The 144,179-nt window shown below is 49.2% G+C and overlaps 2 protein-coding genes and 1 pseudogene across 3 annotated transcripts; 1 reads left to right on the top strand and 2 right to left on the bottom strand.

Moving 5' to 3' along the window:
- Nucleotides 1-30,300: 30,300 nt before the first annotated feature.
- On the bottom strand, nt 30,301-45,802 carry ASB1 (ankyrin repeat and SOCS box containing 1). The gene is made up of 5 exons (XM_065880970.1): nt 45,763-45,802; nt 41,464-41,605; nt 39,102-39,404; nt 31,724-32,109; nt 30,301-30,542 (listed from the first exon to the last, which is right to left on the bottom strand). Exons 1-5 carry the CDS (start codon nt 45,800-45,802, stop codon nt 30,337-30,339), a joined length of 1,077 nt encoding a protein of 358 aa, XP_065737042.1. The 3' UTR covers nt 30,301-30,336.
- Nucleotides 45,803-69,512: 23,710 nt separating this feature from the next.
- On the bottom strand, nt 69,513-136,041 carry TRAF3IP1 (TRAF3 interacting protein 1). 2 transcript variants are annotated; one of them, XM_065880742.1, is made up of 17 exons: nt 135,919-136,041; nt 132,663-132,731; nt 132,074-132,235; nt 130,152-130,295; nt 129,643-130,047; nt 127,130-127,201; nt 125,992-126,067; nt 121,339-121,434; nt 116,483-116,584; nt 113,917-113,937; nt 112,881-112,965; nt 112,359-112,442; nt 109,497-109,620; nt 109,246-109,279; nt 106,365-106,441; nt 70,176-70,399; nt 69,513-69,678 (listed from the first exon to the last, which is right to left on the bottom strand). In XM_065880742.1, the coding sequence occupies exons 1-17, from the start codon at nt 136,039-136,041 to the stop codon at nt 69,513-69,515; spliced, it is 2,064 nt and encodes a 687-aa protein (XP_065736814.1). The 2 variants fall into 2 exon arrangements, with proteins under 2 accessions (XP_065736814.1, XP_065736815.1); XM_065880743.1 differs by lacking the exons at nt 116,483-116,584; nt 121,339-121,434.
- Nucleotides 107,934-108,033, top strand: LOC136126223 (U6 spliceosomal RNA; annotated as a pseudogene).
- Nucleotides 136,042-144,179: the final 8,138 nt, after the last annotated feature.

The raw sequence follows: 144,179 nt of genomic DNA, 5'->3' as shown, positions 1-144,179 counted from the left end.
AAGGAGAAGTTTATTTTAATAAATTTACTTTAGAAAAAAAAAAAAACCAAAATGGGGTTTTGGTGAGCTCCACGGGAGTCTTACCTAAGGGGCACCACGGGGAAGGTCCTGGGAGGCAGGTGGACACTTGTCCACAAGGGCCATTGAGGGGTCCTTTCAGGAGCTTTACATCTGCACCTGACTCTGCGGGCCACTCCACACAGCACTGCTTGCGTGAAGGAGCCATTGTCAGTTTAAGGCCCACACGGGCTGCTTGGCCAAACAAAATGGACGCTGATGCAGTAATACCGTGGAGTAAATCAGCTGAACTCTTAACCCAGCACTTAGTTTCCCAGGTTAATGGTACAGTTAGCTCCCCCAGGGTCAATGGGTGTGCAAGGACCCGGCACGGTTCTCTGACAGATGGGGACCACCTGTCAGAGAACCACGGGTTTGGAAATGGTTGGGGGGGGTGCTTTTGGTTGTCACCGTGTCTGGGACATTTATACTGGCATTAGTGGCCAGAACCAGAGACACCTGACACTGTGTAATGTCCAGAACGGAGCCACATGACAAGGATTTATCTCCTGCAGAATGCCAGAGCACTTCCCTGAAAAGGGACACTGCCAGGCCCCATTCAGATGAATTCTCCAGAAGAAAGCAACAGTCCACCCCCAAATGGTACTGAAGACCCCTGAGACCAAAAACTCCATGTTGCTTTTAGATGAGTTTTTCCTAGGTTCTGTTTATTGGCCTCCTGACAGGTACCCTTGACTCCTACAGCTAGAGTCTGTCTGTCTCTCCCCTGCCCTGTGACACGTGTGAGTACTCAGTGACCCTGAGGGGAGAGCAGGCACAGACACATCACCTGAACATAGAGCAGCACTTAGGGAAGACACCGCATCCCAGTGCCAGATCCTGCCCAGTGCCAAGTGTTCTGTGCACTTTCTGATTTCCACAGTGGTTTCCGAGAGTGTTTTTTCCCTTCTTTAAAGTGCAGCTCCCTGATGAAAAACCGGAGAGCCTACTTTGACTCTTCAAAGGATTGGTATCCAGAAGTTCCACAGGTCATTTGAACAAAAAATTAGCTGGCTTTGTCGATCAGAACAGGCAAGACAGAGGCTCTCTGATTATAAATCGATTTTAGACCTGCCTAGAGCAGAGAAAGCATTTGGAAAACGTATATTTATTTTTACAGCAAATTACTCTAGGGTGAGGAATTCATTATAGAGTAGTAAGATTAAATGGTTGCGTTTCATTTATAAGTATCGTTTCACAATGTGCTTCTTGCATCTGAAGGAACTGTTGCCTAACGTGAAATATTTTCTGCCTCATGAAAAAAAAAAAAAGTCAAGCAGAAAGTGGGTACTACGAGTGAGAGAAGCTAAGCAGAGTCTCATCAGTCTTACAGCGATAAGGGGAAAAGAACCCTGAGGTTCAAGGCTACCAAGTGAGCCAAAACCTGAGGGCTCAGGTGACCACGGAAATGCTCAGAAGTGAGCCCAGCACTTGCACCATTTATCTCCCCAAAGTGATTGCTAATTTGCAAACAGTACCCCAGAGGCTGACCAGCCCTGGAGAAAACAAAAGCTGAGAGTCTGAAAAGCCAAGCAGAGCTTTGGGCGCTCTCGCTATACTGCGGAGTAACTAGAGCTCAGGAGGCACTGAGGAGCATCACCCATGAATATGGATGATCCAGCAACGTACTTCACTTTACAAAAACGGAAAATTGCCTCACATCAGCTTACTACCCGATTGTATTCCATCAGTCTGCGCCAAATTTAATTGCCTGTCATAAGCAAAAGTAAACTCTCTCTGGAGGAAGATAACATCATTCAGAGCCACAACAATTTATGATCAAAATGTCCAACATTCATTCAAAAATTACTAGACACACTGGACATGGGACCAAGAGAAAAAAGTCACAAGACAATAATACTGTGAAAAAATTCAAGTGTCCGTCAACAGTAGAATAAATAAAATGTAGTATATTCAGGCTTCCCCGGTGGCGCAGTGGTTGAGAGTCCACCTGCCGATGCAGGGGACATGGGGTCGTGCCCTGGTCTGGGAAGATCCCACATGCTGCAGCGTGGCTAGGCCCGTAAGCCATGGCCGCTGAGCCTGCACGTCCAGAGCTTGTGCTCCTCAACGGGAGAGGCCACAACAGTGAGAGGCCCGCGTACCACACACACACACAAAAATGTAGTATATTCATATAATGAATTGCTACACAGCGATTTTTAAAAAACATACTATTACTACACAAGAAAGCATGATGTATCTCAGACACAATGTTGAGTAAACATGTCAGATAGAAAACAGTACATACTATGGGATCCATTTATAGGAAACGCATAAATAGATGAAACTATGCCATGATGACAGGGGTCAAAAAATTGGCTGTCTTTGAGGGAAATATCAAATGCAAGGGACATAAGGGGGAGTCTGGGGTATTAAGCACTTTAAATGTCCTGATATGGGTGATAACTGTTTGGATATGGAGATAGATATAGATATAGGTGTGTGTGTGTGACAATTCATCAGGCTAAATAAACCCTTAGGTAACTTTACAGCCAGTCCTCCACATCCATGGTTCCACATCCACAGAGCCAACCAACCACAGATCATGTAGTACTATTATAAATATTTAGCGAAAAAAAATTAGTGTGTAAGTGGACCTGTGCAGTTCAAACCTGTACTCTTCAACTGTGTGTGACTCTAAAAGCAGATCATACACAGCTGAAGAGAGAATTAAAGAATTAAAAGACAAGTCCGTAGAAGTCAAATACAGAATGAATATGTAGATGAAAAATACAGAAAATCATCTGAGAGAAATTTGGAACAAGGAACATTTGACATGTGAACAAAGGAAAAATAACAAGGTGGTAGGTAGATTTAAGCCCAAATATATCAGTAATTACAATGTAAATTTAAATATACCAATTAAAAGACAAATTATCAAATTGGATAAAAATACAAGTTCAACTCTATGACACTTGTAAGAGACACACCTAAAATATAAGGATACAGAGAATGTGAAAGTAAAAGCATTTTTAAAAAAGATATACCACGCAAACACTAACCAAAGGAACGTCAGTGATGTTATACTTCTATCAAATTAAATTCAAAAGCAATAAGCATTAATAAAGAGATATTCTATAATAATAAAAAGGTCAATCCACCAAGGAGACATGACAATTCCAGCTGTCATGCACCTAATAACATAAGCTTAAAATATATAAAGCAAGTATCTACACAAATAGAAGTAAAATCAGACGCAACTGCATCAAAATGGATTATTTTAACAACCATCTACGGATAGAACGGATAGAAGCAGCCAGAAATACCAATAAATACACAGAAGATCTGATCAACATGTCGAAATCTCACCAATTTCAAAGAATTAAAAACATACAGATCATATCCTCTGTTTCCTGACTACAGTGGAATTAAGCTACCATTGGGGAAAATTTTTAAATTCCAAATACTCTTTTAAATAACCTATGAGTCAAAAAGAATTAATAATGGAAATTAGAAATTAATTTTGAAATTAATGCAAATGAAAATATAACAACAAAATTTATGAGACTAAAGCTAAAGCCATACTCAGAGGGAAATTTTATAACTTTAAGTGCACATAAAAGAAAAGAAAGGCTAAAAATCAATTATCAAAGTCTCCATTCCAAGAAATTTACAAAGAACAGCAAACTAAACCCAAAGAAGGAAGAGAAACAAAGCTTAGAGGCTTATCTAGAAGAGATTTGTGAATGTAGCTTCTGTCTAATGGGGTAAACCCCAATGAGATTCACATGTAACCCACAACTAAATTAGAAAAAACACTGCCAGCCTACACTGAAAGGGGCAGAGGTAGCCCTAAATTAAAGGAGTCAGTTTGACCCCAAAAATTCTACTGGCAGGTATAAAGCCTTGAAAACCACTCCACTGCAAACATGCATTATCCTTCGCAAAAAAGGAAGGATGACTCACAGGGTGGAATCAAGAGGCCAAACACTATGAAGAATCATTTCCAAGCCTTGAAACCTAATCAAGGAACTGCAACTTGTGTCCAACTGGACGTTAGAATTGCTATGGACCAGGGACTCCTTTGTGTCTCCCATTTCCCCATTTTTAAAGAGAAATACCGGGGCTTCCCTGGTGGCTCAGTGGTCAAGAATCTGCCTGCCAATGCAGGGGACACGGGTTCGAGCCCTGGTCTGGGAAGATCCCACATGCTGCGGAGCAACTAAGCCCGTGCACCACAACTACTGAGCCTGCACTCTAGAGCCCGCGAGCCACAACTACTGAGCCCACACGCCACAACTACTGAAGCCTGCGTGCCTAGAGCCTGCACTCCGTGACAAGAGAAGCCACCTCTATGAGAAGCCTGGACACCACAATGAAGAGTAGCCCCCACTTGCCGCAACTAAAGCAAGCCCACCCACAGCAACGAAGACACAACACAGCCAAAAATAAAAGTAAGTGAAACAAATAAATTTATTAAAAAAAAAAAAGAGGAATATCTACAGTGGTAGATGATCTTATGCCTATCTGACCATTGCATGTTAAGTATAGGAAGCAGATAACTTTCTCTTAATTTTCATGGATCCAAAGATGGAAAGGAACTATACGCCCAAGGAGCTGTTCTTCAGGAAATGTATTTGAAGAGCCTCAAAGAGGGGCAGCAAACTTGGAGGAGTTGAACCATGCATGGGAGGAGAAGGGTAAGGTGGGGTACAGCTGGGGGAGGATGAGGGGTTGAGAAAGATTGGAGGGGGTGTTAAATCAAAGAGACCTGAGCCTCCCATCAAGGGTTGGGAAAGTCTACTCTGCCTCTCAAGGGAGGAACTGGAATGCCGCATGGTAACTGGTGTGGATACAAGAAAGGGTGAAAAAGCAGGGCCAGGCTTCAGCTGAGCTCTGTATCAGTACTTCCAAGTAACCTAGCCCACATTTTTCACTGGAACGTCTCAAAGGTACCTCAAATTCGGTATTTCCAAGACCCAGCCTCATCTGGTTGCTTCCATCTCAGTGAATAAGAAGACTACCTGGCTGCATACAGCAGAAATCTAGGAGGTACCTTCCTCTTCCTCACCGTTATCCAATCAGCCACCAAGATCAGAAGCTCCTACATCCTTAGCAACCCTAAGACCTGCTCACTTCTCTCCATCCTCCACCACCATCCCGCCAACCACCACGGCAGTCCAGGCCGCCAGCATCAAAGCTGGCCTTGGGAAAGCGTCAACTCATCCTGCCCTGGACGTCCAGGCTGGCTCCCACAGCCAGTGTGCTCTTTTCAAAATGCAAGGCCCCTGCAACTTTCCCTGCTTCAGCCATGAAGTGGCTTCTCAAGGCTCTTGGGATGAAGAGCAGAGTGCTACCCTGGCCCAGCAGGTGCTCCGTGGTCTCCACCTGCAACTGGAGGGGCTGAGGGGAGGCAGGCAGCAAGGCTGGAAGGAGGGAGGAACAAGGTCGCTGGGCTCCCCTCCAGCCCGGGCCTCTGCACAAGCTCCCCACTCCCTCCGTGCTCAGACCGGCCCCCTGTCGACGGAGAATTAATCAGCCGACATTTTTATTTGAGCCAAATTTGAGAATTATAATCTGGGAAGAGCATCTCAAAAAGCTCTGAGAACTGTTCCACCCGCTGGAAGTCCAGGCACAGTTACGTAAGTCTTTTGAGACAGAGCGCTGTACTTTGAATGACGTATCGGTGACAGTTTACATAATCCAGATCTAAGTGTCATCCTGGTGGGTCATCTGACCCCGTAAGATCAAGAAGGAGTGTTATCTTTTAAGGAGCTGTCGTGCTGATGCTGGGAGAATGCTGCTCCCTGTGGCTGAGTGGGTATTCCTGCCAAGGGAGGAGGTCTAGTCCATGCATAATGCAGACACACAGAGCACAGTGGGGTTGAGAAGCGAGACCAAAAGGCAGAGAAGATGTTTTGTGTTTAAATGTTTCTTGCCTTGCCAGAAAATATGAATTTTATTTCACATTCCTCTCCTAACAAACTCCTCCCTGACATCAGATTCCTGCAAAGCACAGCTTCGTGCGGGGAGCCCTTTCACAAACACGCGGCTCTGATGCATGCCTGAGTAAACAGTGCTCCTTTCCTCAGCATCCCTTGTTCGGGTTCACTTAACCTCTAAAGTAAGCCTAAGCTGTGGACAACACACGTGCTCAAGAAGAGACAGAGGCCCAGGGAACTGAAGAGAAATGGCCGAGGTCACAGAGCTGGGGACAGTTCCCTCCCGCGGAAGAAGCCAGCGTCAGTTCACGTCTGATTAATGGAGGGAAAAAGCCTATCGGGAAAGTACACCTTACCTGGAAAATTATGCTACTGAGAACACGCAGAGAAGTAGAATGCTGTGATAGGGGTTCCTCACTCTTCAATTCCTTTCTTTCTCTCTTTTTCTTTCTCTCTTTTTCCCCACTCTTCTCCTCCTTCCCTGCATTCAGTAGCTGACCTGCCTCCCTTTAAATACTTCCCAAGGAAGCAGCCTGAACAGTCTTTCCCACCGATTTGAAAATTCCCTGCAATAAAAATGTCAAGGGTGAAATAAGACCATGCATTTTCTCAGCCCTACATCAGGCCAAATTACATATTAAAGGACCAACATCTGAACAATAAAACTCAGGATAAAAGCCCCCTCCAACTTGCTGGAACCCAGGCTGAGGTCTGGGTTAAACGGAGTGGGCGATGGAGCTAAGGCTGCCATTCTTCAGGGTCTTCCTTTGTACACGGGCCCAACTCTGCTTGGCCCGTCCGCCAAGCCCCTCGCCTCCCCACACCTCGCTCCCCTGCCAGAGTGATTCAAGCCTGGAGAGGCTCTGATGAACTGGGGTGGGAGGGAGGGGCGATGGATTACTGAGAAACTTTTTTCTTGCCAGAAGGAAAAGCCTGCAGAGTGCCTACTCAGAGCTCCTCCAGCAGAGGACAGGTACCCTGGGGGCCGAATGTCCCTGGGGCTCTAGAAGCCGTAGCTCTGCACTAGGTACAATGTACCTGCTGAATTCGGTGAAGGATTGTGATCACAAACCCCAAATAGACCAGCTCTGGCTGCGACAGCACAGCCACCCTGGGAATCCGGGTGGCACTGGGCCCGTCCCCGCACATCTGCCCCCCGGGACAGGTGGGTGACGGGCCCTCCTCAGCGCCCCATCTCTTTCATCAGGGCAGCACTCACTCCTGCTTCCCACGGATGGCTCTTTGTTTCTTAACTTTCTCATTTAGGAGAAAGGACACAAAGGCTCCTCTGCCCAAAGTATCTGAAAACCCTCCTTCCATCCAAACACCAATTTGCACTTTCTTCTTCCATCGATGAGGCACTTTCTTTCCTGGACTTTTGTCATGTTAGAAAGAGGAGAGAGTTGCCCGAGAGGCTCTGACTGCTGGGCACCGGCTCTGGGTCTGTGAAACCCCTCGGGAACGCTGCATCCTCTCTGCACCTGTGCAGGACAGAGCCAGGGCCCAGCCCGGAGGGCCAGGTACAAGCCCTACCCAGGCCACCTCCCATCCCCAAGACGCCCCATGACAGGCCAGTGTCACAGCTGGACGAAATGCCGATTTAGACTTTAAGGGCCTTTGGGGGGAAATGCTAATTGTTTCTAGAGTCAAACCAGACATGTGAAGTGACCCTGTGAAGTGCTGTGATCCCCACGATTTCATGCTGTTCCGTTACTCACGAAAACTGGATTCAATCTCCCAAGCTCCCCATGTTCTAACTGCCAGAGTAAATTCAATTTCCTCACTTCTGTGAGCCTTCCATAATTTTGACTTTTGCCATCACTGACAAGAATGGGGAACGCCAGAGATGCTCAGAGTCATTCACCAGAGACAGCCCCTCTTCCTGATTCACAAATGAGAAAAGCAGGACCCAGAGCGTAGACGACCTTCCCAAGACTGGAGTCCCACTTGGCCCCAGACGCACAGCCCCAAAGCCCTTCCTGCAGGTTCTCTGTCCATAGGAAGACTTGCTTTAGGGCAGGTGTGTTCATCTCCTTCAACATGAAGACCATACGGGGCTCAGACACTGTGCCCAGCCCCCAGCAGTCTCTGCTTGACATCCTGGCTCTGTAAAGCTACTGCTTTTGTTTTTCATTTCAATTTCTATGAAGATTAAGATCATGCTTGAAATCTAAGGTGCTTTTAAGTATCAGTGACAAGGCGACCCTGGGTTTAGGGCTTCCCCTGAGATGGCTGATGAGCTATGATATAGACTTAGTCTAAAGGAAATTAGCACACACACATCCTCCGCACCACACCTCCTCCCCCTGCTCCTCCGGTGTCAGCAGAGGTCTAGTGCAGAGCCAAGACTTTCACCACTGCCCAGTGGTAACAAGGTAACCACCCTGCCACCCCACACCCCTGTGGTTCCAGGGGGGCATTCTCTCCATCCCCCACAGTGTCAGCAGAGGCCAAGAGGGGAACCCGGACTTCCACCCCACCTGACAGTAACAAGGCCACACTCCCTTCTCCCAGGGACAAGGTGGCAGAGGTTGCCTGCTAAAACAGATTTAAATAAAATCCTCAATACCTAAAATGTCTGGGATACAACTGAAAATCACGAGTCATACCAAGGAAATCTCAACTTGAATGAGAAAAGATAGTCAACAGATGCCAACACCAAGATGACACATGTGCTGGAATTATTATCTGACAAGGATTTTAAAGCAGCCATCATAACCATGCTTAAACAAGGAACTATAAATACACTGGAAATAAATGAAAAAATGGACGCCTCAGCAAATAAACAGAAGATATGAAAAAGAAACAAATGGAAATTTTAGAACTGAATAGTATAATACCCAAAGTTTTGAGGGTTTTTTTTTTCTTTAACTCACTGGATGGCTCCACAGCAGAATAGAGAAGGCAGAGGAAATAACTGGGGGAACAACAGAAATTACCAATCTTAACAAGAGGAAAAAAATACTAAAAAGAAATAATAATAACAGAGCCTGAGGGGCCTGTGGGACAAGGGTGCAACATTCATGTCATCAGAGACCTGGAAAGAAGGGGGGACTGACAAATCCTCAAGGAGACAATGGCTGAAATTTTCCCAAATTTGGCAAAAAAACAACAAGCCTACAGATTCAAGAAGCTAAACAAGGACCAAAAAGGATAAACCCAAAGAACTCTGCACCAAAACACATCATAATGAAATTTCTGAAAACGAAGGACAAAGAAAAATCTTGAAGGCAGCAAGAGAGAAACATGTTACCTAAATGAGAAAAATAACTTCAATGACACGATTTCTCATCAGCAACCACAGAGGCCACAAGGAGGTGGGATGATATTTGTCAGGTGCTGAACAAAAGTGTCAGTGAAAATACCTTTCAGAAATGAAGGAGGAACCAAGACATCCTCAGATGAAGGAAAACTAAGAGAATTTGTCACCAGCAGACCTGCCCTAAAGAATGACTAAAGAAGATCTTGAAATGGAAAGGAACTGGTAAAAGAAGGATCTTGGAACATCAGGAGGGAAAACTGAACAACAAAAGGTAAAAATATAGGTAAATACAATACATCAGGCTTTAGGAAAATATTCTGTTAAACATTCATGCTTTTTCAGGCCTTTTCAATGGTTACCATTATCAGAGGCATGGATGGTGAGCGCCTGGGAAATTAGCTGATACTTTTTTAATTTTTTTGAAGCTAATTTAGAAGAGTTTTATTCAGGTTTCATAAATTAAAAACAGTGTCTCTCTGATTACTTTGTTTGATTCTCAAAATACTCACCATCCCTATTTATAGGTCAGATTTCCCACCGACAGAATTACATACTCATAAAGACTTTAATTTTATCCCCAAGTTTACTCCAAATAGAATTGCCAGATCTAGCAAATAAAAATATGGGGTGTCCAGTTAAATTTAAATATTACATGGGACACAGTTATACTAAAAATTAGTTGCTGTTTATCTGAAATTCAGATTTAACAGGGCATCCCGTATCGCCTGGCAACCCTATAGGGCTTAAATCATCAGCGTCTACAGAACAGAAAAACAACTCTCCTGGAACCTCATCCTCTCTCAGCAAGAACCTGCCAAGGGACCCACCATCTCGTGTCCACACATAATAAACAATAAATAAAGTCCTTCTCAGAAATGTCCCATTTCCACAGATGAGGAAGCTTGGGGGTTAAGTTTTAATTCATAAGGGTAAAACTTATCTGCTCCCAGGGACCCTACAGAAGAAACGAAAAACTTTAGAGCTACCACCCTGCAGAGGCCAGCTGCGGTGGGGGGTTGTATAACGCAGACTCCCTGAGCACATGCCCCCAGCCCTGATCTACACACATTCACAGAGCAGACGTGAAGACCAAAGCTTGTACTCAGACCCTTACGACAAATGTTTAGGGGTGAGGCCACAGGCCTTGGGGAGCACAGGGGGCACTGTTTTAGCGGGGAAAGAAGGGAAGAAGCAGAAGTGGCATCTTGGGGCGGGGTCAGCCCCAAGAGGGCTTCCAGCACAGCTTGTGAGAAGGAGCATGGCATGTTGGGGGTGGTGGGGGGGAACGAAGCAGTTCCATGTGACCAGGAGGTGGGGGTGGGGGCAGCAGGGCCACATCAGAGCTGGAGATGATGAAATTTACATGGGCAGGTGGGAGGCGGAGCCACATTCGGGAAAGCTCCTTCCAGCTGTGGGGGAGGATGGAGCAGAGCAGACAGGAGGTGGGATGCTCTCCCAGCTGGTGCAGGAGCCGCCAGGGTCAGCCACGGGGAACAAGATGGAAGGGGAGAAGGGGGGCAGGAGATGATGCAAGGGGTAAAGGTGCACCTACCCAAGTCCTGTTCAGCAGATTCTTCCCTTCCACAACGTTCTCTGAACCCTGCCATGTGCCGGGCATGGGCCTGGGGGTCTTCCCTACATTGCCATAGCAACGGCTGGGGGAGGTGGGAGTGAGCTGAAATTGGCAACGCTGGTCCACCAGGCTTTTTGAGGTCTGTCCTCAAGTTGCCCACCCTGGCCATTACTTGCACACTAAGTGTGGTTTTTATCTCACACACCTGGAATTCCATCTGGGTTTTTTTGTTTTTTTTTTAATAAATTTATGTATTTATTTATTTATTTTTGGCTGCGTTGGGTCTTCCTTACCGCGTGCAGGCTTTCTCTAGTTGCGGCGAGCGGGGGCTACTCTTCGTCACGGTGTGCCGGCTTCTCATTGCGGTGGCTTCTCTTGTTGCGGATCATGGGCTCTAGGGCTCATGGGCTTCAGTAGTTGTGGCACGCGGGCTCAGTAGTCGTGGTGCGTGGGCTGTAGAGCGCAGACTCAGTAGTTGTGGCGCACAGGCTTAGTTGCTCCGCGGCATGTGGGAACTTCCCAGACCAGGGCTCGAACCTGTGTCCCCTGCATTGGCAGGCGGATTCTCAACCACTGCGTCACCAGGTTAGCACCCCATCGGGGTTTTATAGGCCGTGAAACTCAAGCTCCCCCATGTCCTGGGCCCTTCGGTGCTCTAGAGCCACCCTCGAACCCACAGCCCACCACAGCATAGCTTACGCTCCTTCTGAAACAGTATGGATATCACTTTTGGATTTCAAAACCATAAATGCAGTTTCCAACGCCCCTCCCCAGGGCTGCTGGCCGTGAAGCCAGACACCCCAGATAGGAGATCCGGGGGAGAGGGAGCCTCGGGGGACCCACTGGTGCACGGTCACCTGGGGCCAGATGGCCTGCACGTCAGGGTCTCAGCAAGGGGCTCTCCGGAAGCTATTTCAATCCACAAAATGATTTCACTTTTGCTGAAATACATCATTCACCAACATTTATGAGGCACCTACCAGAAGCCAGGTCCTGTACGAGGGGCCAAGGATACACAGCAAATGAATGGGCGGCCCCTTCAGAACAAAGGGCACTGGTTTCCCCAGAAAACACCAGTTGCTACCGCAACTTACTTCCCCAAAGAACGGCCTCTTCTTTGGCCAGAAAGGCACTGCGACTGACATCCAGGCACAAACAGATGTGCAGAGCTGAGGCTCTGGCTCAGTCCCTGGCGCCACGTGGAGGGGGGGGGGGGGGGCGCGACCACGGCAGGCCACGCCCCCTCCTCCCTGAGCCTCAGCGCTTGTGGTGAAAGCCAGGCTGAGCCAGGGCCTTCTCCGACCAGGAGGGTCAAAGCCAGTGTCCTCGTGCTGAGGCCGCCATTCCCCAACGCTCACAGTGGGGTCGCGTCCCTGATGCATGTAAAAAAGCCCGTTAAATCATTTGCCCTCTGTCCTTGGCCCAAGGATAAGCCACTTGAAACCACGGAATAGGCTTACTCGTGTCATCAGTACATGTGTTTATACCCACAAGCACCTTGCCCTGGACCTTCGTGCACATCGATGTGCAGGACACAGCCTTGCAAGCCCGCCTGCAGCACACAGGAGACGTGCTCACCGCAGTTCCTGGCCAACATCAGGGCCGGCTGCCCGCTCCAAACAAAGCCGGCGTGGAGGCAGTGTGGCCCCCCATCCACACAGCAGCGCCCTCCTCGCCACTTGCTGTCAGCACGGGTCCCCACATACCTCTTTCAGCACATCTCCCATCCTCCTGGAGCATAAATTTTCAATAATAAACAGGACCAGAAGTTCCAATTGTCCCTCCTCAGACATGTTCTGAGTACACGTCTCTGGCTGACTCACAGTCTGCACATCAAGGCTAAATCCAAGCCGAAAGCAAACTATTCGATGACGTGGCCTTGGGACAGAGGTTCTTCCACATCCCATCATGTATCAACTAAAAATATTTGATACAGAAGCTCTGAGTTAACCCTTTGAGTTCTCCCAGGTAAGAAGGGCCAGAAACCCTGCCTTCCTTTTCCAGCTTCTCGAGGCAGCTCACTTTCTTTGGCTCATGGGTGCATCACCCCAGCCTCTGCTTTGTCATCTCAGCTCCACCTTGACCCTCCTGCCTCCCTCTTATAAGAGGAAAATCCAGGATAATCTCCCCATGGCAAGATCCTTAATTTAAGGCCATCTGCAAAGTTCTTTCTGCCCTACTAGGTAACATATTCACAGGTTTCAGGGATTAGAGCACGGACATTCTGGGAGAGCCATTATTCTGGCTATCACAACACAACAAAGAATTTTTAAGATGACTTAAGCATAAACAATAATTGGTAAGTTCCACGAAAATACAAAGCCCAGATAAACTGCACTCTGTTGCCCAGATGGTAGCCCCTGGGAGCTAACACAAGCCTTGCTATGCAGCCCTGTGAAACCTTCGGGATACGATCCGTTAAGACCAGGACGCCTGTGAAGACCATGATCTATCACACACTTCAAACGTGTGAAAGGAATGCAATCAATGCCGGCTCACTGGCTTTCTTTATGAATTTGCCAGCCCTCTTTGGTGTTTCTTGGAGGGGCCCCCAAAGGCACACGCTGAGAAACATGGGTCTGCAGGCTAAAATCTAAACTCATCTCCTCGGCACGCTCTCTCATGCTCCGTCCCGCTTCAGCCCCTGCTCCTCTGCCCCAGCACCCCAGCCATTCTGAACCCGCAGAATCTCATGACTGCACACTCTCGAAAAGCCACTTCCCTCCTCCTGGGACACCAGTCCCGTCCCAGTGCCCCGAACACACCTCCACCCCACGCGCGACAGAGCCCTCACCCTAGGAGGCCAAGGGCGTTTCAGGGTCCTGCATGGACCATCTGAAGGTGTCAGGGTGTGGCCAGCATCAAGGGACTGTGGTACGCAGAGGCCCGAGAGGGGCAGGGGCACAAACAGCGAGGGGGAGGCGGGGAGGCCACAGGTGGAGGTACGGGGAGTGAAACGTCTGCACACCCAGGAGAACCGCGCCCAGTGGAGACGGCCTCTCTCCTCGGCCACAGTGGGGAGGGCACGGCAGATGGAGCTAGGAGTGGAGGACTTGGAACCCCTCCTGGACCCCCCGCAAGCCAGAACACCCCCCAGGGGCAGCAGTCAGAACTTGAGAAATAGGTTCACTGGACACTTGTGGGGTTTTACTTAAAAGCAATTGGCAGTTTGAACTACTCTGTCTTCCAATCATGCCGAAGGCCCAGGACTGTGTGGCTTTTCTTCTTGCTGACTGAATACAAGGGGTTTGGTTTTAACAGCTCTACCGAGGGATAAACCGACTTAACAGTCAACTGCACCCATTTGGAGTGCACAGATGGATACAGCTGACACACGGGCCCCCCGTCGCCACACTCCAGGCGGTGAGCACAGCCACAAGCTCCTTGGTGACCCCCCCTGTCCTGCGCCGCTCCACCGTCCCACGCCAGGCAAGCCTGGGCGGCTTTCTGTCACTAGAGTTTGCATTTTCTAAAATTTTATATAAAGGGACTCATACAACATGCGGCCTTTTGTGTCTGGCTTCTCTCGCTGAGCGTGCTTTCACGGTTCATGTTGTTGCAATATCACTAGTCCGTCCCTTTCTATGCCGAGTACTCCTCCAATATATGGGTGTACCACGGTTTATCTCCTCTCCTTGATAGACACTGAGATCTTTCCAATTTGGGACTATTATGAATAAATACGAATATTTGTATATAAGTCTTTGTACAGACAAATGTTTTCATTTCTTTGGGGTAAATCCCTAGGAGTGGAATCGCTGGGTCCTACGGTAGGCGTATGTTTAACTTTTTAAGAAGCTACCACACTGTTTTCCAAAGGGCTAGTGCCATTTTACATTTCCACCAACAGTGACAACTCCTGACTTTCTGCCCATCTGTTAGGTATGTACTGGATTCCCACTGCGGTTTTCACTTGCATTTCCATGATTACTACTGAAGTGGAACACTTTTCATGTGTCTGTTGGCCATTTGGATTTCCTCTTTTATGAAGTTCCTGTTCAGGTCTTTTCTATTTGGTTATCTGTCTTCTTTCCTTATTGATTTGTAGAAAATTATTTACTTAATTCTAGGTGTAAGACCTTTGTCTCATCCCAAATATCTTCTCCCACTTAGTGATGCCTTTCATTCACTTTATAGTGTCTTTTGATGAACAGAACGTCTTCATTTTAATGCAGATTAATTTATCAATCTTTTCTTTGTGGCTTACGAATTTTGTGTCTTTTTAAGACTCTGAGGTCATGAAGATTTCCCTATTTTATCTGCAGTTTTTTGGGGGTTTTTTTGCCTTTCTCGTGTCTATCAATAAATGCACCTGGAATTGACTTTTTATTATGGTGAAATTTCCATTTTCGTGTGTGTGTGTGTGTGTGTGTGTGTGACTATGGATCCCCATTGTCCCAACATTATTATTCAACAGACCATTTTTCCCGTTGTTCTGCAGTGTCTGTTTCACCATAAATCGAGCACAAACACATACACATTGATCTATTTCTGGTTCTTTGTTCCGGCCATTTGTTTCCCCTTGGACATAACCCCATTCTCTCTCTTTAGCTTTATACTAAGTCTTGAAATCTGGTAGAGCAAGATCTCTCAGCATCTCCTTTTCCTTCCGGAACCTGTTGACTAGCTTCATCCTTTTAGGTTGGCATATAATTATTAGAACTGTCTTTTCAAATTCAAAAAGAAACATGTAAGGATCTTTATCTGGATTGCATTAAATCTACAGGTCAATGTGCAGAAATCTGACATCTTTTATATAGCCTCCTTATTTGGTTCTTCTCTCATGTTTCCCAAAGTTTTCTTACATGTCTTTTGTTATACATATTCCTGTGTACTTGATTTTTACGCCATTGTAAATTGCATCTTTTTAAGTCTTAATTTCTAATTTTGTGGTTTTGGTGCACAGAATGCAACTGGTTTTATAGTTGATTATGTATTCAACAACTTTAAAAACGTCCTTATTAATCTAAAAATGTACCTGTAAGTGATTTTGGATTTTCTACACTTACATTGTCAAATAAGTTCTGTTTTCACCTAATTCTCATATCACTTATTTTGTTTGGTTGCTAATTGCCTTAGTGGACCCAACTCAAAAGTAAAGCTTTAAATATTTCACCATTAGTTACAATGCTTGCTGTGGGTTTTTTTATGAATAACCTGTGTCAGAACAAAGACATTCCCTTCCACTCCTAGTTGCCAGGGGTTTTTATTAAACACTTTTTTTCAACTGTTAACATGATCATATCATTTTTATCCCTTAATAAGCTGTAAATATAGTGAACTATGTAACTTATAAATATGGCTAGGTAAGGCTAAAACACACGCGTACACATACATACCTATGCCGAAGTGGGCACTAGCTCAAAACATGAGAAGTTTATCACCTGTTGAGCCAGGATGGTAGCTGGATGGGCAGGAAGCTCTTCACAGGCCACCACCTTGTAACTCCTCCATCCCCAAGGGGCCGGTCATCATCTGCGCCGGGAAAGCAGAAGGGGAAAGAGATGGGGAGGAGGCCCACATGCTCTCTTCCTAAAAGCCTTAGCCTGGAGGCAGCATTCCACTGATGAGGTCACCTGGTCACAGCTGGGTGCTTCGCAGTTAAGAGAGCCAGCAGACACCAATATAAACCCAAGGTGGTCTTAATGCATTATAGTTTATATATTGCTAAATCCAGTTTTCTGAGTTTTCTTTAGCGTTTTGCATCCATGCACACGTGACACAGACCAGTATTCCTTTCCTCCTGCTGCCTTTGCTGGGTTTTGCCATCGAGGGTGTGCTAGCGTCATAACATGACTTTGGTTGTGCCGGTGGTAAACGCGTGGGCTCTCAGCCCTGACCCCACTTCCCACTGTCCTGCTTCTGGTCCAGACCACGTCTTCCTTGCAGCTGGCGCGACGTCAGGCTCTGTCGCTAGAGGGAGCTGGAGGGGCACTGGAGGAGCAAGTTTCTCCTCCAGGCTCTGGGCGCCTTCCTTCCTCCAGGCTCCCCAGGTGCTTGGCTGGAGCGCTGTGCACCCAGGAGCTCGCCTCCCAGTAAGCTTCAGGGCACCTGAGGTGGCTTCCTGGTGGGGAGCTCAGGGGCAGCCCTGTAAGCAGTTTCCAGAGGGTTCAAGGGCACTCCCTGGAGGGCTTCTCAGCAGCTCACCAGCAAGCCCAGCCACGACCCAGCAGGCTTCTAAGCCAAGTTGACAGCACCTCCCTTCCCCAGGGCAGCTTCCAGGTGAATCACGTAGGCACCCCAGTGCGGGGGAGGGGGGCGCTGGGGATAGGGGGTCCCGCCTTCCACTAGCTCAGAGTTCTTGCCCATCAGTCACACGGACCAACTCTGGCCCAGATCAACCCTGCGAACTTTTCTGCCATCTGTCTGTTGAGTTAAAACACCACCATCTCCAACAAGGTGTCAATCCAGCCTTGGGGAGGGCTCCCTGCCTTCCACATTTGTTCCTTCCGTGGGTACTCTCCCTTGGGGTATTCCTTCGAATGCTCTTTTTTCTCCCTGGAAATAGTTAATAATCCTTATCTCAAACCTTCCTTGCTCCTATTATTGTGTGGTTACTGTATGCTGGACTGGACCCTGACTGACACAGAACTGGTACCGGGAGTGATCACAGGAGATGGACTTGCAAAGTGGGATCTGGGAATTGCTCTGTTGTGATTTCGAGCTTAAGCAGCGTTGAGCTCATTGCCACTGGGCAACGGGAAGCTAGTAGTCCGTGGCACGCCCGCATGCACCAGCATCAGAATTAATCGAGCCATCGCCTTCGGTTGCTTGTGATGAAGTGCTGACTGAACCAAGTGACTTGGAGCACCTGTGGGCACTGAACCTTTTTTTTTTTTTTTTTTTTAAATGGTATTAAAGATGGCTACAGGCAGTACAGTATGGTATGGGATAGAGCTTCGAGTGCACTGGAGTGCACACAGAGAGAAAATGACAAGTCATGGTGATTTAACTCTCAGGACAAGTAATGGTGAGAACCAGAACACTTCAGTAAAGAACCTCTTTCTTTTCTTGCAGTCACAGGGCTGATAGTTCTAAAAGTCATACAGAAAAGTTCATTGTATTGCTTGTGAACAGCTAGATTCAGTCTCACCAGTATCTCAAGGGAACGTCAGGCACTGACTGAGAAAGGGTGGGAACATGAAACTGGGGTGGGGACATCTGGTTAGATCCAGGGAAACTGACCAGCTAAAACCCCAAGTTGTCCTAAGCCTCCCTCACCAGTAGAGGTCATCTGTCCGTGGCGTCTTCCTTTGCTTGAAAATCCGGTGACACCCTTGCCAAGGGGAGACGCCTTGAAAAGGGACAGCTATTCTCAAGACCCAGCACAACTACCCCCTGTTGCCACCAGTCACGTGACTAAGGTCAAAGCACAGCATGCTCCAGTGGGACAGGAACACACAATGCTCCGGGAAGACTAGCTAACCCACCTAGAAAACGAGCAAGCCTTTTCTAACATATACCAGAAACACGGGAAACACATGTGAAGTGGATTCTAAGGGTGTTAGACCACGGAGGGTGGGACGTTAACACTAGATCAGGGCAAATTTATGGATGATGGTAAAGGGACTAGAGTTCAGATTTAATGCACTCACTTGAGCAGCTGGAGGTGTTTCTGAACAACATATCTGACTGTCTGACTGAGACTTATCCTCAAAAATGGCCTACATTTAGCTAGGGTGAGATGCCAGAGCTTCCCTGGCATGGAGGAGGGAATCCAAAGGCCTAGGGAGATAGGAATGTTGGACTGGATTCATCCCGTGTGACCTGCACACCCACCTCCCAACTACGGATTTCCGGAAGACCCGGAAGACGTTCCTTTCACTAGGGCACCGAGAAACCCCTTAGTAAGAGGGGCACTCACGTGCTTGGAAGGCTTCGGGATTGTTCTCCTTGACGGCATGCATGGTGGTGGGGATGTTGCCGCTGAGGTGGGCTCCCCAATTTCAGTGGAGATGATGGGATTCCAGAGGAGCAGAGGCCAAACGGCGGAATCGACCACCAAAGGCAAGGGGGGGGCATCCACCAAGACAGACAGCAGATGTGTACCTGCAGTCAAAACACCTTGGTCCCCAGGGGTCTTTAACAGTGGTTCACTGAGCACAGTGCTCCTAAAAGTACTGACTGACCTATAAAACGGGGTGGGGGGCGGCAAAAAAACCTTTAGGCCTAAGAGCCAAAACCCTGACTTGAGTCACAACCGTGGCTAGGAACTGCCTCTCACCTGGTTCTCAGACCCAAGTAAACTCACAGGCCAGACCCCAGGACTGCAGGGGAGGCTGGGTCTGAGACTCCTCCCCCAAGCCTTCCCAAATCCCAGCTCCACCGCTCAGCTGTGATACCGGAACTGGAACGATGTTAAGCTGGTCAGGAGAGGGTGCTGGAGGGATGCTGGGAAGAGGGGGGTTTCTCTTCGTAGTTCCATAGCGCTTCCCTTCTTTCTAACCCCCTAGGCACCTGGCTGGCATACGAGACACCGGTGGAGCATACCTGCTGCAGGGTCAGCGGCACCCAGCAGGCAGCTTCCCGGTTGGGCTCCTCAGGTATCCTAACGGGCTTCCCAGAAACTTCAACTTCCCCACAGGCAGCCTCCCAGCTTTCCCCGGGAGTCCAGCCTGCTCCCGCCAGTGTCCCACCAGGTTCAACGGAACCCCATGCAAGCAGCTTCCCAGTGAATCTCTCTGGCACACCAATAGGTGTCCTGCCCACCAGCCTCGGTCCAGCAGCCCAGGGTAACCCAGTGAACCTCTCAGCCCTGGAGCAGGTGCAACCACTACAGAACCTTTAGGTTATTTGCTGACGGTAAGCTTGGAGAGACACGCGTCTGGAGGCCTGGATAATTTCTGTACACTCTCATTTTTCAGAGCCAGAGTTACCAGCACACTTATGAATGTGTGTTTAAAACGGGCACACTGCCCCCTAACTTTGCCACAGACTCCCCTGTTCCCTACTATTACGCCTAGTGTTTCTGCACTAATTATGGCTCCTACAGGGCCCCTGTAGGTCTTATGGTCAATGACACATGCCTACCGGGTTCTTAACTTCGGGAGACGGGGCTCCTAGAGAGGTGCTGGGAAAAAGCTTCCCTTCAGCAGTGCTGGGGAATGCGGGACCCCCCCTGGATACAAGGGACCAAACTCATACGGCTCTGAGATGCGCTGGGGCTGTCACACCAACCACCCCTCCTCAGGGTGATCTCTGTGTCCAAAATAATCCTGCCTTCCAGCCCATGGGATTAAGCCCACTAAGCTTCAGTCAGTCATTCCCTGAAGGTCTTGGGCAGCAATACAAACTAAGCCAAAAGGAGACAGAGTTTTTCCCTGTCGTTTTCTCTCCCCTCCCCCACCCGCCCTCTTAATGCTGGCAGACCCCAATCCTGTTCTCAACTCACCCTACACAGTAAGCCGAAATCCCCAAGTTCAAGGTGGCTTCAGTAACAAGGCCTTTATTTCCACACCCAGCAGAATAATGGGAGGCAGGCAGTTCCCTTGGAAGTCTGACTTGGAAGCTGGACAAATCCATCGAGAGTCACATGAGGCCAACAAGGTCCCTGAAAAAAGGTAAACCATCCCTGAGAGCCACAGAAAGGACCCAGCTGAGGTCCTCCTAGCCAATGCTGGGTCACACCCACGCCCTAACTAGTCAGGAAGGAGATGAGGCCCATCAACAGGCCCAGGCTGCTCATGGGTCCCTCCAGGGACTGGAACGAGCACAGGTGACGAGACCCTCCCAGCTGGCAGAGTGGTGAGATGGCTTCTGCCGTGGGCCCTGCCAGCGAGAGAACTCCGGCAAGGGCCCCGGGGCAGGTGAGAGTACCCGAAAGCTCCCCACCCACCTAGCACTCATCAGGAATATCCCGTTTGACCCTGTGAAGCTCAACTTCCAGCCAAGGGCATCCTCACAGAGGCTCCCTCAGCTCGTCTCTGGCACGCGTCCTGTTCCGCTGAACAAGGAGAGCGCACGTTCCCTGCACACTTAGGGCATTTCCCCAGCATGAACTTCAGGATGCTTTACGAGGTGAGGCCCTTGACTGAAGGTTTTCTCACATCGGCCGCACTCAGAGGCGTCTCTACCGCGAACGTTCTGCTGCTAAATGAAGAAGCCTCTTGGGTGGAAGGCCTTCCCCCATCTCTGCATCCATGAGGTCTTCCTCGAGGGTGAACCTGCCAGGGATGAATGGGGTTGGACCTGCAGCCTAACGCTTTCTCACACTGGACATACTCAACAGACTTCCACGCAGCACAAGGCTGACGTTTTGGCAGGAGGTTTTCCCACATTTGCTGCACTCCTAACACTTTTCTGGGCGGTGAACTTCCAGTGTAAATCAGAGCACACCTTCGGCAAAATGCTTTCATTCCATGCATTCAAAGGGACTTTCTCTAGTATAAACCTTCTGATGCCGACTGAGCTTAGAGATGTCGCTAAAGGTTCTCTGATATTACTGCACTCATCAGGCTTTCTTTTGGGGGGGGGGGGGGAGGGCGGGGGCGGTGCTGCGCCCTTTGGCTTGCGAGGATCTTAGTTCCCCGACCAGGGATCGAACCCGTGACCCCTGCAGTGGAAGCGCGGAGTCCTAACCACCGGACCGCCAGGGAAGTCCCAGGCTTTTCTGCTGTGAACCTTCTGGTGCCAAACAAGCGTGTATCCTTCGCTGAATGCATCCTTCCCACGGTGGCTGCACTCATAAGGCTCTTCTCCAGCGTGGATTCTCCGCCCTTGAAAGAGGCGGGGGTTACCTGCACTCAGACCTGCCTCGGTGTGGCGGCTGTAGGCTCCCTCCCACTTGCCATACAGTGCGGGGTGAGCGGCCTCCCAGCCTCCGGCGCTCCTGCCGGCCTTCCCCGTCCTGGTGCTGGAGAAGGCCGGCGCTGGGCCCGAACTCCCTGCACACTAAGGGCTTCTCCGACACGTGGACTCCACAGTGCCTCGCCACGAGGCCCTACCCTGCCCGCCTCTGTTGGGTTTCTCTCGGCTGGGCTGCTTTGGGGCCGGGAGCGCTGAGGCCGAAGCCTCTCCCACACGCCTCCTCACTGCAGCTTCTGCCCGCGGCGGCTCCCCGGTGCTCAGCCAGGAGCAACTCGGCTTTCCAGCCTGGGCCACACATCTCAGGGAACGCGCCCAAGCAGACGGACCTGCGAGAGGCGTCCTGACCTGAGACGCGCTTACAAAAGCGCCCCGCTCGGCCGGTGCCTCCCGCTCTACGCCACACCGACCACCCCCGGGCCGCAGGTGCCAAGTTCCCCCACGTCCAACCTCCACGCATCAGACGCCGGGCCACTCCTCCTGGGAGAAGCACAGGCCACATCCTCGGAGACCACGCGGCCCTGCCGCCAGGGGAGCCCCAGCCGACAATCCTCCAGGACCACCCCACCCAGGTCTTGGGTCCTTCGGTTGAGGGCCGACCCCCGAGCCGACGGGATCCCAGGAGGACGGTTCCGGAGGTCCGGCCCGCACCTCGTCCACACGCACAGGAACGCCCCACCTCCCGGGTCCTCATTGGCCCTCCACGTCGTGACGTACATCACAGCGGGCGCTGAGAAATGGCGTTCCCACGTGGGGCGGGGCTTCACCTCCTCTTAAAGGAGACGCGCCAAGATTTCCGCGTCAAGTACTCAAATGCCACTTCCTTTCGGGCAGTAGCTGCCCCCGCGGCTGTCCGAGTGCTTCCATAAATTAGGTAAATCCTATTTTCTAGGAATGTGTCCATTTCCTCTAAATTTTCACATTTACTATCGTAAAGTTGTTTATAATATACCCTTATCTTTTTATATGAGCTATAAAATTGCCCTTTTAAATTTTTAAGTGATTTGTATGTCCTTTTTGTCTTGATTAGTCTCTCTGGAGGTGTGTCCATTTTTTCCTTAGAAAGCAGCAGCTTTGGGCTTTGCTGCTGCCCTCTGTTGGTTGTAATGAATTCTGCTCTTTATTATTTAGCTTTCACCCACACACACTTCCCCACCCTCCATCCCCCCAATAGCGTTTATGGTAGTAGGTGCATGTTATTAGGACTGTGTAAATACTAATCACAGCTGAGGCATCTAGTATTACCGTGGTAACTTTTTCTTTCTTGCCCAACCTTTTGTTTTCCTTGGAGTTATGTCCCTTGGTTTCCTAGGTACTTGTCAATAAATCAATCCCAACTCCTATCTAAACATGTTCAGAGACAACAGGTATTCTAATAATTAAGGCGTCTTCTCTGGGGCCTCAGCCCCTCACATCTAGTCTCGATCGGGTGCCTTCTGTGCCTGATGCACAGCTGTCGTCCTCAAGGCTTTCACTGTGTTCCTGGGAGTCACCTTGCCTCTTTGCGCTGGATCCACATTTCCTGAATACCAGGTTTTCTCCTTTCTTCGTTTACCCCTTTGTTCTGGAAGAGTACATCCTCTAATAGTTTCTTAAGAAAGGGTGTGTGGAACATACATTTTTAAAGAAACTACAGGTCTTTTTAGCATGACTTTTATATGCATTTCCTTCAGAATTCTGAAAGGTCCCAATTCCTCTGTTATCCAATGTGACATTTGAGGATTCCAAAGCTATTTTGATTCCTGATACTTTGTATGTGTCCTGTTTATCCACTCCAGAAGTTATAGAATCTTTTCTCCCCAGCATTCTGAAATTCCACAGTGATGTGCCCTGGCTGGTCACCAGCCGTGGTTAGTACTTGGCCAGTCCTTGTAATTTGGAAACATAGCCTTCATTCTCAGAATTTTCTTGAATTATTTACTGGAATCCACTGTTAGAAGTGTGTGATTTTCTTTAGCCACATTCAGTATTGGTATCTTTAGGTGTTTCCTTTTAGGCTGGTGAGATCTCTCAAGAAGTCTCTTTCTCCTTTATTTCCTGCCTGGAGGATACAGCCTGTTTCCCGAGCTGAGGATTTTACATACTGAAGGCCGATGTCTCGCCTCCCTCAGTCTCCCACCGGGCTGGGGCGGAACAACTTCTCAACTGTGTGGAGTGGAGAGTTGTAACTGCTTCTGAAAAGGGCCTTCAGCCAGCCCTCCTGCCTTCACTCTTTCACAACCACTTCTACAGGCACCTGGAACTGCCAATCCCAGAGCCTCCGGGAGCTTTGCAATAAAATCAGATGCTCTCATTTCTTTTTTACAACGTTGTCTCCTCGGGTATTTCTAAGTCAGTTACCATTCATCTGTTTTCTTGAGAGGTTCCAAAATTTTGTTGCTATTTATAGTCATCCTAGTGGATTTATGCCTTTTAAAAAAATTAAAATTCCCTGTAACTTTAATGGGATTTCAGGAAGGAGCTATGGTAAATGGCCACATCGAGCTGTAAGAAGTCTGGGAAATGAAGACCTATTCAGAGAATTCAAGTCTCCAGCTAGAACTGGGGGTCTGTTATCACAGATGGAGACAATGAAGGAAAACCAGCAATCTCTGCCACACAGATGCAGCTGGTTTTGAGGTAGACTGAAAGTGAGGCCATCTTTCAGTAGAGCAGGAGAAGTGTACATATGGGGGTAGGGGGTTGGGCATCAGTAAAGAAAACATCTGAAACAGCAAACAGAGAGACATGCCAGGGAGTCACTGAGAGACGAATAAATGCTTTATTTAGTTCATTCATTCCCAAAGCTTCACACCTCACCCTCCCACTTTCAAACTAAGTCACAAAGAACAGGGGCCCGCAGTCTCCACCACCTCCCCACCCGACAGAGCACTGTAGGGACAGTGTCACCCTGATTGAAAGCCATGTGTTTCAAACACTTTTAGGAGCACACACTCTTCAAACTAGAAACCCCACCAAGTAAAACAGGCTCATCCATCAATTTAAACCTGTGCAACATTTTGGGCGCCTCCCTAGAGCACCAGGGTCCCCCAGAGCAGTTTAAAACTCCTGTGTTAGATAAGCCCTTCTCTGTGAATTAGGAACTCTCCAGAGAGCCAGCTTCTTCTACCTGAAGTTCACGTACAAAGATTTCACATGGTCAATTCTTCTATCCAATGAGATACACAGTCCACAAAATTAAGGCATTGGGGGGAATTAAAGGGGAATAAAGCATTTACTAAAGTTACAATAACATATCAAAGATGTCCATTGTATTTCTGAAAGCTCTTAACCAGGCACAAGTGCAAAGAACAGTCATGGTCCCAGCTGCTGTGGGCAAGCACGCAGTCGTGACCAGAGGAGGAAGGAGAAGCTGAGGGCTGACGGTCAGCATTCCCCTTCAGCATGCGTGCAGGCACACGGGCCCCAGCGCGTGTCACACCTCACGTGCCCCACACCAGACAGAAGCAGCGGGAGCTGTGCAAACACGCGGGGCGGAGCAGGGGCACTGCTGGCTAAATCACGGCAGCAAACTGATGTTATACACAGGAGAGCCGTGCCCACAAATACCACGCTGAACTGCATGGATGCACACGCATACGTCACTTGGGAGAGATCTGAAATCCAAGCAACTTAAAAAAGAAAAGCTCCCCATGCATTCCGGACACTGAGCGATCACAAGTTAAGGCAACAGAAGTCACCCTTCCCCCCCGCCTCTCTTTTCCATCCAACTGTCTTCCTAGAATTTATAGCATATATTCCGCACGTCACTGCACTTCAAACTCTGCACGTCCCCCCCGTGGAATTCTCCCAGGACATGATCCCACTAACCACTCATGTGTGCACATCAGTTATTTTATTCCACATCAAGAGAGTCAGGCTGGGGGCGGGGGTGAGGAGGGAAGTGAGGCATAAGCGAGCGGGCAAGAGGCCGTGGGGCCAGATGAGGCACTTCCAGGCTGGCGGGGAATCCAGACCACTCGGGCTGGCCGCTGAGTGGCAGGCGGCTGAGAGGGGCACAAGCAGAAGCCGGCAGCCCCGGCGCCAGAAGGCTCACCACCAGCGCCATCACTCGGGGGTGCCTCAGGTGCCCAGGCCTGAGGTCAGGGGCAGCCTCGCTGAGGAGGCCACACGAACCTCCCGGGAGTGTCTCTCAGGGGATTTGGGGAGGCCAGAGGCCCATCACCCCAGGCTCGTTGCTCTGCCGTGGGCAGGACACAAGCACGCACTTCCTAACAGCTCACACAGCGATCTCAGAGCTTGTTCTTGGACTACCAGGCAGAGCAGACGCTGGGCTCTCCTTCAACCACGTACAGGCCATTTCAAGACTCCGAGAGAAATTCCTCGGCACGTAAACATACACTGTAGCGAGACTGCGGGTCCCCGACGCTGGATTTCAGAGACAGGCAAACTCAATAAGAAATTCTGTGCTTTGACAAAAGGGCAGCCGACGTTTTATTCTGCAACCAGGAGCATTTTAAAATGAAAACATTGCCCTCTAGTATCACCTTCATTATATAAGAGGACATTTTATCACCCAAATTAGGAAGGATGTAATCTCAGAATAAAAGACAACCCTTTAAATTGAATGAACTTGACTTCCTATATTATTTAACATGTGTCCTTGTACTTCGACCTGCACAGGAGGCCTATGCCGTGGGCGCCGTGACTCTTGCTGCCCCCTGGGGCACAAGCCCAGCCGACCACCAAGATCACAGGCTGTCCCAGCACCATCATGGCCTCGAAGACCCATCCACTGAGAAGAGGGACCACACTCACAAGGACAGCAGTGTACACATCGCAGGGATGGCTTCAGTGCAAAGTGCTTTCACATACATTCTCTCATGTGTCCTCCCAAAAGCTCCATGGGAAAGGCACGGCCAGACCCGGCCCGTATAAGAGAGCAGCCTCCCTGGGAAGAGGACCTGCTCAAGGCCAGGCGGGAGACAGCAAGCACAGGAGAGCGCTTCTCTCTAGGGCCGATTTTCCTCTGCTCAGCCTGACCTTGGCTGTAAGTTCCTCTCTTTCTATTTATGCATGAACCTCTTATTTGAAGAATCAATTCATGGAAGCAAGAGGAAAAAATTAAAATGATGGCACTCAGGCCTGGTAACAGAAACATATTCAACATCAGGAAACTGCTAACTGTCCTTTCCTTTTTTAAAACTACCTGTTTAACAACAAGCGCATGTTGACTACAACTTAGCAAATGTCAAAAGAGAACATCAAAAAATAAGCATCACTGCCTGAAACCCTTTTCTGGAACAAGGTAGGGCATACATAAGTAAATAAATACACAAACAGCATAAGTAATATGAAAAGGCACAGATATGTATGACACTGACGGCTTCTGGAAATACATGCAGAAACGCCACCCAGGATGCCACAGCTAATTCTCAGAGGTTCTCAGAGGTGTCAGCGCTGCCTCCACCACACCCCGCCCGCGCCCCCCCCACCCCCGCCCACCGGCTGTCCACAGCAGCCAAGGCCCAGGCACAGGACTCCGTTCGGTGGCCGGCAGGCGCCCCAGCGGGGACAACAGCAGGACACTCCCGGGACCAGGCTGGGGGACCTCGGGCTCCTTCCCATTGGGGCATCATGCCCCTCCCTGTGGAGGGCTCTGGGGCCACAGCCTCCTTAAGTACCACCACATTTCCTGGCTGCGTGGGGCTGGGGCCCCAGGGCTCAGAAACATGATTTTATAAAGTGCTCTGATGGAGAGTTACTCTTGCCTATTCTGGATCCTATCCCTGCCAACAAAAGAAAAAGGGAGCTTTAGTAAAGCGTCACTCAAAACAAGCAGGAATGCCTTAAGCAGCTATCTACGTTATGTTCAGATTCAGGTTTGGCAGCTGTGAAATGTCAAACTAGAGCCTGAACCTCGAAGTTGCTGGGATTGTGAAAAAATCTCTAAAAGTTGGCTGCACAAAGATAAAGCCAACCTGTCTCTGCAAAGGAAGAGCTGAGGCCCTGGCCCCTGCGGACCGGCCCTGAGCACACCATGCTCGGGGGCCCCACTCCCCAGCTCAACCTCTCCCCAGTCCCACTGCCTCCCCGGCCAGCTCTGGGCCAGGCCCAACAATAAGCATCGACTCAGTCCGCTCCTTCCAGAGAGATTCCAGAAAAATGGTTCCAACCCCCAGAAGCAAGCCCTGCACTCACTTCCCCTGCAAAGGAGGCTGACACCCACTCCGCTGGTGCAGCCCCAAGGTCGCACCGGCATGGCTGGGACCCCCGCACTGGCAGCATTCCCAGATGCAACTTTCCAGAAGGTCTGAGAACAGAGACACCCTCCTACCCAGGGCCGGGCTGGGGAGGCTCTGTCCCTAACAGACCCCTGAAGAGAACACCAAGCAGGGCAAACTCAGAATGTCCTGCGAGCCTGCACCAAGGCTCACCCGCAGGGACTCCGAGCCAAAGGGCAGCTGCAAGAGCTTAAAAGTAAGGGGAGGGGCTTCCCTGGTGGCGCAGTGGTTGAGAATCTGCCTGCTAATGCAGGGGACACGGGTTTGAGCCGTGGTCTGGGAGGATCCCACATGCCGCGGAGAGGCTAGGCCCGTGAGCCACAACTACTGAGCCTGCGCGTCCGGAGCCTGTGCTCTGCAACAAGAGAGGCCGCGATAGTGAGAGGCCCGCGCACCGCGATGAAGAGTGGCCCCCGCTCGCCACAGCTAGAGAAAGCCCTCGCACAGAAACGAAGACCCAACACAGCAAAAATACATAAATAAATTAATAAACTCCTACCCCCAACATCTTCTTAAAAAAAAAAAAAGTAAGGGGAGCTTACCACTCCTGATACACCTCTCTCAGCCCGACCACGGAGGTGACAAGCCAGCATTGACACACCCCCAGTGACACGAAGCCCCCTCCAGCGGCCCAGCCCACCTCTCGAGCTTCCACACAACCCTTCCCTAAGTGCAGGCAGAGCCCCAGCTCCCCGCAGCTCCTGGCCCAGCCGCAGCCCAGCTCTGGTGTGGTCCCACCACACGTGCCACAGGAACGCAGCTGAGCCCTGGCCTGGGCTGAAGCCCTGCAGCACTCAGCTCCGGCTGCAAAGGGCCACATCGGCCACCCACCCGCAGCTCCTCTCCTCTCAGGAAGCCTCTCCTGACTCCGAGCTCTGAATGCGACCAGCCAAGCAGGCTCCCCGTCCCGAGGAGCAGCACACAGCCCGGTCTCGGGCCTCAGAAGCCATCCAACACTCACGCCTTGGCCACCGCTTGTAATGAGGTGAAGCCTCCAGCGGCTACGCTGGCCCCCCCAAATCATCGACGGCCCCCCCTCAGACCTCATACGTACATATACAGGCCAGCCTGGCTTTCCAACACACGTCCATCCATGACACAGGAGGTGGAGTTCAGAATTCCATCCTCGAGCCACAGAAGACAATGACCAGACACTGCCTGTCTGGTCGGTGGAGACACATGACGACGCTAATAATTAAATAAACCCCTATCATTAGTTCAATTGTTACAAATTAGATTTCTCTTATTGCAGAAAATCCAAACTCAGATTTGAAAGCTGCCCGTTTCTAAACACTTCTAAAGGTCAGAATCACCATGGATCCACACAATGGCCCTGAGGCCTCAAATTACCAGATGTGATTTCCCTGGAAACAGCAGCACCTGGATGCTCTAAAGAGGCAGCCGCTGGCCCACCTGTGCCGACATGGCCACACACCTGGCCACGCAGCCCAGGTGTGAGTGAGCCCTGCCCACAGCCGAGCCGTCCGTCAGGTGACAAGCCAGCTCATTCCTCTCACTTCTCACCACCCCCAGCAGGCCAGGGGAAGCCCTCTGACCTCACTGCTATCCCCTTTCTTCGGTTCTAGGAGCAACTACCAAGACAATTAGGTCCAAAAAAGTGAAGATCAATCAACCAAACAGCAGATGTTTTGTCCACTGAACACAAAGCAACCGAAAGCTTCGAACCATCCAGAAGATGACTGAAGTCTGCACTTTCTGGTATGTGCAGGGACGAGAAGACAGTGCCGCAGGCATCCTCCTCTTTTAGAACTGGCAGTGAATGCTGTTGGACAGTCCTTGGTCCGAATGTAGGCAGTCAATTACTGGCTATTTCAGCGTTGGCCTCCTAAAATCAATCAACTGTCTGGAAGCTCCCCAAAGTGAAATGGCAGAGAACTCATGAGACCTGTTGGCATGATGCTAGGCACAGGTAGGTATCAGACAGGTGCAGCGCTGCAGAACTCTGAGCGTTACCTAAAGAGGCTGTGAACAAATGCAGGTATTGACTTTGAGGCAGTAAAGCCAATCCACGTGGCCAGGAAACCATCCTTGAATGAAGACAATTAATATCACGCCTCCGCCACAAGGAGAGAACAGTGAAGCGGCAAGGAAACGGGGTGCGTATGATAAATGTCACACGTCTACCCCAGGAGCACGGGAAACAAACTGGTAAGTTCAGGAAGTGCATCTCTGTACTTTTATAGCAAGACTCCTTTTCATTTCGCGTTAATCAAGCTGAGAGGCAAACGCAGCAGCACAGCCCTGCAAGGTGCTAGTTCCCCCTCCTGGGGAAGTCAGCAGGCCTCCAAGCTCAGCCCGAACTTGCTCACATTTCAAGGCCCATTTCATTAATTTCCAAAACACAGACATTGAGGAAGAACAAAATTAATTTTGTACGAGCCTTTCGGCTGATACCGACCTAAGGACTGCCCGACGCCCCAAGCACCTGAGATGGAATACAATCCGTGAGGACAAGGCTGATTCCGCTTCACCAACAGCCAGGTGGGATTTAGTCAGCAGCACAGGACGTGGTCACAGGGGCAAGAATCGGTGTCGACTGGCTCTGGAGGTTGCTCCCTCCTCACTGCAGTCAACCACTGCTCGCGAGTTCTGCTCATACAGCAGAAACCTTTTTATGGGGTCTGGCAGAGGCAGCGAGGGGATCAGACGGAGTCGGTATTTGCCAAGCGCTCTTCTCACGGCCACGCGGCACAGATTCAGCAAGGTCCTGGGGACACCTGGAACGCATGGGAAGAAAGGGAGAGACAGAGGGAGAGGTTAAATGCCTCTCCTAACCCTACAGACCAAAGGCTGGCTGTGAGGACAAGCGGAGCTGCGCCAACGCTCGCTGCCACTTCCCACCTCCAGAGGAGAGCAGGCCCTGGTGAGAAAGGTCTTGCTATCTGCTCAACTCTGTGGAACTCCCTAGACAGAGAAACAGAGCTGGCCACTGCACGCCCCAGCAGGTGTGACAAACTGCCCTCTGTCAGTTTCTGCTCTTGGTCCCTCCCAGAAGCTCCAAGGGGGTCTGAAGGGGACGGGCCGAGCAACACAGGAGGAGGGCAGGCTGACAATTTTGCTCTGGGTCAAAACAGCCTCGCCGTGTCTCTGCCTGTGAAACAGGCATGAACACAGGGAGCCTAACTCTGTCAGTGCGGCTCCAACTGACCAGCAAGCAACTCTCTTGGGGAAGGCTCAACAGGACCATGCTTTAATGACTGGTTTAAGGAAAGCCAGTGACAAGAACACAACAAACATAAGTTCTGCGAGAGGTAAGGGACTGGGGAAAGGTGGTCACTCAGATGCCCTCAAGACCCAGACGGGAAAGGGGCAGGGTGTGGGCAGGTCAGAGGGCGCACAGGGTCAACTTCTGAGTCCTGGAGAGAGAACGACAACAAGTACCAAGCCACGGTTCAACTGCAAACTCTCTGGCCATCAACTGAATTCACTGGCAAAATCCTTCTTCATGAATAAGCAAACTGCAGGCCTCATTCTAACAAAAATCATACCTAGCACACAATGCAGAACAATGGTATTTGAGTGGAACTGAGGAAGGGGACGTGAGGCGCCCTAGAGAAGGAAGGGCTTGCGATTTTCTGTAAAGCAAACACTTAAAAGCCATAAACAGCAGTGAAAGGATCTGGGATCACAAAGCAGCGCAAAGGGGTAAAGAGAACATAATTCTAGGAGCTCTGAGAACATGCACTTTGATAGGTTTCTTGGTATTAAATCTTAGCGTCTGGGAATTTAAAAAGAGAAGACCAATCTGGAAGACCACTCTAGAAAATTCCTAGTCCTCACAGAAGGCTGTGACCAAGTGATTAGTTGGAGGTTGTTTTTTTTTTTTAAATTGCTACAACTTGGTTCATTCAATTGACTTGAAGAGACTGCCAGTCAGGGTTCAACTAAGGCCACTTACTTCTGGCCTCTTTAAAGACCTGCAGAGCCTCAGGGTCTACCTTCCTTCTGCCTCTCGACTCTGGGCCCAAGGATTCCCACTTCACCAGGTTCAGGTTGGCTCCGAACTCCACAAGCAGGCTAACGAAGGCCGCCTCACAGCCGTGACGCAGGACAGCATCCATGACGCACCCGGGGGAGCCCCTGTAGAAGCCCTGTGTATTGACGGGACCATTGCAGTTGAAGTCCGGGTTTGCCCCAGCCTGCAGGAGCAGCTTGAAGCACTGGAGGTTGTGGTAGGCTGCGCTGATGTACAGGGGGCAGACCACCAAGGAGGTGAGCCGCCGGGAGAAAGGGGGCTGGACGTCAGGAGTCAGGTGGTGGTTGACATCGACATCGGCCCCGTACCTGCAGGGTAGACACACGGACAGTGAGACCTCACAGCAGGCCAACCGCAGTCAACGCATCCCCACGGCACCCGGTGGAGATGGGCCCGAACTCCAGGAGCGCTGGGAGCACCGGTGAGCCCCCCAGTCACAGTGGTCCCGTGACCACCAGCAGGTTCCACGGTAGTTAGGAACCTTGGAATCCACTCACGCAAAAGAACTCGTAAGGGAGTTCTTTCAAACCTTTGAAGATCCAACAATCCCATGGCTATTTTAACTATTTCAAAGCAAAGAAAAAGAAGGAAAACTTCCAAATTCAGCTTATGAAATTAACAAAACAATAATCTCCAAACCTGACAAAGGCCACACCATAAAGAAAAACTACCAACTAACTGCACTTATGAATATCAACTTAACAACCTCCAATAAAACGTTAGCAAAGAGAATCTAAAAACATTAAGAAAGCAACATACAATGACTTCATGGGGGTTATTCCAGGGGGTAGTTCTTAAATTAGAAACTCTATTAACATAATCCATCATATTCATAGAACTAAGGGGAAAATCCATGATTATCTCCATAGATGCAAAAAAAAAAGGCATATAACAAAACTCAACACTTAAGCATGTTTGCAAATACTTAATAAAAAAGAAAGTAAGGGATATTTCCTTAACATGATAAAAAATATTTCCTCAACCCAGAAGTCAGCCTCTCGCCTAGCAGGGAAACACAAGCAGCAGCTCTGCCGGGAGCAAGGTACACAGCCCCACTTTCCAGCCCACTCGTTTTAAAGACTCTTTTTTTTTTTTTTTTTTAAGTACTAGTGCAATTAGACAAGAGAAAGCAATTAGCTGACTAAAATTGGAAAGGAAGAGGTAAAACTTTCCCTATTTACAGAGAATATAACTGTCTGGAAAGCCTTAAATAATTAATGAAAATGCAGTTAACAAACAATGAGAGAATTTATTAAAGTAGCAAGTTTTAAACCAACAGCCTTCTATATACAAAAACAAGTTGAAAGATAAAATGAAAAAGACCTCATTTCTGATAGCAAAATAAATTTTGAAGTGAGATATCTAAGCATAAACTTAACAGTATATGTCCAAAATTTGCATGAGTAAAATTATAAAATACTACTGAAAGTCACATAAGTAGACCTAAGGAAATAGAAAGACATACCGTAGTCTTAGACAAGAAGACTCACTATCATTAAGATGTCATTTTCCCTAAGCTTATTATATAAATGAAAATACCCTCCCCAGAACTAAATAAGTTGACTATAAATGTAAATACATAAAAATAACATCCCTGGAGCTACATAAGTTGATTATAAAGTTGATTTGGAAGATCAGGAAAAGATATAAAAACAAAGCTTTTTTGTAAAGTAAAACAATAAGTTACAAATTGGGAAATGTTACATCCTTAATATATAAAGACCTTCTGAAAGGAAAAGATCAATAGCTCTATAGATAAATGAGCCAGAGATGGATACAGACACGTGGAAACAGCTCTCAACCAGATGAAAAGATGCTCAGCCTCACTCATAACAGAAATGCAGATTAAAACTACTCGGAGACACCACTTCTCACCTATCACATTGGGAAAAATCCAAAAACGTATTGACCGAGCTTTAAAGAAAAAGGAAGTCTTATTCATCGCTGGGGGCCAGGCATAATGCAGCAATCCCTGTAGAGGGAAATCTGGTGATAGCTGGCAAACTTACCTATGCATGTACCCTCTGACGCACCAATCACAACTCCTGGAATCTAGTCCCAAGACACATTTGCAAAACTCTGAAAAGATGCATACACAAGGCAATTCATTAAAACAGTACCCTTAATAGCCAAAGGCAGGAAACGAGCCACAGGTTCGTCAAGAGGGCCTGGCCCATCCACATAAAGGAGCACTGTACCATCTGAAAAGGAATGAGGACCAGGGCTAAGGACTGCTCTGCAGTGACCTCCAGGACACCCTGATAAGTGAGAAAAGCAGGACGATGAACGTGAAGTATGCCACTGTTTATCCTGGGGAGGAGGCTGAGATACCAATGTGTACATGACACACACCTAGACACATACCTGCCTATTTTTTAATGATGGAAGGATAAACCACAAAACTTTTTAAATGGTTATCTATAGGGAAGGGATGAAGCAGATCAGGATAGAAGCTAGACTGCTCTTAATATACTTTGTTTTATAGATTTGACTTTGGAACCATGTAAATACATACTATAAAAAATTAGGGGTTTCCCTGGCGGTGCAGTGGTTGAGAGTCCGCCTGCTGATGCAGGGGACACGGGTTCATGCCCTGGTCCGGGAAGATCCCGCATGCCGCAGAGCGGCTGGGCCCATGAGCCATGGCCACTGAGCCTGCACTTTCGGAGCCTGTGCTCTGCAACGGGAGAGGCCACAACAGGGAGAGGCCACAACAGTGAGAGGCCTGCATATGGAAAAATAAATAAATAAATAAACAGCAATCCTTAAAAACTGCAAGCAAAAAGAAATACTTTAACCCAACTGTGTACCCAGTTGGTGCCATCATGTCCTGCCCGCCAGGGTGGCTCTTCTTTTCAGGCACACTGAACCTCCAGAGGAGCCAGCCCATTCCCAGCATGATTCACCTAGAAGGACCCAGGACAGGATGCACAGCAAGGCAGCCTCGCGCAGCCCCCAGAGGTGGGAGCGTTGATGACAGTCCCTGAGCTGATCTGTATGGCTGCCCAGAAGCTCTCCTCTTCTGACTCCCAGAGACAGCCCAGATGTGAGGATGAATCTCACACAGGCCAATGCAGGGGCTGCCTGACCCGGAAGCCTCCTTTTCCACCAGAGCCAATCTCTAAACGACTCTACAGGCAGAGCCTTCAGGATCCCCTCAAGGGACCTGCCCTTGTCCTTGCACCCAAGGACGCCCAAATACATGGCTTTCTATGGGACATTTAGGGTTCTCCCAGGCCAAGCACAAACTACCAACTGGGTCATTTTACACTAAGCGGGGGCCACTGACTACAGCAGGGAGGGCGGCCTGCTCAAGCTGTTGGAGTCCTGGCCGAGTGAAGAGGGTGCTTCTAAGGATGCTGCCTTGCAAGGGTGCTACAGCCCGCGGCGGGGGAGGAGGCATGTGTGGGAGGGGCAGCAGCACAGGAGACTGGTTCAATATGGGGGATTGGCAAAGTAAGTTAACATGTTAAAGGTAAGGGAACCACATCTCTCAATGTTGCAAAAGAATAATAAATTTGGAAAGGGAGAAAAGTAGGATGAACCCTGTGGTGCTGGACTGGATTAGAGGCATCAGGGTGAACTCTTTAACTGTCAACGTATAATAGATACAGAAATGTAGACAGAAACATGTTTAAGTAACCTTAGCTCTGTCCAGTAGGAGAAGCTGAGAACAGTGACACCCCATAAGCAATAAGCACTCCTAGTGTCCACATCTTGGCTTTTAAATAGCATTCACCACACAGAGAAACCAGGATTCCTTGGAGAAATGACTAACTCCAGGGATGAACCAGGCAAAGTACACAAGAGCCGAGAATAATTGTAACTCCACAGGAAACCATGAGTCTAACATAAATAAATGAATAAATTAAAAATCTGAGGAGGAACAGGATATATACATGGTTCCAAAGTACCGAGCCACAAAAATATTTTTTAATCACAGAGGGAAAAAGAGGAGCTTTACAATGGAAAAAGCTGGCAGACGCCACCTTAACCAAAAGATGAAAGTGAACATCAGCAGTATTGGGACCAACTGAAAACACGTGCAGCCTGAGAGGATGTAATGAGAAGAGCACAGCCCCACTTCTGTGAGACTGCGGCCCGAAAGGCGTTACCCAACTCTTCCATGAGTAAACATTAGCCAGCACCTGTGTACTTGAGCGTCCACTGCCCTAGACAGTGCTGCGGTGCCTCACACATTTTGTCATCACATATTTCAGCTGAATTAGGAAATGACAAAATGTAGGCAGTAATGATGATGGGGCCTGACACGCAGGGGCCCGGGCAGAGGGGAGAGCATCGTTTTCCATGCCTTAATGGAAATAGCTGGCCGACACTCACAGCCAGCAATCATGTTTTATCACCCGTCTCTTCAGCACTACTGCAAGCATCCGAAGGAACGTGCCCCTAGAAGCGACACTGCTGCCTGTCAGCAGCACAGAGCTGAGGAAGACAAAGGACAGCACACAGACCAATGAGCTCCCATGACAACCTGCTTCCCCACTGACGCCATGCAGCATCATCAGCCACTACAAATGCAAGTATCACCCAGTGTTCTCCACGATACCCTAGGAGTGACAAGAGGAACATTCTAAAACACCTACCAAACCAAGCAGAAGCCGATATTTCATTTCACACACTCAATCAATTAAGAGAACTAGATTTCAAGCAGTGACATCGTTTTGCCTCCTTATTCTTACGGATATGTCTTCTAGAATGTTTGTAATCTGGGGCAATATGACAATCTGGTATTAGCTGAGCTGTGGGAAAGACAGTCCTTCATCCACTCATAGAAATATAATGGATGGGATCCAGTTAATTTTAATCCTGAATATTTTCCAAAATTCCCCTACTGCTTTTAGTATCACTGGCAAGGAACCACCAGGACGACTCAATAAATCAGTATAACTTCTGCACATACAGAAATACCACTCCTTACCTTTTTAAAAAAACATCAGTAATATATATCAAGGGAAATGAGAAGTAACAAAATGAAGGTTACTTGCAGAGGGACACCAAATCACAACAGTGACAGAAGAGAGCCCTGCCTATGAGGGACAATGACACAGGGAAGGCAGGAGCTGCCGTTTAGATTGTGTTTAGATTGTATTAGCTGTTCAGTAACTTAACCCCGTTTTCCAAAAGTCAATTATCTGGTAATTTAGGATCCAGAAAACTTTTCAACAGAATAATATATGCTCTTGGTACCTCACTGTAAAAGTAATGTCCTGTACTCCAGCGGGGCAGCAAAATGTCTTAGTAACGTTTCCTCAAGAAGGGCACCTGTAAATATATCTGAAAGTCAAGCCTGCAGTTAATTCAAAGCAGTTGCACATCATGAATTGACTGAAATGCCCTATGGGATTTCTGCAACCAAGATGAAATTTCATGGATTGATCCTACTGAAAAACATTTCCAAATTAATGACTTACATTCTCCAAGATGCAAAGATACGGGACTGAGGTGATTTAGATTATCAGGCTAGAAATCCTTCTAAAGAAGGGGAAAAAAGCATCATCACGTCTTCATCACCCTCCAGTATAACCACCATATCATCCTCAATTATCTTTCCAAAACTCAATTCCATAGCCCTTTAATATATAAATCCTTTTGATATAATAAATATATTCTCAGTACCTAATTTAAAAAACCATGTCCTGCACTGGGCGAGGGGGACGCCAGGTCCCCGCTCCTCAGAAGACCCCCAATGCAGCCCGTAACAATGCTGTAACCCTCTCCTGTAATACTTTCCCACACCGACAACGGGCTACCCGAACTGCACTCAGTCCAGCCACAGAACAAACAGCCTCCAGAGCCAGGGGGCGGTGGTGGGGGTGGCGGGGGCTGCTGGGCAAGGAAGCATCTTTAGTAGAAAGAAGTCACTGGAGACATGAGACTGAAAATGCAATCTGGCTCAAATTTTTAAAAAGGTAACCGCTAGTACAATTAAAAGAAGACCAGAAACCGTCTAAAACCACAGAAAGGGAAAGCAAAGAAAACACAGATCATGGAAAAAAGATATAAAATAAAGGTACAGTTAAGACACAGAAAGACAACAGTAATAGACTTAACATCAGCTATGGCAACAATGTTAACTGTATTAAAAAACAAAGAATCCCTTTATCCTACAAAAGCTTCTTGCTTTTCACCCCATTTTGCAGCTCTCGGAGACTATCCACTTCCTGAAGTGTGAAATAAAAGTTCATTTGTATCACCTAAAAAAACAAAAGAATCCCAGACAGTCAAACAGTAAAAGTGAGCTCACAAAGAATTACTTAAACCCACTAAGATGAAAACTAAACGTTACAGATTGCTACATAAATGAGCCCTCAATGAAACCAATGGTTTCCTTTTGGTTTGATAAAGGGCACAATCCATAAGCAAGAACTTTCATGAGCCCAATGAGCATCAAAATATGGTAAGCAAAATTATTAGAAATACAAGGGGAAACTGACAAATCACAACAGTAATTACAGACTGACTTCTCTGAATTTGGGGAAGATCCAATGGTTAAAGATGTAAAAAAGAGAGAGGAAGTCTGAATAACATAACTGAGGCTGTCATCTTGTACTATACAAATAAAACCCTGTGGTTATATACTTTGTTACAAGTATCCACAATAACGTAGTTGGACATTAAAAAATAATTTTTAACAAGCCCAAAGAAGGGCTTCCCTGGCGGCGCAGTGGTTGAGAGTCCGCCTGCCGATGCGGGGGACGCGGGTTCGTGCCCCGGTCCGGGAGGATCCCACATGCCGCGGAGCGGCTGGGCCCGTGAGCCATGGCCGCTGAGCCTGCGCGTCTGGAGCCTGTGCTCCGCAACGGGAGAGGCCACAACAGTGAGAGGCCCGCGTACCGCAAAAAAAAAAAAAAAAAAGAAAAAGAAAAAGAAGAAAGCTTAGCAGACACAGCCAAAGCTATAGGCAAAGGTAAATTCATAACCTTGAAAGTTTACATTATTAATCAAGAAAAAAATAAATAAGCATGCAACTCAGAAAGTTAGGGAAAATATTAAGGAAAATTAAGGAAAATGGGAAAAAATAAAGATAAAAACAGAAATTAATCAGTAAGTAAAAAAATAAGAGAACTGATAAAGCTAAGAGGCAGCTCTTTAGAAAGACTAACAAAATAGACAAATCCTCTAACAAGTCTAATCGGAGAGAGAGAGAGAGAGAGAGGAAAAAAAGGCAAACGCCGAGAACAAGAAATGAGAATGTAGCTGTGAGAACGTGCTGATGCGGCCACGCTCCCCGTGGTGGCCGTCGCAAGGGCAACGGTGGCCCGGCCCCTGTGGTACTGACCTGATGAGGGCCTTCAGGATGTCTGCCCTGCCCACCCGGGAGGCGTGGTAGACAGGGGTGCTGCGGTGGTGCCGGCTTCCATTGGGGTCGGCGCCGGCTTCCAGAAGGATCTGGGCGCTCTCCAGGTGCCCGTTCACCACGGCCACGTACAGGGCCGTCTGTCCCTTCACGTCCACCAGGTCCACCTCAGCCCCCTTCCGGATCAGGAAGTCCACGCAGTCCCCGTGGCCTGCAGTGGCCGCGATGCGCAGTGGTGTGCAGGGCAGCCAGCCGCAGCACCACACAGACTTCTCGTTGATGCGGCTGAGAGAGAGCACAGGGAGCCAGGCTGGGAGGGGCGCTGGGAGACCGGCCGGCCGCTCCAGCTCCTCTCAGGCGGGACCCTGAGACAGGGAGCAGGAGGGCAGCCTTCGCTTTAATAGTGCTTCCAGGTGCTCGTTTCATGAAAGGCTTTCACAGAGCCACCCTGCTGGGTCCACGCCTGAGGCAAGACAGGCAATAAATTACGAGCCCAGTTCTACAGATGAGGAGATTCGAGGCGCAGGTAAGACTGCTGAGCACTAGAGTTAAGATCTCCAATTTCCTGACTCGCGTCCAAAGCTCTTTGCTCCACGAAGGGGAGAAGGGCCTGCCCGGGAGGCAGTGCAGGATGGAGGACAGCATACCTGCTCGGGACCTGGGTCAGGGCCCCGAGGCCCCTCTTCACCAGCTACTACCTGTGAAGGTCTGAGGCTGGACCGCTCTCTGGGCCTCGGTATCCTCACTGGGGCTAGGTGACCACTGTGGTCCCTCTACCTCTGACACAGCACAAAGGACAGCCTGCAGGAATCACCACACTCCTGGCCAGCAGCAGCAGAGGGAAACCGTCCAGACTCAGCCCTCATTGCAAGTGACACTCAAACCACAACTCCCCATCAAGGGATGCCAGTGTCATGCAATGCACGGACCCATCATGTCACCAGCTGAGGCTCTTCACCTCAAGCTCCCAGCGCAGCTCTGAACAAAGCTGAGGAATACAGATCATTAAAGCAGTGACCCAGAAACATGCAACAGGTCAGGGTTCCTCCTTCAGCTGGTTACTAGCTTCCACTAGCCAAGGAGGCCAAGGAACGCTCCAAGGACTCATCACCAAAGAACTACATAGCAAGAGCAAAATATCGTCAAGAAACCAGAGATTCACTGAACCTGAGTGAAAGAAAGAAAAACGGTACTTGAAAAAGCAATATGAACATACTTGGTCTATTTTAGTAGCTTAACTCTATTCTACTGTTATATCTGCAAATTTAAGGTTTTCTTTGGACTTGAGTCATTCGTGTTAAATATTCATGTGCAATCCACCTCATTTCTCTTTATGACGATCCTTTCTGGCTCCAAACTTTTTTATTTTCGACATGAATATCTATTCTAATGAAATAATGCTAAGACATCAGAAGGGAAAGAAGAAAGACACCTATTCTTGTATTGTTAGAAATCCTTCTCTTGGGAACTGTCCACGAAAAGTGGTATAAGTTTCAGTATCAACACACAGGCATTTCTTCTATCAACTCACTGGCATCCTAGCCCTGGAGGGAAAACAGAAACACAGAAAGAGCCTGAAGGATTTTCTGGTTGCAGGTGAGTTTCAAGTCTACTTGAGACTCCAATCTTAGACACACGGAGAACAGGCAGAGTCTCTGTGCTCCCCGGGTGTCTCGAGTGGGGAAAAGTAACAGCAAGACTCCGATGCCATGAGGGGCTTGAGCCGGTCTGGAGGAGCTGGCAGGATGTGGCAAGGCAACAGGCAGGGCGCTACCAACAAAAGGAGCATGTCCCTGGGTAATGAGACAGCTGGCCAGAGGCTGAGCCCCAGGCCCTGGAGGCAGATGACTGAGGCCCTGAGAAGCCAGAGGAGAGCGCGTCAGGAACTCTGTACAGGTTTGCTCCGTCAGGAAGTCCGGACCCAAAGGGGGATAACGATGCAATAATTAAGGGAGGAGAATTTATGCATGCGCCTCAGGATAAAGAGCCAGAAGAGACTCGCAAGGGAGCAGGGCCGCTGTTGGAGACAGTAATGGCGCTGTCGTCGAGGGTAACGTCAGGGAAGCTGACGCCCAGAGAGCACCAGAAGTTGCTGGAAAATATAAAGGTGACAGAACTGGACTTGAACTCGGGTCTCTCTGCCCTCGCCATCAGGCTGTCGCCTACAAGTCTGACCACGCTTCCGGCAGTCCCCTTTTATCCCATCCTCGGAAAGTGGAAACGCTCAGGGTCTCCACCTGCCAATCTGAGACCGCTGGGCCTCCCTCACAGCTCCCGAGCCTTAGCTGCGTGCAGACCCACAGGCCAAACCCTGGGCAGCCCCGGGGCGGGCAGCGGCGCTCACCTCCGGTAGCTCTCCTCCTGCAGCAGGCTCCGGAGCGTCTGGAGGTCCCCCACGTAGGCTGCATCGTGGAGCCTCGTGTCCTCACAGCGCTCCAGCGGATGGTCACAAAACTGCTCCCTCAGCCACTCCTTCAGATTCGGACCTGCACTGAAGAGAGGGGCGCCTGTCAGCTCAGGGAAGCCTTGCCAGCACCAACTGTGAGGGGCCGCCCTCGGCCGCCAGCCCCGCCTCTCCCCAACACGGGTGCTCTCCAACTCTCAAGAACACATCATTCCCCTGCTCCAGAAGCTTCCAGAGCCAGGAAAATGTAAAGAGTTTCCCTTAATGAAGCTAGCACACTCCTGACGCCAAACCTGGCAAGGTTTTAAAACTCTGATGGGGTGGGTGATAATAAGCCAAAACTAGTTAAGGATAAAGATCCTAAATAAAATATTAAAAAAGTGAAATTTAAAATATGTATCAAAAAAGTCACCATAAAATTACTCTAATTTATCCCAAGAATGTCTTAGTATTGGGAAAAAACATATAATCAGCTGCTACGTTACAAAAGGACACCTGACTTTGGCAAAACTCAACAGCCAGAAAAACACTGCTGCTTGTAAACCTGAATGACTCTGCCATGTGATCTGGGTAATGGCCTCGCCACGCGGGAGGCCCCGTGAGTGACAAATGTGATGGTAACCTAAGATGGGTGTACTTTTCTGAATATAAGCTGCACCACAGTAAAAAGGAAAATTTTTAAATACATGCAGACAAATAGAAAGCCAGCCCTATATAATGAAGACAGAAAACAGAAAAACAATAAAGACTAGAATAAATGGTGAAAACCACACCATGTGCTTGAGTGAGAGTCAATGCTAGGAAAATTTTAAGTGATACCAAATAAATTAAGAGGTTTAACAAATCTCTTTGGGGTTTTTATATGAAATGTGACAAAAATCTTCTAGAAGTTTATTTGGAAATAAAAATAAGAATCACTTTTTGTTTTTTTTGTATGTATGAGAAGAGATCTATCCTACTAGATAATAGAAATTCTCTCTCATCAGGATAAAAAGATAAATAAATCAAACAATCAACTGCCCAGAAAAGAGCTTAGTATAAAAAACTTGGTACGTGAGAAATGGGCAACAAAATCAGTGAGGAATGGAAGGAGTAGCTGCTATAAACTGAATGTTTGTGTCCCCCAAAATGTCCTGCCAAATAGTATGCTGGGAGTCCTAACCCCCAAGGTGATTAGTAAGAGGCAGGACCTTTAGTAGGTAGGACCTTTAGGTCATGAGAGTGGAGCCCTCATGAATGGGATGAGTGCCCTTATAAAAGAGACCCTGGAGAGCTCCCTCACCCCCTCCACCACATGAGGACACAGTGAGAAGACAGCCGCCTAGGAACCAGGAAGCAGGCCCTCACCAGACATCAAATCTGCCAGTGCCTTAGTCTTGGACTTGCCAACCACCAGAGCTGTGAGAAATAAACTTCTGTTGTTTATGAGCCATCCAGTCTATTCTGTTATTACATCCTGAATGGACTAGAACAAGTACCATTGATCACTTAACAACACAGGTTTCATCTGCAGGGGTCCACTCACACGTAGATATTTTCAACAGTAAATAGCACGACACTGCACAATCTGTGGCTGGTTGAATGCACAGACGCCTAGGAACCTCGGATGCAGAGGACCGGCTATAAGTTACATGCAGATCAACCCCCAAGCTGTTCGGCAGTCAACTGTAGTCAACAGATTTGTACACTTAGATACCTACAGCTGACCCTTGAAGAGCATGGTCTGAGCTACGTGGGTCCACTCACACATGGATTTTTCTCACTAAATACATACTACACTACACAATCCACAGTTGGCTGAATTCTTTTTTTTTTTTAATTTTTAATTTTATTTATTTTTGGCCGCACTGGGTCTTTGTTGCTGCGCGGGCTTTCTCTAGTTGCAGCGAGCGGGAGCTACTCTTCGTTGTGGTGCGTGGGCTTCTCACTGCGGTGGCTTCTCTTGTTGCAGAGCACAGGCTCTAGGCACGCGGGCTTCAGGAGTTGTGGCACGTGGGCTCGGTAGTTGTGGCTCACGGGCTCTAGAGCACAGGCTCAGTAGTTGTGGCACACGGGCTTAGTTGTTCCGCAGCATGTGGGATCTTCCCGGACCAGGCTCGAACCCGTGTCCTCTGCATTGGCAGGCGGATTCTTAACCACTGAGCCACCAGGGAAGCCCCTGGCTGAATTCTTAGATGCAGAACCTCGAACATGGAGGGCCAACTGTAAAGTTTTATGGGGATTTTTGACTGTGCAGGGGTTTGGCAACCCCCACCCCCTGTGTTGTCAAGGGTCAACTGTAATTGAGTTCTTCACCTCACAATGGAGCCCAAAATATCTCTTTATAAACATAATTGCACAGAGAGGGGCATAAGGAAAGAGCATGAACTCAGACGGCCTTCATTCAAGTCCCCACCGTGCCAGCTGTCCTAGTGGTGGACTCTCTCCAATGCTGAAGTTGCTTTTTATATTCAAACCAAATCTCTTTCGAGTACCCACTGTATACAAGGCTGGGCCATAGGACAACAGGGGTGATGCGTACGGTTCCTTACACTGCACGATTTGATAGTTCAATGGCAGAGGTAAGACACAAAGGCCACAGGCAGGTGGGCAGAGCAGCGAGGGTTCACAAACGCATGGGTCACTCGAGCTCATGCCACAGCCAGATCTGCAGCAGGTCAACAGGCAGGCATCAAGGACCCCTTGGGCCCCCATGCCAACGCTCCTTCGGTAGTTATCCTCCACTGTAGTTATCCCACAGTTTCACTGCACAGGCTGAAAAAGTTCAAAGTAGGGGTAAGATTCAGAAGGTGTAAGGAGGCTCTGACAAACTTTTGCTAAGTTCTCCTCTAGGCCTCCCTTTGCTGGCCCCTTTTTGACCCACTACCTGCCCAGCTCAACACAGCCTCCTCTCCCCCAGCTCCAGCTCCAAGATATCTTTAAGTTTGCATTTTTCTGATCAGCTTCTCCAATGACAACACAATTACTCGACACAGCACTTAAGCTTTAACTGTGGCCCCTCTACTCCCAGGCCTGCAACACACTCAACAGTAAAACAGCACCACCCGGATATTGACAAGAGTGCCTCCATAAGGCAGAGCCAGTCTTCCTGCCACAAGACTCTTCTCCACGCTGGGAAGCAGCTGCCAGTCCTCTTCCCCCAGGTGAACACCTCTCAGTCCCTCCCGCACTCTCCCATGAAGTGATGTCCCAGACCCTAAGGTCCTGGCTGCCCCTGGGGTCAAAGTCAATACCAACCAAAGCCCAGGACAGAAGAGGCTTTGTTTGTATTTTTATTCACTGCAGTATCCCCACCCCCCAGCCAGGTCCAGCCAATAGCAGGTCCTCAATAAACCGTTTGTTGGATGAATGAATGGATGGAGGGAGGGATGAAAGGCACTACTTGCACCCGTCTCCAAAACAACATTATACCTTAAGTTTTGGCACATTTAAGAGTAATAAGCTCCTTAGTTTATTACTAACTAATAAACTCTTTGGAGGGCTATCTCTCCAGAGACACAGATGAGAGTGTAAAGTCCAGAGCACATAGAAGCATTTGGTACCCGGGGAAAACTGAGACAATAGACAAGGAGGGCACCTCCGCCCACCCCCCGACCCCGCAGGTTAAGAGGAAACCTCTCCCGAAGGCGGGCAAACACACGTCCCCGCAAATTCACATTTGTTTGGCAGGAATATTTCAAGGTGGAGACCCTCAGTCAAATGGCTATTTTGGGCGCGAGCCTTTCGAGCCGCCTAAACCGAACTATGGCACGGCTGCCTCCTCTGCCGGTGGGCAAGGGCCCCTGGACCTGCTGTGTCACTGACAGCTCGCTGGGGGTGGCGTTATCGCTGTCCCTGGCCTGTGCGGGGAGGGGGGCGGTTGTTGAGGGGAACCGATGCCAGGATGCAGAGAAGGTACCCGCCCTCCCGGGAGCTGACCTCTGGGGGCTCTCCCGACCGCTGCGCTCACAGCTGGAGGATGACCCACGTCCTCTCTTTACAGCTGGGGGTCCCATCCAGCCCTAGAGGCCAGCCGGCTGGCAGTTACGGTGCAAGTTCCACAGGAGGGGAAATCGGCGCGAGGTCTGGTCTCGCGAAACCGGGCAGCCGGGCATCCCGTGAGCCGCGCTGACCGACCCCCGGCTGCGGGGCGCGGCTCCGTGGGCCCCGGCCGGCCGCAGGGCAACACGCAGGGCCCCGGCCCGGGCAGCCGCCCCGGCCCCCCGCCGCCCCGGGGCCCGGCGGCCGCGCGCACGTTACCTGCGGGCCCAGGTCCGGCCCGCCCGCCGCCCTCCGCCATGGGTGCCGGCCTTCGGCCAGTCGGCAGCTCGCCTCCCCCGCGGCCCCCGCCCGGAGCGCCTCCCGCAGACCGGAAGCAGCGCGACCGCGACCACTTCCGGCGCCTCGGGCTGTGGGCCGCGTCGGGGGCGCGGCTTCCGGCGGGCGCGTGCCTCCCTCAGGGGCTTCTGGCGCCTCTACAGGGTGCCAGGGCGTCCACCTCCCGCTTCGCTCCCGATGTGAGGACGAACGAGCGCCGGCGCTGGGCGCGCACTGTCAGAGACGTGTGCTCGGGGGTGCGGGCTGTCGGGGGTGCGGGCTGTCGGGGGCGCGCGCCGTCGGGCCCCACCGGGGCTGTGTTTCGCCACAGAAGAAGCAGAGGAGTCTGGGAAAACACGCTCACCTGAGGGACGGAGCTAATTTGCATGTTCTGGGAACTCTGGTTGGTCGGGCCCGTCCCCGCCCCCACGGAAAGGGCGAGGCCTTCTGCCGGGAGGGTGTGGGCGGGGCCGCGGGATGTTCGCGCCGGTGTCTGAATCCCACCCGAGCCGGGCTGATGGGGCGTCCCCAGGGAGTGCCGGCTGAAGGAGGCCTGCGCCGGGCAGCGATGGCTCAGCGCCAGTGTGTCCCCGCGCGCTCAGCCGGGGGCTGGGAGCAGCCCCGGGAGAGCGTGGACGTGAAGGTGGGGGACTTTCAGCTCTGTTCCTTGCAACAGATTCTGTTGGAGAGGCACGGCACGGCTGGGCATATATTACTGTGGTATTAGATGAATGCCCCCCGAAATTCCTTCCATGAAGTCAGGGATCTTGTCTATCAAATTACTGTAGCCCAGTGCCTGACACAAAGCGTTTATTGAATAAATTAGTGAACCAAGGAATAACTTTTCTTGCCCACTCGCTTATTAAAATAACGTCGGACCATGTGTACTGAGTTTTGGTTTGTAAGCGTGGATTCCTTAGGCTCCTTTCACGCTCCCCACGGGTGGGGAGAAGGGTTCTGCAGGAGAAGGAGGAGGTCTCCAGCAGACGGGCAGGGAGGGGGGACTGAGGACAGGTGAAGAGCGGGTTCCGAGTTTTACAGGTGGAGAAAAGGAGCTCCAGCAGGGGACCGATGCGTGTGAGGCTGGAGACCCCCCCCCCCCCCAACAAGCGTGCGTGTGACCCGCCGCCTGGCCTGTGTTGTAATCACAGGACCGGCCTGGCGTAGGCGGAGCCACACGGAGGGGCTTCGCATCCCCAGGAGGAGTGCTCAAGTTCGGTGGGTGGCACCATCTGGGCAGCAGGCCCTGCAGGGGTGTCTGTTGGGGGAAGGGAGCTTCCTGCAGCTCTGTTTGGCCTTGATAACAGCAGAGACTACCACCGGCGGGAAAGCCAGGAGTGACGTGCCCTCCAGGGAGCCAGGGGCTCGCCATGCCCACTGGCGCTCCACCAGACCTGCACCTCGGGAACACCTGGGAGCTTGAAAAACTCAGAAGCCTGGACCACCCAAGTGTCCATCAGCGATGAATGGGTGGGTAAACAGTGTAGTCTACCCATACGGGTAGATATATATATCTGTCTACGGGTAGATATATATATCCCGCCATACGGTGGGATATCATTCAGCCTTAAAAGGGAAGGAAATTCTAACACATATTACAGCACGCGTGAACCTTTAAGGACATCAAGCTGAGTGGAAGAAGCTGGTCACCAAAAGGCCAATACTGTTTGATTCCACTCATGAGTTTCCTAAAGTGAAAGTCATAGAGACAGAAAGTAGATGGTGGTGCCAGGGGCTGGGGGAGGGGGAGCGGGAAGTTGCTTAATGGGCCTGGAGTTTCAGTTCGAGAGGATGATGAAGTTCTGGAGCTCCGCTGGTTGCACAGCAGAGTTAACGTACCCACTACAAAACGGTGCACTTAAGATGGTAAAGTTTATTATGTATATCTTAACCACAGTTATTTAAAAAAAAAAAATTAAGCCTGATGCCACCCCACCCCCGAGATCCTAATGCAGGCGATCTAGGATGTGGCCTGGGCATCAGGATTTTTGAGGCTCCCAGGTGATTCGAATGCAGCCAGGCTGAGACACCTGCCCCAGCCAGCTTCAGCTGCACTGCCCCCCCCCACCCCACCCCCCCGTCCCAGTGTCAGGGCCTCTGCAACCAGGGGTTAAGTGGCCTGAGCAGAGTGTCACTCCCTGCGGCGCCTGGCTCTGATATTGCCCTGGGGATCCCGTCTGTTCTCTAGAAAGACCTGAGGCCCCACTGGGTCAGAGGCATCCCACCCCTCCTCCTAACTGCCCGCTGGGCATGGGTCAATGCTCTCAACACCAGCGGGTACTGGAGGGAGCACTAACGCTCGCCCTGTTGTTTTCAGGACCCTGAGGTCAGGGAGCCTTGGTACCGTGCCCACAACATACAGTGGCCCAGTCAGGACTCAAACCCAGGACTGTCCAGCCGGGCAGCCGCTCTCCTCAGGTCTCACCTTCCCTCCAGGTCCTTTAAGCCCAAAACACCCACTGACAAAGGGCTGTGAGTGAATGGAACAGATGGAATTCGTCAGATCGCGTGACCGACCCCCTCCCAACAGGAACTCCCTGGTGCTGCCACAGCTCTGGGAGCACCAGCCCTGGACAGGCACAGGGCCAGTGCCACCTTCAGGCAGAGTAGGGGGCTGTCCCCGCACCCCTCCAAGTCCCACGGGCACCCTGGCATTTTCCCATCCCGTCACTTCCTCCTACCCCAAAATCCCCTGTCGCCTCCTGCTGCCATCTGACAGCTCGGGCCTGCCCCACAGCAGCTGTTGACAGAAAAAAATGTCCAACAATAGCTTTCTGGCTCAGGAGGTCCGGGAAGGGGCAAGGACTCCTCTCTTAACCAGCCCCTCGTCCCCTCGTCCCCTCCCCCCCTGCAGGGAGCCAGGACCTCCTCTGGAAACGCTGCAGGTGCTGGGGCAGCTAGAAGCCAGAGCCCCCAGCTGCGCGGGGGGAGGGCTCCTGCCCCGGGCTTGGGGTGCTGGTGCTGTCGGCAGCTCGACCCCGGGAGCCCAGCCCAGGACGGGGCAGCAGACGGCCACCCCGCAGGGTGGGAAACGGGCAGCTCTCCTGATCCTGGGCCCCTGGGCCTGTGTTTGGGGCGTCTGCTCTCAGGGCCTCGGGCCTCAACCCCCTTTCGGAGATCTCCTTTGCTGCTCCCCTCCCCCCCTGCCCTTGGCCTCCAAGGAGGAAGCAGGGCCACTCACTCCTCACGTTTACCCAGGAGACCATGAGCGAGGGCAGCCCTCACCCTCAGCTTTGCCCTGGAAACACCTGACCGGCCCTGCTCTGCAGACCCTGACTCTGCCCTTCAGAGTCCCCGCCGCCGCGGAGCCGAGGTGCCGACCCTCCGAAAGGAGGCGGAGCCTGGAGTCCTCCAGGAGCCGGGGGCCAAGTCCTTCTGCCCAGCAACCAGTTCAGGGCGCAGCTCCTCCGGGCCTCCGTCTCCTGTAAAACGGGGCTGATGACCCCTGTCTGCAGGATTACTGTAAAGACACGAAATTCCTCAGGAAGTGCACTCGCTTCCCGGTCCAGAGAGAGCCTCAGAACAAAACGGGCATCAGTGCCACGGCCTGCTCCGTTCTCCACCCAACACCGGCGCGGGGGCACCTACTGCGCTGCTGGCCCCTGGGGGTGGGGGGCGGGGTCCAGACGTGGGAGAAGCCTGAACCTGAGTCCCCAGGGAGCAGAAGGGGCAGATTCTCGGAGAATGACTCCCCCATCCCAGGCCAGCGCAGTCTGCCCCAGGCTGAGGGGCTCCCAGAACGCAGGACCCCAGGTTTCAAACCGGAGTGAGCTGGGACCCTCCCCACCCTGCAGGATTGCTCCCAACCGCCCTGCCTCACCCTCCCTCCCCACGGCCCCACCAGGTTGATTCTGTGCCCTGTGACTCAGGCTCTGTCGCTCTGACCCACAAACTCCTAAATGGTCCCCAGAACTCCGGAACGTTCCTTCTCTGGGCATCCGGGGCCCTTTACAATGCAGACTCCAACCTCCCACCTAGAACCCAACGTCTGCACACACCCGGAGGCCCGTCCACACCCTCAGCCAGGGGACCTGCCTCCCAGCTCAGCAGGTGCCTCCCCCATCCCCACCCACCCAGCTGGGCGCCTGGGCTCCTTGCCAGCCTCCACCCGTGGTCCTGGGCCCCATCTCCTCTCACCTTGACTTGCAGCTGCGGGAGGAGGTGTCTTATCTCTCCTGGCAGAGGTGCAGCTTCCTCGAAACCTGCTTCTGCTCACAAACATATTTAGATTCCCTCACAAGAGCTCGCTCGGGACTTGACATTGAACAGATGGCCAGAAGTGACAGCCACCTCGGCTGGGCACTGAGCCTGGTGCAGGGTGAGCCAAAGTGGACATTTACCATGGAGCCTGTGGTCCAGTAGGTGGGGTGAATAGTGGTTCCCCAAAAAGAAAAGTCCACCTCCTAACCCCTGAAACCTACGAATGGGACGTTATTTGGGAAAAGGGGTTTTGCCGATGTAATTAAGTAAACGATCTCCAACATCCTGCATTTAGGGTGACCCTAAATCCAATGACAGATCTTTGGGTTTGAAAGGAAGAGGGAGATTTGAGACTCAGACACAGAGCAAGAAGGCCACGTGAGCAGACAGAGCCTGGAGGGATGCAGCCACAAGCTAAGAGCCACCAGAAGCTGCAAAAGGGTCCTGCCCGAGAGCCTCCAGAGGGAGCGTGGCTCTGCCGACACGCTGATTTCAGACCTCTGCCCTCTAAACTGAGCGCAAGTACATGTCCGTTGGGTGAAGCCTCCCGGTGTGCGTGCCACTTGTCACGGCAGCCACAGGAAACTCACACCAGCCATGGACCAGAATCACAAATCACCCGCAGAGCGAGGGCCATGAAGGACGGAGGGGGCCGGGGAGCAAGAGGACGTCTGCAGGAGTCAGGGAGGGTGAGAAGTTAACCACAACGAGAGAGGACGCATCGCAACCAAGGCACCGGACAGTTGGGCAAAGGCCCTTCTGGGGCCTGGGAGCGGAGACCCTGTGGACCTGGTGATGCCGGTTCTTGTGCTGTGTCACAGGAGGTCAACAGGGTTTTACCAAGCAGTGTGGTGATCAGACCCAGGTTTGGACAGAGCCACGCTGGCTTCCGTGTGTGGGAAATCGAGGGGAAAAGGGCGCAGGAGTCCAGAGAGACCTGGGCAACCCCGTCCCCGCACCGGCTGAGGGGACAGAAGACGCTGGCCTTCATGGGGCCGCTGCCCCCGCGTCCGGCGCTGAACAGTCCTGTGCATCCCTGTGAGCTAAGAGTGTGTCCTGTGAGAGACAGTCAGGAGGCAAAACGAACACAGACCAGGCGTCCCCTGAAGCTGGTTGAAGTACCAGGAGCCTTTGGTTTGGTCTGGGGACACGGGGTGGCCAGGGTGTCAGGCCAAGCTGAGCTCGGAAGGCTGGCTGCACGGGACCCAGCACCCTCTCTGCTCTGTTTCCCTCCTTGACCTGCCATGTGTGTCTCTCTGTGTTGCCAGGTGACAAAGCAGTGGTTTCAATAATCACCAGGTGTCGTCGTATGTCATCCCGCATGGTTGCTGTGCGGCAGGAACCTGGCCCGGGCACGGTGGGAATGGCTTGGTTCTGACTGATGACTGAGGTCTCAGCCGGGAGACCCCGAGGCTGGGGTAGGCCATCTGAAGGGACACAGGCCGATGCTGGCTGCTGGCTGCGGCTTAGCTGGGGCTGCGGAAGGAACACCTGCATGTGGCCTCCCCACGTGGTTAGGGCTCCTCACAACGTGGTGGCCGGATTCCAAAGGGAGCATCCGGAGAGAAGGGGAGACAAAGAGGAGAGAAGGAGCGAGGGAGGGGGAAGCTGTGAGCATCATTCTCGCTGCGTTCTATTGGTCCAAGAAGTTACAAAGGTCCGCCCGTGTTCAGGGTGCCAGCATGGACCCCACCCATCTCTCTGTGGAGGAACATCAATGTCACGTCCAAAGAAAGGATGTGAGATGGGATATATTTTGCTGCAGCTATTCTGAGTAATACAATCTCTCTTTCTCTCCATCTCTCTCTGTCTCTGCCTTTGTCTCTCACTGTTTCCCTGAACCTTGGTGTTTCTCTGTCCCTCTCTCTCCCTCTCTCTGTCTCTTTAGCACCCTCCCTGTCTCTCTCCCTGCCTGTCCTGTGCGTGTGCCCATCCCCTCTCTGCAGATGGACTTCCTCGGCCCGCCTGTCTCTCAGCTTCTGCCCCTGGCAGCCCTCAGTCTCACTGAGTCAGAAACTCCAGCCTGACCCTCGGTGACCAACAGTTCAGGCATCCACCTCCCCCTGGGTCTCTGGATTCATGTTCTGGGGACAGAACCCTGGCCAGCCAGTCGGCCATGATCAGCTTCCTCTGGCCCAGGAGCCCCTGCTCCAAGCCTCCAAGGACTCCACAGGCTGTGTGGACCGGCAGAGTCTGGCCACCTGGATAATCAAAAGCCTTTGCTGTGGTCTGTAGCTGAGGGGTTGTTGCCAAAAGCTTGGCCTCTGTGCACCGGTCCTGAATCAGATCTTGGAGTTTTGGGTGAACTAGAAAAGAGCAGCTTTATTGCTTTGCCAGGCAGAGGGCTACATGCCCCTCAGAAACTGCGTGTGACCCAACCCAGGAGGATTTGGTGAGGAGTTTATAGCCATGGTTCAAGGACGGGGTTGCTGATAAGGACGGGGTTGCGAGGCCTGCGCTCCTTTCATCTGGCCTCAGGTGGTCTCCTCCTAATGAGCTGCTCTGGTTCCTTTAATCTGGCCTCAGGTGGTCCCTTGATGAGGTTATCAAACTGTGATGTTCTCGGGAATGAAGAATGCCGACATCTTCCATTTGTTGGGTTTTAGTTCTATAAAGAGCTCAAATACATTGTTCTGTGTGTCCCTTGAGGAGGGACCAGGACCCTGGCCCAAGGCTGCTCTATTGCTTCCTGGCTGCTCCTCCCTTGTCTCTGCCTCCCCTCCCTTCCCTGATTAGCAACTGTTTGAATCCACGCTTTAGAACTCAGGGAAGGTCATGGAGGCTGGAGTCTTGTCCCTACAAACAAGAAGCAGGGGACATGGAAAGGCGTCCGTGCCCAGGAGCCCCACAGGGTCCTGCTCGGTTTCAGAGTTTCCCTCTGAACAGCACAGTGAGTTGACGATTTGTCAGGAGAGGCTCTACTCAAACCAGTAAAGGAGGAAAGAATCTATTGGCCTGTTGTAGCAGAAGCTCTTGGTGCCCTGGAACCACTGCCAAGAGGTGAGAGAGAGAAGGACCTGGGAGTTACAGCCCTTACCGGAGGCAGGGCAAACTCTGACTGTAATTCATACTTCAGAGGCCCCCACGGGATCCAGCTGAGGCCTGAAATCAGATTCCACCTGTTTCCACTCTTCCATGTCCCCCGCTGCCACTCCCTGCCCCCCTCCCCAGGCAGCCACTGCCTTAATAAATCACTTGCACACAAATCCTTGCCTTAGGGTCTGCCCAGGGAACAAGGAGCTGGAGCATGTAATTGAGAAAGCTGGCAAGTGTGAAATCCAGGCTGGCAGCCTGGAAACTCAGACAAGAGCTGGTGTTGTCATCTTGAGCCCAAAATTTGTAGGGCAGCCGAGCAAGCTGGAAACTCAAGACAGGGTTTCTATGCTGCAGTCTTGAGTCAGAATTCCTTTTTCTCAGGGAAACCTGGTTTTGTTCTTAAGGCTTTCAACTGGCTGAGGCCCACCCAGATTATCCAGGGTAATCTCTTTAAAGTAAAGTCAGTGAATTGTAGATGCTAATTCCATTTATAAAATACCTTCACAGAAGCACCCAGACAGGTGTTTGACCAATAACCTAGCCAAGATGACCCATAAAATTGAACCATCACACCTACCAAGTCATCTACAGAATGGGATGTCAAAGGTGGGATGGCCTTCAGGCACAGCTGGATCCAGGAGCTCAAAGTCTGGCCCTAGGTCTCACCCACCTCCAGACTTGCTTTCCTCCATGTGCAGTTTCCACTGTGACAGTTTCTTCTGCGTTGCATCACCACAGGCCTTCAAGCTCCTCGCTCAGTAACTGCAGGAGAAACCTCTCAGCCCACATCACATGTCCATCCCAAAGAGTATTCTGACTGTCCTGCTGGGCCACGTGCCGACACAAAGGCCGGTGCAAGCCCGTGGCTGGGTCCTCCACCAGGGCACTGGGGTGAAGGAGGAGTTCCGCAGAGAACTGGAAAAAGGAGAGCCAGGAGGTGACCAAAGGAGCCAACACAGCACAGTAGCTCCTCTAAGCCACGCTGCTTAAAGCGCCTCGCTTTGGTCACTTTCCTTCTCAGAACTTATGATGTTTGAAGACAACATGAATTTATCTTATTTTCTCACAGGTTGAAAGCCAGAAAACACATGCCATTCCACTGTCAGTGGACACTGAGATGGTCACCTTCGTCCAGGTGACACAGCACCACCTCCTCTGCTTTTCCTTGCAGTGGTCGGTCACACCGGGGTCAGGACCAAGGGTGCACCCCCTGCCCAAGGGCCCGATGAAAGGCTACTTCTAAATCCATAAAGTAACAGAAGAACATCCCAGGTTACAGTTAATAAAGGTCATTGTTACTAGATGTGAACAAAGCCGGCCTTCATTTCTTTATTTGGTGGCCCATTTGGTGAAGCACTTAAGAAACGCCCAGGCCAACATACACATATAATGGTTTTAATTACATCCTGTGAATTTATTTTTCCAGAGAGGAATATTTCTCAGGGAAATGTCCATAAAAGCAACTTCCACAGCAGTGTGATTGTGTATGTTTCCTAGAGGAAGTCTGTTTAGTTTAAGTCCCACGCGGAGTACAATTTTTTACAAAGACAGGGGGCCCGAGAAGGCTGCCAACAGCCCCAGAGATGGTGATGTCATGGCCTGGGACACCGGGGATACTGGGTGTGCGGCCTGCCCCCCCATGAAAAGAAGGCAGAGTGGGTGAGGGCAGAGTGGTTCCCACTGACTCACCCTCTGGGCAACCTTTAGTGAGTTTGCAGGGTTATTTCCGCACTCAAAATAAGCTTGACAGAATGGGCAAATATAGACACAACATCGTATGCAACAATTTGAAAGTACAGATTCTTCTCAAACTAACGTGAGAAGAACAAGTGTAGGCAAGTATGGTGGTTCCTCAACAAATTAAACAGAGAAATACCATATGATCCAGCAATTCCAATTCTGGGTATGTATCCCAAAAAAATGGAAAGCAAGCATGCAAATAGATATTTGCACACCCACACTCATAGCGGCACTATTCACAATAGCCAAGGGGTGAAAAGCAGCCCGGGTATCCACTGACAAGTGAGTGGGTGAACAAAGTGGGGTCCAACCACAGCATGCAATGTTATTCAGCCTTGAAAAGAAGTGAAATGCTGGGCTTCCCTGGTGGCGCAGTGGTTGAGAGTCCGCCTGCCGATGCAGGGGACGCAGGTTCATGCCCCGGTCCGGGGAGATCCCACATGCCGTGGAGCGGCTGGGCCTGTGAGCTGTGGCCGCTGAGCCTGCGCGTCCGGAGCCTGTGCTCCGCAACGGGGGAGGCCGCAACAGTGAGAGGCCCGCGTACCGCAAAAAAAAAAAAAAAAAAAAAAAAAGAAGTGAAATGCTGACACGGGCTACGACACGGATGGACCTTGAAGACACCGTGCTGAGTGAAAGGAGCAGTCGCAGAACGACAAACAGTGCCTGACCCCACTTATATGAGGTCCCTGGAAGAGTCCCCACTTATATGAGGTCCCTGGAAGAGTCCCCACTTATATGAGGTCCCTGGAAGAGTCAGATTCAGATTCCCCGACACAGACAGTAAAATGAGTGTCGCCAGGGCTGGAGGAGGAGGGATGGGGAGTTAGTGTTTAATGGGGACAGAGTTTCCGTTCGGGAAGACGCAGAAGTTCTGGCAATGGGTGGGGTGGCGGTTGCACAAGGTAAACGTGCTTAATGCCGCGGAAAATACACGGAAAAACGGTTAAGAGTGAATTTCACGTTATGTGTATTTTACCACAATAAGAATAAAAGGGGGGATAATGACATGTCAAAACGTTGTTTGTTAAGCCCAATAAAGTGATAAATTGTGAAAAAAAGTTACATGGCATTTTACGAAATTGACTACATGCCAGGCCACGTGCAGCCTCCACTCAGCTCAAAGGTGTGGCTGGCCCCATTCTCTCATGTGATGCAATCAAACCAGAAACCAAGAACAAAAAGATAAAAAACGGGGGAGGGGGAAGTACGTATCTGACAACAGGACAAAGAAGAAATGATTACGGAATGAGAAAATATTTGCAGCTGAACCAAAATAAGTCCTCCATTCAATGAAACAGTATTCAGCTATCAAAATGACGGTTAAGAGAACAAAATGACAAGGGGGAAATACACTAAATTCTTTCCTGAAGATAAGAAGTCAACGTTGCGTAACAATATAAGCCACGTTGTCTCAACGGTGTGAATATGTGGCTGATGTGTACGTGTTGCCTATGCATAAAAAACAGATGCGGTTGTAAAGAAAAAAGAAATTTAAAGATGGGAAAACAGATACCAGCAACCAGCGTATATAAATCGTTAACTTTGGAAGATGGGATTATGAGTCATGTTTATTTCCTTCCTGATGCTGTTTTCTAACCGAACAAAAATTAAGCAAGCAGGAAACCGAAACAATGAACGTCACTGGGACAAAAGTAACAGTAGCTGTGTGGGCGGAGTACAAGGAACCCCCAGCACCCAACTTTTGGTCCCCTGGGTGTTGATCCAGCCACTCAAGCAGGATCGATGGAAGGGCACTGGGTGGTCAGAGAAGGACACGAGAACCCCGCTTCCATCCTCTGCCTTCCCAGGTGAGGGATGCCACCGGCGGGACCCCTGGAGTCGATGAGGCCAGTTCTGCTCTGTCTTCAATGCCCCCCTAAGTCCTCTGGCTCTCCTCTCATCCTGGAGCCCCAGCCGACCGTGCCAGACCCCGGGAAGCACCTCAGTACCCCAGAGCCTGCTAAATCAAGGGGACTCAGAACTTTCAGGAGGCCCTCCAGCCCCCAGTCAGAACCAGAGGTCCAAACGGAAGACGTCTCCTCCCCTGATCGGAGGGAAGGGAATTATAAATATCAACGAGACAATACATAATAATATATTCTCAAAATACTGGTGGTATAAATATGTGTAGCACACAACTTACAAACAATAAGGTATACAATATTATAAATTCCACGAGGTCGATAATAGATTCTCACAGAATGTTTTTGTGGATTTTTGCTGAACTCTTGTGTTCATAGTCAACCTATGGCTGTAACTGACAAACAAACGTAGCTCTGACCTGAATGTCGGTTAACGTTTTCATTTATTTTAACAAGTAAGAGAAAAGAAATACAATTCCTGCAGAGGAACTTCGGTTGTTTGGCAATGACACGAGTGATGGCTTTGCTGAACTGAATAATCGTTTTTGAACACTGGAATGAATTGCCTTCGTTTTTTGTGCTATTCACCATGTAATGGCTACAGATATGCATACTTTATTATCACTCTCACTCTATCAAAGTTGCCAGTTTCCATGGTGTAAATACTTCAACCTTGGCCAAAAGGGACTTAACTGAATTTGGATTCAGGGAGAGATGCAACACACAGTAGTATTCCACCATACAGATAGGCCCAAAGGCAGAGCTAAGAGTAGAAAGTGATAAAATAATTAAGAAGCGATGAGTTTTCAGTATCCACTACTTTTGTTTTTTAACACAACAGCTCGCAGAATTCCGGAAAGTTTAACAATCGCTCACCGTGCACCCCTCGACCTGTGCTCTGGCCCTCGGGGTGCCAGTGTCTGGGGCATGCGGCCCTGGAGGTCTGGAGGTGCCCCTCAGGCAGGGCCCTGCAAGGCTCCTCCTGGGGGGACAACGAGGGGAATGCTCAGCCCAGAGACAATTCTCTTTATAAACTGTGACCTTTCCATTCCATTGCTAAGGAGTCTAATAGTTTTATTTTAAAACCACAAATGGTTGTTCTGGCAGCTGTAAAAATAGGGGAAATACTGAGATGGGTGTGCAGTTTTACAGGCGATAGGAGAGAGGCTTGCGGAGGGCTGGAGGCTGGTCCACAAGCCCTGCCCGCGGGGCTGTGCTGGCAGCGGGACACAGAAGCCACTGCTAAGGGGACAGCCTCCTTCCACAGCACTGCGGGCTGCAAGAGGCACGTCCACGCGCTGACATGAGGTTCTGATTTTGCATCCATCCGAACGAGTTTAATGCCTGCCTAAAAGCCACGGTTTAAGAGCTTCCATTTGCAAGTTCTATTTTTAAATACATCCCGGTGTTTGTACTGAAACTGCCCCAAAGATGCTTTCCTTCAGAACCATAATCCCTGGAAATGGAAAACCCATCGGAAGAATGCAGCTCTGCTCCACTCCCTGGGTGTGTCCGGGTAAAGTGAGGAATGAGGTCACCTTCGAGGTGGGTCCAGCCACACTGGGGACAGGACGGGCGTGAGCCCCAGCGGCCGGGCGGCGCTCAGGCTGCACGATGGTCCGTGGCACTTGTGCCTTTGTGGGCCCTTCTTTCACAAAAAGTATGAAAAATTCTATTTTACAACCACATTGTTATAAAGGCAGATGTATTAATATTATACATTCAAACATTTACTCTGACCTAAAAGTTAATTTTTTTTATTATAAAAAGTTACAACGCTTTCCCGGGCCCCTCAAAGTGCTGCACCTGCTGTGCCCGGTGGGTTGGTGGGTCCTGCCAATGCGCCCAGTGGCTGTGGCCCTTGGGCTGATGGGCCACGTATCAAGGTCTTGGCTCAGGTGTGCGGTTTGAGACGGGCAGGGGGTGACCGTCATCCTACAGACTCGGGCGGGGAGGCGTCCTTGCTGGGGCACCAGCCAAAACAACAAACGGGCTTTTAGAAATCACTGACTCGCCCTTTCTTAGCTGTGTGCTCACCCAGATGACAGAACAACGAACCCACCCCGGGGACCGGCAGGCGATGTGTTCTCAGCCCAAAGGCCAGCAGCCCTGGACCCGGCCTCCATGCTCTTCAACTCAGCCCAGGTTTGCTCACCTCAAAGGCAGCTGGACAACATGCCTGGGGCTTAGACCTGGCAGAGGCCTGAGACTTGCTAACACAGCCTCGGTTTTCTCATCTGTAAAATGGGTAGCTAAGGCCTGACTCCCAGCCCCAGAGAGGCTCACATGAGAAGGTGGGAGGGAAAGATCTCTGTAAACAATTCCATGCCAGGAGGGCTCTTTCTTTTTCCCTGTATCTCTAACAAAAGAGCAGAAGGGGCTTCCCTGACAGAGGGAATTCCAGGCCCTGACCAAGGTGCCAAGCCATGGAAAACCGCAGGGCAGCTACAGCCAACCCAGAGAGCCAGTGCCAGGCACGCGATCGCAGAGGACAGCTTTCCCCGGGGTTTAAATGAAAAACTCTGGAACACCCTGGAAGGGTCTCAGGCTGCTTGAAAGTGAAACAGAAAAATTAGCAAATGCTCTTGTCCCAATCGGTCTCTGTCGTGAGAGGCACATCCCCCTGAAGCTGCCTGCCCGTCGCCCCCAGTTTCCTGGGGCCACGATGAAACCTCCTGAAAGGCGGTTTGTATTCAGGAGAGAACAATGACATCCACACCTGGCTGGAGGAGGGCAAGGCGAGGCCTCTCCTGGCAAACTTTGAGCAGTGGAGGGGAATGGAGGCTGCAGGTCCATCACGGGGGCAGGAAGCACAGCCGGGCTCAGCCTGCAGGGGCTCCTGAAGACCACATCTGCTGACCTGGCAGAGTCAGCAGGTAGAGCCGGGAGGAGGGTGGGTGGAGATCTGGGCTAGTGGGATGGGTCATTCCTTGTGGTGGGCAAGGCCTGAAGAAGCAGAGGGAGCCTCCAGCGAACCCCCCAAGGCATCCCTGGGAAGTGGCCAACCAGCCTCTGCTCGCACACCTCCTGAGGCGGGGAGCTCGCTATCCACACCACCTACGGACCGCTCCGTCTGAATGGAGACTTATTTCTTACACAGGGCCAAGGCCATCTCCCTATATTTCGCATCCACACATCAGTGCTAGGGCCACAGAGAACCTTTTATTTGAAGGTTCCTCCACCCACCGGACCTTTTATCTGAAGACAGTGGTCATCTCCCTGCTCCAGCTTTTTCTTCAGTCAGCCAAATATTCCTGTTTTTAATTTTGAGAAGTACTTCCAGAACGCCCTCTAAAAATACTGACCGACTTACACACCACATCCTCAACCACACCATGCATTATTATTATTATTTTTTTTTGTGGTACGCGGGCCTCTCACTGCTGTGGCCTCTCCCGTTGCAGAGCACAGGCTCCGGACGCGCAAGCTCAGCGGCCACGGCTCACGGGCCCAGCCGCTCTGCAGCATGTGGGATCTTCCCGGACCGGGGCACGAACCCGCGTCCCCTGCCTTGGCAGGCGGACTCTCAACCACTGCGCCACCAGGGAAGCCTCACACCATGCATTATTAATCTTTCTAACCCCTGCCAGCTGAAAACTTGTGCCAGTGCGATGCTCACGTTACATTACGTGAATACTAGTCAATACTTATATAGCCCGTACTACGTGCCAATTATTGATCTTTGTACTCTATAACCAGAAACATTTATCCTCTGACAACAACTATGAAGCCGGTGCCATGTGGATTAACCCAATCAAACACATGGGCAAGTGAGGCAAAAGTTTAGGCCATTTGCCCGAAGTCACCAGCTAACAAAGGAGCCCTCCTCTGGCTGAGGGCTGGGCACCCTGACCTGCTGGGGTCTGAACCCGAGTCACTCTCTCCAGCCTGGACTCCCGAGCTCTCGGCCCCTTTATCTGTTGATGATAAGGCCAAACGTTGGTTTCTGGCTCCTTCCATGAATTGACTGCCTATTTTGTCACTTCCTTCCATCATTCAATTGGGCCATAAGTATTTTTCTTATTAATGAGAAAGTCTTTGCCTCTTATGAATATTAACTCTTTGTTACAGACATTGCAAGTATTTCTCCCAGTGAACCATTTTTCACTTTTGCTTGGCTATACAGAAATTTTTATTTCTTATAGAGCCAAGTATATATAATTTTTTTCACTTAAGATTTCTGAAAATGTCTTTTTTAGGAAGTTCTTCTTCACCTTAAAATATGTTTAGCACTTAGTACCCTCTCTTCTAAGTGCTTTGTTCCGATACATTACACTGCCTCTCACAAAACAGAACTATCATAAATACCAAATGTATTAATAGTATAATAAATATATCAATAAATTATATAAACATTTATACATATTATCAATATAAAATATTCTCCAATTATTTTCTTCCGGTATTCTCATATGTTTTGAACTGTTTAATTTCTTGGAATTTATTTTTGTATGTAATAGTTTTGCCGTATGGAAAACCATACGTTCCAATGCCATTTATTTGGACACCAATCTGAAATACTTCTGCGTTGAAGTAACCACATTTATCAGAAGTCAGAATTCCTAGACTTATGTGTCTGGAGGGGGGTCCTGTGCTATTTCAGTGGTTCATGTTTTCCTACACCGGCTCCACTCTGTTACAATTACTAGAGCCTCATCGTATGTGATCAGCTTACATTTCTTCAATAACGTCACTGGGATTTGAATTTTTACTGTTCAATTTCCAGGTTTCGGGGAGAAAGGTCCGTTTGCGTCCCTGAGGCCTGCACCCTGCCCATGCTCTGCACCCCCCGGGAACGCAGACTCGCCGTTTCCCCGGCCCTTCCCTGTGCCGCACCCATGCCCACACTCCTGGGCACCCCTCCTCCACCCCCCGGGCAGAGGAAGCTAAGGGTCCACACAGCAGAGCTGGACCCGGGCAGCCCACCGTGCTGGCTGGAGTGCAGTCCCGTGTCGGGCTGTCCTCCACTTGCCCACCCTCGGCCTCCTGTCCTGGGGGGAGCCGGCAGCCGGCCCTGCCTGGTCCCGCCCCTCCACGCGCCCCGTGGCTCGCGACCGGGACGACAGCTGGAGCCCCAGGGAGACCTGTGCCCACCCAGCCCCATCTGTCTGTCCCCTGGGCAGGGTGGACACGTCTGCACTCAGGAAGCTGGGAGTCTGGGAGGGCCGGGCTGGCCCCTCACTGCCCAGGTCAGAGGGCTTCATGTGCTTTATGAAGACAGCGCCTCCCAGAACTGTCAGGGCCCTCAGCCCCAAGGGGCCCCATGCCCGGCTTTGGGACCATATCGCTCCTCGGTGCCACCAGCCAGGAGGCCCGAGTCCCCTCAGTGGCCACCGGCCGAGGCAAAGCTGCCCCTTTTGTGTCCAGCTCTGGGTGTCCTCAGGCCAAGGCCTGGGCAGGCCTCTCCTAAGACCTCAGCTTAGACCACAGTCGGGTCTCTCACAGGAAAACGCTCGTAGCCAGCGATCCAAACACGGACGAGGGGACAGTCCCGGACTTAACTGTGCGTCTGCAGCACATTCTCTCCTCGAGCCAGGAAGGAGATGTGCGACCCTCCAGCAAGATGGGGACACAGCCCACCTGCCCTGAAGGATGAAGGGGCTGAGGAGCCCCCAGGAGACCCTGTGTGAGCTGGAACGCTCTTGAGAAGCCCCCTGATGCTGAGGGGTCATGGCGACCCCGTCCCCAGGCATCTACTGCTCAGAGATGGTGTGCGGGGACACCCAGGCCACACAGCCTCCAAGTCCCGAGCTCTCCCCAGGCCACTGGCCTCCTTCCCACCAGGTCTGCCTTTGCCTGTGGGGTTTAAGGGAAAGAGGAGACCACCTCGGCAAGGGCAGAATTCACCCGGAGAGGTGGGGTCCGGCAGGGAGAGGGACCTGCACTCCCCCGTGGGGCACCTTTGTTCTTCTCTGCCAGCGGAGGAGAGACATGGCTCAAGTCCTGGTTGGGGGGCTGGGGGAAAGGTCCAGGGGTCATGGGGGGGCGCATCCCGTCTGTAATCCTGGCGGCCAGTGAGACGTGCCCCCAGCCAGCACGCCACCCTCAGCCTTCAGATACTGACCCGTCTGCCCCTTACTGTTGATGATGAACCTTGTTTGGGCTTTGAAACACTGTGGCGTCACTATCTGGCCCGACCTTTGATTTTCAGGTCCATCGGGGGCTTTGAGTCTACAGTTCAGAGCAAGACGCAGGAACCAGCCCCCAGGACCGGCAGAGGAGAACGTCCTGCTCCACTTGGGGAAAAAGGCTGCACAAGCCGGAGACTTGTCTTGAGCTGGGAGCTGAGGCCACAGGACAGGCACCCGGCACAGAACCCAAAAGAGGGCAGAGCCCAAGCCAGAAGGGAGAAAGCCTGGAGCGGGGCCACCCTCCTGCAGGTGTCCTCCACAACCTCCCAGAAGACGCTGGACAGCTTTTCACCATGTATCCCTCGCGGTGTAGACCTGGGAAAGGGAGCAGCAGCCACTGGAGGGGCAACACCTCCTACTGGAACCTTGTCCCCCTCCCCCTCTGTGGGGCAGCGACAAGCACTGTCCGCTTCAGGGCACTGCAGGCAGGGAAGTGTGCTGGGCCCGGAGCTGCAGCCCGGGGCGGGCAGGAGTGCCGGGGGGCCGCACCCCAGGGACAGAGAACCACAGAGGGCTGGGGTAAACGGAACAACAGAGGGCGCCCCTGCAGCCCCGGCAACAGGAAATCCTGGAATAATGACTACGTAACACAACTAATTGGAAGAGCAAAAGAATAATCCATCCTGATGAGGCAGGATCTGATCTATGACTGTAAGGATATTCTGACATCAGGTGACCTAGAATATCACATCACCAGGCCAAAGGAGAAACAGGTACACTCTCCCTAACAGAAAAGAACGATTCAACATCCATTCGTGTTGATCACTCTTTGTGAGCCGGGAATAGGACGTGTTTTCAACGTGATAAAAGTACCTTAAAGCAGCGGTCAACACCGCTCTGAGCAGTGGCACCAGAGGGACCATCCGTCAAGTCGGTTACAAAATGAGGATGGGGCTTCCCTGGTGGCGCCGTGGTTGAGAGTCCGCCTGCCGATGCAGTGGACGCGGCTTCCTGCGCTGGTTCGGGAGGATCCCACGTGCCGCGGAGCGGTTGGGCCCGTGAGCCATGATGGCCGCTGTGCCTGCGCGTCTGGAGCCTGTGCTCCGCAACGGGAGAGGCCACAACAGTGAGAGGCCCGCGTACCGCAAAAAAAAAAAAAAAAAAAAATGAGGATGATTAGCATCGTTATTTGTTTAGCATCACTTTGGGTGAAAGGCGAAGTGGAAAATAATATTTACAACGCAAGACACAAAGGGCTTCTAGAAACAAATCGGAAGAAAAAGGCCAAGAGTCCACCAGAATCAAGGGCAGCTGATCAGAAGACTCAGTTCACAGAAAGCAAACAGTCCTTAAACACACGGCCAGATGCTCGAAGCCATTCGAAAAAAGAGAAGTGCAAATTAAACCTCACCGAGATCCGCTTTCTCACCTGTCAGAGTAACAAAAGGCCAAATGTGTGACAATAGCCGCTGGAAAGGCTGTGGCGAAGCAGACACGCCTGCACCTGTACTGGCGGGAGACCAAACAGCGCAGCCCACAGCCATCGCCTTGAAGCTGAGGTGCCGACGTTACGTTGCGTCTACCCAGCAACCCGGCAACCTCGTTTCTGGGTGTCCATCCACGGACACACCTGCACACGTAAAAAACGAAGCAAAACAAGGTCGGTCACTGCGCAAGGCTGGAAACCACCCGAGGCCAGCGACAGGGAACTGGGCCGCACGCACCGGGCACGTCCTTGGGACACTCCGCACGGCTCTGCAGGGAATGACGATGGCCTCTAGGGACTGGCAGGGCGCAGTCCCCAGGATTTGGGAAAATTTTAAAAACCAAGATGCAGAATGGCATATATATAGCATTCTACCTTTCGCGATACTGTGTGTCGTGGGAGTATAAAAATATGTATTCATATTTCCCTAAAGAAACAGAGAGACAAAGGAGAATCTAATAAAAGAGGCTGCCTACAGGGGCACGAAGAAACAGGGCAGACGGGGATGAGAAGGGGGAGACCGCTCGCTGCAGACCTTTTGCACCACTTATTCATCCATGTTAATATATAATCTATTTCTTTAAAAAGCACTTTAAATAAAAATATGGAAGCCATATTTTTAAAGTTATAGTTACGCCACATACAAAAATGTGGAATGACTAAGAATACTGATACGTGAGAGCAGTTAACGGTCATTTTCTTTTTTAAAAAGACATTTACACATAACACTGTCATCGGATGTCACGCCGGGCTCCGTGGGAACATGGCCCAACCCTGCCGTCCACGCGGACCAGCCGGGCCTCGCCCCCACGGGCATCCCCTGAGGTCGCGCTGTGCCGGCTTCACCACGGAATGCCCCGGGGTGGGGGGCGTCTCTGCGCGCCCAGCGCGCCCTGACTGTGGTGCCAGGAGCCCTGGGGTTCCTCCTGCCGCTCTCCTCCAGGCAGGGTCTGCCTGGTCCCATCTTGCCGTGGCCCGGGGAGGTTCTCCGGGGCCTCTGTCCTGCCCGGTCAAGGTCGTGCCAGCTGCACACAGCACAGACCCACCTCCTGCAGCCCCGTCCAGACAGCTGGAAGGGCGTCCGACAGGCCTCCTGCGACTCCCTTCAGGCAACATCAGCTCAGACGGGAGCCTTTGGGGAAGGCCCTGCAACAGTCATGAAGCCAAGACACAGGTCCGCGTCTTGCCCCGGGCAAGCAGAGGTCCTGTCACCTGTCTGCAGTGTGGACGCGTCACGAACGCCCCCTGACCTGCGGCAGAGCTGTGGCGACAGTGGGACCCACACGGCTCTCCTGTGGCTCAGAGGGGCTCCGTCACCCCTTCACGGCCGTGTGTCACCACTGCTAGGTATCAAATAGGGAGAGGGAGAAGGTCATTTGTCATCCAAACCAGAACCCTCCTGCAGGCGGGGAAGGGATGTATTAATAACTCTGCCTCAAGAAAAGGCGCGGCTGTCACCGTCCTGAGCAGATCAGGGCTATGGCTCCGCCCCCGAGGGTGCACGTCGCGCCCCAAGTACAGGCGGGCGCAAGAGGCACCGCGCACCCGGCGTTCAGGCCGGGGTCCGGCAAGCGAGGCCCGCGATCGCTGGCCGCCATCACCCGGCAAAGTGCTGGCTTTGACGGGGACCGTAAACGGCAGACCTAAGTGTTTTTTGGCTTGTTACGTCACGGCGACAGCAACGCTAAGAGCCTTTTCCGAGAATTGAACGGGAAGTCCGAGAGTGCAGTGAAGAACAAGACAGATGCTGTGAATTAGCCGACAGGCTGTGGCCGAAACTGGTGCGGGCGTAGCGTCCTCTGAGCTGCCCCGACTCGCTGGCCGCGCGCCTGCGGCGTGTGCTGAGCCGGCGGTGCGGGGGCAGAGGGCGGGGCTGCCGGGGAACCTCGCACACCGAGCGCACCCACCACACTGGCTTACAAAGCCCTGGTTGCGCCTCGGCTGGCCGGCACAGCCTCCGTGACTCAGGCCTTGATTTCCTTCGGAACCCCGTTTTCGGTTTTTTTTTGGGGGGGGCGGAGGGGTCTGCACCACGAAGCTTGTGGGATCTTAGTTCCCGACCGGGGACTGAACCCGCGCCCTCGGCAGTGCAAGCGCGGGGCCCTAACCACTGGACGGCCAGGGAAGTCCCTGAACCCCATTTTCTCACCAGAAAGACCAACCTGCTTGGTTAAAGAGGCTGATAATCAAACTGGAACTCAGCTCTAAATATGGACTTAAACACTAGTTTTATAGCTTAAAAAGCCATTTAAATGTCATTTCTCTCACTGAATTAAAAAAATAAAAGTCCTTCCCAAACTGCTTTTATGAAAACGCACGTAAGCGGCAGAAGGAGACTCTTCCAGGGGCCTCCTTCTGCCCTCTTGCAGAGCTTGTGTGAAGCGCACTCACCCAAACACTTTTTAGGAGAACATGAGGCCTTTCGATTAGTGAAGTACATCACAGGATAGAGGTGAACACAGCCCCGCCACGGCAAGAGCACACCCCGGGAGTGGACGGGCCTGGGGCTTCCTCCCAGCTCGGGCGGTGGGCTCCTGGGGGCAGGGAGGGCGTGAGGAGCGAGGCGCTCTGCCTCTGCCCCCCCTGGGAGCAGGCAGAAGACCCCGGAGCTGAGAGGGGGTCTGGGTCTGTGTGGAAACCGGCCCTTCAGGGCGGCCGCCTGAGCACAGGGTCCTGCGTGCGGCCTCACCCTGAACCCGATTCTTGTGGGAACTCAAGCAGACTGGTCGCCCTAAGCCTGTGACTGGTGACACCAAGCTGGTAAAGGTCCAGCCACCTCTCCTCTCGCTCATGTGCCCCAGGGCGGCGCAAGTCAGCAGAAGACACATCCCGGTCAGTTCAGGGCAGCCTGGAAAAGAAGTCTGGGAATATTTCAGGGGCACTTGTCAACAGACTGAGAATTCCAGACCCCCAACCCCAATCCTAAACGGCACTTATATTGTCGCTAAGTAGCATCATCTGTCTTCACAGATTCCAGTTATCATTTTTTAAGTTGCTTATTAAGAAAAATAAGCATGAATATCAAAGTAGAAAGCCTGAATTTTAGTCTTGTTTTTTTTTTTCAAAGGTTTATGTATTTCCTTTAAATATAAATACGTCAGCTCAACTTTTAATTTCTTTTTTTTTTTCTTCTGTGGCCGCACCACACGGCATGCGGGATCTTAGTTCCCCCCACCAGGGATTGAACCCGTGCCCCCTGCGGTGGAAGTGCAGAGTCTTAACCACTGGACCGCCAGGGAAGTCGCTTAAATGAAAATTTCTGAAGTATGACTCCAGTACTTCTTGAAAACTTACAAGCCAAAGCAGAGAAAAACATTTAATAATCCCATTTGTGTATTCTATACAAAATAATAAATAACAGGATTTAATTTGTTTGTGATAAGATACAGGAATAACTACACGCAGAGACTTCCTAAAACTTCCTGAATGGTCTTAAAATTTCTGGTAAATGCTTACCTGCCATATATAAGACTTCAATTTATGCAGAAAAGGGGTGTCACAATGAGTGAAAATATAAATTTCCCTGAACTTTCTTCAAAGAAAAACAAACTGCACACATCTGAAAACTAAAAAAAATCCAAATGCTTATAAATGCTTTTTTCCAGGTGTGAACTGAACTGTACAACCCATACACTGATAGAAAAAATATCTGATTATTTTTAATGATTTATGTATAAAAGAAAAATAAATTTTACGATACAATTTAAGAGACTACTTCATACAAAATTTTACTCACAATGTATGTAATTTTTTGCAACACAAAATCTCTAGTCTTATGTACAAATTCATTAAAGGCAGACACCTTCACTTGAAGCAAAACAGGGTCCCTTTAGGATGGTGGCTGCCATCCAAGCCAGTGGAAAAGAGACTATGAGCATGTGAGGGCTGGGGACTGACACACCTGCCCGCCGGCAGTGCTGCATTAGTGGAGCCTCGCCAAACTGAATTTTACAGTAAACTACGGAAAGGAGAAGACCAATGTTTCACAATGGCAGATCTTAATAATGTGACCTTGAACTTACTCAGCTTCGAGAGTCATAGAACTACCTTTGTAACAGATTTATTTTGGAAATTACACTAAGAAAAACTTAACCGTGCCATTTGTGCTAGTCTTTTAAAGAAACAAAACTTTCTCAGGCAAATTCTAACACTTAAAATGGCCCTCCTTGGGTTACATAATAAATACAGTATCTAGAAATAAAAGTATCAGGACCCAGACCTTAAGACCCGTAAGTATGTCTCCAAACAGTGAAATCCTTTATACACAAATTGAAGACTTTAGTAAGTATTTACAATATTATATGCAGTGAAAAACTAAATATAAACCGTGTTTAAAAAAAAAAAAAACTTTTGCTTTAAAAAAACAATTTCCAAAAAAATGCTAACACTAAAAAATTTTGCAAATCCATGTATCCTTTTAAGTCTTCCTTTTGCAGTTTTCCCTAAGCTACCTGTCTCTCAGGTGCACAGGTACTTACACCTGTGCGAAGGAAAAGGCATGATGCCGATGCTTTGGAGAGCAAGCCCCTCTTCTGGAGAGAACGAGGCAAGTGACACAAGTGTGCACGCGGCGAAAACCCAGGGGCAAAGTGTTAAAGAAAGTGAGGAAAGGGCCTGTGACAATCTCCTGTCCAGACGATGTCCATGAAGGCCATACTCAAACCTCCTTTTTAAATGTAAGAACTTTAAGGGCTGGAAACATAAGCAAAAGATAAAAGGGACCAGTAAGAAAATTACATAACGTGTATGCAATCACAAAGAGGTTAAAAATTAAAGTTCACGCGTACCTTATAAAGATATGGGCCGAAATTAACCCTTTTCAAGTGGAAATGAGCTAAAAATATAATTCATTCATTTTCAGGCTTCATTGTATTTATGAAGCTCCTATCAAAATGTACAGCCATCTCACTCAGTGCTTGACTCACGGAAGTCCTGTCACTAGACTCAGAGTCTGAAATCACGGACGCCTGCATCCCTGGCTGCGCCAGCACCACTTACCTGCTGGCGAATCTGGCACAGAACTGAACAGCCTATGGCGGAAATACGAAGAACAGGCTTGTAAAGAAACTTTTCACACAGGCATTTGCAAGAGCTATTTATAACTAGCAAGTATTCTAGCGGAGGAAGGTAGGAACACATGGTCTTTCACACACTGAATATGCCTCAAGCTTGTAAAGCTCTGAAAATTAGTTGGATAACATTGTAAACTCTTCATTGTCTTCAAACGGAAACTTAAGGAGTAACAACGTGCAAACTGAGGACGACGGACGACCTTTAGTCTCCGAAAGGTTTGAGCTTTCACCTTCTGGAACTCAAATGGATACTATGTACCATTTTCTGAATTTTCTCTTCATTCTTCAGAATACTGGCCTTCACGGCGCAGATCCTGTCCTGCTGGTCTCTGACCAGCTGCTCCAGCTCCGCCAGCTCCACCTCCAAGGGCTCCAGGGCACAGTCTGTAATGCTGACGGAAAGCAAAGCCAGAGGCTCATAAATATCTTTCACATTTTACATTTGCTTCTTAATTAAAACAGTGGAAGACAACAAAAGGGGAATTAGTCATTGCATCCAAAGAAAAAGGGTAAAAACATAAATGTACTCTTTCAGAGTGAAAAATTAAAATACTTTCAAATTACAGTCACAAAGCTTTGGGGATTTCGATAAGATACATGAAAAATATGGTATCCAAATTGCAAAGTTTGCTGTCTGTTTTAATGTCTAAATCTCGTTTTTGAACACTGACTGCAGATCTTCTCCAACTGCTACAAAGAAATACACGTTATGCTATGAACGAAAAAGAAAAAGAAACGTGTTTCCTTCGGGGGAGGAGGTAAGAAAGAGAGGGTCAAGGGGCCGTGGGCTCTCGGGAGCCCTCCCCCTGGGCTGCGGGCACACGAGGGCCCCGGGCCCCGCCCCGGCTCTCTCTGCCCCGGCTCTCCCCCCCCCACCCCCGGCCCCCACCTCTGCTCCTTCTGCAGGGCCTCAGCATGCTGCCGGTTCTCGCTGTGCCACAGCTGCAACTCGTTCTGCATGGCGTCGACATCCTCCTGGATGTAGTCCATGATCTTGCCCAGGGGAAGTGCGCTCCTGCACAGGGTCTGGATGGACACACGGAGCTTCTCTATCTCCTTGGAGACTATGTCCTTCTCTTTCTTCCACGCTGACTCAAAGACGAGCAGTTTCTCCTACAGTCAGTGGGAAGAGAATGAAGAGAGAGCAACAGCCTCACTCCTAAGGCAGGACAGGGACTGCTAAAGGCGGAAGGGGCGTGGGCGTGGGGACGGTGCCGGTTCGGGACCCACCCGGCTATGGGACACTGCTTCACGCCTGTGACCGCGAGACTAGGCCAGCAGTGGCCCGGGGTGCCTGGCCCTGTGTGAGCATGTCAGCAGCGTCCCGTAAGGCCCTGTCCCTGGAAGGCTGCCCGAGGGGCACATTTCTGTAGGGTAAGATTTTCATTTCCCAACTGGCCAGAAACTTACTGCCGCTGTTGTTACAAAAGCTCAGGCAGGGCCACCGATGATCTTCCCAAACCGTCTGGCGGGAAGGGGACCTGGCCCTGCATCTCACTCCTTGATGCACCACCCTCCCAGCTCAAACGACCCTGCAACCCGGCCTGCCAGGCCAGAGGAGGGCAGCCGCCAGCCGAGGAGAGGAGGGCTGCGAGGTGGAGAGAGGGAGATGCGGTGTGCGGACGGAGGGTGCGGCCATCGGCAGCGCGGGGGCAGCAGGTGAGGTCGAGGAGGGCTGGCCTGGGCTGGCCGGTGCGGAGGTGACGGGGCCTGGGGCCCCGGCGGGCATCGAGGGTGCAGGGTCGGCGGGGGAGGGGCTAATGCACAGCAGGTGAAGGAGGTGACCAGGGAGCTTCATGCAGTTTTGGCCAGGAGTTCTTGGGCTCTTGGACAAGAAATATTTAATTCCCTTCATATGAGGTTTTACCACAGACGTCTCTGAACTGCAAAAACTGATGTAAGAATCAACAAGCAGTTTGGGTCGGGAAACCTTTCCTGGGGAAATGAACAATGTTTAGCAAGTCCCCCCTGGGTGCCCCCACTCCACACAGGCTGACTAAAGGTCCCTGCTTTACCCACTGACACTGAGTCAGATGCATTAGGTTATAATTAATCAACGTCTTGTTTTATTTTTAAACTTCTTGTATTAAGTTAGATAACCGCTTGTGTCACTTCTAATTCCGGTTTCAGACCGCAGGCCCCAGGAGGGCAGACACCCTGCATCTGGTCCATATAAGTGCTCCTTAAATATTTGCCAAATGAATAGATGAAGTGAATAAGTAATTTATGAGTCAAGATCCTAGCCTCACTACGTCCTGGCCTTTGGCAAACACACGGAAAGCCTTAACGTAACGCCTGGTACATAGACAGTGTTAAGTACACAGGACTACAAATAAAAGGCCAAGCTCACAGAACTAATAAGTGAGCTCTGCAAGGTTGCGGGATACAAGATAAACATACGAAAATCAACTGTGTTTCTATTTACTGCCAGTGAACACACGGATACCAAAATTAAAAATACAGTGCCATTTATAATTGCTCAAAAAAAAGGAATACTAGGTGTAAATCTAACCAAATACGTACAGAACTTGTATACTGAAAACTACACAATGTGGATGAAATAAATCAAAGGAGCTCTAAAAAGAGAGAGCCATACCCTGTTCATCAATTGCAAGATTCAACATAGTAGAGATGTCAATTCTCCCCAAGTTGATATATAGGTTTAATACAATTCTTACCAAAATCCCAAATTCTCTGTAGACATGGACAGGATTATCCTAAAACTTATATAGAAAGGCAAAGGAACTAGCACAGCTAAAACATTTTGAAAAAGAAGAAATAAGAGGGAAGAATCAGGCTACCCAATTCCAGGACCTCCCAGATAGCTACAGTAATCAAGACAGGGTGGTACTGGCAGGATGGACGCACAGATCAACGGAACGGAACAGAGACTCCAGAAACAGGTCCTCACAAATACACCCAGCTGGTTTCTGACGAAGGTGCACAAGCAATCCAGTGGGGGAAACACAGCCAGTCAACATAAGGCACTGGAGCAACTGGACATCCACAGGGAAAAATGAGCCTTGATCTAAGTCTCACATCTTGTACAAAAATTAACTCCAAATGGATCACAGACTTAAATGTAAAACAGAAAACTATAAAGCTTCTAGAAAAAAAGCTAGAAGAAAATCCTTGGGATTTAGGGCCAGGCAAAGAGTTCTGACCTGACACCGAAAGCATGATCAATTAAAGGAAAAACTGATACACTGGACTTCATCAGAATTAAAAACTGTCGCTGGGCAAGAAACCCTGCTGAGAGCATGCAAGAAAGCCTAGAGAGTGAGAGGACATATGTTCAAACCACAGACCTGGTGAGGGACTAGCACCCAGAATGTAAAAACTCTCAAAAGTCAACAGCAAAAAAAGCAAACAATCAAATTAGAAAACGGACAAAAGAACAGACATTTCACCAAAGATGATATACAGAAGGCCAACGAGCACGTGAACAGATGTTCAAAATCATTACCTACGAAGGAAATGGAAATTAGAACCACCATGAGATAACACTCCACACCTATCAGAATGTTTAAAACAAAAAACAGCGACCACACCAAATGCTGGGAAGGGTGCAGAGAAACTGGATCCCTCACTCACGGCTGGTGGGAACGTAAAATGGTGCAGCTGCTCTGGAAAACCAGTTGGCAGTTTCTTTAAAAGCTAAACATGCAGCTGCCATACAACCCAGCGATTGTACTCCTGGGCACTGATCCCAGAGAAGACACGTTCACACAAAAACCTGTATAGGTATGTTTACAGGAGCTGTATTCAAGGAGCCAAAAACTGGACACAACCCAGATGCCCTTCAAGGAGTGAGTAGTTAAATAAACTATGCTACATCTGTATCATGGAATACTACTTGGCAATAAAAAAGGAATGAACTGTTGATTCACACAACAACCTGGACGGACCTCGAGAGAGTTATGCTGAGTGAAAAAAGCCAGTCTCAAAACTTACACGCCGCGGGCTTCCCTGGTGGCGCATTGGTTAAGAATCTGCCTGCCAATGCGGGGGACACGGGTTCGAGCCCTGGTCCGGGAAGATCCCACATGCCGCAGAGCAACTAAGCCCACGCGTCATAATTACTGAGCCTGCGCTCTAGAGCCTATGAGCCACAATTACCGAGCCCATGTGCCGCAACTACTGAAGCCCGCGCGCCTAGAGCCCATGCTCCGCAACAAGAGAAGCCACCGCAGTGAGAAGCCTGCGCACCGCAACGAAGAGTAGCCCCCGCTCGCCACAACTAGAGAAAGCCCATGCGCAGCAACGAACACCCAATACAGCCAAAAATAAATACAAATTTTAAAATTAAAAAAAAAACATACATGCTGCGTGATTCCATTTATATAACATTCTTAAAATGATAAAACTATAAAAACGGAAAACAGATTAGTGGTTGCCAGGGGTTCAGGACGGGCTGGGGTGGAAGGTAGAGAATGGATTGTGGTTATACAGGGGCAACAAGAGGGATCCTTGTGATGATGGAGATGTTGTATCTTGACTGTATCAAGGTCAGCATCCTGGGTGTCATACTGCACTCAGTTTTGTAAGATGTTATCAGCGGGAAAAACTGAGTAAGGCGTCCCTGGGATCTCTCTATTATTTCTTACAACTGCATTTGAATCTAGTTATCTCAAAATAAGTTTAATTAAAGAAAAAAGGTAGTAGCTATAAAAATGCTTTTAAATTAAAGTGCTAAATGACTAAAATGAATCAATACAATGGCAAACGACTTCCCAGGAAAAACTGTGTTGTCTTTATTATATTGACTACTTAGTTCAGACATTTAAAATTCTATTTAAACCGACTCAATGATTATTAAGTAATTCCTATGTATTTGGCATCATGTCGTCTCTAACACAAAACTGTTTAGGGCACAGAACTTAGGATGGAGACTAACAGGCACAACGTCTTGCCGAACTGGCAAGTCCCAACGTGGATGCAGACAATAAGGGGTCATCTGTCAAAATCCTTCATGTTTCTGTGGCACAGAACCAAGCAGGATTGGGAACAGTAATCTTGCTTTTTTTTTTTTTTTTTTTTTTGCGGTACGCGGGCCTCTCACTGTTGGGGCCTCTCCCGTTGCGGGGCACAGGCTCCGGACGCGCAGGCTCAGCGGCCATGGCTCACGGGCCCAGCCGCTCCGCGGCATGTGGGATCTTCCCGGACCGGGGCACGAACGCGCGCCCCCAGCATCGGCAGGCGGACTCTCAAGCACCGCGCCGCCGGGGAAGCCCGGGAGCACTAATCTAAGAGTTCTAATTTTAAGAGCCTAAGATTTTAAACAAGACACATTTGGGCTTGGATTATGATAGTCGGGAGAGGCTTTTATTGTTGCTGCAAAATATCAAAATTCTGGCATTTTTCAAACTTTCACTTAAAGTGGTAGGTGGGGTGGATAAGTCAAGCACTGATTATGTGCTTTAAAAGCACACTCCACTGACGACAGCCTCTGATTTACGCATAGCTTCTACTGCTATATCAGCAACTTTCCAGACAAATACAACCATTATAAACCCTTGTTTTATAGACTTTTAATATGTACGGTAGAATTGGAGAATCCACCACCATACTCACCATACAGGAATCAGTCACATGAAATATACTTAATTTTTGAAAACAGAAGAGCAAAAGGTAACAAAACTGTATCATGACCCCAAATAGCACCTAAAACCGCCTAGAACACAGGAGGGCCTGTGGGCGAGGCGCGAGCGGTCGGGAGCATGTGCTCTGCAGGGCCCCAGCCGATCCCAGCCCGCCTCACCGCCTCCCATCTTTACGGCCTTGGGAGCTTGACGTGACCTCTCTGCACCTCGGTTTCCTCACCATAAAACAGAAGTAATAATATTTACCCTGCAGGTCAGATTAAGTGGGGTAATATAAAATAAGCAGCTCAGTGCCTCGCACAGAGTAAGCCCTCAGTAAACGGTAACCATTATAAATTGATCCACCATGAAGGACGAAGCCGCAAGGCCTGCAGGGGGAGCAGGCGAGTCCCCGCTTCAGTGCGGGCGCCGCCGCTCCAGGCAAGGCGACAGGCTGACAGGTACGCTGCTGTACTGTCAACACCAACCGACAAGCTGTGTGCCCAGCTGCAGGCGGACAAGTTCTTTCACCAAAAAATCATTTGCCTTCCTTCCTGACACATCCCCTTCCCCATCGCCACTTCATAAATAACCCAAACCATGAAATTAGCCCTTAAAAATCTTTACCGAAAGACTGCAGTGCTGAGCTCGGAGATCTGCAGCTCCTGCGTGTGGCTTGCCACGGGATCAGCTGCTACAGGTGACACAGAGGGGCGGCCGCTGTGTGTCGCGGGCACACACACCCGCCCGCCCTCCCGCCTGGCCGGCCCTCCGCCTGCCGCGGGCTGCATGCAGACTGTTTGCTCAGCTGGTAGCGTCTGGCCGGCCACTTCGCACGCGCGCTCCAGAAAAAGTGACTTTCCAAGAGTTTTCAGGTGAAGAGTTACTCCTGGGACTTAATATTATTTGCATTTACCACACACACACTTGTCCCCAGAACTGTGGGCATTTGTGTTTATAGTGCTTTTTAAATTTATAACGATTTATTATTATAAGTCATACACATAAAAACTGCTGACCTCCGAGATTTGTTTCTTTAAGTTTCAATTACAACGCTTCAGGGCAAAAAAGTACTATTGTTAAAATAATGCTTGAAAGCCTGACCCTTAGATTCTGCTAGAAGTCTCTCAGAAGCCGGATCTGGGGTACGACACTGCCCTCCACTCTGCCGCTGATCTGAGGGGTCACGACACTCCCAAGCAGAGCTCTACCCTACATGAAGCCAACCCAATAAACAAAGGCCTGATTAATTGAGGGGGGGGGTAATAAATCAAAGAGTGTGAGTATTTGCTTTAAGTAACATACTCTCCCATGACTTCAGGAAGCGATTTATATACAGCCTGTCAAAAGTTCATTTTCTTCGTAAACCGAGGAATGCCTGCATCCAAGTTACATGAGAGAAGCAGAGACCCACGGAATAATGATTCCAAGCGTCCTGTTCATCCAGAAATATTCCATCACCAAACTTCTCTGTAAACCACACATTCATTTCTAGTGTGGGTCAAACTGGTATCTTGAACGCACAGTAAAACAGTCTGGAATCAAACACTTTAACCTTTACACACACACAGAAAAGCACCTAAGACAGAAATGAACGGTTTAACAAAATGATAAAGTGACACCTGCAGCCATCGTCTGGGTGAGGAAAGCAAACCCTGCCAGGGTCCCCAAAGCCCAAGGTCACTGTCAGTCTGCCGTCCCTGGTGTTCGAGTCCCAGGTCCGCATGACGGGCTCTGCTGTTCGCTGACCCGTATGCCTGTCCTATGTGCACGGGACAAACGGAATCACACATGTATCTGCACGTGCTGGACTCTGTTGCTCAATGCTGTGCTTGAGAATCAACCATGCAATTACGAGCACACGCGTTCTGTTCACCTGCATTGCTGAATGGTTATGTCATCATATGAGTACACCGTGATTTATCCAACCACCCCACTGCTGGTGGACACCTGGGTGATTCTTGGTCTGGGGCCGTGACAAACAGGGCCACTCGGAACAGCCTTATACATCTGTCCTAATACACACAGGCACAGGATTCTCCACGGCATGCAACAAGAAGGGGCACTGCTGGGTCAACGGGTACGTACGTCACACAGTTTTCCAAAGTGCTTGTACCGATTTACATCAAATATTTTTCACAAGCCAGCATTTTACTTCTGTGCATATACAAGAACATCGACTCCGATGGCATTTCCACAATCTGACAGCTGCAGGTGTCACTACTGAACACTGGCAGCAGAGAGAAAACCGCCGGTCCGAGTCAGGGACACGCTGTTAAAAAAAAACCTCCCAGCTGGTAAAATCTGCTCACTGCAGCCACTACGGATAAGAAATAAACACGAGCAGGAAGCTTTTAGAACGTATGTATGAGAAGCTATATAGTGTGAGGTTCACTGATGCCCTACCTGCGCGACTGTCCACATCATCTTGGGCAAGATAACTCTCGTGCCTCAGTTTCCTAACCTAGAAAATGGGGATGACACCTATCTCATAAATTACTGTGAGGATTAAATGAAGTGATGTATGCAACTCCTTAGGGATAGTAAGTGCTCCATCAATGTCAGCTGTTGTTATCATTATTATATTGTCCACGACTGAGACTATCCGATGGGTAAGCTTCTACGGGAGAAGAAATGCATATTAGGAACCACCTAGAACCTGGTGCAGAGAGAAATCAAAAGATCATTAAATGTTAGCTACTTCCACAAACATTAATGTCCTTGGAAAGGAACGAGGAACCCTCTCGGAAGGCCGGTGTGTAAGATAAGAGTACAGAGGCTTGGCGTGGGGTCACTGCGGCTGAAGCCAAAGGTTACTGCACGGAACAGAGAAGACGTACCTTCAGCCTGGCCTTTCAGACTGACATGAAAATGGAAAGAATTTAAAACATCATCTTGTCACATGGAGGACTGACCATAATGACACTAACAAAGCAGGCAGCAGGGAAAGTAGAACTCAGATCCCCAGCTACAGTGATCCCTTCTCCACTTAAAGTAATGAAAGTAAGTTAAGAATGTGCCATTACAGATCCCCAGCTACAGTGATCCCTTCTCCACTTAAAGTAATGAAAGTAAGTTAAGAATGTGCCATTACAGATCCCCAACTACAGTGATCCCTTCTCCACTTAAAGTAATGAAAGTAAGTTAAGAATGTGCCATTACAGATCCCCAGCTGCAGTGATCCCTTCTCCACTTAAAGTAATGAAAGTAAGTTAAGAATGTGCCATTACAGATCCCCAACTACAGTGATCCCTTCTCCACTTAAAGTAATGAAAGTAAGTTAAGAATGTGCCATTACAGATCCCCAGCTGCAGTGATCCCTTCTCCACTTAAAGTAATGAAAGTAAGTTAAGAATGTGCCATTACAGATCCCCAGCTGCAGTGATCCCTTCTCCACTTAAAGTAATGAAAGTAAGTTAAGAATGTGCCATTACAGATCCCCAGCTGCAGTGATCCCTTCTCCACTTAAAGTAATGAAAGTAAGTTAAGAATGTGCCATTACAGATCCCCAGCTACAGTGATCCCTTCTCCACTTAAAGTAATGAAAGTAAGTTAAGAATGTGCCATTACAGATCCCCAGCTGCAGTGATCCCTTCTCCACTTAAAGTAATGAAAGTAAGTTAAGAATGTGCCATTACAGATCCCCAGCTGCAGTGATCCCTTCTCCACTTAAAGTAATGAAAGTAAGTTAAGAATGTGCCATTACAGATCCGCAGCTGCAGTGATCCCTTCTCCACTTAAAGTAATGAAAGTAAGTTAAGAATGTGCCATTACAGATCCCCAGCTGCAGTGATCCCTTCTCCACTTAAAGTAATGAAAGTAAGTTAAGAATGTGCCATTACAGATCCCCAGCTGCAGTGATCCCTTCTCCACTTAAAGTAATGAAAGTAAGTTAAGAATGTGCCATTACAGATCCCCAGCTGCAGTGATCCCTTCTCCACTTAAAGTAATGAAAGTAAGTTAAGAATGTGCCATTACAGATCCCCAGCTGCAGTGATCCCTTCTCCACTTAAAGTAATGAAAGTAAGTTAAGAATGTGCCATTACAGATCCCCAGCTGCAGTGATCCCTTCTCCACTTAAAGTAATGAAAGTAAGTTAAGAATGTGCCATTACAGATCCCCAGCTGCAGTGATCCCTTCTCCACTTAAAGTAATGAAAGTAAGTTAAGAATGTGCCATTACAGATCCCCAGCTGCAGTGATCCCTTCTCCACTTAAAGTAATGAAAGTAAGTTAAGAATGTGCCATTACAGATCCGCAGCTGCAGTGATCCCTTCTCCACTTAAAGTAATGAAAGTAAGTTAAGAATGTGCCATTACAGATCCGCAGCTGCAGTGATCCCTTCTCCACTTAAAGTAATGAAAGTAAGTTAAGAATGTGCCATTACAGATCCCCAGCTGCAGTGATCCCTTCTCCACTTAAAGTAATGAAAGTAAGTTAAGAATGTGCCATTACAGATCCCCAGCTGCAGTGATCCCTTCTCCACTTAAAGTAATGAAAGTAAGTTAAGAATGTGCCATTACAGATCCCCAGCTGCAGTGATCCCTTCTCCACTTAAAGTAATGAAAGTAAGTTAAGAATGTGCCATTACAGATCCGCAGCTGCAGTGATCCCTTCTCCACTTAAAGTAATGAAAGTAAGTTAAGAATGTGCCATTACAGATCCGCAGCTGCAGTGATCCCTTCTCCACTTAAAGTAATGAAAGTAAGTTAAGAATGTGCCATTACAGATCCCCAGCTGCAGTGATCCCTTCTCCACTTAAAGTAATGAAAGTAAGTTAAGAATGTGCCATTACAGATCCCCAGCTGCAGTGATCCCTTCTCCACTTAAAGTAATGAAAGTAAGTTAAGAATGTGCCATTACAGATCCCCAGCTGCAGTGATCCCTTCTCCACTTAAAGTAATGAAAGTAAGTTAAGAATGTGCCATTACAGATCCCCAGCTGCAGTGATCCCTTCTCCACTTAAAGTAATGAAAGTAAGTTAAGAATGTGCCATTACAGATCCCCAGCTACAGTGATCCCTTCTCCACTTAAAGTAATGAAAGTAAGTTAAGAATGTGCCATTACAGATCCGCAGCTGCAGTGATCCCTTCTCCACTTAAAGTAATGAAAGTAAGTTAAGAATGTGCCATTACAGATCCCCAGCTGCAGTGATCCCTTCTCCACTTAAAGTAATGAAAGTAAGTTAAGAATGTGCCATTACAGATCCGCAGCTGCAGTGATCCCTTCTCCACTTAAAGTAATGAAAGTAAGTTAAGAATGTGCCATTACAGATCCCCAGCTGCAGTGATCCCTTCTCCACTTAAAGTAATGAAAGTAAGTTAAGAATGTGCCATTACAGATCCCCAGCTGCAGTGATCCCTTCTCCACTTAAAGTAATGAAAGTAAGTTAAGAATGTGCCATTACAGATCCCCAGCTACAGTGATCCCTTCTCCACTTAAAGTAATGAAAGTAAGTTAAGAATGTGCCATTACAGATCCCCAGCTACAGTGATCCCTTCTCCACTTAAAGTAATGAAAGTAAGTTAAGAATGTGCCATTACTGGCCTAAACCTGGCCCTTTCAAACATTTTTATGGAAGGCTATTCTCATATATTTATGCTTTCAGAAAAACTTCAGAATATTCCCTGCCAAATTCCCAAACATCCACTGAATATTTACTGGAATTGCATTAAACTTACAAGTTAACTTGAGAGAAGTGACATCTCTATGATATTGAGTTTCCACCCAGAAACACAATGTCTCTCTCTCGACTTTTTCCAGACCTTTTGTATTTCTTGGTAAAATTCTGTGGCTTCTCAATACAGTTACTATAAATTCTTATTAAATGCACACATGCCTTGGAAACTTACATTTTTGTTTCCAGTTCTGGATGGGGGACTTGACATACGTTGTTTCCAACTGGTTATTGCTGACATATAGGAAAAGTACTGACTTCTGTGTATTTATTTTGTCACTGGCCACCTTATAAAATTTTTAAATAGTTTTAACTTTTAGGGGGTTGATTGACTCGGTAGACTGCCGTCATCTTCAAATGATGGTGACCCTGTCTCCTTTCCAGAATTCAACCTCATTTCTTTTTGTACCAGTTAGACCCTCCAGAATATCTCAGCCAGGTTTCACTTCACATCCTTGTTCCTGAATTCCACGGAAACACCTGCAGCCCCTCCCTGCTGTGTAGGTTGCTGGCTGCTCGTTGCAGGTACTCTCCCTCCTGTGGCCAGAGGAACCTTCCTACCCCTCGTTCACTGCAAGCTTGTAGCAATAATGGATGTTGAATTTTATATGTGCCATTTATTCTTGAGAGACAACCCACTCACTAGTGATTTTACCTGAGACACAACACACTCACTAGTGATTTTATTTGGTTCAAGAATAATTTCTTGGTTAAATGTACCGTAAGTAAGCTAAGTTCAAAGGATGCTACAACGGCTGACTTGAATTTTTTTTAACTGAAACAACTGGCTCTTTCCTGGATGTGGCAGCCCCAAAGAAACACTGACTATTAAAGAAAATGGACAAAAATACATTTATCCACTAGGGAATAGGGTTTCCACTCCTAGAGTGTATTCCATTTCACTATTAATCATATAATAAAATATATGCTTTAGAAAAAAATAAGATTAGGAATTCGTAACCATGAACCTTTATTTTTGTATTCCTTTATCTTTGTTTAAATCTCTAAAATTCATTCTAGCTAGAGATTTTTAGGATTCTGCAATTCTTTTAAGCTACAGCAAGTAGATTCTGCCCAAATAACAGAACTGAAACCGAACTAGGGAACAACCATAAAACAGAACAAAATGTCAGAGGCAACCATGCTCAGGAGATGAAGAAAGGCAGTGGACGGCTCACAGCTGGACAGGAGGACACTCGGGCAGCCAGCCCACTCTCGCTCCGCTCTCCACGTGGGGACAATCTCCCAACCGCGGCACAGAGTAGGGGGCCACCAAGCTTTGGAGACTCCACCACAAGGCAACGGATGTGCTGACTCTGCAGGCAGGGAGCCCTTGGAGAGGTCCAGCACACCACCAGAGCAAAACAATCCAGTGTGGATGCACTGGAGAGGGAAAGAGAAACAGCCTGACTTCACCCATGGTGTCACTCCTCCCCAAGGTGGAACAGCTTAGGGCCAAGAGAGACCACCATGGCCTGTGATTTCCCCCGAGGGGGACAGCGAGAGCGCCAGAGTGGGCACTCCGCTTCCCCAGCTGTGCGGGAAGCTGCCAAGGAGGCTCCTTTCTCTCTCGCCCCATCCAGAGCCGTGGGCTGCGTGCCTGGGGGCTCGGAGTGGCTGGGAGAGTGGCAGGTAGCTAAACTGATGCAGATCCTACTGCCCCCACTGCAGACTCCACCAACAAGTCCGCCTATACGAGCCGCTGGGGACGCCTCACCTACGGAGCCCCAGCTGACCCATGGGTGCCCCCCAGCGCTCAGTGTGCCTCACCCACACGTACTCCCACCCTGCAGCCACTCCTGTGTGTGATCCCCACATGGTGAGAGCAAGCTCTGACGGACGGCTACTGAGCATGTGCAGAGAGCCAGCCTGAGTCTGTGGAGGGAGAGACCTCAACCTTCAGCTTCAGCTCCACTCCTGGGAAAAGAAACAGAGGCTGTCATCACCCAGCCGGGAGCTACGGGGCAGAGAGACGGCACAGAAGCTGAGGAATTCTGCTGGAGGAGGGAGCAAGAAACGGCAAGAAACATGGAGCGAGCGTACGCATAGGAGATGAGAAAGCCTCCGAATCCCTAGCAGGGCTGGTGGAAATATTTATCACCCAAAGTCAGTTAGTAAAGATTGGAGGAGATGGCTGCTACTTCAAACGTGAAGACAGCAACATAAGACTCAAGCAACAAGGGGCTTCCTGGTGGCGCAGTGGTTGAGAATCCACCTGCCAATGCAGGGGACGTGGGTTCGAGCTCTGGTCTGGAAAGATCCCACATGCTGCAGAGCAGCTAAGCCCATGCGCCACAACTACTGAGCCTGCGATCTAGAGCCCGCAAGCCACAACTACTGAGCCCACATGCCACAACTACTGAAGCCCACACGCCTAGAGCCCGTGCTCCACAACAAGAGAAGCCACCGCAATGAGAAGCCAGCACACCACAACAAAGAGTAGCCCCTGCTCGCTGCAACTAGAGAAAGCCTGCGTGCAGCAACAAAGACCCAACACAGCCAAAAATAAGTAAATAAGATAAATAAATTAAAAAAAAAAGACTCAAGGAACATGAAAAATCAAGAAAACATGACACCACCAATACTCTTCCAGTAACCAATACCAAAGACATGGAGAGCTCCAATTTACCTGATAAAGAACCCAAAATAGCTATTTTAAGGAAGTTCGATGAGCTGCAAGGAAACACAGACAGTTCAACAAATCAGGAAAATAACGTAGGAAAAAAATGATAAGTTTAACAAAGAGATAGAAACAGAAGTTCGGGAGCTGAATAACACAACCAATGAAATGAAAAATGTGACGAGAGCATCAACAACAGAACGGTTCAAGCGGAAGAAGAATCTGTGACGTAGAAGACAAGACCTTCAAAATTACCCTGTCTGGGGGGAAAAGCATGAATGAAAAAGAGTGAAGAAAGCCTACGTGATCAATGGGCACCATCAAGAGAAGCAATCTACAAACTACTGGAGTCCCAGAAGAAAAGAGGGAGAAAGGGGCAGAAAGCTTATTTAAAGAAATAATGGCTGAGAACTTCCCAAATCTGGAAGAAGATTTGGACATCCAAGTTCACTAAGCTCTCAGTTCATCAAACAAACTTCACCTAAGGAGATCCTCTCCAAGACACACAATAATGAAACTGCCAAAAATCAAACAAAAGAAGAGACTCTTAAAGCAGCAAGAGAAAAGCAGCTTGCAACTTCCAGCTATCCCCATAAAGCAATCTGCAGATCTGTCAGCAGAAACCTTACAGGCCAGGAAAGAGGGGGACAAAATATTCAAAGAGATGAAGGAAAAAATTGCCAACCAAGAATACTCTATCCAGCAAAGCTGTCCTTCAGAAATGAAGGAGAGATAAGACTTTCTCAGATAAACAAAAGCTGAGGGAGTTCATCACCACTAGATCTGCCTTATAAGAAATGCTGAAAGGAGTTCTTCGGGCTGAAACTAAAGGACACTAATTAGTAACATGAAAACATGAAAATATACAACACACTGGTGAAGATAAGTATACTGTCAAATTCAAAATACTCTAATACTGGCCTCTTGCCTTCGAAGATGGCCCACACTCTGCCTACGGAGTGTATACCTCCCTGAATAAACCTGCTTTCGCTTTAAAAATAAACAGATAAATAGGTGCATGTATAAATGCAATTATTTTTCTTGAAGTGTAGTATTAACCAAATTTAAAACATTTCATCTGCAACAAAATGCTGATCTTGAAGGAAGCAAGCTCAAGATGGGACCTCATAGTTCTTATGTCATGACATACAGTTACTCTTAGATTTATGGCTGTTAAATAAGAAGCCATAAAGTCTCAAAAATAGCATATTTGTTAACTGTAGACAATCCCGTGTAAATAGTGCCTTCTAAAGTGTCACAGACGGAGAAGAAATGTCACAAAGCCTTATCCATGTCTAGCGTTTCTGCTGAAGCCAAACGAAACAACAACAACAACACTCTAGTACTGTAATGTGATGGAGGTATTAACCACTTAACTCTAGTATAAAGGTTTGAGGACAAAAGTGTTAAAAATAACTAAAGCTACAATAATTTGTTAATAAATACACAATATAAAAAGAGGTAGATCACAATATCAAAAACATAAGGGGGAGTAAAAGGGTAGAGTTTTTGTATGCAATTGAAGTTAAGCTGTTATCAGTGTAAAATAGACTGTTATATCTGTAAGATGTTTTATGTAAGCCTCAGAAAAAAACAAAGCAAAAAAAAAAAAAATGAAATAAAAGCAGAGCAAAAACCTACAGTAGATACACAAGAGATAAAGAGAAGAGAATCAAGGCACACCACTATGGAAAATCATGAATTCACAAAGGCAGGCAGAAAGAGAAGAAGAAAGGAACGTGGGAATCAGAAAACAACAGGATGGCATTAGTAAGTCCTTACTTATGGTAATTACTCTACATGTAAATGGATTAAATTCTCCAAGCAAAAAGCACAGAGCGGACCCAGCAATTCCACTTCTGGGAACATATCTGAAGAAAATGAAAGCACCATGTCAAAGAGCCATCTGCAGCCCCACGTTTATTGTAGCTCTATTCACAATAGCAAAGACGTGGAAACAACCTAAGTGTCCATCAACAGATGAATGGATAAAGAAGTTGTGGGATGGATGGATAGATAGTTATACACAGTGGAATATTATTCACCCACACAAAGGGAAGAAATCCTACCATTTGCAACAACACAGGTAGACCCTGGGGCATTATGCTAACGGAAATACATCAGGCGGAGAAAGACAAATACAGTATGATGGGGGTAAGGGGAGAAGGAACTGGAGGAAGGTGGTCAAAAGGTATGAACTTCCAGTTATAAGACAAATAAGTACTGGGAATGTGATGTACAACACGATGGTTATAGCTAACACTGCTGTACAGTATATATGAAAGTTGTTAGGAGACTAGATCCTAAGAGTTCTCATCACAATGAAAAAATTTCTTTTTTTTTTTAATCCATAAGAGATGATGGATGTTAGCTAACTTGTTATGGCAATCATTTCACGATATATTTAAGTCAAATCATTACGCTGTACACCTTAAAAGTACACAGTGCTATATGTCGATTATATTTCAATAAAACTGGGAGAAAGAAGGCATAGAGTGGCTGGAAGGATTAAAAAAAAAACAAGACTCAAGTACCTGTTGCCTGCAAGAGACTCACTTCATCTTTAAAGATACACATAGGCTAAAAGTGAAGGGATAGAAAAAGATATTTCACAAAATTAGAAACCAAAAGAGAGCAGGAGTATCTACACTTGTATCAGACAAAATAGAGTTCAAGCCAAAAACTCTGAGACAAAAAAGGTCATTATATATACTGATAAAGGGGTCAATTCATCAAGAGTTTAAAACAACCATAAACATATATGCATTATAAATATATATGCACCCAACATCAGCATACCTAGGTATACTAAGCAAATACTAATAGGAGAGAGGAAGATAAACTCTTGGGCTCAAGCTGCCCCATCTGACCTAGAAGTTCCATGGAAACAGAATTCTGAAAAAGTATCAAGCCTCCTACTGAGTCCCGTCATCAAGGCAAGAAAACCAGTGGCCATTCTGTAAAGAGGGCGGATGGCTCTGGGAGTACCCTCAGACGACCAGACCGGAGGCGCCAGGCTCAAGAGATGGAGAAAACTGGTATCAAGCACTCAGAGGAACTTAAATCTAAGAAGACATTCCCAGGAAGGACCCTTGCTTTCCATCCAAGGCATCTCCATGGCATCTCCATGGCTATAGTATTCACGTTTAAGCATCAACTGATACATCTTCAGGGACATCAAAGTTATTAATATCCTTTTATGTCATTTTTATTACATCTCACATTCCTCTCATCTTTTTACAAGTCTATATTTGTTATTTAGATTTCTCAGGAGCTCAAGATTAAAAAGGTGTGTGCAGGCATTTCTTGTAAAATACTGTTAGGATGATCTCACCTTGGGGAAGCGGGGAGAGCCATGGGGTAAGTGAGTAAGCTTGGAGTGGCTAGGCTCATGCAAGCCAGGGCCAACAAGAAACAGTCCCTGCTCCTGACACAGCAACCTGGGCAGACGCACCGGCGAGGAACAGGCCCCACTCCCTGCATGTCAGCAAGAGGAAGAAGCTATAACTGGAGCACACAGGCCACCAGGCAGGAGGTAGTGCATGTTCCCTATTGGTTAGGACGATGCTTTTAGATCTGCCTCAAGTCCATAGCTCCGTGGCCCCCCCCACCCAAATGAGCCAGGTCCAAGAAGGCCACTGCTACCACCCAGGGATGGAGGGAGTGGACAGGCTCTTTCCTCCCCGAGCACTGACCCCAGGTCTTCTAAGGGCTTAATGGGATCAGCCCTTGTGCACAGGAGCCAGAAGTGGAGGCTAAGCAACTCCTACCTCCTCCCTCCAGGGGTCAGCGACCACCTGGCGCAGGAGCTTGAAGGCACCGTCTCACTCCTGGCTGTGCAGGAGAATCACCTGGGGAAGCTTTTAAACACACGCACACCAGGACCCTGCCCGAAGACCGGCCTACGGGTGTGGGGCAGACCCGGCACCGACATTTAACAAGACCCTTTGGACAGGGCTAATGCAGACTGTTTGAGCAGATGTGCCTTAAGGAAATTTCAAAGGATACAGGGTTCTGAAGTTCACTTGCTTTATACTGTATAACCACCTCCCATGATGTAGGCCGTGGCAGCAAATGAATCTAGGTCTAAAAATACACTTTAGAAGTGCTTTTCTCTCTTCACGATCATCTCTGGAAATGCCCATTAGGATACTTAAATTATTTTGCTTTTCCTTTCCATCCCTTTACTAACTAACTGAATTTGCTACTTTAAATGTCTTGCTACAATATTTATCATTTTCTATTGAGCCTACTGCTCCAATCTGTGCTTGTAATTCTGGCTCCAGTTTTATTTTTTCATATTTAGACTTCTAAATTCTTACCATATTTAATGGCTCTAAAAATACCAGATAAAATAATCACACCCAAATTAAGCATTAACCCCCAAAGGCAGTTACTGGGCTATGACCCCAGTGAATTTCACGGTTGGCATGTGAAATGGAGAAGAAATCAACACTCAAACCTGTAACTGGAAGTACCCGGATATCAGAGGTCTTCAGCAGAAAATACATTCGGCAGAATTCGTGATCAGCATAAGCAGTGTGCCCAAGGCTAGGAGGAGCAAAGGAAATGCAAATAAAGGACGCTGGGTCCCAGACACCCTGCGGGCGCTGAGGACAGTGGCAAGAGTGCTGCAGGTGCCCTGCAGACACAGACGGCACAATTAGGTCTTCTTAAGCCGGGACTCATTATTCTTCGCTCCTCCAGCACTCAAGTCAGTCCAAAAACACATCCTACAATTCCAGGTGGCCACCGATGCCATGAAGAAAATAGTCGGGTCGGACATTCGTGGGTGAGGGGCTGGAGGGAGGACTGGTGTAGCCGGCAGGCAGGGAAGGCCTCTGAAGAGGCGACATGTGAGCGGGGACTTGAGCGGGGGGTTTCTGTGACAGGTCCTGATACTGGCGGCCGAGAGGCCGGAAGCCGCCGGTCCACAGCACAACCCAAGGGAGGAGGCGGCTTGCCCCGCAGGAGAGCAATCAGGAAAGCAAGCCGCTAATTACACCCTGACAACAGCCCCGCCCCACCTCCTACGGACAGACAGAGGGAGCGCAGAGGGGACAAACCTCAGCTCTGGGATCCCGCCGAGCTCCCGCAGGGCAGCTGCACCCAGTGTCCCTCCCAGGGCTTCCCGGTGCGGGGGGGGGGGGGGGGGCAAGCTGACCCACGTGTGTAGGAGAAGGACCCCTACCCAGGCCTCGCTACCTGTGACCTATGTGCCCTGCAGGCAAGAGCATGGGAACCTGTGACTGTCAGCAGCTGGGGACCAGGAAACCCTGGGAGCTCCGAGCTACTGGTTCTCAAGCTGTCCTCAGATAAGAAGTGAGCTCCTGCTTCTGATAGCAGCCCTGGGGAGAGGAGTCCCCGACCAACCTCTGTCTGAGAGGAAGGAAGGGCACCCAGCCTCAAGGCTCCATGAAACCTCTGTGAACCAAATCACTCCTCTGACTTAAACTGTCTAGGGCACAGGAAAAAAACGAATTTTATAAAACCAACATAATCTTGATCGTAACACCTAATGACAATACACAGACACATTCGAACAAATACCCCAGGTTAATTTCACTTGAATAAAGATACAAACTTCTGTTTTAAAATAGTAACTTGAATATGGTGCTGCAGTGGACAAATAATAGTCTATGACCAAGCAAAGGTTATTTTAGGAATGTAAGAATTGCTCAACATTAGGAATTCTATTAATATATGATAATCTCAACAGTTGCCAAAAAGATATTTGATAGCATTGAACATCCATTTCTGATTCGATGCCTAGAACAGTGCCCAGGATATCGCAGGTGATCAATAAATGGCTGGCGAGTGAATGAACACTGACTTGTTTTTCTTTGGCTGCGCTATGCGCTGTGCGGGATCTTAGTTCCCTGAGCAGGGATGAGCCCGTGCCCCTTGCAGTGGAATCGCAAAGTCTTAACCACGGGACCACCAGGGAAGTCCCGAATACTGACTTCTAAAACAAAATAACTTATAATCATAAAACAAGTTTATATTAAGGTTTTTTTTAAAGGGTAAATAAAAACTAGTAACAAGTGTCCAAGTTAAGAAATTAAAAAACGAAACAAAACAGAATAAACTCAAAGAGTAGAAGGAAGGAGATAAAGAAAACTTGAAATATCAGCAAAAAGTAAAATCAAAGATACAAAGTGAAGATCAGCAAAGCCACAATTCGGTGGTTTTAAGAGAGTGACAGACAAATTTCTGTAAAAAGTGATTAAAAAAAGGAAAAAGCACAAATAAGTAATATTATTAATTAAAAAAAAAAACCTAAATTACAAATAGAGCAGATGTTTAAGAGTTCTATCAAAAGCTTTTTTGCGGGCTTCCCTGGTGTCGCAGTGGTGGGAGTCTGCCTGCCAATGCCGGGGGCATAGGTTTGAGCCCTGGTCCGGGAAGATCCCACATGCCGCAGAGCAGCTGGGACCATGCGCCACAACTACTGAGCCTGCACTCTAGAGCCTGCGAGCCACAGCTACTGAGCCCGTGCGCCACAACTACCGAAGCCTGTGTGCCTAGAGCCCGTGCTCCGCAACAAGAGAAGCCACCGCAATGAGAAGCCCGCGCACCACAACAAAGAGTAGCCCCTGCTCGCCACAACCAGAGAAAAGCCCACGTGCAGCAACGAAGACCCAATGCAGCTGAAAAATAAATTAATAAAATAAATTTTTAAAAAAACGTTTTGCGATAAGCTTGATAGTTTAAAAGAAATTAATAACCAGAACTGCCTCAGGAAGAAATAGAAGCCTGAATACGCCCATAATTAATACAAAAATAAAAAAGTAGTTTAAATTTTTCCCACAAAAGAAACACCACACTCGGATGGTTTCACAGGTGAGTCCCACCACATTGTCAAGAAATATATCATTCCATCATCTACCATCTCTTCCAGAGAGAAGAAAAGGACGCTCCCCAATTCATTCTTAACCTGGGGACGAAAACAAGATGAAGACCACATGAGGAAGAAAACCAGGGGCCCATTTCACCCACGAATATAAGTGGAAAAATACTAACCAGCACCTAGAACCTAGCAGCGGATAAAAAAGACGGCACATCACAGCAATGCTGGGTTATACCAGGAATGTGAGAGTAGTTTAATGTGAGAAAAGCTATAAACGGCATTTATCAAATTAAAAGAAGACAACAGAATCATCTCAATCAATGCGGAAAGAACATTTAATAAAATCAACACCCACTCAAGATCAAAGCCCCACACTGGGAAAAATCGTTACTTTCTCCACTTGTTTTTGCTACAACAATATCAGGAAGGGGTAGCTTCTAGAAGCATGTCCATTAAAAATCAGGAAGGAAACAAGACTGCTCACACTCACAACTACTATTTCATTACTACCCCAGCCAGAGCAATTAGACCCTAAAAAGAAAACCGTGAGGACAGGAAAGGAGGAGGTGAAGCCGCCTCGACTCGAGGTGGCACACGGGCTGGGGTCAGAAGGCCTGGGTGGGAGTCCCCGCTGCGCACTGACCAGTCCCTTGGCCTCCTGGAGCACCCCCCCACCACCGTCTGCATCTCAATATCATCTACCTTAGTATCCAGTGGCTATTACAGCATAGACCACAAAAGCATCAACAGACGCATTTTGAACGTAACCAGTTTATCGAGGAAGCTGGTTATGAGTCAACAGCACTCCTACCTCCAGCAACAAACAGAAAACAGTCTTCACACATGCAGCACTTACAATAACTGAACGAACTCTGGAGTCCCCAGACAGAATCTAACAAGAGATGTGCACAATCTCTACAGAGAAGGTCCTCGACATTTACGGAAAGACCCGAAAGAAGGCTAAGTAAATGCAGAACACGCCCACTGAACTCAAGAAGCTGGTTATAACGTTTACATGGCAGTGGAAAGGGCCAGCAATAGCCAAACTCCCAGACATGGGGCCTTATTATAAAGCTACAGGGACTGAGGCAGGGTGGACAGGGCAGGGCCAGCAGCCTGGCCCACCGCCGGCTTTTCATACAGCCCATGAGCTGAGAATGGTAACCTTTCACTTTCTTAAACACTTGAAAAAATATTTAAAGAATAATACTCTGTGACACACACTTAAGTCCTATAAAATTCACATTTCAGTGTCCATAAATAAAAGTTGATTTATGGATACGTTCATGTGCGTGTTGTCTACGGCTGTTTTCACTACAATGGCCACATTGAGTACTGGGCACAGACTGCACGGCTCTCAGAGCTGAAAATATTTACTACCTGGCCCTCTACAGAAAAAGTTTGCTAGCCTCTCGTGTAGAGAATCCAGGAAGAGCCTTCACATACAGCAGAGGCAGCATCACAGATCAGTGTGGAAAGGAGGAAGAACTGGGGGGAAAAATTGTAGCTCTACCTCAAGGAATACAGGAAAATCAACTCCACATGGATCAAGGACTTAAATGTCATAAGAAAGCATTAGTTTTTAAAAGAGAATAAATACCTTTCTGGCCTTAGAAGAGACAAGGATTTCTTAACGAAGACACAGAAAGCACTAATGACAAGGGACAAGACTGAAGAATTTGACTAGATTAAAATTAAGAACTGAGTAATCAAGAGACACTGAAGAAGGACAAGGAAAAGTGAGTAAATGAGGCCGTTCATGCGACCTGACCTCCCTTGACTCCTACCCCACTACCTGCTACTGTGTTATTTTTCTATAAAACTGATGTTTTGAAAGCTGTCTTAAGGATTTCACATTTAATTCTGTAGCCCATTCAAATTCTCTTTGCTTAACTGGTTTTAATGCTCAATTTTAATTCATTTTGTTCACACCAACGATGCCCACTACAAACATGTGAGCCACGTATGTAACTTAACATTTTCTTCTAGTTTCGTTAAAAAAGGGGAAAGAAATAGGTGAAATTAACTTCAATGAATTTTTAATTAACATTGTCCAAAATCTTGTTTCAACATGCAGTCAATATATATAAAAATATATAATATAAAATATAGAAATATAAAAATTACTAACGAGATGGTCTCTGTCTTCTTTCCGTCTGTGTCTTCTATAAACCCGCTGCGTCTGTTAAGCTTACAGCACACTTTTCAGTTCAGACCAGCCACTTCCGGGTGCCCAAATGCATCTGACCAGTGGCTCCTGCACTGGTCAGGCCTACCTTCCCCTTTCCAGAGGGGTGGGCTTGGGCTGCTTTTTTGATCTCTTAGTTATCTAGACAGACTATATTTTAGGCAATCATTTTTTCCAAGAAGAATCCAAGAGCAATATTTTTTGAGCCCTCGCATTACCTGGGTATGTCTTTCATTATTTCTGCATATGAGACGCCAACCTGACTAAATAATAAGAATCTTGGGTCAATCTGTTTCTCTCCAAATGCTATAACCACTATTATTATTCCATTTTCTTCGGGCATTTAGGGCTGCTGAGAAGTGTAAAAGCAAATCTGACTTTGGTTCCTCTGAAAAGAACCTACTGGGGCTTCCCTGGTGGCGCAGTGGTTGACAGTCCGCCTGCTGATGCAGGGGACACGGGTTCGTGCCCCGGTCCGGGAAGGGCCCACGTGCCGCAGAGGGGCTGGGCCCGTGAGCCATGGCCGCTGAGCCTGCGCGTCCGGAGCCTGTGCTTCGCAATGGGAGAGGCCACAGCAGTGAGAGGCTCGCGTACCGGAAAAAAAAAAAAAAGGACCTATTGTTTCTTGCCCTACGGTATACCTATAGAATAGTTAAACACAAACAAAACAAACAAAACCTCAATCCCAACAATACTGCCAATATTGTGAGTTCTCTTTTTACCCAGAACATAACAGCCCTTTTAAGTGCAGGCCCACCACAGGTTAAGCTTCTTGCTTTTGTGAAAGTACCAAAGCACCTCTTAAAAGGCATACTTTTATGTTTAACATCACATTAATCTAGGTCAGAAAACCATTTAAGCGTCATGCCTATCACACTTTACTTGGAAATCTGAATTACTGTTCAAACTGCAAACTTCCAAGTTGTGGCAGAAAACCGCAGAGCAAGGGGGCTGTGGGCCTGCTCTCCACCACCCGGCGGCCGGCGGTCAGGCCATCCAAGGCTCTGCGCCAGGACAGCGCCACTGGAGGGGCTGGAAGCACCAGCCCGCAGTTAGTGTGCGGCTCCCGAAGCTGCAGCCCCTCCTGTTCATTTCATCTCTGCCAAGGGCTTCCTCACATGTTAGCATTCCTTCTCTTCCATGTCCCTCTTTCTCTCCTAACTTTTGTTCAGTAGCTCTGAAATTCACCTAGTCAACAGGTAATGATCACTCACTTATGTCCAATACTATGTGAGCCACGGGAGGGGGAAATGAGATGCACGGGTCCTCACCTTATGAGATCCCCTTCCGAGGGAACGCCAGTAAGTGGCCTTTCCTGGCTCCTTTCCCTCCTGAACCATTCAGCCCTGAAGCCATGAGGTGCGCAGAGCAAGGAAAGCATCTGCACGGGGTGGGAAGTCTCGGGGGCCCAGGGTGGGGAGGGGAAAGGGAGGAAGCGGGCAGCAGTCAACGCAGGCTGCAGAGAGGGCAGCCGTGCGGGGAGGCTAGCTAGTGCAGGAGCGACGGGGAGCTCGTCCACAGGGCAGCGGTCACGCTGGTGTTCTGGCGAGGGCTGTTGGAACCCAAGGTGGGTGAAGAGGGCAGCCACACAGGCCAGGGGCGACAGCAGCAATGGGGACCGGCTACATGCAAGGGGGAGTCATGTATAAGCTCGTCTACAAAGGATAACGAGAGCCAGGTTTCACACTGTTGGAAAAGAGAAATACAAATACAGAAACAGAAAACTGGCACACACACACACTCACACACTTTTTCTCTCTAGCTCTGACCAGCGAGAGGGCCTGAGAGCAGAAACACTTCAAAAGCAGCGAGCACACCTAGTGAGCAGATCGTGCTTTCTAAAGACCCTTCTCCACTGCACGGAACCAGGAGAAACGGCTCATGCCAGGGCTGAGGCAGGGAAAGTACAGGCAAGGCCTAGAACATCTTGGTGAACCAGCAAGAAATGAAGAACTCAAAGAATGACAGGGGCAGAATGAAAGGACACAGAAGCCAGTCTGAAGGAGCCCCCACTGGCCAAATCAGAGGCCATCTGAGCGTTAAAATAACGATAAAACTAAATTGGAAACCATGAGCCCACAGTGATATAAATAATTAAAATGAAAGTTAGTGAAGAACAGGATACTTACGTGGTTCCAAAGCGCTTCCCCACAAAGTATTATTTACTACAAAAAGTAACCTGCCAGTGGAGAAGCCTGGCAGACACCGTGAGATACGAGGCAGAACTAGCAGTAAAGGGACAGATTAAAACACATGCCCCGTGACGGGACCCAGTGAGAAGAGCAGGGCCTTGCTTCTGGGCTATTCCCGCCCAAGACGGTAATGATGGTAACAATGTAGCAGCGCTCATTTCCTGGGGAAGGTGGCCCTGTTGTCGTGCAGAGAATGCCCCTGTTCAGAGAACTTACTCAGGAAAGTATGCGGGAGTGATATCAGCAATTTGTTCTCAGACAGTCCAGAGGGGAAACTTCTTTGTATTGTACACCCAACTTTTCTCTAAGTGTAAGATTACTGTGAGAATTAACTGTGGCAACATATCCAGGCACGTGGCTCAGAGCCTGGCCCATAACAGAAGCTCACCAACCCTGGGGCACGATGACTGTTGCTGCCACCCCAGGATGGGCTTCGGAGAAGGCCTTCCTTCCCTAGAAGCTAAGCCGGCTTCACCCAGTCGAGGGCTGAATGTGGAGCCAAGACCAACCCGAGGAGCAGAGCGGGAGCGGCCCTGGAAGGAGGGCCATGACACACACTCCTTTTTCACATTAAACATCCCGATCAGTCATCTCTGAAGTATCTGAAAGTGCTCAAAAGTGGTTCTCACAACTTTAAATGTCTTCTAAATCTGCTTTTCTTCAAAAGTAGCTTTTAAAATTGTATTTTCTTTGCCTTGTTTAGCTGTTACTATTACAACATAATTGTCTATCATTTTTCACTGCAAGTGACTCTATCTGTAGTACGGTAAAGCTTTCAAAAGCTACCTGGAACCCTAATCAGTCTCAAAGATATTAATGTGCGGAAATTACTCCTGAGTTTCAAAACCTAACAAATAAAAGTTTTAGAGCACATCTTGTTTGTAATATGCAGTACACATGGGAGAGTATTAGGATACAGTGTATTTATTTGTAAATAACTTATAAATAGAAATGCCTAAAAACTACATATTTCTACTTTAAGATCTGTTTTTCTTTAAGGGATTTAAGAATATTCTCTAAAATTTATAGCTTATGTAGAGCAAAACCCTGACATAAAACAAGCCCTTCACTAAGTGGCCATCAGTCCTGGCCTCTGTGACGAGGATTATGGAAAGGCTTTATTGGTCATTAAAGGGTTCCGCCTGCTGGGGAGAGGCCTTCGGCCAGAAGCAATGTTTTAGAGATTTGATCAGAAAACCTTGATAATGCTCCAATATGAAAAATTATACATGCATCACTGCTATAAGTAGGAAATCAAGTATTTCAATGCCAAGCATTTCAGTTTTCCTTGACTCTACAGCACCGCCGTGACCCGGACCCCAGGAGAGCGGCAGGGCCGTGCCCTTGGTTCCTCCAGCTCAGTCTCGCTGACATGGCCATGTGGCCCAGATTACATTAGAAGCTCAAGGAAACCTAATTTATTCATCCAGGTCTGGTCCTTCCAGCTACAGAGCTTCCCTGGAAGCTGCTTTTCAAGTCATAAGTAAACACACAGGAACAATAAAGAGAGGGGAGCTGGCAAAATAAAATAAACATGTTTCTCACTTAAAACAGTAAGCACAAATGGGTATGTTTCAGGATGGACCAAAATAACTAAGAATAAGAATAGTTACCAGGAAATAAATGTCTTTGTTTAAAGTGAAGACAAAGACATATGGATTTCAGGATTAAACCAGTTCTAGGAAGGAGCTGCTCCACCCAATCCACACAGCACAGGTTCTGCCCCTGCAAACTAGGGGGTGGGGGAGGGGGCGGTTTCTGGTGAATCTGAGATGTGTCCCCAAGCAGCCCGCGGGCCCTACTGCGTTAAGACCCTCTGCCCAGGAGCGGAATAAGAGCTGGGCCCCAGGCCTTGGGCGTGAGACCTCGGCAAGGTACGGAGACGCCCGGACCCCAACTTCCTCAGCAGTGCAGTCCTCCCCCAGTATCCGGGGATTGGTTCAGGACCACCCCCGAACCCCCGACACCAAAATCTTCGGATGCTTAAGTCCCTTATGTAAAATGGCGAAGTGTTTGCATATAACCAAGTCACATCCTCCAGTATACTTTAAATCACCTCTAGATTATTTATAACACCTAATACAGTATAAATGCTATGTAAATCGCTGTAAATTTAATGTAAATGCCACGTAAACAGTTGCCAGCACTGCAAATTTAAGTTTTGCTTTCTGGAACTTTCTGGAATTTTTTTTTCTTGAAATATCTTCTGTCTGAGGTTGGTTGAATCTGTGGATTCAGATCCCATGGGTGCAGAGGGCCCACTGTAAATCACCAATGGTACCGGGCAGGGCTCTGAACAAGGTGGTGAGATTACAGGAGATGCTGCATGGGGAACGCGACTCTCCTACCTCTGTCACCCACGGACCTGCAGTCCACCTGGACCAGCAGAGACAACTAGAGACCCGCCCTGCAAGGCTGCTCTGTGCTGGGCTTCAGGGGACCAGGCCAGACCTGCACCAGCAGGCCAGCCAAGGCAGGCTGAGCCGGCAGTGGCTCAGCTAGATCATTTTTACGCCACTCCTTATAAGCCTTGATTTCTAATGTGTTTTTTTTTTTTTTTTTCTTAAAAAACCGTTTCATGACATCTCATGGATATTTTCTAGTCTTCCTACCTGCACAAACTAGCGAGAATTACCCTTCAGTCAGGGCAGCGCACCTGCAGTCTCTTCCTGTCGACGGAGCCCGAGTCTGGCAGCTGGAGCTTCTGTGACGTGTGACGAAATCTCTCTTATTTGTCTACTTTCTGCTCCCAAGACTACCCCCTGCACTTTTCTACAGTCAATTTGTGTAAACTCACTCTGAATCCTAACCCTAACCAACTGACGTCCACCTGTGGCTTCCACAGCACAGTCCCCTCCTACACTCATTAACGTGTCCCAGTGAGTATAGTTAAACCCCAGGCTCCATACTACTCCGTAACTGAATGTCCATCTACAGGCTTAGGCTGTCAAGATCAATCAAACTAAAGATATTTTTTACGCCAAGCACAGAACTTTGGAATTGAGGCCAAAATTACTTATCGTGACAGAACTAAAATCTAGGAAAGTATAGATACAATATGATATGAATTTTAAGTTGACATTTTGAGTAAAAATATTTGTCACATCATTCACTGAGTAAACATATTAAAGAGAAGATGATGACCATTCAATTTGGAAATGTTTATAGGACTATAGCTAATTCTTATAATCCAAATTGTTAAGTCACATATATATTTTTTCAGGTAAAGTTTCCTCATCCACATAACAAACCACATCACAGGATATACAGAGAAGGCCTATGTCCTCATAATTATCTTCACAAAGTTCAGATACATATAATGTTTTGATGGTTCCTAAACCACTTTTGTGGCTATAATATATCCATGGTATATTATCTGTAAGTATTTTGAAGTGATACTGTTGATAATTCTGTTTTAAGTTTTTTTTTTTTTTTTTTTTTTTTTTTTTGCGGTACGCGGGCCTCTCGCTGCTGCGGCCTCTCCCGTTGCGGAGCACAGGCTCCGGATGCGCAGGCTCAGCGGCCGTGGCTCACGGGCCCAGCCGCTGCGCGGCATGTGGGACCTTCCCGGACCGGGGCACGAACCCGTGTCCCCTGCATTGGCAGGCGGACTCTCAACAACTGCGCCACCAGGGAAGCCCCTGTTTTAATTTTATATCCAAAACTCCAAATCCCCAGCCTGTGTATTGGAAAACACTGCACTACTTGGGAATGTAAAACTATTCCCTTATTTCCAAATAAAGAAAGAAAGAAATTCAAAAACCCTGTAACTCTTCATGATTACAATCAATTTCAGTGGTTCCCCAGTTTAGCTATTAAAGTCTCACCAGCGAAGAAATATCGTAGCATACGTTCCCTTTTATTTCTTTCATAGCAATTTAAACAGAATAATATTCTTAGCAAAAGAACATCCAATAATAGTAGGACCATGAACTTCCAAACTAAGAATACATTTATCAGGCTCAGAATTTCAGTTAAGCAGGGATTTGGAATAGCATTTTTCTAACAGGGTTAAGAAATTTGTAATGAAATTGCACCATCTAGCCACCAAAATAAGAAATAACTTGACGATCTATTCAGATCACCAAAGTAAACGAGAATACGACCGAAACCCCTGACTTTCATATAAGAATTCAGGTAATTACTATTAGCTATATTCTACTTATTACAATTAAAATATAACATGTTTGTGATAAGATCATTTTATCCATCAAGAGGCATTTCAAGATACGAGAGGTTCTCATATGCCCAAATAAGTGCTTCTTTAAGACAGTCATCCATAATCTCTACGATGTGTGGGTGCTACCTTAGGTCCTTATGACAGCTTTCCTTCAGAAGGGCAGTGAAATACATACGTGCAGGTCCAATTCAACACACGCTCAGGTTCTCATCTGAAGAGATGTATGACCTCTAGCAGTCCCAGTACAATACATGGTTTATGTGACTGAGAAGATGAAGAGAATAAAATCACCAAAACTTTAAATAAACGAAGAGAAAGAAATTTACGAAGAGAAATAGACTCTCTGAGTCTATTTCAAAATAAAGAATTTAAATGCAAAGAAAAAGCATCTGAACTTTGATATTCACAGAACAGATATAAAATGAAAAAACACCCGAGAGAAGACTGTATAAAAGGAGATTGAAAAATTAGGAGTGAGAAATCTTTAAATGGTACTTTAAACTGAGTGAACCATCCTGGACACTGCTGGTTGTTCTCCAAAGCACCTTCATTTATAAAGCTGAAAAAGCAAGCATTTTTAAAGCATAAGGAACACTGTAATAAAACTGCTTTTCTGGTTGTTTTTCAAAAACTTCATAAATCTGAAGGAAAAAAATACTTGGCATGGGCTAATATCGTACTATTAACAAAGTTTATATTTCCTCTTGAAAAGAGAGCAAGTCAGTCAGGATGATGAAGAAAATGCTCAAAGCAATCTGACTCACATATTTATTCTATAATGTATTCCTCAAGTCCATTAGCACAATAAGGAACGGCTTTTCTTCCAACACAACTTCAAAGACAGGCTGGAGAGATGCCCAGATTACAAATATGTATTTCCTTAGCACTGAAAAAAGTGCTCCTTCCAAAAAAATAAAAAGTACCGAAACTAAGGGCACACTACAAGTTATGTGAGAGCAAACACCTACTATTTGAATTTTTGAATAAGATAGAGAAGATAAGCGATTAATATTATGATTAATACATAAAAATCATAGATAGATACGGTCTGCACATAGTCGTCCAATCACCTCTCCGTGAAATCAGCAGTGTGCACTGAAGTGTGGACACCAAAGAGAAAGTAAACATACTCTGCAAGCACTCTGAAACATTTATAAAAACTGACCACGAACTAGGCCACAAAGAAAGTCTCAATTCCAAATAATCAACATCATACAGACCAAATTCTTTGAACATGCAACTATATTAGATACTGTTAAAAAAAAAAAAAACAACTTTTAAAAAACCGTTATGTTTAGAAACTAAAGACCAGGGCTTCCCTGGTGGTGCAGTGGTTCAGAGTCCGCCTGCCGATGCAGGGGACACGGGTTCGTGCCCCGGTCCGGGGAGATCCCACATGCCACGGAGCGGCTGGGCCCGTGAGCCATGGCCGCTGAGCCTGCACATACGGAGCCTGCGCATCTGGAGCCTGTGCTCCGCAACGGGGGAGGCCACAACAGTGAGAGGACCACGTACCGCAAAAAGAAAAAAAAAAACTAAAGACCAGACTCCTAAATAGCCCACATGTTAAAGAAGAAATAACAACCAACTACTTCATATTAAAATTCAAGGAGTTTTTAGTATTCAAAAAATTTTAAACTTAAGGATATAAAGCATGCTTAAAGGGAGAGGTACAGTCTTAAATATATTTGTTTAAAATTATAAAGACTAAAAATAAATGAGTTGTGTCTTTTACTCAAGAGGCGAGAAAAACTAAACACCCAAAGAAATTAAGAGGAAGAATAAAGAGTAGATATCAATGAAACGAAAATAAAAGTGAATATCTACAAAACCAAAAGTTGATTCTTTGCTAGAGGGTGTCTCCTTCAATAGTTTTTTCAAAGTCTTATCAAAGGAAAAAAGACGCAAAAATTTTGGAAGAAAAGGAGAACTATAACTATAGATATATTTTTTAAATCATGAAAGTATCTCGAAACATCTTTTTGCCATGACTCTGTAAAATGTGCATGAAATAAGCAACTTCCTAGAGAAGCTCCGTGGAAGGGACTGCTGGTTGACCCCCGTGTCTGACCTCCCTACTTATAGCAAAGCTTCCTGCCCTCTGTGCAGCCCACATGTGGTAGCCGTGCTGGTTCCAGAACCCTCGGCCCCTAGCCAGGCAGGCAGCCTCCGCCACTTACCCAAGTGCCTTGAAAAATCATCATTTTCTGACCATGCCAGGCAATGAGAAAATCTGGCAAGTTGTGGTCTGTATTAACGGAACCTCTGACTGCTAGCTAAGCAAACGGATGCCTGGAATAAACGTGTCACTTCACAGGCCCCTTCGTGACAAAGATCTGGCCAATATAACGTAAGTAGAAGTAGTATGCATCACTTCCATTAAATAGCCTAAAAGAGAAGAGGTGGGCCCTTCTCCTACTTCCCTTTTCCTTCTTGCTGGCTGGAACGCAGTCATGAAGGCTAGAGCCGACAGCCGCTGTGGCCCACGAGGTGCCCTGAGGAATGGAAGTCACGCATGGAGGAAGGAGGCAGAAGGGTCTGGATCACCACCACCTCCAGACTGACTCGGGACCTTCCAGCTCACTTTAGCCACTACTGCTTCAGATCTTTCCTGCACCCACAGGTAACCCTAATCCTAACTGATTCAAATATTAATTCCCATAATAAACTCAAAAAGAGATAGGAAATGGAATAGACTCACTTAGGAAAGTGACTTGGTAAAACAAACAGAAAGGACCAGTTTGAGAGAACAGAAAAGCTAGCAACAGAGATGCCGATACTAGGAAAAGTGAGAGAGGAGGAAGAACCAGCAATGGAGACAAGGAGAGGTGACCGGCACGGAGCAGGGGTGACCGGCACGGAGCAGGGGTGACCGGCACCGAGCAGGGGCACCAGAGAGGCACGCTGCTGTCCTGGGAGCCAAAGGGAGAGGGCACGTCAAGGAAGAGCGCCCAAGTGAACCAGGTGCTGCTGCCAATTCCAGTAAGATGAGGACTGAGAATCACACGAGGAGGATTTAACAACCAGGAAGGCAGGTGACCTTGACAAGAGCAACTCAGAAGAGTCATTCGCAAGAGGATGGGAGTACATCCAGTTCCACTGAGGAGCTCTGCTATATGGGGAGGCAAGGCAATGGAGCAAGGGTGAGCAGCCACAGCAAAATCAAGAAGGATGAAAACAATTCCAATCAGCGTCACAACAGGACCTTCTAATGGAAGCACACAAACTGATTCTAAAGTTCATACAAAGCCAGAAAGATTTAAGAGTAATAGCCAAGACAACCTGGGGTGTGGGAGGAGTGGAGGGGAACAATTAGAACGTCTTTCCCAGACATAAAAACATAGGACTTAAAACAGGAGGACCACAGCAGAGCCCAGAAATACACCCACACACGAGGGGTCTGGGTTCACTAGAGGGCGGCACCACTTACAAGGAGAAAACAAGCAGATCCCTACCCACGACATAAACAAAAACTCCAGATTAGAGACCTAGATGTAAAAAAGAAAACAAACTATTTTAAGAAAACTATTGAGACCATCTCTATTACCAGGATAGGACAGTTTTTTTTTTTAAGGCAAGAGCAGAACAACTTATAAAGAAAAAGGCTGATTAAATTTTATATCAAAATAGAAAAGTTCTGTATATAAAAAGACATTAAGTTAGACAAATAACAGACTGGGAAGATGTTTACAGCATGAGACACAAGGGATTATTCCACGACACACGTAATATATGCAACCATAACATATACCATATATGATATTTATTATTATAGGATATATGACATACGCAACCATTTTACACACACACACACACACACACACACCAATAACAAAAGGAAAAACACCACTAAAGAAAATGGGCAAAGATGTGAACAGGCAACACACGAGGAGAAACCACAGTGTCAATTCCAAAAGCCACAAGCGCTGAAAATGGAAAGATTTTTCATAAACTTGGCACCAAAACTCATGTGAGGTTATTTTTAGCATTCTGCCCACCCCCTTAGTGGGACTCTTAATCCATGCTGTTGTGGAACTGTTCATGCATTTGATTACCTCTGACCTCAGTAGGGATCAGAGGATATACAGTATATGTACCACAGCACATTTCTAAAACCAAATACCTCTGGCATCAGGAGTTCTGCATACAGGACTGTGACTGAACTGACACCAGACAGTTGATATAAGGCCAGAGCAATCAATACAAAGCCCCTGGCACAGAGCGAGGCAACAGATGTGTGTTGCTATTAATATTAAATTAAAGAAACAAGAAGATACAATTGTACATCCTTCAGACTGGGCAAAAAATTTGTTAAGGGTGACAATTTAACAAATGATGCTGGAACATTTGGATACCATATGCAAAAACAAATAAATAAACTTCAATATGCCTCACATTCTATACAAAAATTAACTCAAAATATAAAACCTAAAACTATGAAACCTCTAGAAAATATATGAAGAAACCTCTATGACTGAGGGTTAGGCAAGACTTCTTAGACACAACACCAAAAGCACAACCAACAAAAAGAGCAAACCGCTACATTTGACTACTTTAAAATTCTAAACTTCTGCTCCTTGAAAGACACTGTTAAGAGAAGGAAAAGACAAGCCACAGACTGGATGAAAATATTTGCACATCATGTCTGATAAGGGTCTCGTATCCAGAATATAAGAAGAATTCTCAGAACTCAACAGGAAGAAAACAACCAGCCTAATTTTAAAAGGGGCAAAAAAATTTGGACACTTTACCAAAGAAGATATTAGAATGGAAAAATAAGCACAGAAAAGACGTTCAACATCATTAGCAACTAAGAAAATGCAAATCAAAACCACAGGAAATTAAAAAGACTGGCCACACCAAGTGTTGATGAAGGTGTGGAGGAACTGGAACTTAACTGCTGGCTGGAATGGGAGGTGGTGCAGCCACCCTGGAAGACAGTCTGGCAGTGTTTTAAAAAGGTGAACACACATTTACCACATGACCCAGCAGTCCCACTCCTAAGTACTTACCCAATGGGATGAAAGTATTTGTCCACACAAAGACTTGTTCACAGCAGCTCTGTCTGCAACAGTCCCAAACTGGAAACAACCCAGATGTTCCTTGGCTGATACATGGGTAAGCGCACGGCAGTACACCCACACCGCCGACTACTTACTACTCAGCGGTAAAAGAAAAAGTGAACTGTTGATACACGATGCAACGTGGAGATATCTCAAAACAATCAGGATGGATAAAAGGAGCCAGACCCAATAAAAAGTATATACCAACTGAGTCCATTCATATACAGTTCTAGGAATGCAAACTAAAGTGACAGAAGGCAGATGAGCGGCTGCTGGGGATTGGGGGGGCATGGAGAGAAGTGGGTGGGAGGGATGCCCAAGGGCCACTTCTGAGGGCGGTGGGCACGTTCGTTATCTTGGCTGTGGCTGCACGGATGTGTGGCAACAGAGACTTTCATTCCATTTGGAGAACAAATCGGTACAGCCTTTGACAGCACCTGGTGAAACTGCAGTTCTGCCCGCGCTCTGGCGAGCAATTCCAGGTCTGGCACGGCCTCTGAAGTACGGGGGTCACAAATCACAGGCCCAGGCCTGGTTCTGCTGTTGTGAATACAGTCTCATTGGAACACGGCCACACATCTGTTTACTGGTATCTATGCTATAGCCGTTTGCAAGCTCGTCAGCAGAGATGAGACGTTACAATGGACACTGTGTGGCTCTGAAGCCTTAAAGATTTACTATCTGGCCTTTTACAGAGGACGCTTCCTGACCACTGCTGGAGAGAGACACTGGCTCTTGTGTGCCAGGGCACACGCAAAGGAGCCCGTGGAGGCACTGTTCACAAACAGCCAAAGGCTGAAGAATCCTAAATGTCCATCACTAAAGGAATTAATTACTGACAAACACTGGAATGCCATTCATCAATTAAAATGAATCAACTAGAAACACCACGCTGTCTGAAGAAAGCAACTTGCACAACAAATCAACAACAGGATAAAGTTACAAACTCACAAAGCAATGCAGATACACGTAAAAGTAAGGAGCACACCAAACGCATCTTAGTGGTTTTGCCCTCGTGAGAACAGGATTAGAGCGAGGACAGAAAGGACTTCAACTTTCCCAATACATTTTAACTTATTTGTGAAAATCTAATTAAAACGTTTTTAGAAGACCCACAAGTTAAATTTAAATCTGATGTCTATAACACACCAAAGAAAAAAAGCAGAGAAACTTGCTGACTTTCCCGCCCAACTGTAGCCCACGTCGCCCCTGACTTCAGAACACTCACAAACTGGACTTCTTTAAAGCCCCAAATGTTCACCAAACAAGGGAATTTTTTCCCTTTTATCTTCTGAAGTCAGAAGATCTACTAATCTGAAATTTACTCTTCAGAGGAAACTGAAACACAGGCCTAGTGTGCTTTGCAGAAAAACATAGCTATAAAATTTAAACCAACTGAAGCTTCAAAGGTTACCTACAGTAACAGCCCGAGGCCCACACTGGAGGTTTTTGACAGGGTTGCAGAAACACTGCCAGGGACACCGGGACAAGCCCTCAGGCCTATGAAAAGGACTATGACATATTAAAATTCCACAGCAATAGACAATAAACTGCAGAAAGAGTTTTTCTATTTTCAGAAGAGCTGGCGGTGGTGTTGCCGGCAGAACTCAGGCTACGCTACTCTCCCGTTACTGCTGTAAAGGGCTCCCTCTAACGGTGGGCTCTACCATGCAGCTCTCCTCAGCAGCTATTAATCCTGCAGGCCGTATCTGCATGCCAAACCAGGACATTTTAAGCAAAATTATCTAAAACAAATAACCGTTCATTCAACTGGAAGGAAAGAAAAGTGTCTGTGGGAGTGTGTATGTAAAACTTACTGAAACTGTTGGCTGCTGATAAAGCTAACTAACCAAGAAACTTCTGTTAAAAACCCCCAAAATAGGGCTTCCCTGGTGACGCAGTGGTTGGGAGTCCGCCTGCCGATGCAGGGGACACGGGTTCGTGCCCCGGTCCGGGAAGATCCCACATGTCGCGGAGCAGCTGGGCCCGGGAGCCATGGCCGCTGAGCCTGCGCATCTGGAGCCTGCGCATCTGGAGCCTGTGCTCCGCAACGGGAGAGGCCACAACAGTGAGAGGCCCACGTACCGCAAAATAAAAAAAAATAAAAAAATTTTTTAAAAATGAAGATTTATTCTTATAAGGCGCGATAACGGAAACCTCAGCGTGGCATTTGAGGCACGCTACCCGGCCTGCAGGTATTCACCCCAGGTCACGTGCCCAAGGGCAGTGGCTGGTAGGAGGCCGTGGGTTCCAACAAAGCCACATCACACACCTGTAAGGGAGACGGCTGGAGACCACATACAAATAGCACGTGTATTTAAAAGCCAGCCCTGAAAACTTCCCCCGACTCTTACTTTGTCATCAGCCAGGGCCATGCAGACAGCCTGTCCACTCTGTGCAGGGAGAAGGGATGCACCAGGCAGGAAGGGGTCAACAGGGGGTCAGAGCAGAACAGGCCTTGGACCCTGACTCCTGAGCTCCCAAGCAAGGCCACTGCCCCACCCAGGACGGGACTGGATGTGGGTCCAGGGAAGCAACGTCACACCCCAAGAGCCCCAAATCTTCTATCCTCCCAACTGGAGGGTGAGGGAGATGGGAAGGGGCTTGTAAACATGTAAACAGACATTACTGATAATCACAACATTTGAAGGATGCTTCTAATTTTTAAATGTAAATGTGTGAAACAGACTGCTAAAATGCCACTGTTTACAAAAATCATTTTCTTACCTTCTCTCCAGGTTTGGGCGACTGCTGCAACTTCTCATAATCTTTCTTAGTCTCCAAAATTTTTTTGACAAGTCCTCCTGTTGAAAACCAGTGGTTTTATGTTAAAGTGATTCTCCGCCCTAAGAAGCTATCCTGTTCTAAAGGGGTGGGGGGCTGGGGGTGAGGAGGGATACTTAGTTCTTATCCTTTCTCTCTCTATACTGAAACGGCTTCAGATAATCATTGTATGATAAAAGGTCAAAGCAATTCTCTCAGCCTATTGTAGACTAAGTACAAATACTTTTTTTATATTGGGACAAGTCATCAACTTTTTTTTTTTTTAAAGGATTACTCATGGCATAAATATCATATGAAAAACCATTTGAATATATCTTGTTTGGTACATTTGACCTTGGAACTATGTGAATATTTTACATAAGGGAATATTTTACATAGATAAAACAAAATTAAATCAAAAATTTCAAAGCCTAAAACTTGAAAGCAAAATGAAACTATAAACGTAACAGTATCGAAACCTTGAAGCATCATGAACTGTTAGCTCATGTTTGAAATCGTGTATCCACTGAATCAGAAGTTGGAGCAGTGTCACAATCCGTGCTCTGCAGGACTGAGACCCAAGGAAGAAGAGGTTCATCTGAAATCCTGAAATCAGACCTGCCTCCTTCCCCTTGACCCTGTTCCTGCCCCACCCCCCGTTACAGCTATGCAGGCCAAACACACTTATCATCACGTCCACCTTCTCCCATCATGCCTTGCAACCAGAGCCCTAAGACCCTGGAGGTACATCAGAGAAAACCCACAGGAGCAAATGCCTCCCTTTTTCCAGTTCTGAGGGACCATGAAGCAAATATCATGAAAGAGTCCCTTCTAATTGCTCCTTGAGGACAGAAGTGATGGTGACTTTTTCATTTTGGTTTTTTGCTTTTGTTTCTTAATTTTTTATAAATAAATAAAAAATAAACATTAAGTGTCATGCTGGCAAGCATAACCGAACAGAGAAGAATTGGTTGTACATTTCTAATGGGATATGCACTAAGAACAAAAAGGCAAGCAGATCTGCCGAAAACGATCCTAAGGTGTTTCCAGTAATCATGTTGTTGTTAACCACCAGTGGTGTTGCTCTAAATCGCTGTGAGTGCACAAAGTAGGGTAAAGACATGAACAGCTACTGCTGGGGGGAGCCGGGATTGGGGCACGAGACAGGAAGGAACGTACCTGCAAAAATAAAGAACTTAGGAAGAACCCTGCAATCATAAACCTAAGTTGGAAATACCAGTACAAACTCAGGATATACTTTCCTGCAAAAAAAATTAGAAAACCCCCAGAAACAATGACCAACCCAGAAGCAAGTTGCAGCCAGGCTCCTTAGAGACACGGGGCAGGAAATACACAAAACGAGTCTGAAACATCTGTCCTACCATAAACAAGGAAGCTACAAAGTCCACTGGGACGTGTCAAAATGCCCCCACGGTCAAACACTGGACAATAGAACATCAAGGAGAAAACTGAGATGGACTGAAATGGAACACGTCAAGCGTGTTAAAAACCATGACATCATACAGACATCAAGCGCTTGCTTCGGCAGTACATACACTAAAATTGGAACGATACAGAGAAGATAAGCATGACACTTGTGCAAGGATGACACACAAATCCGTTCCATGTTTTTGTAAATCAGCTACTCCAATAAAAATTAAAAAAAAAAAACAACCCACCACCACCACCAAAGCCCTCATTAGTCACCCCTGAAGGTGCCAGGAGACAAATGCACTATTAACAAAACTGATCAATGAAGGGGAAGCACGAAGCTGGGCCTCGGAGCGGCAAATTCCTGCAGAGGGGAAGCCTCACAGTGTGGAGATTGCCAACCAAAACGTGCTGGAGCGGGGACGGGGCGGGACGAGAATGGTCACTGTCCCCACAACCCTCATGAAACAACAGACTTAGACCAACCTTCAAGCACAGAGACGGGCAGGTGTGATGAAGAACCAACACCACTTGTCAAGTGTTCTTGCCCGAAAAACCTGAATCTGACCAAGTCTCTAGAACCAATTTACAGGAACCGAAGAACATGGAAGAAACCCACAACACTGGGGTGTGACAAGCAACACCCAACGGTGAGGAACTCTGCTGGACAACCGACCAGCCTCTTCAACAAATAAACTACAAGGGGGACGGGGTGGTAGGGGACCTACAGGCTAAGAGCGGATTCAGAGTTAGATCCACCAGCTGCAAACACAGGGACCCTATTTGGATTCTGACTCGTACAAACTAGAAAAAAAACACACAAAACCACTGGGAAAAAAAACAGGCATTTGATGATATTAAGGAAGGACTGCTTTTTTTATATATAATAATGGAGTTACGGTTCTGCTTTTTAAAAAAGAACATGTTTATGGCAAGAACGATGCTCTCCAGGACTTGAAAGCAGTCGGTGGAGACTGAGATCAGACCAGATGACCGCTCACCGCAAAAGCTCACGACCGTCAGGGGCTCACGAGGCTATTCTCTCTGCTTCTATAAATGTTTGAAACCAAAGAAGACATTGTGCTTGGGAAGAAAACAATATGACACAACTGTCGACCTGGGAAGGACTTCAGGGGTCATCCAATCCCACAGTCTAACCGTGCAGAAAAGAAGTGATGTCATCCCCACAACTGCCTACGGCTGCCCTCTGGGGTCCTGGCCACCCCCCGCCCCCCAGCAGCTTCCATCGCCTCCCAGAATAACCCACACACGGAGGAGGCATCCGTGCCCACGGCATCCCATCTACTGCTACTCAGACCCCTGACCAAACCCTGGCAGACAAAGCTCATTTCACCAGATCCTTTCACAACACACGGAGCAGACACACGTGTGCACACACAACCCCACGACTCACCATGCTTCTCATCTTCTAATTCCACCGCCTGTACCTGAGCAGGAAAGGAAGGAGAAGAAAAGGAGATTCAGATTTGTTGGAATCTCAAACTCATGCTTGCATGCATCTCAGCAGAGGTGACAAAATTAAAGATGGCAGAGAACTAACTGAAACGCTGGAGGAAAATTCCGTCTACACAAATCTCTAAGCTGGAGAATTAATTCCAGTGCTGTTTGAGTGTGATTATTAAACATACACTGTGGCTGACCCACCATTTCAAGCTCTGACATCTCAGAGAGCTGGGGGGCAGCCTCCACCACAAACTGGTCGGCGTCCTCATTGTCAGAATTCTGTGACTCTACGATCACATTTGAGACGGTTTTACCACTTCCTGTCCTAAATGAAAAGAAATCAGATTAAATTAGAAACATTCTCCAGGTCCTAAATGAAAAGAAATCAGATTAAATTAGAAACATTCTCCAGGTCACACATCCTCATCAATCCCAGCGTCTGGAACTGTGTCTGAGGTTCCCTGAGAGGAGGCCGGAGCTGAGACGCAGTCTGCGAACATGCAGTCTGCGAACATGCAGTCTGGAGAAAGACGCCAGGCCCTGCCCCACTGTGCCACCCCGCCCCACTGTGCCACCCCGCCCCACGCCGTGCCCTCCTTCCAGCCGGGCTCGCTGCGGGACCAGCCCTGGGCCTGCAGCCCCTGTCCAGGAGAGGCCCGGTCTCCCAAGTCGCAAATCTCAGGGCAGGGGTGGCACTCACTGGTGGCCCTGCTGGCCAGTGCCACCCCAGACCCTGCTCCTTGGTCTCTCGCGGGAACACAGCAGCCTCCTCGAGGCCCCTCATTTGGCTGCTGGGCGCTGTCCCTGACCTACGGCCCCACCCAGCACCCTCACTTACACACCGCCTCTCCCCGAGGGCCTGCCATCATTCTGGACCAGTCCGATGTCCAGGGGCTCCTGACCTGGTCTCCCTGGTAACTGCCTCCATCCAAGGGCTCTCTCCTGCCTCCAGTGGCCACCGCCAGAACTGCCCCGCCTACTGTCACCCGGCGGCAGACCACCACCAGCTGCCTGCCGCTTAGGCACTGACTTCTGCTGCGCCTGCACTTGGACCACAGCCCCCAGACCCCAACACTCCACGGCTCCCCACCAGCCCCTCCTGCCCTCATTTCTTCCCTACCAACCTGACACAGTCACGCTTCAACAAATACCCTTCAGCCCCTGCCACTCTCTCTCCAGCGCATGTACACACGCATGCACACACACCCTTCGGTGGGATGGGAGGTCCAGAAGCAGTCCCTGCACTTGGGTGTGAGCTCTCAACACAACACCCGCTTCCCACTAACACCTTCGGCTCCACCCCCAGGGTCCTCAGACACTCCCAGCCGCCCGTCCTGCCCCACCAGGACCGACCCTGTCTCGTCCTTGGTCTTCCACGCCCTCTGTACACCCCCGTCCGGCCTACATCCCACCACTTCCAGCTCCCAAAACCCTCCCCCACATCCTTCCCCTCAGCAAACCCTCTCCATCCTCACCCTCGTCCCCGAATGCTGCCGCCACGTGCCTGCCCTGCGAGGCCTTCCTCCTTCTGGCCTCCGACCGCCAGGTCCCGAGGAGGGTTGAGGTTTTCCTTGGGCTTATGGAGGCTTCCAGATCTTTCTCCCTAAAATCTCCCAACTCTGAATCTCATGTTGTCAGAGATTCCCCGAGAATCAGAGTCTCGCCCTGAACCCCATTATGAGTGCCGCCATCTGCCAATCCCGGGCCTCACCCCTGCACTCCAGGCTCCTGGCTTCACTCTTGAGGATTTCAAGGGCTGAGAAATCACTCCCAACGTGATGCCTTGTCACTGCCACTGACAGCAAATGCTTAACCGCGGATCCAAGCACCCACTCTGTGGCCTCCCCCACCCATCTTCCCAGCTCTGGCTGGAGAACAAAGTCCACGCGATGCTGAGCCATCACTCCACCCCACGTGCCCTGGGAAGCACGCCACAGACCTCTGGGGTGGGGCTGCCTGTCCTCCACAGGACGTTCAGCAGCATCCTTGGCTCCAAGCCCCAACTAGAGGCCAAGGGCCTCCCCTGCACCTCCTCCCCAATCACGGTGCTACAAAACGCCCCCAGACGTGGCCCCGGGCTGGGGCGGCCCCCGGGTAGGACCTCTGCCCTCGCCCGTTCACCAGCCCCTCTCGTGGAGGACACTACCCACCACCTCCTCTCTCCTCTGAGCCCGGCCCCTCCTCGCCCAGACTCGCTGTTGGCTCAGGAGAAAGGTGAAGAGCCAGGGTCTCACCTCCTGGGATCTCACTCGCCCGCCAGCCCCCCGGCCTTCGCTGAGGCCGTTCCCTCCACACGTCCTGGCCCACCCAGGGGCTCTGTTCCCACAGTCCCCTCTCCCCACCCCGCAACGCCGGCATCTCCAGTCTCCCCCTCTCCACTGGACCATCCCCCGCACCAGAAAAATGTGCTAGCCGGCTCATCTTAAAAACAGAGACCCCTAACTTCCCTTGACATCGCGCATCCCTCCGCTTCCCCCGGCAACCATACGTAAAATACGTCTACGCCGCCTCCAGGCCCCGCCTCCCGGCCCCGCCTCCCGTTCCATCTGAAGCCTACTCCGACCAGCCTGTTTTCATCTTCCTAGTTTTTTGTTTTGATTTTCTGTACTGGATCCACAGGTAGATTTGTAAAATTTATAAAATCCCTGCCTGAGGCTTGTCTTTATACTGCTGATGACTTTCTGACCACCTTTTTTTTAATTTTTGTGCAATTAAGCCTTTAAATTTTTTTATCCTATTTTTCCCCTAATTGTTTTTATGCTTAGAAAATCCTCTATGTAGAGATGGGGGCAATCCACCTTCCCCGTAACTGTAAAGACATAACTGTACGAGCACGAACACCTGTGTTTTCCCTCACTTCTATCTGAAGTGTGAGGCACGCACGAGGTTTGAGGTCACGCTCTACCCCGGGTTCTCTTTTACTCCACAGCAAGTGCTCCCTGCGCCGTCTGCTGCCCGCTCCGCCCCCGTCTCTCAGCACACGCACCATCCTCACCCATCCCTGTCCCACCAGCGCCAGGGAAGCCCTGCCCCTCGGTGCCAACGCGGATTCCAGGGCCTCACCTGTCCGTCGTCGGCACCTCCGCACTCTCCGGCCGCCTGACCCGGGGAGGCGCGGGCCGTGCGCTCCCGGGCCGAGGTATCCTCCTGAAAAGGGATACAAAACACTTGCACATTTCAAAGTGGACAGATGAAAACCCACATTAATGTCAATGCTAATTTCCAGGCCACCATCAATACGCCAGTTAGGACACAGCCTGCAGAATAGTAAGAACGTTCCATTAACCTGACAAGTCTAAAAGTATCCATCTTCTAATCTTACATTCTCGTTAATTTTAAGGTACAAAAAGTCGTAACCTAACCATCAGGAATCAAACCATGACATGATTTAGCCTTAGGAAAATTTCCCTAAATCTCTAAAACATTCTACGTGAGTTAGTTACACCTCAGGAACAAGAAAATTAAACAGTTTTTGCTTTCTTTGTACACACACTTCCTCACAATTAAGCCCAAGCATTACATGAGCTGTGGAAGGTACGGAGAGGAGCAGGGCAGCTGCCCGGGTGGGAACCAGAGCACACGAACCTGACGGCGCCTGGGAGCTCGCCTGGCAGCTCGGAATTCTCCGGCACCTCACACTTCTCCTGGCCAGAAGGTCCAACGTCTCCTTCTGGACAGGCAGCAAGCCAACCAGCAGTTCACAAAGAAAGAAACAAACAACTAGTAAATCTATGAAGAGACAGCAATCAAACAACTGCAAATATAAATGAGCTTTTTTTCATCTATCATTTTGATGAAGTTCAAACAGACACCTGATATCTAAATGTGGGGGGAGATCTGGGGAAACGGGCACACTCAAACCCTGGGAATACAAACTGGTTTAACTTCTCCAGAAACAGAATATAAAAAAGGTAGGTCAATCGAGTCAGCAATTTAACTTAAAGGAAATACAAGCTAAGGAAAGAAGCGGACACGTGTAACCTCGTGTCAAGACGCTCACCCATCAGCATTTACAACAGTGACAGACACTGGGAAACTTCAGGGAACTGCGGTTTGTGAGACCCTCGTATAAACCAGTCGTCATGTTAACGTATGTATCATCAGTAGAGTAGGGTAACGTATCTGATCATTACACACACAGGCGGGCGAGTTACGAGCAGGGGCACTGCCGGTGCTTTCCATTTTCTTCTCCATAGTTTTCTGCATTTTTAAGGTTTTTCACTTTGGCTCTATACCATATTGTTTTTATAATCTGAATAAAGTTTTCTTCATTTTGATAAATATTTAATCAGTAAATAATAAGCCCAAGCTATAATATTAAGACAATTAAATTTACTCTTACTATTTAAAGTAAAAGGACTTTATACATTAGAAAATAGTAAAATCAGAACTTGATTATTGGAAATACAGTTTACACTCAGGAAGAAATTCTGAAATGTATTCTTTTGAAACATATTTTCATAAAATATGAAAATTAAATCTTAACTTGTTGTAGTTATGTTTCCTTAAGTTACTTTCAGTAATATAATTTGTAAAACATAAATCTGAGAGTACATGTTAGTAACTATACACACGTACACAATTTACACACCAAACAGATTTACTTAAGGCTATTCTTTACCTGCATCACTAGGAGAATCACCTAAAAAAAAAAAAAAAAAAAAAGGTACATCAGAAAATCAACTTCTGTGTTAGGAAACCTCAGTATATTAAATGAGCAGAACAGGGTTAGAGAGAAATACATAATTAATAATTTCGGATGTCTACTGGGGAAAAAAGGGGTCATTTCCTCATAGCCTTTTTTCTAGTTTCCTACTGCCACTGCTTTATTTTCAAAGAGAGAAAGACAAAGAACAAACAAAACTATGAATCAGAATATGTTATTACGTGGAAACAGGAAGCAGCGATGAGAAGAAAGTGTATCCATCAAAGAGATGAATGAAAGAAACAGAAGAGGGAGAAGGTGACAGAGGCTCGAAGCCACGGATGGACTGACTCCATGTGTGGGACGAGCCAGGGGTGAACTGGCGAACACACCTTGGGGCATTTTCCAGGCTCTGGATGGAAGCAAACCAGAGCCCGTCTTACATAACTCAGCAGCGAGTGTTTCTCCATCAGCTCCTAAATTAGAAGAAAGTGTTTCTGCCCCACACAGGCCTGCCTTGGCACTCTTCCCCCAGGACCCTTTCTCTTCAAGTGCCACTTTATGGGGACAAATGTGACCGACGCGGCCACAGTCAACGAGTGAAGCATTGCAGGGGTGGGTGGACCCAGGAAGGTCTCTGTGTTACACTCCTAAAATGCATGAACACGTGTGCAGAAGACCCAAAACTCCCTGGATTCAGGTGAGGGCCTGGACAGACACCCCCTGGGGATGGGCCCAGCTTACCCTCAGGACACACAGATGTGACAGACAAGCGCCCCTCAGACCCCGGAGCTGTGCACCGGTGGGGGGGACCTCGAGCACTTTGGGTGGCCTGTGGACGCCGTGGTCAGAGCCACAGAAATGCTGCCCCAAAGAGGGCGGCTCTAGGGGTGGGGGCGGGCCCGCTTAGGGCATCGGGGGGACCCGGGAGCCCTCCAGGACTCCATCTGTGTGGGACACAGAGCCTCCCGGAGGTCCCGCCCCACAGAGGGACAAGGTGAGGACAGGCCTGGGGAGCGTGGCTCCAGACAGAGCCTCTGGAAGACGGGGTGATGGGGGCTGCCCGGGAGGACACACAGCAGCCACAGCCGCCCTCCTTGCTGCCCTGTCGCCAGGTGCGCGGAAAAGAGACCAGCGTGAGAGCCGCTGGGCCCCCGGGGCCCCGACGCCACACCTCCAGACTCTCTCCAAAGCCCATGCCCTCGGTGTCGCTGGGGACAGGCCGTGGGTCCCGGAAAGGTGGCTGAGTCACGAGCTGATGCCCAGGTGGTGAGGGCACACGGCAGCCCCGCCCACAGATCAGCCCGGCCCCTGGGCGCCCCGTCCTCATGGATGCCCAGGTCCTCTGCGGCTCCACCTCCTCCCCAGATCCCGGGGCCGAGGCGGCCCGGACGTGCAGGCGCTCTGTCCCCCTCGGATCCCTCGTCCCAGGTGAGCGCACCCTCACAGCCAGCCGCGCCCCCCTCTGAGCTCTGGAGCCTGCCCTCAGGTGTCTGCGTGCCTCGAGACTCTGCCACCCCCCTCTCCTCCGCCACTCCACAGGCCGCTCTCGCCTCTGGACCACGCGCTGCTCTGCCCACGTGGAGGCCATCTGAGTAGGGCTTAGCCACTCATCGTAAAAATGCCATTGGCTTCCTGCTGCGAAGCTCCCTGACGTGGCCACTGGCCCCAGCTCTCACCCCTGCCCCTGCCCAAAGGCTCTCCCTGACCCTCCCCGAGAGAGTGCAGAGTCCCTCCCCCCAGCACCCCTTAGGGCACCTACTGGCTTCTGCCCACTCATGCACTCACTGCCTTAGGGCCGAGCACACAGTAGGCCTTCAACCAACATTTTCTACTGGAACAAACTGACAAATGTCGGCCCTCACCTGGCCATGCCCCTGCTACCCCGGTCCCAACACGCTGCACCAGGCCCAGCACTGGGGCACGCACAACTCACGTGCCAGGGGGCACGTGCACCCCTCCATGCTCAAAGGAGCTCCAGGGCCTTAAAAAGCAAATGCTGAACGTGGACTTTTACCACGACTTTTTTTTTTAACTGCTGAGAAAAATTATGCCAAAAGCAGAACCCCACTGAGGCGGGACTTAAGACACTCAGAGAACATCACAGACAGAAAAGTCACAGTCGTGACAGCGCTCTGAGCTGCTTAAAAGTCCTCTTTGGACCTGAAACCTGGGGGATGCAGCTCGGCCTCTGGGACCCCCAGCAGCGACTGAGGCTTGTTCCTGTCGTCCCGACACCCCGGGCTTTCCCACAGTATCTCAGGAGGAACACTGGGGACACAGGAGAGTCTGCTGCCATCAGGCAGTGACTAGAAGACGCTTTCTAGTTTCTGTAAAAAGGCAAAAGTGAGCCATTTGCCACGTTCGGTCCTGATGGTGCGGAGAACGAGGGACTGGACTCTCTGGGGGTGTCAGAGACTCAGGGAACCTGTGGTTGCAGCCATGGCCTTGGGCTGAGAGGCATCCACACAAGCACGCCACATCTGGGGTGCCGGGTCTCCCTCACGGGACAGGAGTGGTTGACACGGGGCCCCCTTCTCACCTTTCTGCTTTACTGCTGGCTCTGGCTCAGCACTTTCTCGCTGCAGACTAGATGAATTAGCGTCTGAAACACTAGCTGAGTTAGTATTAGCTTCCTTTGTTCCTGATGTAAGACAGTTAAATGGGTTATTAAGACAGAACTGGTCATCAGCGGCACCTTACTTATCTGTGCTTCCCCACCGCAAGCTTCCCAAGGATGACCCAGGGCAGCTTCTAGAAAACGCACCTAGAACACTCCTCCCAGGCCTGGCTCTGGGATCAAGAGAGCGCGAAGGGACACCCAGACGTGAGCAGAGCCCGCCCACGTGGCCCAGGCAGAGGCCTGGGCTCCCACAGCCAAAGCACCCTGGCCCCCCATTTCCAGGACCACCCGACACTACCAGTCTCCCCTCATCTCCCCACGACAGCCAGGCCTGGGAGTCACAAGCTGCAAATAGGTTGCAACTTCAGGAAAGCAGGAGGAGAAGGAAAAATATTTCTGGCCTCATGCACAGCCCTAGACGTGCCAAAAGCTCCCAAACACTTGTCTCCCGATTACTGACTCATATGCGAATGTTTATAAAAATGGAAAAAAACACCAAATACCTGAGAAATAAAACATTTTTTCCTAGTAAAAATGAAAGGATGGGTGCTGGGGGAACAGATTTTGAATTGTGGCAGGACCCAGGGAGGAAACCTGACCCATTACTAAAGGACCCTCCCACACACTCTCTAAAATGGATCCGGAGGCAAAAATAAAATTAGGAAAATGTTCCCTTTCCTGAAACATGATCTTATACTTTCTTAAAAGTACTCAAAGAAATAGTTTATGTCGGAATTAAACTGTCACTAACTATCAGAGGACTGCTTGACTTTACGTAGCGCAACTACATAAAATAGACAACATATAATTTTCTGAGGAAATTTTTTTTTTGATCTGCAAAAACGATGCTGACTTAAACAGTCTGATTCATGTCTACAGTTAATTATTTATGATATCTCATAGGACCAACAAGAAATACCATTAAGTTCTAAAACAAACAAATCTAAACATAAGTATAAGTTAGGCAGCTGTAGATTGTCAACTTTAGAAGAAAACACCGCAATAACTTTAAGTTGTCGTATGTTATCTGAAAGTATCAAATATTTTCTATATTGTACAAAACCCACCAGCACAGGAAGGAAAGTACAAATGCATTATTTCTGTCCATAGCTTGAGGAGACCAATGACACTCTACACAATTTTATCTCCTCAAAGCTCTTTCTTTCTTTACTTTTTTGAGAGGCCTATGATGGTCGTTTTAACGTTTCTAGTGGTATTCTTAAGTAAGGTGTACTAAGCCCCGAATTCACACAAACAGAAAGAACATAAAAACAGACTATCATTCACTAATAATACTTACAATCGATTCTTAATCAGAGGGCAGGTTAACCAACTTGCCAAGCAACAGCTTTTGAAACAGTAACGCACCCGTAAGAAATTAAAATGACCATGAATTGGAAAAAAAAAAAGTCAGCGCGTTAGCACCGTCTGCGGGGTTAGCGGCCACTGCTGAGCCCTGCAGGTAAGGACGCGGGCGGAGCACCGTGCCTTGAGGGGCTTCTCATCCCAGTAAGGTCACCCACGCAAAGCTGGGGGCACCGGCTGGGGCCACGGAGTCTGCACCAGCCACTCTCCCTGAAACTCACCAAGCAGCGCAGAGCCCACGGCACTGCACAAGCAGCTTGCTGTTCCGCCAGGCCTCTGTGCAAAGTTCAGCTGGACGGAGGTGCTGACTACATCTGAGGGTAAATGCAAATAACCAGGGTTTTTAAATGGGCGGATCTGCCTGGCCCAGTGACCAGCCTTAGCATCATATCATGGGATGCAGAGACACTAAGTGCATCCTGACAGGACATTAGGTAAAGGGCACAGCATCACCTACGTAGGGGTGAGGGAGAAGCAATCTCTTTAACCCAAATCTGATCAGGCCTTTAGATCTAACAGAAATACCGGGGGGCGGGGGGTGGTGCCATAAGTTAAATGACACCACGGGAGCAATCAGACAAACACAGAGGAGTGCTGTACAGGACAAGCAGCCTCACCTCTCCACAAAGTCAATGCTCTGGAACGAAGGTGGGGGAAGGGGGGCAGAGGGAACGCTGTACAGGACAAGCAACCTCACCTCTCCACAAAGTCAATGCTCTGGAACGAAGGTGGGGGAAGGGGGGCAGAGGGAACGCTGTACAGGACAAGCAACCTCACCTCTCCACAAAGTCAATGCTCTGGAACGAAGGTGGGGGAAGGGGGGCTGTTCCACATTCAAGAGGTTAAAGACACAAAGAGAATAATAAAAAACATACAGTGTGTTCTGGATCCTGATTTTTTTAAAAATAACATTGTTGAGACAATAAGCATGCAGACTGGGTTTTAGATGCTCTTGGGGAATGACAAGTCTGTTGGGTGCAACAGTAATTTTACAGCTATGTAGAAACATTTTTTCTTGAGGTGCATGCTGAAGTATTTAAATGGAATTATTTAAAGTATTAAAATATTTTTTAAATGCTCTGAAATATTTCATAAAGCTATGTCACCATAGATGAAGCAAATGCGTCAGAATGTGAGGACTACTGAATCTACATGAGGTACATGGGTGCGAGTCATTCTACTCTTCCTATGTACTTTTCATAATGAAAACGTCTAAACAATAAAACAAAATGAAATGAGCGAACCCGAGCAAAATGAAGACATGGATGGCGTAAGGTTCCGGGAAAACATAAGACGGCCAAACAGCTGTAGAAGGAGCAAGTCTCCTCAGACAGCCTGTGTGACAATGTGAGCAGGGGAAGAAGACGTTCATGTTTTGAGAAAGAAATGGATAAATTCCTTGTTGAATTCTTCAACCCACCTGCAAAGGCAAATGAGAACCACCAAGCCCAACCATTGTCCCGGGACACCCCAACAGTAACGCAGGCCGGCCAGGCCCTGGAGCAGTCGGCACGACCCGGCCAGGCGCTGGTCTGAAGCGCTGGCCAGGAGAGGAAGGGGGCTGGGAGGACAGACCCAGTGGCCTGGATCTGGAAGCCATAATCAATCTGGGAACTTAAGGAACCCTAACGACTGCTGGCAAACCCTGAATTCCGGAAGCAAAATGACTGCCAGTGCAGGACGACACTTGTGATGACAGGGACCCGGGGTGTGTGCAGTGACAGGACTCAAGGGAGGAAGGGTTTGCGGGGGAGGGAGGCTCACTAGGGCCACCCGGGGACAGGGAGCGCACAGGACTCTGCTGGCGGCCACCAGGTGGCGCCAGGCTTCCTTCTAATCTCCACAAAGCGCTCAACTGAGAATCGCCTGCTGCAATGCTCTGTGCTTCTTAAACACTGAGCTTTTATTATTTTCACACATGCAGATAAAGATCTATAAAGATCCATAAAGTCTAACATATGTCTAAAGAACTACCCCAATTTATTTTAAATCCAGCATACCATCTCAGAACAGCGCTGACTCACCCTGACTTGGGGCTCTCGGTAAACTTTACATATAAAGTGACGGGTACCAAAGCAATGGTGCACGACATGTCTGTGACAAGCCAGCCACTTCATGATCATCACCTCATTTACCCTCAAGGCAGGTCTTCTCACACCCGTGTACCCACGAGGAGACACTGGCTCAGAGGGCACACCTGTGCGGCTCGTTCCAGGGCAGCAGGTACGCAGGTTTGGGTTTGGATGCGAGGTGTGCCCACGTGGGCCGCCCAGGGCCTGCGCAGGGCAAGCCCTCACTCAAGCTTCGCCCCGCCCACTCCCCTCTCCTGCAGTACCAGGACTGCCCTGTGCTGCCCCCCACAGGACCCCGCCTGTGGCTGAGAAAAGCTCCTGCAGAAATGAAATAAACCATCACAAGATGCAGCTGAATTGCAACGGGCGTGGCCACTGAGAAGGGCATTTTCATCCGTAAGAACTCATTCTGTCCCAGTTGAGGTCGTTCGGTCCGCCCACACTGCTCAAGACGCAGATAAACCACACAGAGCTGACCTGCTTGGAAGAGAATAACCCCAGACCATCACTGCTGAACCAGCGATGGAGCAGACGGCTTGCAAACACACCCCTCTTAGAAAAGCAAAAACTAGTAAAGGGAGAACGCAAGTGCAGAAAGATGGGCTTATTGTTATTCTAGCTACAGTTACAGAATGTTAAAAAACCAGGTAGATCCGAGGCAAGTTCAGCCTAGAAAAATTTTTATCTTTCCCTGGAGGCAAGATTTACACTATTTTTCCCCTCAAATGTCACTCAAGAATTGCCGTATTTCTGAAGAATTTAGTTAAACATCACAGAAGACTCCATACAGTTACAATCTCGGATCATCCCACCGAAATTCCATATCCGTACGTCTAATCACCCGGTATCAGCAGGGTGAGGATGTGCACACGCGTCACACTGCCAGCCTCAAATGTAAAAGGTGTGCCACGGGGACACCTTCCCCGGGTGATCCGAGCAAGCACTTTAAAATAGTTCCTGTGGAGCATTTTCTTAACAGAACACAGCAGAGCACGCTGCAGAGCTGAAAGATAATTTCTCTAACTATCCACAACGCTTTTTAAAATTCCAGGAGTAAGATGAAGAAAGCATTTTGACTTAGATGCAAAGATGTTACACATAATAAAGCATGTAAAGGTTAACTTAAAGCTGAGTTAATCTTCTTTATCATAAAACTTAGCAAATTAAAGCAAACAGACTGTCAAGTCATTTCTGTTCTTCAGTACACTGTGGGAAAAAAGACATCTGATGAACATTAAAGTGGTTAGAAAAATAAAGAATAATGATAACCCCACTGAGATGTAAATATTTCATACCAAAGCGGTGAGGAATTTAAACTAAAGAAGATATTTTTCTTACCTATTTCGGAAGTTGTAGTTTCCTGATCTGGTTCATTATTTAATCCAGACACTATGGGGTCTAAAATTTTAGCTGAAATATCATCCTCCTTTCTTCCTGACATAAAACAGTGAACAACAGATTAAACTACTGCAAAGGTTTTCGCATTTGGTTGCTTTGGCTGGGATTTACAAGGCTTTATGCCAAGGTCACCAACTAACTGTCCCATCAACTCAACGGTCAACCCTCAGCCTCCACGGGACCCGTCTCGGAAGCGCTGGATAAGCCCCTCCCTCTCCGGAAGCCCCTGGCTTTCAGGGCGCTGGCTCTCCAACCCCCCCAACTTGCTGGCCTCTGTCTCCTCTGCCAGAGCCCTCTCCTCCTCTCCGACCCTCGAATCCTGGGCTCCACGCTCCCCGGAGGCCTTTACTGCATGAAGGCCCGTGCGCTAATCTGGGAACCCCCAAGTTCTTCATTTTAACGTCAGCTTCTCCAGCTCTGCCCCTGAACCTCAGGCCCACACGCCCGCCCGCTGTCCCAACGCCTCCACCTGCTTGTTTCACAGGCATCTTGAACTTAACGCCTCTAGAATGGATCCGCCAACCAGCTTCTCCCAAAGCCTTCCCCACTTCAATAAATGACACCACGGAGGTGCCGGACACCCCCGACCGATCCCACCTGTGATTTCTCTCTAACAGGCGCCGTGCAGTCCATCGGCGCCACTGTCATCCCGTCCGTGAGAGCGGCCTACCCCGCCCCCCGCCCCGCTGATCTCCACAGCAGTGACCTTGGGTCCCAGATGTCACGGCCTCTCACCTGGATGCCACAGCACCACCTAACTGCTCTCTGGCCTTCATTCCCACCCCTGCAGTTTTAACGGGGGCACTTCTCAAACCTAAGCCAGAGCCCATCTCTGTCCTGCTGGGCACCCCCAGGACCTCGCTCCCACCTACTCCACCATGCCCCCAGCCTGCCCGCTCACGAGCCCCTTCTCCTGGCACCTGCCCTTCTCTCTGCTGCAGCTTCACCACCCAGCTTCCAGTCACCCAAACAGGCAGGGCTGTCCCCAGCTCGGGGCCTCTGGCCATTCCTGGACGCCCACAGGTCATGTGCTCTGTGACGCTAGTGGACTCTGTCCAGACACCCCCTCCTCAGTGGCCCTCCCTGCCTACGCCCCCCTCCACCTCTCTCGGCTTCACCTCCCTTCAAAAGACTCATGGTTAACTAACACGAATGTATACATCCTGAGTTCTCTTTATTGTCTGTCTTCTCCTTCTAGATCATACTCTCCACGAGGGCAGGTACTCCACAGATATTTGCAGAATTAAGGAAGGAAGGCTCACATGGACGATTTCAGCCAGTGAGGGAGTCACGGACGGGAATCCATGCACGGCAGGGGCAGCCCCGTGGCCCAGACAAGGGGGCCCACGGGCCCCCTGCCCCTGCTCCACTTGGGGCCGAGAACAGTGCTCTAGCACCCGGGCCCGCGTCAAACAGGCGCATCTCCTCCGCACCACCCACAGGGCTCCGTCTGTTTCACGATCAAATGGAAGCAAGGCATCAGGCGGCTAAAGGTTTCGAGTCGCAAACCCTCACTTGCAGCCTCCCTGGGGTTCACTCAGTCTTACCGAGCTGTTTCCCGGTGTGTTCCTTCTTAGCTTTACTGCAGGAAGAGTTACGTTCTTTTTCAGGGGAGAGACTATTTTCACTGGTTCTAGAATCCCTTCTTCCTAACGTGAAATTTACAATGAAAATACGTATTAAACTTCATCTGTGATGCTGCATATCATCAAACAAGTGACACTAAAACGCACCCACGAACTCCAGGTGATTTGCTCTGCTAGTCTCCACTGGCTAAGGATAAGCAAAAATTATCATATTCTTACACAGAATATTGTTTGGATCCTATAGGGATTCTAGTATGGCCTTAAGATTCTAAGTATGTCTAAGAAACGTGATGCCCTCCCTCTCTAGTAAAGGCAAGGCTTCTCTCCTCGGCGGGAACACAGAGGGCCTGTGTCGCGCACACCTCCTGGGTGCTGGACCCTTCCCCTAAAGCTACCCGCTAAAGCGAGGCAGCACGATAGGGCGCAGTGCCAGCTTTGCTGGGCAAGGACCCGGGGTGAGGTCAGTGCCCGACTGGCAGAGAAGAAAGAGTTCACCAATTTGTCGACAGCTCAGTAAACCTTAATGTCATAAAGCTGGCAACTCTGATAACCAAATCTCTTAAAGAGCAAACAAAAGGAACCCTACAGTTCAAGCTTACCGGTTAACTCACATGCTAACATCCTGAGTTATTAAAAAAGAAAAGCAGATGATACGACCATCAGCTTAGAAAATCAAAACATCAATGGAACAATTATGGGTTAAGATTCAATACAAGCTAGATTTAAGATACATTCACAAAAATCAATAAAGCTTCTATATTCCAACAATGATCACTAAAAATTAATGACGGGAAGAAAGATACCATTTCCAAAAAAACTGAAAACAAAACAAACAATCGAGCAATCCCTGACTGACAGACACACCCAAGCACCCGACACACATCTCGGGAGAGGAGGAGACCCCTGTCTAACTTGAAAGTAGAGGTATCCAATCTTCCCAGAATAACGAAAGCCTAAGTTTCACCCAAGTCCAATTACATCCTGATCCATTTGTTTTGTGGGAGGTGGGATTCTTTGACTAATGAAGTGATTACAAAATACATGTGGAAGAATAGCAAATAAAAGGGCTTAAAACGTCTTTGAAAAGAAAAACGATAGGGAACTAGTAGTGAAACAGAAAAACAGTAGAGCAAAAACAACAACAGAAACACCAGATTCCAGACTCCAAAAGGCATGTGGGGAGATCACAGAGCAGGAGGGAAGGGAACAATTATTTAGTAAGTGACCCTGGAACACCCGATGAGTTATTATGAAAAAGTAAATTCAGAGCCTCATTTTATACCATGAATTAAAATAAGAGATAACCAAAAAGATTAAATATTAAAACGTATGACAAAACACAAACCTTCATCTCTCAAATCTCTGGAAAAACTACAGAAAAAAGACTGGTAGCTTCCAGCGCATAAAAATTAAACACCTAGGCAAGTCAGAAACCAAACAAAATTAGAATAAAAAAAGTGGAAAAAAATGTAAGAAACAAATACTTATTTAAAAATCGGCAGGGGGGTGGTGGTGGGATGAATTGGGAGATTGGGATTGACATACATACACTAATATGTATAAAATAGATACCTAATAAGAACCTGCTGTTAGCACAGGGAACTCCACTTCCCTGTACAGTAGAAACCAACCCAACATTGTAAAACAACTATACCCCGATAAAAAAAAATGAAACAATAAATACTGAAAAAAAAAAATTGGCAGATGCCCTTAACATACAGGGAGCTCACGCAAATTAAGAACACTCAGACTCTGAGTGTTTTCCGTCTATCAAAATCAGCAAGCCTTTCAAACAAATCCCCGGAGAAGGTGTGGGGTAGAGGGTACAGACAGTGTCCACTGTAGCTAAAACCTTACAATGTCCATAATGGCCCTCTGTGCCAGTAATTATACCCTGGGAACCTATCCCACAGAGATCGCCCAAAAGGAAGAGAAAGTTTCTGGCACAAAGAAGTTCACTAAAGCATTTATCAATGTCAAAGAGTGGAACTTACCACCTAAGTTCAATTTCTCAGTGAAAAATTCCAACTACTACATTCTTGCCATACTTCTTTAAGTTTTACAATTTAGGAAAAGGATGACTTTTCAGGAACGACTACTGCTCATTCAAAGTAATTTCATGCTTCCACTGAAAGCCGCCGACACTGCCGGCCTCCAACTGTACTTCCCTGCATTGGACTGACATTCTTTCCCTACTTATCGGTCTGTCACAAGGAGACACATCTTTGGGCAAACCCAGGCCAGGCCCGTTTGCTTCAGCTTCAGCTTCAGCTTTTAGCATGACTGCCAGTGACATTTTCTGCTATGTTTTAAATGCATAAACATCACCCGTCTAAGGGCAGGATGCTCTTGAGGTCCGTCCTGCATCAGGACTAAACTTGCTTACCCATTCAGAAGAGTCAGTGAGACACGGATGACTGATACATATTTCTGGAAAATTAACATTCAGTCACACCTTTTAGACTGGAACACAGATCACGCAGGCGTGCTCTGCCCCTGGTGTCGTGAGCTCACACGTGTGCAAGGGCATGCACGTGCATGTGGGTGTGAAAGCCATATATCGTCATCATTTTCACTCAGTCTTTGTTCATTCCTTCCAAAGGCAAATCTGCTTTCTAGTCACAGAAGCTTTTTCCTACTAGATGTTGTGACTAAAGCAAAGAATCTAGTACTGGGTTTCCCTGGCGGCACAGTGGTTAAGAATCCGCCTGCCAATACTGGGGACGTGGGTTGGAGCCCTGGTCCAGGAGGATCCCACATACTGCGCAGCAGCTAAGCCCGCGAGCCACAACTACTGAAGCCAGCGCGCCTAGAGCCCACGCTCCACAACAAGAGAAGCCACCGCAATGCGAAGCCCGCGCACCACAACGAAGAGTAGCCCCCACTCGCCACAACCAGAGAAAAGCCTGTGCGCAGCAACCAAGACCCAACGCAGCCAAAAATAAAATAAATTAAGAAAAAAGCATCTAGTATCTTCAGCTACATTGTATGATAAATTTTGCAGTACCTTCCACTGAATTTTTGGACCGCCGTTTTGATGTCTTTGTTGTCACTGACCTGGATGCTCCAGTGGAAATCTCAGTCTTAAAGAAAAGAGAATGAAAAAATAAATTAATTGATGCACCACAGAGTGACGCCATGAGCAGATTTATCATTCAAGCTCAAGGAAGAACAAACAGGAAACACAACAACATCCGTGCGCATTCAGAGGGGAACTGACTCCAAGTCAGCGCGGCCAAGCACTTAAGGCCTAAGAGTGTGAGTCAGAAGGAAGCCGAAAGCTCTTTCGCTCTAAATGCAGAATTCCACTTTTTGGTACAGCCCTAAAAAGGTCAGCCGTCCACTGACCATACCTTGAGAATCACTGTCTCATCAGATGAGTTTATGGGGACTCGCCTTCTGTCGCTATATGCTTAATTACCTCAATGCATTTGTGAACAACTCTGAGAGTGAAAACGTACAGTGTGTTTAAACAGAGCGTAAATCAGAGAAAACAGCACATCCCGTCCCTCCCACCGCTGGCTCAGTTCCCTGGCCCGACCCCTCCCTCAACCTGCCACGAGGGCCTCTTAACTAGCCTCCCAGCCTCCACTCCACGCCTGTCCATCTTGCCTGTGGCTGCCCGGATATACTTTCTGAAATGCAAACTGGATGATGAAGTTGGGGTGAGTCTAACCTCCCCAAGACAGCCCGGCCTGGCCTGGACCTCACCCACAGGAATTGCACTGCAGGGTCCCACCGGGCCAGGCAGAGCTTGGACGGGTCCCTCCAGCCGGCCCTCCGGTCCCTGCCTGCCTCGTGACTTAATCCTCTCCCAGACTCCTCCGAAGTGCCACCTCCATCCTCTCCCAAATGACTGCCTTACCCCTCTGTACTCCATATATCATACTTGTCACATAAAGGTACGAGGAGACCCAAGAGTCCACCACAGAGAAGCAGAGAATAAACACACCCCACCTACTTTACAGGCAGTAAACCCTTTAAAGCGGTACTTTTACAACAAAATAAATATGGACCTATTGTGTGTGAGCCTCCACCACGCCCCACCCCGTGCCTCCGTGGACTGGGGGTGGACCACACACAGCACTTACTATTTCAACACAGCTATGGGTTTATGTCTCTCAAAATTATTTTTTCAAGTTTACCTCTGTTTCAGCTTTGGAGTCTTTGAAAGGTCCATCTGATGACTTTTTAGACACCTCTCCTGAGCTTGAGGACTATAAAAAAAAATTTTTTTTTCAAACTCTAGAATTACTCAAGTCTGTAACATCTAAAAATGCGCCGAGATGTTTTCTCTAACACTGACCAACAACAAGATAACCCTTCACACGGGAGCACCATGTCACATCCCAGCCCCGCCCCACTGCGGTCGCTGTGTGGCCTGGACCTCCAAAGGCCCATCCAAGATCTCCACCCACTGGGGGCTGACCAGGAGGCCAAGGGCAGCAGGGGCAGGGCCTCGCAGGGAACTGCAGGGAGCAGCGTCTCCCAGGCCCACACGGTCCCTACGCCAGGCCAGACTTCTCGGAGATGTTCCAGGGATACACAGGGAATCTGGAAACGAGGGAGTCGCCCACTCCTATCTTCTGTGAGGGAACCACTCTCACCTCCCAATGGAGCGGTTCTTTTTGAGCAAAGTCTCCAGACGCTACATCAGGAAAGCACTCTCAAAACAAAAATGACGTGAAAACTAAGCATGTTAAATCAACACCTTAAAAAACCTCACACTTAAATCAGCTCTCAGAAAGACGTATCTCGACATAAGGAGTAGAAGAGACACAATCACTGAGATCTTCCTCCATGAAAAGCAGTGGATGCCTGTTGAGTACTTCAACATTTAACCGTCCTCATGACTGAACTATGAAGGTAGCAGACTATATCCGAAGTAGTTTCCTGTGCGGGCCGGGCTCTGTGCCTGGGGTCCCCCCAGCCCGGAGTGCTCAGTTCCCTACAGACATGGGAGGAGGGCAGCACCCACACGTGGCCACTCTGACCTCAGACTCATCCTCCACCGCCACACGGGGACACACCCGTGACTTCTCAGAGTGCCTTCACACCTGCTGTTTCACAGGCTGAGAGTGTCTCACCATCGTCTCTTCTAAGTCATGGGATTCGACTGGAGGCTGCAGACTGCATGGTAGGGCCCAGGTGAGAGCTGAGTCTCCTCTTCCCTGGAGCTGCCCTCCCAGAAGCCTCGAGGCTCGGCTCTCTGGGGGTCCCACCACTCCTGGGGGAGACAGCAGCCTGCCCCCAGAGCCCCGTTCCACAAAGGAGCCCCAGACGGACACAGAAGGGCCAGTCCAGCAAAATCACCACGACAGGTCTATGAACACCTGCCTTCGGCCAACAAGGGCCAGCTGGGAGCAGGAACGCAGTCCGTTCACCCTGGTCTCACGCACTTAAACAAAACCGTCCCTCGCTCGTGGCTCCAATACATCCCATATATCCACCCATAAAAGTTCTCTTTGGAACTGTCTCTCTACTTAGAAAACCAGTCCCACCACCAGCAACCTCAGTGAACGTCACGGGTGGGACACTGGGTCTGAAGGCCTGGAGAGCTGAGGAGGTGCCCCAGGCAGGCGCTGCCTCGTGAAGTGCACTAGAATGTGCGAGCACCGCACTAAAACCGGCTCCGTGAAAGACTTTTCTTCGACCTCTAAAAAGAAGCAAAAGACGGGGAAGGCCTTGGTTATTTCTAAAACTCCTACGGGAAACCACGCTTTTATGATACATACGCCGTGCTGGGTTACATGACTCCAGGGTGTCCCTGGGAGACCCCAGGGTCCCAGGTAGCATACCGACAGCCAACAGAACCACCGAGCAGACCAGCTGCCAGGCCTGGCGCGCAGTCCGTCCCACGGAGCCCGCTCACCTCCCGGTGCCAGGGATGCGAGGCCACAAGACCAGAGGCCGGCTCGGCAGGAAAGGGCAAGCTGGCCCCTCACCGCCTGGCCGCCTCACTCAGCAGACCTTGTACTTTCCCAGACCTCAGCTTCCTCCTTTCTAGCAGCTGGAGACCAGAGGATTTCCAGGACCTGCCCAGGACACTTTACAGTCGTCTGATGTCCCTGCAAGAACCAGCATTTGCAATGCCAGCCCTGCCAGGAGACTTACCCTATTTACAGCGGGTCTGAAATAACCTGCACGTCGAGAAAACAGTGTCTGAAACCAAAAGAATTTTCTGGAAAACCCTAAATGTACCTGAAAATTTAATTAAACAAGAATTCAGTAAACTGAGGTCTCATTTTACTCCTCTGCTAATGCTTCAGAGACTTAGAAAGTATCCCTAATCCTTAATAAGCGCAGCCATGCCCACACCCCGGGGACCCCACACACTGAGGCTGCCTGGAAACGCTGCTCACAAAGCCACGGGACCCCACACACTGAGGCTGCCTGGAAACGCTGCTCACAAAGCCGGGGACCACTGATCCCCGGTCTCCAGGAGAACGCCCAAAGGCACACACACACACCGCAGACAGGAAAAGCAAAAACCAGTATCACTTTAAGGTTCTCCTAGGAATCCACGACTGTCAGAATTTTAAACTGTTGATAAAGAAATCCAGTTTCCTAATCACACTACAACCAAGACCAGAGTCATTGTGGAGAACACCACGAACCCTTTCTAAGTTAAAGGCAGAGGTTTTCCAACAGGACTTACCTTTCTCCCCGGCTTCTCGCGCTCGCGGCTCCTCTCCCTGTCAGGGTCCCTGGAGCGCTGCCCGTCCCGCACCCTCTGCCGGGCCCGCTCCTGGCCCTTGTGTCGCTCGCGCTCGCTCTCCCGGTCTTTCCACTTCTCCTCCTTTCCGCCCTCGTTCTTCCGCTCGCTCTCCCGCTCTGCGTCCTTGTCCCTGGCCCTCTCCGGCCGGGCCCTGTTCTTGGCCCGCTCGCTCTCCCCTTCGTGGCACTTGTCTCTCTCGGGATCTCTGTGTCTGTCTCGGTCATTCTCCTTGGCCTTCTCCCTGTCCCTTTCCTTTTCTCTTGGTTTGCTTTCTTCCTTTAATTCCTCTTTCTGTTTTCGACCTCCGCTTGTATTTCTCTCGTTTATTTCAGAGTTTCTTCTATCCTAGAAAAAAAAAAAAGCTGGATGACAATATCACTTATAAACGTCTACCTGAACCACAAAAAGCCTCATTATTTCATTTTCAGATGCACGTAACTTGCATTCACCTCTTTATCCTTATGAACCCTGGACGCTTCCTCCCTCACGTTCTTATTATCCAATTCTTGAGGTTTCGACGTCAGTGAGGACCTTCCTTTTGTTTCCGCCTTCTCTCCGGCTAACACTCTCTTCACCGCATCGTCGCTGGAGAGCTTGTCCCAACGTGAGGAAATAAAATGCAAGGTTGCGATGAAATTAGTACGTTTAATAAACATGAATGTCAACACTCAAAGATTGCTCATTAAACGGAATCTTTGTCTCCTAATGGATTTCAAAGGATAAAATATTAAAAGGAAATGAACGTTACCACAGACAACGTACAGCATCTCCTCTAACCGAGCCCTCCAGCACTCCTGCGGTAACAGCGCAGTCCACTCAAGCTAAATGAACCCTGGGGTCCCTTCTACCCAAGGTGCCAAGAGTGGACGTGTGTGCTGTTCAAGGACACCAAAGCTGGCCACACGACTCTACGACACCCTTCACTTCTCACGGGGCCACAGAGGCCCAGCACCGAAAGGGCCTAAGGAATGATCTAACCGGAGCCCCATCAAATGCCAAAATCCCTTCTGCAGCATCCCTGACCACCCCCCAGATCTCGGGTCAGGAATCCCACTGGCCACACACTCCCGCTTTCCGCAAGCCTGCGCTGAGTGACTGCTACACGCCCGGCACTAGACCGCGGGCCGAGGACACGCTGCATACCAGCGAGGCGGCCAAACACAAGAACCAGAAGTCAGTGCGCTGGGGGAACACGACGGGGGTTCCAGCAAGAGCAGCCAATCCCACACGGCTCCCGGGAAGCAGCTCCGCACAGAGAAAGCAGCAGCACAAGCGAGGGAGTGACACCAGGGCAGGAGCCCTCGGGGTGCAGGCACAAGGTGAGAGATGAGAGAAAAGGACCAGAGGAGGCGGGCTTCGTGAGCGGTGCACGGAGCTGGGGGCGAGGGATGCAGCAGGAAGGCTAGTCAGATTTGCTTTTTGGAAAGACGAGCAACGAGAAGGATCTGGGGGTGGGGGCGGGGGACAGAGGTCAGCGCACTGGAAGATCAGCCTCTGCGTCTCCATGCCTTGGACCCAGCACACCAGGGCGAGGCTACCCTGAGGCCCCGGGGGCCAGTCTGATCCCACTCTCCATCTCCCACTGCTGCTGTGTGAGCTGAAGCCCACCTTTCCCATCTTGGTAACATGGAAGGTTAGCCCCCAGCCCATCAGGTCCATGAAGGGCTCTGTTAGCCATGCCCTTGATAAAGGTCCAACTCCGCTCTCCTGGGGGCTACTCAGATCCCACAAAGAAGGCAGGCCCTGGGGATGACCTGCTCCTATGGCCCCAGCTGGACTGTGAGGGAGAAGCCAAGATTCCAGCCCTTGGTGAGGATCTCAGGAAATCCAGTCCCTGCACAAGTGAAACGGGATCTCTTTGAAGGCAGCACAGCTCTGCAAACACCCACCAGGGGAGAGGGAGGGATGGAGGGGAGGAGGGAAAGAGGGAGGGAAGCAGACCCAAGAGGCTGGAAAGGCGGGCAGAGAACAGGGACATCCCACGAGCCCCAAAGATGAAGAAAAGCAGCTCCTCCGGTCCCCCGGTTGGAAACAGTCACCTGCCCTGAAAGGAGGCCCGAAAGGAGAAAGGATTCAGGGCTCAGCAGGCCGGGCACGCAGCCTCCAGCCACGTGCCCAAGAGCAAAGTGTCTGCGGAGTCCCTATTTGATGCTGACAGCTCGTAGACCCTGAGCGTAGCACTGCCTTATCTGTTTCAGCGTGCAGCTTTGAACTACTTCGGCAACTCGGAGGCTCCAGGAGAGGTGGGGTCAGACTGCGAGCACAGGGTTAAAACCCCCTCCTTAAGCACCTCGGCTCCGCTGCGTGGCCTGCCCTCCCCGTCTGGTCACCCCTCCCGTGCTGGCAGCCTCCAGCTCGGGGGCGGCGCTACCTTGTTGAGACAGCACTTTCCGATTCTCTGGAGCAGCTCGTTGGTCCTTTCAGGCTCGTGCCCGGCCACGATGCGAGCCGGTTTTGCCAACAGTGGCTCTCCGGAGACCATGACCACCACGTCTATGGCCTTCTGAAGGAAGCTAATTTTGGTGTCTTTATCCTGAAAGATTTCCATTTAAAACACAAATATTAAAATACTTCAAAAAGAGCTTGCATTGTCTTCAGTATGTCCAACAGGCACAGCTCCCGTTTAGATAAGAAGCTATTTTTAGATGCGTGGTAAATTTAGAAATCCTGACTCTTTGTAACAACCACCACCAAAAAAACTCTTCGGTAAAGCTTTTAGCTGTAGGTGGTGGGCTAGCATCATTAACCTTTGGAACACTCATTCCACCGCTCCAGGATAACGTTAGCGTGCTAGGCAGCTGCCGCAAAGACCACGAAGCGAGGAAGGGCACGTGGCAACGCCCAGAGCCACCAGCCTCGCATGCCAGCCACAGGTCAGCCGTGAGCGAGGGGCCACCACAGCGCACCGCTCACAAAAGCCCTGTTCACGAAGGCGAGCAGGGACAGCGCCTCAAACCTACCTTAACACTGTCGGACTTCATCTCAGCGTCTGTGTAGAGGCCCTTCATGAAACCCGTCATCCTGATCACCTTCAAAAGATAAAGCGAGGCCATGGTCAGCGCCCCACGGGACAGCCCGTGCCCTGGCCTCGCCCACTGCCCACGCTAAGGGCCGCCTGGATCTGTCTACGCCCAGGACGTCATTCATCCACTGACGCAATGAGCACTGAGCGTCTGCCATGTGCCAGGCCTCGTCCCGGCAGGAGCCAGCCTGGTCCTCACAGAACTCAGCCTGGCTGTGACAACAGGTGAACACGATGGACCCGCGGGGCTATAACGGGGGACAGGATCCCTCCTAATCCAGGTGCAGGAGGCCCTGGGGAGTCGGGGACCACTTCCCAGAGCAAATCATATCTAAACTAAGACCAGAAGCTTACGGGAGAAGAACTGGGGGAGCGGGTATTGAGGAAGCACGTGACAAGCAAAAGAAACAGTCCCACTAGGTCCAACTAGGTCCTGTAGGTCCTGTTCGAGGAGCCAGAGGAAGTCTGACAAGAGGAGCCTGAGGCCAGGGAGTCGGCACGAGCCTGACTGGATGGCCTTCGAAGCCATCAGGAATGTGGACTTAGCCTCACTACCACGAGGAGGCCCCGAGGGGTGCACAGACAGGAAATGGCCTCCTGTGAGGATGGCTCAGGTCAGTGGAGAGCGCGGACTTTGGAAAGAAGAGGGACTTCCCAGCCTGGGTTTCTCCTCGCCACTGGGTCACTCACTTCCTGGGACACAGGGGTGCTCTGTGCCACGTCACTTTTGCTCTTCCCCGACCCCTTCCTCTCCTCAGTCAACCTGGACCTCCCAGCTACCCCTCAGTCAGGCTTTGGGGGTGGTGATGTGTTCTGTTCCTCCCCACCTCCAGACACACCAGGGCCCTGGCTTCTCTCAGACCAGAGGTTTTCAAAATGCGGCAGGTCACTATAAAGTCAATGTAATGGGTAGCAATAAGCATTTTTTAATAAAACATATAAGAAAATATCAGACTGCACTGTATGTGGTTAGGATGCATATTGCCTATATGTGTGTGTCCTGGGTCAGATATAAAGAGTATTTATTACCTTAAAAAAAAAAGACAGTCCCACACTAATATTAGGCTCCTTCTCTGAGACCAAGCTACAACTAGCTAGCTATTAATTAAGCTAGCTTTCATTCCTCAAACTACTTAACAGCTGTGCTGGTTTTCTTCCTGACAAGACAGGTGGAACATCAGCAGTACCCTGCATTTAACATTCCTGGAACTTCTACATCCTCAAAAGGAAAAACCTTTGGAGCTTTTTCCAGTGTGCTGACAGTTAAACCTGTGAGCAGTCATTTTAACCAACAAGAGACATGAATTTCGCAGGATCAGTGCTTCAATTTATGAAAGAGGCAGAGTTGGTTTAGCAGTAGCTAAAATACTAACAGGGACATCTGAATACAATACTCAGGGGCAGTGAAGAATTTTCGTACAAGGATCTGCACATATTATCTGAAAATGCTTTCCAGATGTCCACTGTCCTAACATCTTTATTGAGTAGGTGACAATTAACGTATTTATCTTTACACAGGTAGAGAAATTAATTTTGACCTTAGATTAGGAAAAAACTGAGGAAGAAAAGCAGACCAGTGGATCCCGACTGGGAACACGGAACTCCTTCCCCACACCCTGGTTACCTGGCCAACCAAGCCGATTCCTGCCCGAACCTTCCTCCTCCTCCGCCCTTCCAGGAGGTGGGGACAGCAGCCACCATGAGCCCAGGGCCACACCAAGACCCACAAGATGAGGTGTGGCCCCCAGCCTCCTTCCTGGCTCTGTTTCAGTGAAGAGATGGGACTAACACAGAAAATGAAAGTGTGAGGCTGGGCGGCAACCGCTGTAGTTGGCCACTCACCTCCTGGCTAAGTGACTTGACCCCTCCTGGGTTAGAGGACGCTACCTGCCTACTTCACAGGGCGGGGGTGATGCAGCTCAAGGCCCGGCTCCCACCAGGCTCTCCACGCAGCCACGTCCCTTCCCCAAACACTGTCCAGGGCAGGTCTAAGTGCTGCACTAGGTTAGGAGGAGGGGGAGGCCAGTCAAGGCAGCCCTTGGGATGTGGGTGGGTTTCAAGAGAGCTGTGAGAACGATTAGGGTTTTTAACAGAGAGAGGCACACATTGTAAGCTAAGCTAAGATAGCAAAAACAAGCAAAGCAAAATTTGTGTAATTTCCAGCACCTGCTGGAAAGAGTGAGAAGTGAAGTTTAAGGACAAACACGGGGCAAGAGTGGGAGCCTGAGCCCCTGGACACCTGCAAGTTCGAGCTCTTAACTCCCCAAGAGCATGCCCGAGTTTCCAAGGTCAACACTGCACTCAGGTGCACCACGGAAATGGGCGCTGCCACCCTGAGTTACAGGAGCCTTGACTGATTCCATTCAACAATGAATGTTTGTCGTGCACCTTCTGTGTACCGTACCCAGGATATGCCAACAAACAAGCTACCGTCCACGTCACTCAGGAATTCACCAGCCAGTGGGGAAAAGTTTACAGACAACCCATCTCAAGACATGCTCTTCCGTTTATCAGCAAACACTGACCTGCTCTTTTATAGCGTCTTCTTTTCAGGTCCCCTAAACCACCTTCAATCAATTCACCCACAGGTACTGATTAAGCATCCAGTATGTGGTGACCACAGTGGAGCAGGTGGAGGGAAACTTGGGGAGAGGGAGTTTATACAAAAAAAAAAAAAAGAATGATTTCTTTCTCCCGGGATTTGTAAGCACTCTTCACATGCTAGACACCGCAGCAAAAAAAATCACAGAAACAGCTTTGCCAGGTAGAGTGGAAGATGTGCTCTAAGAGATACATGGGTAGGATGGGATGAAATAAGAATGCTCTCCAAGGGGCCGGGAGTCTACCCGGAAGAGGGGGCTCAGGGGGTTGGCGCGAAGGGGAGCACAGGGGTGAGAGCAGAGGCGCCGCGGAATCCGGCCAAAGCCCGGCTCCTCGGGCAGGGGACGCGCTCAGCGACGCGAGGTCCGACCCTGACGCCAGCCCTGGTCCCGACCCACAACCCGGCAGTGACCCCCGACCCGCATCCCGACCCTCACCCCGACCCCCACAAGGGTCCTGACCCCCGACCCGCACCCCGAGCCCCACAAGGGCCCTGACCCCCGGCCTGCACCCAGACAGCGCACCGGGACCCCGGCCCCGACCCCGACGAACCCCGGACTGCACCCCGACCCCCGCCCCGGCCCGGTGCTCACCTCCGTGATGATGTCGTGCAGGTAGCGGAACGGGGGCTTGTTCAGCAGCTTCTCCGTCAGCGGCGGCCTCCGAATCACCTTCCCCAGAGCCTCCTGCGTCCGCTTCACCACCGCCGCGTTCATGGCGGCGCCGCCCGCGTCTCGCCGGCCGCCGAGCCTAAACCCCGCTCCCCGGCCGCCGTCGGCCCCGCCGCCGCCGCCAGGTCCGGCCTAGACGCGCCGCTCGGGTTTCCATCCCACAGTGCACCGGAGTCGGCCAAGGCGCGTGCGCGGGGCCGCGGCCCTCGGTCGCCAGGGCGGCGCGGCCTTAGCAACGGACCAGCGGCGGCGCCCCGGCCCCTGTCCCACTGCGCGCGCACGCAGCAAAAAAAATCACAGAAACAGCTTTGCCAGGTAGAGTGGAAGATGTGCTCTAAGAGATACATGGGTAGGATGGGAAGAAATAAGAATGCTCTCCAAGGGGCCGGGAGTCTACCCGGAAGAGGGGGCTCAGGGGGTTGGCGCGAAGGGGAGCACAGGGGTGAGGGCTGCCTCAGCGTCCCTGCCCGGTGACAGCGCCGAACCCCTCCACCGCTCAGCAGCCTCGGGAAAAAGCTGTTCGCCCCGCGTTAGAGGAGCCCTCCCGAGGACTGGATAGCAGCGACGCCGCTTCCAAGGTTCACCTCAGGGGGACCGGACTAAGCTATCTCAAAAGACACGTACCTTATCCTGTTGTTACTTAACGTGGCTTCTTGGAAGAGTAACTCCTTTTCTCTGAGGCTATGTTTCTGTTCCTATAAAGCAGGGATAATATGTGCCAGCCTCCCTAACTCCCAGGGAGATGAGGACCAAACGATGCTTCAGGGCTTTGTAACCAGGATGAAGCCGCTCCCTTGTTGTTCTGCCAGGTGTCTGTGGTTCTGTCCCATCTGTCTTCCATCCGCCACGCACAGGCTCACTGCAGATACTTCTATCAATTTTGAAGCTTTGTGGTCTGTTTTTAGTTCTTCTATTGGATACCTTTATAATTTTTATTTACATTCATTTTTACCATTTTCAATGCGCTCCATTCTTTATGTGTTCTTTGCTCGAGATGTATCTGGATGTGGAGTTTTTTAACTTAAAATTTATATTTGACTTTTTAAAATATTTATTTATTTGGCTACGTCAGGCCTTCGTTGCAGCACGCGGAATCTTCGTTGGCGGTATGTGGGATCTATCGTTGTGGCTGTAAAGTCCGTTGGCCCGGGTGAAAGGAGGCCCGGGGGTAAGAGAAAACATCGACCAGTATGAGGTAGGAGAGGCATTGGAACATAACGACCTCACCTGTTCTGGGAATCAACAAGAGACTCTAACTTCCTGCCCAGAAAACAATGGGGCTGACGGTAAGGGAAAATGGGCTTACGCCCCACAACAGACCAACCAACACCTGGCCCTGCTGTAGCCTCACCAAATAAGGAATTACCCTGTATAGCAAACCACCCCCTCCCCTTGCAAGCCGCCTTCTGCTTTTACCCCAATAAAAATTCCCCTCATCCAGTACTGGACGCGACTTCTCTGGCCCCTTTCTCTCGGACCAGTGAACCTCGCCCGGGAGCGCTCCCTAATAAAGCTCACTTGAAGCTTTCCTTTGTTTCGCGGTGCCGTTTTGTTAAGATCCGACCTTACAGTGGCGCTCCTTGCGGCGCGCGGGCTTCTCTCTAGTTGTGGCGTGCGTGCGGGTTTTCTCTTCTCTAGTTGTGGCCTGGGCTCCAGAGCGCAGGGGCTCTGTACTTTGCGGCACGCGGGCTCTCTAATTGAGGCGCGAGAGCTCGGTAGTGGCGCTCAGGCTTAGTTGCCCCGCGGCATGTGGGATGTTAGTTCCCCGACCAGGGATTGCGCCCATGTCCCCTGCATTGGAAGGCGGATTCTTTACCACCGGACCACCAGGAAAGCCCCCGATTATTATTGACATTCAATAAAATTCACCCATTTTAAGTGTACAGCCTGTTGCGTTTTGGTAATTTTACACAATTATGCTACCGTCGCCACAATCAAGATACAGAACAGTTCCTGTACCCTAAAACATTTTCTCCTGCTCATTTGCAGTTCATCTCCTCCCCCACGCCAGCCCCAGGCAACTGCAACTGTCGTTATAACCATGCCTTTCCTAGAGTTCCATATGAATGGAATCGTACAGTACATAGTCTTCTGTGTTTAATTCTTTCCTTTATAATGTTTTGAGATTCATCCATATGTCATTCCTTTTTGCAGCTGAGTAGTGTCCGTAGTACGATTTGGTTATCTGTTCAACAGTTGATGCATATTTGAGTTGCTTTCATTTCTTATTATTTATGAGTAACACTACTAAGACCATTCACATACAAGTCTTTGTATGAACATACGTTTTCATTTCTCTTGGCTAAATACCTAGAAATAGGATTGCTGGATTATATGGTAAGAACATGCTTAACTTTGCAAGAAGCAACCGCACTGTTTTTAAAGTGGCTGCATCAGTTTTCATTTGCCCTAGCAACGTATGGCATTCCCAGTTGCTCCATATCCCCTGGCAACACCTGATGTGTCAGTCTTTTTAATTTTAGCCATTCTAATAGGTATGTAATAGTATCTTATTATGGTTTTAATTTGCATTTCTCTGGTAATTACTGAGTTCAAGCACTTTTTGTGTACATGCGCACTTTTCATTTTCATGGGCATTCATGTATATTTGGTGAGGATCGCCTACAAAGTATCATTCAGGCATTTATTGAAGCACTGCCGTGCGCCGAGTATTGTTTAGGTGCGGGGGATTTCTGTGGAACTACACACCTTCTAGTAAGCAACTTCCACAGCAGCAGTTGATCACTGCTCCTAGGACCATAGCTCTCTCTGCTGCTAACTGCATCCAGGACCATGTGAGCATTGGTTATCTAGCCAGAGGCCAGATGAACGGCCAGAGCTCATCTCCCTCCAGCAGTGCCAACCTCATTTCTTTCCACACTTCACCACGCACGTGGGCTGGCTGTAAGAGACTTTACTGAGCGGTTGAGAGAAGCCTAAGAGGTGACAACCTGTGAGGGAAGGCATTTGATAACACTCACTGTGTAGAGCTCTTCCACGGTCCATGAGGAAGAAAGCCCCCGGAGAATCGTGCTCTCAGAGAGATTCCCTCCCGGGTGGCCCTCGGCTAGTAACCCTGCTTCCCCACTTCCAAGTCCACCCCTTGACCAGAGCACCTCCATCCTCTGGCCCCTGCCTTATCAAATCTTCCTGGCTTTCTGGAAACCCCACTCTACCCATGGGAGCTTTTGTCTTCCCATCCATCCCCTTTCTCCCAGCAGTACACTTCCCAGAGTCTGGGTTCTCCCGTCCAGACCCACAACCCAAGGTCTTGGTAGGACAGTCCCCTGTGGCATTTGGCACCTTGGTCCCTTGGGTGATGGTGGACACTGTGAACTAGGCTCCTTCCAGGGCTCTCAGATTCCTGTTATCCTCCTTGTCGTCCACACACTTATCTTTATCACACATGTATCCTGTTGCCCAAGAGCAAACATTCATTCTTAAACAGTCCATCAAACGCCATAAAGAAGCGTAAAACAGTTTCCCAACTGCCTCGTCATTTCTGAGCGTCCTCACCCACGCTGATGCTAGTACTTCACATCACGGAGGATGGTATTCACTCCCTTCCCCCTCCCCGTCCACCACCCGACCCCACCTCAGGCCCCCTGGAAGTCTATTAGAAGGGGGGCCATAATGGGACTGTGTACTTCTTCAAGGCTGGGCCCTTAGTTCATGAAGCTCGGCCCAAAGCTCTGCGGTGATTAAGCCCTTAGACGAGGATGCACCAGCTTCCTGCCCTCCAGGCGTTAGGGAGAGAAGGAAGGGGAACTCACTGGCACAGAGCGGCCAGGCCCCCGGGGCCTGCAGCAGATGCGGAAGACGCTGTGGAGTCTGAGAGCTGGGGTGTCCCACCCAGACCTCTTCCTCCACCTGCCCACCGTGGCCAAGCTGGGAGCCCAGAGTCTCCCCTCAGGGGCACCCACCTGTGAGCTTTGAACACTGGCTGGGCTTGGCCTGAGCAGGGGCAAAGGGGGAACTCAGGGAGGTCAGTGACCTTGGCCTCTGACCCCCAAGTACCCTGCCTTCTCAACAGAGGCTCCCCAGCCTCCTGCCCAGAAAGTTCACGCCAGGCAGAATCCTTCTCTGGGCCCGGAGCAGCCAGGGCAGCTGTGGCCAGTAACCGGCTTGTCTGTGAGCGGTGGAGGAGGGGGTATGGCTGTGGAGAGTCCTCTGACCCCGAGGGTCCACCGAGGACCCCAGCCGGTGCCGCACGAGGAGGAATCGTGTTTCTCCCACAGCTGTGGAGAGTAGGGGGACTTCTAGGCTGAGGAGGCCCTGTGGAGGCCGGAGGGCACAGGCCTGGCCCCTCTCTGCGGGACCGTGAGAGAGGGTGTGAGATCTGAGATCTGGGACAAGGGAGCAGGGTCACCACCCCGCACTGAGGGCCTGTCTGGGCGGAGGTGACTGTCGAGTGGACATGAGTCCCTGTAGGTCACGTCCTTAACACTGTCCCTAGGTGAGTCCTCGCCTCCTACCTGGAAGGCAGGTGGGCAGGCATTCTGGGGCCTGGGAAAGCAGGGCTAGTGCATGCAGCTAAGGATTCCTGCCTCCAGGAAAGAGACCTGGCACCAGGGCCTCAGGAGTCGGGGCGGGAGGAGGGCGCCAGCCTGAGGCCTCCAGTTCTGGGGGCTGGCTGCAGGGAGTGGGGGCTCTGTACCCTGAATGCCCCTAAGTTCCTCAGAGTCATGAAAGGATTAGAGAAAAAGGCAGAGCACATAAAAAAGTGTCATTCATAAAAAAAGATAATTGATTGAATAACTAGAGAAAATCACAGCAAAGAAAGTGTTTGAAACATAAAAGCCTGGCAGGAGATGCTTTTGAAATCGGCAGTTTCTGAATGAATGAATGAACGAAGTAGCCGTGGCCAGGACTCACCCCAGGAGGGAAAGTCCACAAAACAAGGTGGCTTCCAGGCCCTATCTTCCCTTGCCTGAGAGGCAAACATGCCTAGAGACAAAGGCCCACAGAGGCTGGGGAGGCCCAAGCCTGAGCTCCACATCTGAGAAGAGCCCAGAATGTAGGTCAGCCAGAGGGACGGGCTGGGAAGCAGGCACCAGGAGAAGGAGAAGTGGCCAGAGCCTGGGGACAGCCTCAGAAGGGCAGGTATCAGGCTGTACGGCCAGTAAAGTGCCTTGCTGTATACTCCGTCATCTAAGCCACGAGGTAACTGACATCATTTTGTGAAACCTGAGGGGTCTGCCTAGAAGGCTTTGTCCCCTCCTCTCCAAGTGAGCCTAGAAGACAAAACCTTCTATCTGTCCCTAAACTTGCTAAGATCATTTCTGCCCCAGGACCTTTGAACTTGCCGGTCTTTTCAGCTGAATAACACTGGTCCCCCAGATCTTCATATGGCTGCATCCTTGCCATTATTTGGGTCTCAAATCACATGTGACATCCTCAGAGATGTCAAAAGTAAACCACATCTGAACTCTCCAGTCTGTTAATTTACTTTCTTCAAAGTACTTATCACTCTCTGGAAGTAATTTTTAAAATTCATATCTGCCTTTTCATTTTCTGTCTCCTCTCCCACCCCAGTTTCCCCCCAGAAAGTGAGTTCCACTTGTACAGGTTGATTTGCTCACCTCTGAATCCCCTGTACCTTCAACACTGTCAGATGCATACGATACTCAATACCTATTTGCCAAACGCTGAGTAGCTTATGCAGTTAGTAGAAGTGCTCTTTCCTAAGGGCTCTTAGTAACATGGTCACTTATACCGCAAGTTTAAATGAAAAAATCAAGCTATGATGTTACGTGGACAGTATGATCTCAGTCATGTTAAATGTGTACTTGTGTGAGTGTGTTTGAGTGTGTGAATAAGTCCAGCAGTCCCAAGGTTTCAGAGATGATCTTGGAGTTGGGATAATGGGACATTTCTCTGCTTCTTTATACCTCATTGTAATTTAGATTTATTTCTCAATAAATAATAACTTTTCAATCAAAAACAAAAGTTAAAGGTTGTCAGAGGAAGCCCCCACTTAGGAAAAACCACAATATTGATGCCTTGTTGGTGAATGCTCTGGGTGCCCATTTATACCCCATTCAAATATAACTGTATCTGGGCTTCCCTGGTGGCGCAGTGGTTGAGAGTCCACCTGCCGATGCAGGGGACGCGGGTTCGTGCCCCGGTCCGGGAAGATCCCACATGCCGCAAAGTGGCTGGGCCCGTGAGCCATGGCCGCCGAGCCTGCGCGTCCGGAGCCTGTGCTCTGCAACGGGAGAGGCCACAACAGTGAGAGGCCCGCGTACCGCAAAAAAAACAAAACAACAACAACAACAACAATATATATATATATAAAACTGCATCTAACAGGATCATTTAGGAGACTGAAGTTTACCTGGTACTGTGGTGAGTTCCCCAAATTAGCAGCGACCAGCTGTCACTTTACTTGTAACCAGCTGTGTGACTTTTTGGTCAATTCTGGCCTTTTTAGTCCTCATCTATTTCACCAGGAAAGCGAGGGATTTGAATTAGATAAGCTCAGACGCCTCCTCCAATAATTATCCCTAATGACAAGCGCTTGGAGCAACGCCCCACAGAAGAATCCGGGCCGAGCCAGATTCCACCAGGATTTTCTTAAACCGGGATCTCCCAGGACCTAGAGATCTGATGGAGGGCCCTTACATCCATGAAAACACAGACAGAATAATTGTTCAGGGCACCTTCCTGGAGTGGAGGAGGGGGGCGTCCATGGCTTTCCTCTTATTTGAACAGAGGGGCTGGTTCTCAAACAAAGGGCGAGAATCATCTGCTGTTAGAGACCCAAGCAAGCCCTTTCCAGGAAAGCCTGGTTAACTAGTGTCCGAAGTCAGTCAGGGTTTGCCCGAAAGCACGAGGACAAGGCACACACGTGGACTTGGCGCTTTCTGCCAGAGTAGGTGTCACAGGAGGGCAGGCGGGCGGGTTCCGAGGCCTCAGCGCTGCCTGGCGCTGCCCCTCCGCCTCGCTGGGCCCAGCCCCTCCCTCCGGAGTGCCTTCCACACACCGTCCACGTGAGCCACACACCGTGAGCCACACACCGTCCACGCCTCAGAGCGGAGTTTCAGAGCACAGCTTCTGTCTGAATCATGTAAAAACTGAGTTTTCCACCCAAACTATGCCAGCCTGCCACCCCTGCAAGCCCAGTAGGCTTGTGGGTCATTCCTCAGGAAGCTTCCCCTGACCTGCACCTCCGGGTGCCTCGCCAGGTGGCCCACGGCCGCCCATCAGCTTCCTCGGGGCTGCACCTAAACGAGATATTGTATAAAGGGATGTACCGTGTCTCCTCCCCGCTAGAACGCAAGCTCCAGGAAGACAGGAGCCTGCTCTGCTGTCTCCTTGGTACACACGGTGCATCTTGGCTAGATGAGCCAAAGTCTGAAACCACTGTCACGGATGCTGTGGACGGCCACCCAGATGCTTCTCGGACCAAAGCCCACTCCACAAGGAGCACTGGTCCTTGTTGGCTCCCAGCTAAGCTCCTCTCTGGGGAAATTCAACCAAAGCGGCTTACCTCCCCCCTCTTCCCCCCGGGGAGTCCCCATTCGAGTTGGGGCTACAAACCCACTTTCTCAGGGACCTCCACCTAATATAGTTGCTATCAGGACTGGTCTGGGGAAGCAGCCTCTAACCTGAGACTTTGAAGCCGAATCACCCACTGGCCAGCTGAACTGAAATCCCCATCATTAATGTAAGAGTGGGAGAACTGAGCTCCTGGTGCAGTAGGGATGCAACTGTGAAGAATCTCCCCAGCGCTGGAGGGATGGGAGTCCAGCAAGAGGGCACTATCTTCATCTGAAAGAAGCATGGGGTCAGTTGGTGGCTGTGGGGTTGCCAGGGCAGTGGGTAAAGACAATGAAGGCTGAGGCTGAGAGTCAGAGGACGTCCTTGGCAGGTCATAAAGAAACCCTTGCCTCTTGCAGCCAAAGATCAGAAATAGCTGGGGATCAGGTCCAACATTAATTTTTTTTTTTTTTTTTTTGTGGTACGCGGACCTCTCCCGCAGAGCACAGGCTCCGGATGTGCAGGCTCAGCGGCCATGGCTCACGGGCCCAGCCGCTCCGCGGCATGTGGGATCTTCCCGGACCGGGGCACGAACCCGCGTCCCCTGCATCGGCAGGCGGACTCTCAACCACTGCGCCACCAGGGAAGCCCCAACATTAATTTTAAGGGCAGCGGAGCTCCAGAGAAGGTTTATTTCTCAA

The sequence above is a fragment of the Phocoena phocoena genome, chromosome 7 (genome assembly GCF_963924675.1).
Source record: "Phocoena phocoena chromosome 7, mPhoPho1.1, whole genome shotgun sequence".
NCBI lineage: Eukaryota > Metazoa > Chordata > Mammalia > Artiodactyla > Phocoenidae > Phocoena > Phocoena phocoena.
Note: the sequence above shows the minus strand (reverse complement) of the source record. Positions and strands in the feature narration are given on the sequence as shown.

What these genes read in the sequence shown, in the direction of transcription:
- ASB1 (XM_065880970.1), bottom strand. Translation starts at nt 45,802, where the DNA reads ATGGCGGAGGGCGGCGGGCGGGCCGGACCTGGGCCCGCAG. An exon ending in ATCCTGAAGGCCCTCATCAG is followed by an intron (nt 32,110 to 39,101) that starts GTCAGTACCACA and finishes TCTACCCTGCAG; the next exon opens with GTACGGGGCCGATGTCGATG. An exon ending in GGTCTTTAAAGAGGCCAGAA is followed by an intron (nt 30,543 to 31,723) that starts GTAAGTGGCCTT and finishes CATGCGTTCCAG; the next exon opens with GTGTCCCCAGGACCTTGCTG.
- TRAF3IP1 (XM_065880742.1), bottom strand. Translation starts at nt 136,041, where the DNA reads ATGAACGCGGCGGTGGTGAAGCGGACGCAGGAGGCTCTGGGGAAGGTG. An exon ending in GCCAGCAGTAAAGCAGAAAG is followed by an intron (nt 113,938 to 116,482) that starts GTGAGAAGGGGG and finishes TTTTTTTTTTAG; the next exon opens with GTGATTCTCCTAGTGATGCA. An exon ending in ATTAGAAGATGAGAAGCATG is followed by an intron (nt 106,442 to 109,245) that starts GTGAGTCGTGGG and finishes GGTTTTCAACAG; the next exon opens with GAGGACTTGTCAAAAAAATT.